We start from the raw sequence: 139,918 nt of genomic DNA, 5'->3' as shown, positions 1-139,918 counted from the left end.
AGTGGCACCGTTCTCTTATGTGACCAATTTATTAGTTTATGGCCTCATTTTCCATGGAACAAAGGTTAATTTACATATCTTAGAACATTTTTACCCAGCATTTGAAGCTTATAGATTAACAATCAGAATCTAAGCTTTTTAATTGAATGCCTTTTAAGCTCCTAGCACATGCTCAAGGCATCATAGAAAACTCAGATCATCTTATGTGACATATAGTAAAATGTTGACAGTCTAATGGGATGATTGTTCTTTAGTTCAATGCACTGTTAATGTCTACCACTACCATGTGAGTAAACACAGCTTTGGTTCCTGACTAATGGTGCTGACTGCTTTCAAGAAACACCTGGAATAGTATTCTCTTGGATGCCAGCAGGGGCTTCCTTTATCCTAGAGACCTAGATAAGTTTGCCTCAAACATCCATGCTCACGATCTGAGGAGATGGTGAGTCTAATTACTCTGCTAATTTCCAGAGTTTTCACTCTGTGGTAAGCTTCGTGTTGTCTCATCCCTCCTCTACCTTAAGGGCAAACTGATTCTCCATTAAAAATCTTCTTAGCCATTCTTGGAAAGAATCTGCCTACTTCGAGCTGGCTTATCAAGGTAAAGTCCCAACAAGTTCATGGCGCCTCTGTGAGGAATTCATATATTAACTTCTAAAAGATAAAAATTTCTCATCTTTTTATGCAATTAAAGGAGAATATTAGGTTGTAACCATATGGAAATATAAAGTATGCTGTACTAAGTGCAGCACTGAATAAAGGCTGTTTGACTTAGACTTTGGGCTAGCAAGTTTAGCGTTTGACGCTAATTAGCTCTGTGAGTTTGAACAACTTAACCTCACTTAGCCTGTTTCCTCACATCAGACGGAGATAACAGCTATCTCACTAGTTGTTGTAAGGTTCTTCATTGCCACCCTAGTTCCAAAGTTCAACGGTCTCAACAGTCCACGAGAAATATGGCAAGTCCTCCAAGACATAGGATACTAGGCCCGTTGGCTGTGGCAATTTATACTATTAAGCTGTGGAGGGGAACCGCATCAACACTGAAGAGTCGGTCTACTACTACCTAAAGAGAGTCTAGCTGCACAGTTACTTTCAAGCTCTGTTCTTTGTACATCATCCAGCTACCACAGTCCTTGTCATGGCCAATCACAAGGTGATTGTGGGAATGCAGAAAAAAAGGGACACTGGTCTGATTCTCACATAGGAGCTACATGTTTTAAAAACAAAATTTCTACAACTATTCTGGTTTTTTGTGTCACTGTGAAACATTTGATAATAAAGACTTTCACTTCAAAATGGCCGAATGGGTACCTGCTGCAGCTTCCTCCTCTTGCCTCAAACTTTAAAAATGATTGAAAAGATGTTTTAATTCATAATCCTACCTGAACAATAGTGTACTCTACGGACAAGCAATTATGGTGAACTCTTAAAAGAAGGGAGACAGACAGTACCTGGTTGAAGAATGGGTCCGTAATTCAGTGTACATGATGCAGGGTATTGTTGAAAAAGAAGGACTGGCTGCAAGGGTGCTCCAAACAAGGCAGAGTTTGATACACACATTGTGTGGGATTCTGAGGTAACTGACAATAGCCAGGCATTTTGATTAATGCATGTAACCTCTCCCTCCTTGGGTCAAGCAGAGAAAAAGATCATTCTCCTAGGCTAGAGCAAAAAGTAAGGGTATTTGAATTGGAGACACATGGCAAAGTCTTCAAGTTTCTAACACCCACAGGAAAAGGGACGCTCTATGCCACGATCATTAGCTACGGACAGTCTGCCTAAATTTGTCCTACCATCTCGTTTCCACTTAATTTGGAGAGACTGAAGTGTCTCCAAAACCCAGCATCCTGTCTTCTCCTTACAAGCAAGTTGTAGAATAAACACAGCAGGCTAATAAGGAGATTTCAATATTGAGATAAATATACAACCGAATATCACCCAACATTGGAGGGAAGCCACAGCTATGAATCAGAAGCACAAAACAAAAGATACACCAAGGAAAAGAATTAAGAGGAATTCATAAGAATAGCCAGTATTCTCAGAAACATGGTAAATATGGCATTCATTAAAAAGAATTAATTTTACATCTTGGGCATAAAATGTTAGTGTAAAAAAACCCAATACATTGGCTATGTGGCAGAAAGGACACTGCTGAGAGCAATGTAGTGAGCTTGAGGCCAAGAAACTGCCAGAATTTAGCAGAAGATTTTTTAAAATCAGAAAGTTAAGAGCAATGGAGGCTCCTCCCAAAGTCCCCACAGTGCTCTGTCTTATTCCCATCTTCCTTCATGCTTCCCTCCTTCCCTTTCCTAGTTGTTCTTTAATTGCTGTATTTTATATGAGTGTTAATGTCAAAGGCTACCTCAAAATCCTTTGGAAGTAAGGATAAATCATAAGTGAATATAGTTTCATTTCATTGAGATTTAATGATGTCCATTTAAAAACACAATACCCTCTCATTTTGCAATGATGTTTCTCGTAGTTTTGATGCTCAAGTTAGAATTCTATTTGGTCTTATTACCAAGAAGCCTTTCACTTCTTGTCCCAAGACCTTTAGTTTTCTAGATCCTGTTCTGAGGTGATAGCATACAATATACAACATCATAATTGCCATGGGAACATTCACATGCTAATCAGGAATGCAGTTTTATAGAAGCACAAAAGGTCTGAATTTGACCTTTGATTCTAAGGACCATTGCTGGGTAGGGGCCAAGCTGCATGACCTTAATATAGCATTTGAGAAAGGCGTTATAAAAATCTGTTTTCCCTCTGCAAGAATCTGGGTTAGGTAGGAATGGGTTTCTGACAGGCCAGATAACAGTCTCTAGGGTATTCATTTTTTTACCATCACTATTCTCTAGGCTCAGTCTAGCCCTGCCATTCAATAGTGAACACATTGTTTGGCTACTCAGGATTCATTTTCCTCTTCCTCCTTCCTAACAGAGACCTCCTTTGCTTTAGACAGACATCCCTCTTCACTCTCAGGAGAAGGTGTTTCCAATTACAGAGCTGAATGTTGATTAGTCTAAAGTCTAGACTCAAAGCCTGCCTTGATAATCTCATCCTACTTGCTAATAATTGGTCAGGAAGCCAATTTTAAGCCAATGAGCACATGACATTCCTATGGTTCAATGGTGGCAACATCACCAACAAGACTCATTTAAGGTCTTGGGAAAGAAATTTTATTTCATGGTAGGGAAGAGGTTTCTTTCTCTCTCTTGTCAGTTGTGCTAAGGAAGAGTTGTCTGCTGCCTGCAGTCAAATTGGCTGTTATTAGAGAAGTCATCCTGAGGAGAAAGCATATACACAGGAAAGGGTAGAGCCAAGAGAATGGTGCAGAAAGAGGGCTGAAACATTGAATATACCTTGTCTGGAGTCCACTTTACTTCTGGAATCTCAAATAGGGAGATTAAATTTTTACTTATTGTTTCAGCTTAATTTGATTTGCGATTCTGTTACTGACTGCCCCAAATCCTATTCAATAAAATGGTACACTTTAAATGTTATGAATTAGGTGTATGGTCTCCTAATATAGCAAATTAGAGGATAAATATTCTATCTGATGATGGCTTAGTTTTATTGTGAAGAACAAGGAATGTATTTAAACTGATTCCTTTAACTACCATCACAAAAGAGGGGTTCTATTTATGTAATAGAATAAAAAGAAATTAGCAAGTGGGTATTCACGGCCTTCCTCTTTCCTTTTGCTTATTTTCCATTTTGCCACTCCTCTCCTGACTCCTCCATCCTCCAATCCATCCGGGGAAAGGTAAGAAACAGTGCTGAGGCAGAGTTTCAGCAGTGAAGGAAGACTGCTTGTGGCAGTGTGGTGAGCGAGGAGCAAATTTCTCAGACCCAGTCATACTGGAGGCTGAGGAAAGAAGGAGGAGGAGATGGAGGGTCCAGGATGGAGGGTCAAGAATTTGACTAATGTGCTTACTGAACAATGGTGTAGTAAAGATGAATAATTATTTCTGAAAAATTGCCTTGCACACAGAGGGATGTCAGAAGATTGGGAAAAGACCAACAACATCTGATAGTGATGGAGAAAAAAGGCAGATAGAAAGGGTAGTGAAAAATTAGTGTATGATGTATGCAGTTGCTGGCGGGCCCAGGATGATGTGGGTGACAGCGCCACTGGGAAGACAGTGAAGGAATCCTAGGAGTTTTAGAGTTTCCAGGAATAAAAGTGGACCAGAGATATTAACACGACTCTGGATTTGGAGTTTCCCAATTTTTCCAAATCATAAATGTGTCAACAATGTAGTGAAAATAGAGAATATTTTAACAGTTGCTGACGTTTTGCTATGTTTGATTCACTTTTAACAGAAAACATTTTTTAAAGTCCCTTTTAAATCTCATCCCTTTCTCATCTCCTTCTTCCCATCCTAGAGGCAAAATCTATTCCAAAGTTGGTATGTATCCTTTCCATTCACAGTTTTCTAGTTTTATAACATAAATATGGGCATACATACATACATACAGAAAATTGTTCATGTGTTTTATACATTTACATAAATGTCATCCTTCTGCAACCTTTTCATTCAACATTATTTTTGAGATAGGCACATGTTAATTCATGTGGTTCTAATTCATAAATTTTAATTGCATAATTTTTCATTGTAGAATATACTGCTATTTTTTATTTCTCAAATTAATGGACAGATTATTGTAGATTATTTTGCTATTACCAACAATGCTCAGTGACAACCCGTGTGCAATTCTCTTTGTGCACCAGTGCCAGAGTTTCTAGAGTATACACTTAGAAATGGAATGTTTGTTTGCATGGTGTGAATGTCTTCAAGTATAACATGTCGCCACATTGTCCTTCAGAGTGGTTTTGCCAGTAGAACATCAAAGAGATCTATTTCCCCATGTACTTAACATTTGGTACATCTAATCTTTTACAATTTTTGCTGATCTGATAGGTACAAAATAGTATCTCGTTGTGGTTTTGGTTTGCTTTATCCCTGTTGTTAATGAGATTAACCATCCTAATGTTTATTGGCCTGTAGGTTTTCCCCTTGAAGTCCATGTACTTTAACCATTTGTGTACTAGGTTGTTTTTATTATTTTTTTAGAGCTTTATGTATTCTATTTATTATGTCTTTGTGAGTTATATGCATTGCACATATCTTCTTCAATGTTTTTCATGGTATTATTTCTTGTACAGAAGCGTTTAGTATTTATGTAGTAAAATTTTGTCTTCCATTATGACTTTTCTTTCTTGTATTTAAGAAAAGTCATCTTACCCTGAAGTTATAAACATAATCTTCTATTTATTCTAAATGTTTTAAAATTGTGCCATTCATATGTATATTTTTATCCAGCTGTAGTTTATTTTTGTGTGTTTTGTGAGACAGAGAACCAATTTTATTCTTTTTTCGCATTGTTTCAGAACCATTTATTGAATAGCCCATCCTTCTGTAACTAATTTGTAATTCCACGTCTGTCATCTGTCAAGTTTGTGTGTGTGTGTGTGCATGTGCACACTTCTGGTTTTTAGATCTCTATTCTGGTTCATTGATTTGTCCATTTTCATGTCAAAATCTCCCTGTTGGTTCCCAAACTGGCCCCTATAGATGGAGGGCAAGAAGAGACCAAAAAAAGAGGCAAAACCACTCCAGAAGGGTAGGCGGCAGGTTTAATAAGCAGGGAACTTACATAGGAGGCTTGTCTTGGGCAGCCGTAAGACAAGTGGATCTCCGCACCCGCCCATCAGGATCTTAAAAGTTTATATAGAGGCCTCAACTAGGTTCTATCATGTATGCTGTCCAGATGGTCTCAACAACACATTGTTCTCTCAAGGCAGAGTCCTTGAAAATAGCTCCCAGTGTGGGAACAGTGGGCGGAACATACATTCCAAGGACAGGGGAAGGGGTGAAGAGCCTCTGACGGCCTGGGTCCAGCTTACAGGCCAACCAGTAGTCATGTCCTTCAATGACCTCCTCTCACAGTGCACCCATCGTGACCGGCTCTTACAATCTTACATGCCCCCCTCATCCACAATGTGCCCTGAGCCGTGCCCTAGCAGGGAGGTGGCTCGATCCGGCAGCTATCTGGGTGCACTGGAGGCAGATCCCACAGCAGCAATAGAGGCACATGCAAGAGAAAACACAGATAGTGGTAATGATTCCCGAAGTAACAGTTTTTTCAGCCAAGAACCCCATGACCTGAATCCCTCGTTTATTAAGTCCTCTAGGCTGGAGATCGGATCACTTAGGGCATTCACTTGTGTCCTCATGTGATTTAATAAAGATGACACAGACTCATGAGGTAGGAACACACAACGCTGTTTGGATAATGGCACAGGTGCCTCCTTGTGAGGCAGTAATAATGTCCAAGGTCATTCTATTTTGCAGGGCTACTTTTCTCATTAGAGACATTTCAGTGTTCACTAGGGACAGGCTTCGTTGGCTATTGTTTAAGGTTTGGCTATTATTTAAGGCTTGTGGAGTGAATTTAGTAAGAGTTTCTATATGTGCTATAATGTCCTCCAGGCCAATGGAGGAATAAAAGACAGTGGCCAAATGATCCTACCAGTGGAAAATAGCACATGCCCACCTGGCCTTGGGGAGGAGGAGGTGGCAGCTTTAGGAAATTGACCTGGTCGTGCATACCACACATGTTGGCCAGGGGAGACAGCACTGCAGGCGTGAGGAGATGGACTAGGGGAGCGATATGCCAGACCAGGACCCCCACCTTCTCCCCTCTTTCAGGTGCATGTTCCATCCCAAGTATAGTGCTTTCAACAGGTCTGGCTTGCAGCAGGACAACAGGATCCCAGCGGAGATTAAGGAGTCCTCCCTCACCCAGGGGTGAAAAGTAAGTTACCTATCTCCGTTAGGTGTCCTATCGCAAATTCCAGTAGATAACACTTCTCCCAGGGTGATGGGGCTTGGTGTTCTCAGCAGCATAGTGCACTGATACACAGTGAGAGTCAGGGCAATGGCTGTTTCCTATGACTTCCATCCCTTTACGGTATTGGGCATCTCAGCAGGGTTTACCAGTCTGGCATATGTGGCAACAGGGCCTACTGGTTGATCATTCAAATGTATTAAAGCCTGGGATAGTACTTTAGTCCACCTGGACAAGGTGATTTAACCTGATAGTAATTGAATCTGCTGCTTTAATAGTCCATTATTCCTTTCTACCAACCCTGCTGCTTGCAGGTTACAGGGGAGATGGAACCTCCATTCAATGTCATATTCTTTTGCCCAGTCTTGCACATCATGACCTTTAAAATATGACCCCCAATCACTGATTATATTGGCCCCCTCCCTCTGGGTGAGGGTTCTAAATAAGCCTTTGTTTGTGTGGACACTGCGTCTGACCTAACCCAAGCTTTCCCCTATTGCCACGCAGACCAGGCTGGCACCAATAGGGCATTTGAGATGCTGAGTACAACACAGGTACAAATACCCTGGTCAAATAGACAATCTGTCAATCCATCACTGGTTGGAAACTCCAACGGATGGCCCCAGACTCCTTTGGTAGTTGCCCTGGGCATTACTTAGAGCACACAGGACGTGCTGCTACTACACTAACCAAGTCACTGTATTTCAAGAGCAATCTAGCATCCTTGGCAATATGCCATCCCACTTGGGCACTATGTTGGCCACCTTTTCTATGTACCCAATCTGCTGTATGTACTGAAGGGTCAGTTGTCAGGGCTTGTACCCAGGCCAGGGCATCAGCTTCCAGACTGCCAGGATGTGTCAGCGCCTTATGAGCCAGGACATGGAAGACAATGAGGACTGCCTCAGGCTCTTGCAGGTGAACCCAAATGTTTTTCCATCTATCCTGACCCCACAAGGGCTTTTTCATGATCATCCGCCCCTCAGTTTCCTATTATCCAAGCCATAGGGTTAATCCCTTTAGAACAACCCAACTGTCAGTGCAAAGGGTGAATGGCCAGGGCTCATGAGTGATCATCAGCCAAAATGCTCTGAGTTCAGCCCATTGGCTGCTGTGGTTCCTGCCTCTTTCCATCCAGATGGTGTCAGTGTTGGACAGAATAGCGACTCCAGTCCATGTGGACAGGTTGCCCCAACTAGACCCATCTGTATAGCAGACATCAGCAGGAATTTCCTCCACTCCCTGTCTACAGGCCCCAGGGGCTGTCACAGGAATAGGGGTGGGGCATCTGAAGGAGCTACATATTCTATAGGGCCTAACAGCACCCCCATTTCTAGAGACATGGGCTGGTGGACAGGGTATTCCTCTGCTGTATATACGCATGCCACTTAGATGAAGCGGGAGTTTGAGCCATGGCAGAGACGGGTCAATGGGACATATTCTCAAGTCACCGCTTGATAGGAAGGGAAGTTCTTACATGATATCCTGTTCCTTTCTGAGAAGCTCTACCTGGAGGAGCGCTGTGCACACTCCCAGGAGCTGTTGGTCTGTTGGGGTATATCGGGTTTCTGCCCCTCTCCAGAGCTCGAACCTGCATCCTGGTAGTACTCTGTTCTTCTGTTGTCTCTGCCACAGTGCCCAACTCATACTTTCCTGAGTCACAGCTACATCTAACTCAAAGGGTAACTCTGCTTGGGAAGTGTCCAGAGCTTTAATCTGCTTCTCTGGTATTGTTGCCTTTTCAAAGGCAGTTTGGATGCCCAGTCCCACATGTACCCTTTCTTTAGCAGGTCGTATAAGGGACAAAGGCACTGTGCCGGGTGAGGAATAAAAGTCCTCCAAAACCCCAAAATCCTTACAAGGCTTAGGGGTTGGAAAGGCTTGCACCTTATCAATCACAGTTTCTAGGACAACATGCATCTTACTGGAAGAAACATCTCCCAAAAACTTTATGGCCGTGCCTGGGCCTTGAATTTTCTGTGGCGTCGCTAGCCGTCCTCTCCCTCACAGATGTCCCAGCAAAGTCTGCAAAGTCTTCTGCAGCAGAGCTGAATCTTCACATGTTGGTATTATATCATCAACGTAATGGACCCATTTTACTGACGTGGGGAAGGAGACCAGGGACAGATACCCCTGTGCGGGGGAGGCACTCAAAAGGTGCATTGTTGCCTCTCCCACCTGAAGGCAAATTGATCTTGTGACTCAGCAGCCAGGAGTATTTTGAAAAAAGCATTTTCTGGGGCTGGCTCCATGGCCGAGTGGTTAAGTTCGCACGCTCTGCTGCGGCGTCCTGGACATGGCACTGCTTGTCAGGCCACGTTGACGCGGCATCCCACATCCTGCAACTACAAGGACGTGCAACTAAGATATACAGCTGTGTACAGTGTGTGTGTGTGTGGGGGGGGGGGGGGGGGTTGGGGAGATAAAGCAGAAAAAAAAAAATGATTGGCAACAGTTGTTAGCCCATGTGCCAATCTAAAAAAAAATCTGTCTCATTTAAACAAAAAAAAAGCATTTTCTAAGTCCAGCACAGCATAATACATTCCTAGGACCATGGGTCAAGGTGTCTAAGATGGTGGCAATATTAGGCACAGCCGCATGGATGGAGGGCACTACCTTGTTCAATCCTTGGTAGTCCACGGTCATCTGCCATAAGCCATCTGGCATTTTTACTGGCCCTACAGGGCTGTTGAAAGTACTATGTGCAGGGCATACAATACCTACTCAGTGCAGTTCAATTTGCATGATCAATTTCCTAATTACAACTATTCACCCTCCGTAACCATCGACGGCACTGAGGGGCCAGAAAACTTCTGAGGGTTACTATTATTAGAGTACGTTCAGTTCCAGGATCAACCAGACCCATCACCTTTTGTTTCTGGGGGACCAGTGAATAGTGAGCTCAACATGAGGTCTCTGATCACCTTCAAGGGGACTTACATAGAGGTGATCTTGGCCTGCAACCTGAACCCATGGTGTGGGAAGCACCCTCGGCAACTAGGACTGTATCCATGAGGGCTCTGCTGGAGCAGGTGGGGCATCAGGTATGGTTGGAGCAGGTGGGGCAGGTTTGAACTGTTGTCAGGTTCTAAGGCTTTCCACAGGCCAACCAACACAGCATTGAATTGCTGGTCTGTCTGTTCAGGTGCGGTCCCAGCAGCAATGAGGTCAAACCACATTTACCTCCAGGTTACTTAGAGCAGATTTGGGGATAGCCTTTGGCTTTTTGAGCTCTCTCTCTGTCTCAGGTCTTTTCTACAGCCTGTACCAGCTCCTGGGATTTGTCAGTTTCCACCAGCTCAGCAGTAGATTGCCTGACTTCATAAGGATCTTGTCCCACACCTGGGCTCAGCATGGCTATCAGTTTCCCATACCAGGTGCTGGGGGCAGACTAGAGCATCTTGGCTTTCATTCCTGCATTGAAGGTAGCCTGATCACAGCCTTCAAAGACAGGGGCAGCGATAGCCTGTCTCATTCCCAACTCCCTAATAATTTGTTGTACCTTCTCTGTAGATTTCCAGAGTCCCACAAGCCCAGGGAGATCCCCCTCTGATTTGCTGGGTCTCTTGATGACCTCCTCTATACTCACTGTCTTCATTACTTAATTACTATATCTTCTTTATAACTTGACATCTTGTTCTTCTTTAATCTTAACTCCCTCTTTCATATGAATCTTAGAGACTGATTTATCCATTTTCATAAAAAATCCTGCTTGGGAGTTTGATTAGAATTGACTTCTATCAATCTATCTAGAATAGAGTATTGAGATTTCCCACTCATTAATGTTTAAATTTATTCAGATTTGTTTATATCCATTCATAGTGCTTTGTAGTTTTATTCCTAAAGGTCTTGCACTTATCTTGTTAAATTTTTTCCTAGATACTCTATCGTTTTTGTTGATTTTGTGGATGGGACTTTTGTTTCTATTAATTTTTTTTCTAGTTGGTTAGTACAGAGGTATAAGAATCTTGCTTATTTTCCTTTGTTGATTTTTTTTTTAAGATTTTATTTTTTTTCCTTTTTTCTCCCCAAAGCCCCCCAGTACATAGTTGTATATTCTTCATTGTGGGTCCTTCTAGTTGTGGCATGTGGGACGCTGCCTCAGCGTGGTTTGATGAGCAGTGCCATGTCTGTGCCCAGGATTTGAACCAATGAAACACTGGGCCGCCTGCAGCAGAGCGCGCAAACTTAACCACTTGGCCAGGGGGCCAGCCCCCCTTTGTTGATCTTTTATCAAGTAACCTTGGAGAATGGTTAATTTATGTATCCTGTGGAATTTCCAATGTAGACAATCACGTGATTATCTAGCTACAAGTTTTTTTCTCCCATTCTAATTTTTATCATTCTTTTTTAGCATAGTGGTTAAGAACACAGTCTTTGAAATTACGTTGCCAGTGCTCCAATGCTTACTAGCTGTTTGACCTTAAGCTTCATACTCCAGTATTCTCATCTGTATAATGGGAATAATAATATCTAAATCACATATTTTTTGTGAAGATTATATGGGCTATTATGAATAAATCACTGGAAACAGTGCTGCACGCATAAATAAGCTTGCATAAAGTGGTGTTATTATCATTACTGTTATTGTTATGGCTAAAGCATTCAGTGTCATGTAGAAATGGAAGCTGTGATCACTGGTATCATTGTATTTTCTCAAAAAGAAAAAGTGCTGTTAAGCCCAAACCATTTTTGCCATGCGAGGGTGTCAAACTCTATGGCTTCTTTCAGTGTTGGATCAGATCTAAACTCTTTTCCTAACAAAATTTATTGACTTTCTAACAAATGCTCACCTGTGGGCATAGATGAATCATCAGTTAATCCAAAGGAGAAAGGTAGATTGTTCATCCATCGTAATAAGAAAATATCAGTTTATCCACCTGCTCATTCAATTTCCAAAGGATGTGGAGCTTTCTTCAACACAGTCAGTAGAGAAATTTTCTTTTCAGTCACTACTTGGAGAGTGTAATCTAACTTTTCTACCATCTAGCTGTTAACAAAAGCCTGCCTGAGAAAGATTCCATTTAGGAAAAATAAAGTACTCACTACTTTTGGTAATTTAAAACTGTCATTAAAACAAATTATATCACCAGGGTTCGCCACGTAAGCTTGGCTCATAAAGTCACCTTCATTCAGTTGCATTAAATATTTAACCAAGTACCATTTCATGAAATGACTATGTGTTTGCTGTAAAAATGTTACCAAGCATAATGTCCATTGATCAAACAGGATCTCTTATATGCAATCCCAAACGAAAATTCAGTCTAGAACTTTTAATTGGAAAATGTTGTCTCATGTAATGAAGCAGTGAGGGTTTTTTTCCTCTTCTTTTCTTCGATGTGTTTAAACTTACCATGTTCGGCCTTTGGCTGGCTGTCAGGAAGTCCAGAGCCAAGTTTAGAAGTTCAGTCACATAAACGGTATTAACCACCAGGACTAGCATTTTGAATTCCTATTTTTTCCCTCAGTCCTTATTTTTCTTTTCTGATTGACTAATCTCCATTAACCATTCCAGTGTCTTCTTTTTTTTTTGAGGAAGATTAGCCCTGAGCTAACATCTGCTGACAGTCATCCTCTTTTTGCTGAGGAAGACTGGCCCTGAGCTAACATCCATGCTCATCTTCCTCTACTTTATACATGGGACACCTGTCACAGCGTGGCTTGACAAGTGGTGCCATGTCTGCACCCGGGATCTGAACTGGCGAACCGCGGGCCGCTGAAGCGGAACATGCGAACTTAACTGCTGCGCCACCAGTCTGGCCCCACCCGTGTCTTCCTTTTGTAAGCTCATTATATGTTTTTGAAAGAGCTGTATAGGTAGTATAAATTCAGAAATTTTAAAACTTAACCATCAGACTGCCTTTGTCAAATGACTATCAAGCCATAGGAACAGTATTAAGCAAATTCTAAATCAACCACAATAAAAGCAAAACAAAAATAAGACAATGCTGCCATGAACTAAGCAGTTTTATTTCCTTTTCTACATTTGCTTATGTGAATAAACCTTTCATCTCAGGTTTGGAATAAATAAATTACATATATTTTAATACAGTTAGTTTGCATTTACAGTTAAATAGAGATTTAATTATTGAGTTAAAAATTACCTGAATTATCTCTTCCTTTAGTGGGTAGAGTTAAACACAGTGCTCATTCTTTTCTCAGATGGTATAACTATTTCTAAAATGTTAGCCTTGAGGCTTTTATAAAGACATCTTTGCAGGCAATATACATTGACTTTCTCCTCACCAGGACTCTCTTCTACTCACAGCAGGGACCCTAATTTCTTCTATCTTGAGCAAAGTTTCTTTAGCTCCCAAAGGGAAGATGGTGCAAGTTGGAGTCAAGGTCCCGTGATTAACGAACACATCTATTTCCATGTTACAACTCAAAATTGGCATTTATATTGGATGAAGTGTATTCAGCTCACAGAGGAAGAACAGGGCTTGAAAAGATTTAAGAAACAAAGAAGTCGAATTGGTTCAGTTTGGTAGTTAAAATTCTAGTCAGGCTAACAGAGAACGGACTCTGATTTCTTTTTCATCTTTTTCTCTTCTGTGTTCTTTGCCTTAAAATTATTCAGAAGATCTACTTGCAGCGATTTGGTATCATTAAGTGACTGAGAGCTCGCACCAAGAGAATCAGTCAGTTCCTTTTCCTTCCAATGAAGCGCGCCCTGCGTGTGGATTAACGCGCAAGTTTTCTCTCCTGTCTTCACTGCTCTAACGAGCTGAACCATTTGCTGAGGCCTCCCTTAGCAGACATGAGCAGCAGCGGTGATCTGGGGCTCCTACCATGTGTTATGTCTTACTGATGTTCAAAGGATCATATATTCCGAACATTGTTCAATTCATCATAGCTAGAGGACAGAACCTAGGGGAAGAATGACTAGGACAACTTTGGTACCCAGTACGATCAGTACCTACTTGGCTCCTGCTTGATTCTGTCTTCGCTTTTAAGGGAAGTAATCAGAGTGAAAAAATATAGGGAAGAAATACCCAGAAGGTTGAAAACTGACAAGCATGTTCCTGAGGATTCCTACTTTTCAGTAATAAGGCTTGCTTGTCTATCTTAGGTTAATTCACTAAATCTACTTAAAAGTAATAAAGCATTGTTTCCGTAAAAAAAAATTACAAACATGTCACTAATCTTGACCCTCTTGGTTTGTTCATTCATTCATTCATTTATAATCCAACATGTATTTGAATCTAAGTGCCACAAACTAGGGATGGGGCAGTGGGGACAACGCAGTCCCTCCACTAATGTAGTTTATACACTAGTAGGAAAGACAGGTTTTGAACGAGTAATTGCCCATGAGTTAAGTAACATGAAGTGGAAATACCAGGTTGCTATGAAAGCTTACAACAAAATATTTTAGGTTGAGTTTCTTCGAAGCAGACTCTGAGATTCTTGTGCAAGAGAAGTGCTGTCTGGAGAAACCAGAAAGGAAATGGGGGAAGCAAGAGAAGAAGGGGGAAGAAGCCAAGCAAGGGCACGCTTTCTGGAAGGTATATTCAGCCTGATGCTGAAAGGAAACTCTGGAGTGTAAATTACGCCTCAGAGTTTACCTTGAGCCAATGCAAGTAAGCTGGGCTTTCATCCCGCCACACCATCTGTCACTTGCCAAGGAGATGTGGAGCAAGGGTATGGGCTTGTAAAGTCCATATGTAAAATCCAGATACTTCCAGCTTTTTGCACAAGTGGCTTGGTGCCCTGATGACAGTAAGCTAAAGAAGAGTGACAGGTGTAGCCCACTGGAAGCAAAATTACATCAAAGCTGGGGGCAGGGCAGATGCTAAAGGGATCTGAGGGGGATCAGGGCATAACATGAACACTTTCCATTAGCGTCACACTTTTTGCATTGCTCTGATCATTTGTGTCTAACATTAAATTTACTCTACCCTGACACAGCTTCTTCGAGATGGTGATTGTCATAATTTCTAGGGAAATATTATGGGAAGAATTAGTTGTATGAGCTACAACCCTTGTTCCTGCATTTCATCCCAAGGCCATAATTGATTTTAATCATCCTTCTCCTCTATAGCATATTTTAAATTCCTGTCAATCATAGCTAGCTCTTCTGTTGGTCCAGGCGGCTTACCAGATGGGGCAACCTAGACCTTCATCCTGTGGTGGTTATGCCCTTCTCAAGGCTGTGTTTGCTGTAATTGCCCATTTCACAGCTGAAACTAGGAACAGAAGCACCAAGCTCTTAGTTTATGGAGTGATTTTATCGTGAGTAGGTAATGAGTTTTGCCAAACATTTATCTGCATGTACTGTGGTAATCATCTGATTTTTCTCTTTTATTTGGTTATTGTGGTGAGCTGCATTTGTTATTTTTTGTATGTTGAATCAATCTTACTGTCTCAGCTTGTGTTTACCAGAAGCCAATGCTGAGATGGATTTTGGGATGAAAGGTTGTTTTTAGGGATCAACATCTGTGAAAGTAAGAGGAAGGAAGCTCTGTTATTAGTCTAATCATATTTAGGATTGCTGTATCTTTATGAGGAATTGCCCATTTATAATCGGGAAATCTCCTTCTTTATATTTTATAATATTCTTTGCCTTGAAATCTACTGAATTTGATATTAATAATAGTCACGACAGTTTTCTCAGTCTTATTGTTTAGATGCTGTCTTCTTCCATCTTTACACTTTCAATCTACTTTCGTGCTTCTTTAAATTTAAGTGCATGTCTAAACCTGCTTTGTAAAAACATCTACTATGACGATCTCCCCTTTTCTTGAACAATATTTTATTTTCTTTATGATTAACAATATCTTTAGGTTTTTGGATTAATAAGGTTTATCTTTTAGAGTAGTTTTAGGTTGAGTACAAAGAGCAGAGAGTTAACATATGTCCCCTTTTCTTGTCTAATTGAATTATCTAGGACTTCTAGTACAATGCTGAAAATCAATGGGGAGAGGGGACATCCTTGCCTTGTACCTGATCTTAGTGGGAAAGCTTCTGGTTTCTCACCATTAAGGATGATATTATCTATAAGTTTTGTAGATCTTTATCAAGTTGAGGAAGTTCCCCTCTATTCCTAGTTTGCTGAGAGTTTTTATCACGAATAGGTGTTGAATTTTGTCAAATGCTTTTTCTGCATCAATTGATATGATTTTGTGATTTTTCTTCTTTAGTCTGTTAATACGATGGATTGTGTTAATTGATTTTAGAATATTGAACCAGTCTTGCATACCTGGGATAAATCATACTTGGGTTGTGGTATATAATTCCTTTTATACATTATTGGATTTGCTTTGCTAACATTTTGTTCAGGATTTTTGCATCTATGTTCATGAGAAATATTGGTCTGTAGTTTTCTGTAATTTTCTTTTCTGGTTTTAGTATTAGAGTAATGCTGGCCTCATAAAATGAATTAGGATGTATTCCCTCTGCTTCTGTCTTCAGGAGGAGATTGTAGAGAGTTGGTATAATTTCTTCCTTAAATGTTTGGTAGAATTCACCAGGGAACCTCTCTGGGCCTAGTGCTTCTGTTTTGGAAGATTATTAACTATTAATTCAATTTCTTTAATAGATATAGACCTATTCAGATTGTCTGTTTCTTTTTGAGTGTCTTGGAAGGTTGTGTCTTTCAAGGAATTGGTCTTTTCCACCTAAGTTGTCAAGTTTGGGGACACAGAGTTGTTCATAATATTTTTGCATTATTCTTTCAAGTTCCATGGGATCTCATGTGATGTCCAATCTAACACTTCTGATTCTGGTAATTTGAGTCTTCTCTCTTTTTTGTCTTAGCCTGGCTAGAGGCTTATCAATTTTATTGATACTTTCAAGCCACATAGAGGCCAGCCCATTTCATTTTTTCCCCCCAATTTTTAAGCATATGATTTTATTAAAGACAAGCAAATATGTGAGGTATACTTGGGCTACAGAGATGTACAAATATTTTTTCTTTCTGTTCCTCAGTCTCAGTAATTCCCATTGTCCTATCTTCATGCACACTGACTCTTTCTTCTGCCTGCTCAGATTTGCTTTTGAATTCATATACTGAATTATTCACTTCAGTTATTGTAGTTTTCAGCTCCAGAATTTTTTCTAGTTTCATATTAGGTTTTCTACATCTTTAGTTATATTTTTATTTGGCTTGTACATCATTTTCTTGACTTTCTCCACATTCTTCTTTAGTCCTTCGAGCATCTTTAAGATAGTTGTCTTAAAGTCTTTGTCTAGCATAGCTGCCTTTGATACCAAGCAAGGATTCAATCTGCTCACCGCAAGATAAAAGGCCAAGCAGGCAGTGGTAGAGAAAGAACTTTAATAAGCGTTAAGCTAGCAAATCAGAAGGTGGTGGACTATCGTCCTAAAAAACCCATCTTAAAGGGAACTGATATGGAAATGACTTATTGAAGGGAGAAGGGCTTGGGGAGGGGGCTCAGAAATGTCAGGTGATGGATGACCACAGAACATTGGGCACCTGTTTGTAGCAGATCTGCTAAATGCAATATTCCAGAGGAATCTAAGAAAACCTCAGTTACTTTCTTATCTGGGACAGAAGGAACAGTTTAGGCAGAGGATATAAATTTTCTACTAACAAGTTATTCTTTCCAGCACTTGCAGATTAGCTTGCCCAGGTGCAGTTCGAAGTGTTTTTCCAAAGCACATTGTGAGAATAAGACAGGGAGGGGAGCATGTGACCTTGGGGACTGAAGTTCTAAGAGTCCTCTGCACTGGGTGACTGTCTTTCATATTTCTTCATGGGTCACGTGCAGTTTGGAGGGGTTCTATGTGCTGCATGGGGTGGATCTCCAGTCTATGAGGCATGAAGCTTACAATCGGTCATTTTACCTTCCCAATGCTCCTGTGTGATGCTTAGTTAGGGGGAGGGTTGTCAGCAAGCTCTTCTCTTATCAGTGGTCCTCCTGCTGTTCTGAAAGGCAAGCTCAGAAACACTGGTTACTTTGTTTCCCATGTTAAGCTTGTGGCACAGGCACAGTTTCATCCAAAGGCAGGGAAACTTCAACTCCTTTGTTCTTGGTTTCACCATGAATTCTTTTTGAGGGACCATTTCTGTTGAATTATTTTTTCCTTTGAATGGGTCATACTTTCCTGTTTTTTTGTATGCTTTCTGATTTTTTTTCTTGAAAACTGCACATTTGAATCTAATAGTGTGGTAACTCTGGAAATCAGATTCTTCCCCTTCCACAGGGTTTGTTGTTTTTTATTATTTTTGTTCATTGCTTTTTATTTTTGATTGTTGTAGTCTGTGGCTGCCGAGAATGAGCCTGAAGTATAAACTTAAGATTTTTTCAGGTCTTTTCTGAGACTTTCCCCTGGCATACGCAGTTACTTTCTAATTTTTCCCATATATGCGGTTGTTTTTGAATGTCCTAGTCTTTAATATCTGGCTCCCAAAGGGGGAAAAAAAGAAAAATGAAGGGGGAAGGGCTCTGGCCCTTTAAATCTCCTGGAGGTCGCTTCAGCCACAATGGGAGGGGTTTGCAACAATGCGGGGAGGTACAACAACAATGGCTGCCTGCCTCTTTGAATCTCTGTCATCAGAATCCGCAATCAGTGCACAGATTGTGGGTATTTGGAGGATAGGGTCCTTTCTGCCCACCCTGGATCTCACAAGCTGTGAACAGGCTGCTCCAGGAACACATGCACAGCTGCCTGTTATGTGGCTGAGGGTTGGGGGATGGCTAGCTGCTACTGTGCAAAGAGCTGAAGTTAACCACGATTAACCACCCTTTACCATCCAAGCCCTCTTCTGGAAGTTGCAAGCCTTCAATAGCCACCAGAGTTCCAAAATCGGAACGTCAGACAGATTCTGCCAGAGCAATTGTTACATAGGTGAGGAGACAGATTCCTGATGCTCCCTACTCTGCCATCTTCCCAGAATCGTTGGGTCTCCTTTGCTATTAATCTATATATGCTGTTATATTTAAAGTGGATTTTTTGTAGACAATATATAGTTGGATCTTGTTTATTGATCCATTCTGACAATCTCTGTCATTTAGTGGGTGTTTAAAATTGGAGTTTAAAGTGATTGTTGATATAGTTGGATTAAAATCTAGCGTATTTGTTACTGTTGCCCATTTGTTGCACTTGTTCTTTATTGCTATTTTTGTCTTTTATATTTTTTCTACCTTTTGTGGTTTTAAATGAGTATCTTATATGATTCCATTTTCTCTCCTTTCTTAACATATGGATTATATATATATATATGTACATTTTTTTAAATTGGCATCTGAGCTAACATCTGTTGCCAATCTTTCTCTTTTTTTTTCCTTCTTCTCCCCAAAGCCCCCTAGTACATAGTTGTATATTCTAGTTGTAGGTCCTTCTGGTTGTGCTGTGTGGGATGCTGCCTCAGTGTGGCCTGATGAGTGGTGCCATGTCCGTACCTAGGATCCAAACCGGTGAAACCCTGGGCCACCGAAGCAAAGTGTGAACTTAACCACTCGGCCACAGGCCCAGCCCCTCGATTATATTTTTTAAAGCTTTTTTTAGTGGTTGCTCTAGAGTTTGCAATATGCAACTATGACTAATCCATGTCCACTTTCAAATAACACTATACCACTTCATGGATAGTGCAAGTATCTTATAAAAGCAAAATATTCCCAATTCCTCCCTCCTGCCGTTATTGCTCTCGTTCATTTTACTTACGCATAGATGTACATATACATGTATACTAGTGTATATATACATGTATCATAAGCATACATAATTGAATACACTGTTGCTCTTATTATTTTGAACGAACTGTTATCTGTTACATCAATTAAGATTAAAAAAAAGTTTCTATTTTATCTTTATTTATTCATTCTCCAGTGCTCTTCTTTTCTTTACACAGATCTGAAATTTAGACCTTTATCATTTTCCTTCTCTTTGAGGAACCTTTTTCAATATTTCTTGCAAGGCAGGTCTCCTGAAAACAAATTCCCTCAATTTTTGTTTGTCCAAGAAAGTCTCTATTTCTCCTTCACTTTTGAAGGATAACTTCGCAAGGTACAGAATTGTAGGCTGATTATTTTTTCTCTTAATACTGTAAATATTTCACTCTACTCTTTTTTTGCTTGCATGGTTTCTGACGAGAAGATGGATGTAAGTCTTATCTTTGCTCCTCTATAGGTAAGCTGTTTTTTCCTTTGGTGTCTTTCAAGATTTTTTCTTTATCTTTGATTTCTGAAGTTTGAATATGATATGCCAATGTGTAGGGTTTTTTGGCATTTATTCTGCTTGGTGTCCTCTCAACTTTCTGGATCTATGGTTTAGTCTTTGACATTAATTTAGGAGAAATTCTCAGTCATTATTGCTTCAAATATTGCTTCTGTTTCTCTCTTTCTTCTTCTAGTGTTTTTATCACATATGTGTTGCACCTTTTGTAGTTGTCTCACTCACAGTCCTTGGATTTTTTTTGTTTCTTCTCTGTTTTTTCTCTTTGCTGTTCAGTTTTGGAAGTTTCTCTTGTTATATCCTCAAGCTCAGAGATTCTTTCCTCAGCTGTGTCAAGTCTACTGACGAACCCATCAAAGACATTCTTCATTTCTCTTACAGTGTTTTTGGTATCCAGTATTTGTTTTTGATTCTTTTGTAGAACTCCGTCTCTCTGCTTACATTATCCATCTTTTCTTGCATGTTCTCTACTTTTTCTATTAAAGCCCTTAGCATACTAATCACAGTTTTTTGTTTGTTTTTTAATTCCTGGTGTGATATTTCCAGCATTCTTCCCATTTTTGGTTCTGTTTCTAATCCCTGTTGAATCTCTTCAAAGTGTGGGGTTTTTTTTTTTCCTTTTGGTATGTCTTGTAAATTTTTTAGTTGAAAAATGGACGTGATGTACTGGATAAAAGGTCTTTAGTACTGTAGTGGTAAGATGTGGTGAGGAGGGGAAGCATTCTGTAGTCCTATGATTGGGTCTTGGTCTCATAGTGAGCCTGAGCCCCTGCACTGTAAATTTTAGGCTCTAGTAAAATAAAAGTTTTCCTGAGGGAAGGCCTTGTTAAGAAGAATAGAATGCTCTGGCATATTTTAAAATGGTTTCTTTTCTCCTCCCTTGCTGGAAGTATGAAGAGGTCTTTCTCTGATGTCCACTGTGGGGACCTGGTAGAACTCCTGGACGTAAAACTCCCAAAAGCACCCCTATGACTGGGTCCCCGGGAGTTTTAAACTCTCAAACTTGCCCACCCTGAGTGCCTAGCAATTCGTCAATTACAGGTCAGGCTTTCCTACGCTGGCGCTGCATCCTGTGGAGGTTTCTGCTCATGAATTTCTTTTCCAGTAAGTTGTGATTCTGTGTTTGTCTTTCTGTCTCCCCAATTTTGGGGGCATCAGTTTGCCCTGTGACCTCACTTCTCTGATGGATCTAAGAAGACTTGTTGATTTTTCAGTTTGTTCAGCTTTTACCTGTTATAATTGAGTGACGACTTCTAAGCTTCTTACATGTCAGACAGGAAACCAGAAGTCCAATCTCCACTTTTTAATTAGAATTCTTGCTCCATATAAGCCTCCTCTTTGGTATGTGTTTTACAAGCGGTGATGTCTCCATCCTTTTGGTTGCTTATGCCGGAACCCTCAGAGCCGTCTCTGACTCCTCCTCTCTCCCTCACATCCAATTCATTAGCAAATCCTGTGGTATTACCTTTAAAATGTATGTATTATCCCACTGCTTCTCATCATCTTCACAGCTGATTTTCTGGTCTGTGCCACCATGTTCTCCCACCTGGATAACTGCAATACTGCCTATCCACTCTTCCTTTTAGCCTTGGCCTAACTCTACGGTCTAGTCCTAACAGGGATGCTAGAGTGAACCCATTACAATTTAAGGTAGATTATGTTGCTCCTTACTTCAAAATCTTCCAATGGTTTTCCATCCTACTTAGAATAAAATCCAAAGTACTTGTAGAGGCTTACAAATCCCCCTGTTATCTTTTGACCTTTTTTCCTACTACTCTTCCCTTGCTCGCTCCTTTATAGGCACACTGGCTTCTTTCTATTCCTTGAACTCATGAATGTAACTCCACATGATGTCACTTGCACTGGCTGTCTCCCTCTCTTGGGAATGATCTCTTCCCAGATATCCACACAGCTAACCTCCTCAACCCCGTTAAGTCTTTCCTCAAAGGTCATCTCAATGAGGCCTCCTTTACCGTTGTATATAAGATTGCAACCCCACCTCGACTCTTGTTCCCTCTTTCTATGCTCCATTTTATTCTTTTTCCATAGCACTAATCACCTTTTTACATAGTACCTTACCATTTACTTTTTATTTATTAGGTTGTATGTAGACTATAAGCTCATGAGCTCAGGGGCCTTTTTCAGCTCAGTGGTGTGTCCCGAGTGCCTGGAACAGTACCTGGAATGTGGTAGGTGCAAAGTAGATTTTTTTTGGATGAATGAATTGATTATTGTAGTCTTCAAATAGATTTTTTTAAATCTCAACTGCAAAATAACAGTTCAAGTCATTTAATGTAGCAGATGAAGGCATGAGGCGTGTCTAAAAATGCCAGTGGGACTGAAATTAGATCAAACCTTTCTAGTGTCCAAAAGCAAAGAAACAAAACTGATAAACAAAAACAAAATCCCATAAATCCAATAAACACCGCCACCAGCGTACAACAGAAATCTACCCCTGGGCTGCCAGAGTATGTTTTATCACCATAACTGTTGGTTTACACTGTAAACTCTTCTACAGAAAGTGATTTCCATGGCAACATGTCCAATTTCTAGCTTATGATATGAACCCATAAAAACAACATCAGGAGCACCCCCCAAACCACAGAAAAGCATAAAAAATAAACAAAAGCTTGTAGCATGCCTATAATTTATATATACGACTATACATAAGAAAGTAGTACATTTGAACCTATACAGTATTCTCATTTATATTTATATTTATATTATTATATTATATACGATATTATATTATATATAATGATATATATTATATATATTACTAAACAATTTATAGCAAAGTAAGTACAAATTAGTAAGTACTAATGCTTTAAAAAAATTACTGTCTAATTTTTTTGCAATTAGCATTTGAAATTAAATGCTCATAGCATGCTGACACTTCATATGCAAGTGTTAACTTATGATGTCGGTTCTGATTTCCTACAGAAAGACCGCAATCCTGAGTGAAAGATCAATGGCATCCAGTGGGGATTCTCTTTAATTACCATTTCTTTCACAGTCTAAAGGGACTCTTCTGACTGGAGAAGCAACTTACAATTTATTTTGACAGTTATTTGAATTGTGTTAAATAATAGGAAGCTCTTGCACAGTACGTTTATGGTTTTGGAGAAGCAGTCTATTGAGAAATGCATTTTGTATAGTGTCAGTGGAATTCAGTGAGACTACAACAAAAGGGAGAGAAAAAAAGGGAGTTATTAGAAGATGTAAAAGTCATTTCCTTTTTAAAGTAGTGCTTTTGCTCTTCCATCACACGGGAGACTCCATTGCTTCACATTCCAGTCTTCTCGCCTGGAATGAACCACTTCTTTTTTTATTGTTAAGCCAAGCTTTCTTCTCTTTTCAATCCCTCTTCCAAAGTTTTCCAAACAGCAAATAATAATTTCTGGTGTGTGTGTGTGTATTTTGGAGCAATTGTTGTTGCAAAGGCTCATCTCTCTCCACTCATTTAGGACCAACTCTGAAATTTTTTTTAGAAGTCGCTAGCAGGTCATGTCAATTACTACCTGATGACAGACCCCATTGCTATTTCTCAAGCCTGTCACCCAATGTACCAAAGTTGAATTGGGTTTTAGAACTAAATAAGGTAGGATTTGGCACTCTTTTATATGTATGTAGCTTTCTCTGTCACACAAAGTCAGCCTGCATTGAATTCCAGTTCCTCATAAGGGTTTAATTTTTCCCCAACTCTCCCTTTCAACTTCCACTACCATAGGATTAGAGTGGAAGGAGCTGGGACAGCAGGCAAAGATGAGTAGGACACACCACACTAGGCTTAAGACTTGGCCAATGTGTCAAGCTTGCTGTGACTGGTTCCTTCTTCCTTTAGAAAAGTTATTCTGAACCTGAGTCTGCAGGCCCAGACTGGGTCTGAATGGACTGCAGTGGACTTAGGAGCCTTGAGAATTTGTTCAAACGTTTTGTGGGTATGTGACTTTAACTAGGGATTTTTTTCCAAAATACTCCAAAGGTCAATAATCATATAAAATTATCTTTTTGTCACCTCATGAAAATATATATGTAGTTTGCACATCCCACCAGTTTTATGGAAATGCTGGGAAATATCTGAATTCTACAATTTTTGGTTTAAACTGGAACAATTCTCCACTTCTACCCTCACCTCTAACACCACATCAGTACAAAGTCATTGGTTGGTAGCTAGTTACAGCAAGTGGTCATGTCTAATAATGTTTAGGAGCACTGCCTTGGAGATAGGCGGAGCTGGACATAAGTCCCAACTCTACCACTTTCTAACTAACTAGCCCTGGGCAAGTTACATAGTGTGTCAAAGCCTAAATTATAAAATGGATTTAAGAACTGTACCTATTTCATAGGGAGATTGTGAGGAATGTGAAAAATGAGTGGAAAAGTACATGCTCAAAATGCATGCTAAAGTTCATGCTTTGGAATAAAAATAAGTACTTAAAACTATATTGATGGGCTGATTGACTGAATCATCCCTTACATCTTTTCCCTACCTCTTACATATCCTCAGTAACACTCAAAAGACAGAGAGGAAATAAGAGCTGAAGACTAGATCCAGATAGAAAATGTCCCCCTGTACCTACAAAGCTTCCCAGTCCTCCCACACAGAGCAGAAAGAGAGACAGTCTGAGAACTGAGCACTAGATCTTTAGAAACATGTATTCATGCTTTATCTGCCCTTAACAAACTCAGATTCCCTGAGATTGGGCTTCTCTTTGTTTCACCATTTTTTACATGTAAAATATTGTTAATAATAGTTTTTATAAACACATTTAGCGCAAACATAGGGTTTTATTTATCTTTTTCTGCAAACAAGTACATTGTCTTATATTAAGATTTAAACAACAGTCATTGAGTTCTGATACTGTGGGAGGCACATGTAAGTATTAAATATTAAGTGTTAAAATGTTTTTAGAACAAAAGGGAATGAAATCATTTTGGTGGTTAATAGTCATTGCCTTTTAAAGGCAGGATCTTCTTTAAATGTCAGCATTATTGGGGAGCCCAGGTGTCTCTGTGTTTAAGAGAATTGGAAGGAGTTGAAGATTTCCAACTGGATAGTCCTGGCTTCACTATTCAATTGTTTAATGGGCACTCTTCAGGCCAAGCACTAAATGTCCTTGTGCTCGTGCCAGCAGCAGGTGTCTCACCCTAGCCACCGAATTCCACTGCACCTTCAGTTCTGAGAAAACTTGATTGCAGATAGTTGACTCAGAGTAAAATGACAAGTCTTGTGATTAAGGAAGAAATTATTTTCCAATTGGAATGAAATGGGAGACTTTCTTCCTTCTGACTGATTCCACCAGCATGTTATGTATAATTTCATCCTCCAAGTTAGTTTCCATGTTACCATCAATTTCTTTCGAAGTCTCTATCTTTGTCTTCCCCGGATCCTCACAGCTGTCTCTACAAACCAACCTACACACACGAGCTCAATCCCAGGTGGAGTTCCTGACTGGCGGCAAAATACATCAGTCCTTTCTCACTTGGGCCCAGCCTTACCCACCTGAGTCATGTGACTCTGCAGCCAATCAGATCCAGAGATTCAAAATACAGGGGCATGCCTTTGGACCTATTCCTTAGGGCTACACTTTTTAAAAAATTTTCCATCTTTGTTACCACATCTCTCTCGAGACTGAAAGCTATAATTGATGATCAAATTCTAGTTTAATAATTTGTCTAATACAGGTTTTCATTGTAATATATTTGGATACTATGTTAGGGAAGTTTTGAGCATGTTGGATTGGATTTGAAATAAGGATATAAATCAGATTAAACTTCAGATTTTGTTTAGTTCATATCAGTTTAGTTCGAATACCCAGATGGGGACTTTTTATACAGATGGCTAGACAGCTCTCTTCTCTCCTTCCTTGTTCTCCTGCTCTAGCTGCATCACAGATAGATGATATCAAATTGTCGGGATGGCTCACATTCCTCATCAGGCAGGCCTGGTACTATGAAGCTATGAAGTCACAGATGGCACATCCATGTCTTGAAAAATCGGTCTTACAATAAAAAGAAATAGATGCCTTTTATATGGAGGGGTTGCCTTCCTTTCAAAGAGAAAACTCCCGGTGTTCTTCATGAATTTTTCCTTTTTTTGGTTAAATGTTACAAGAATAGGTAAGATCTTTTCACGTTCTTCAGAGGGCTCCACTTGTATATCCATTGCTAGCATAAATCGAAAAGCTGAATCCCCCAGAGACATAATAAAAAGTAACATAAAAAAAGAAAAACATGGCACATGACCGCAGGAGTGTCAGGGTGTCACTCTCTGGGAAGCCACAGATTGAGGGGAGCATGCAGAGCAGGGCAGGAGCTGAGCCACGGTGTCTGCCATCTACCTCTTCAGATGGTCCTCTTGGCAGCAGATAAGGCATCAGTGAGCTGAGGGACTCTAGGACTTGGAGTGGGCAAGTTCCCAGGCTCTTTTGGTTCCAACACCAAGATCAAAAGATAGGGGAATCAGCACTCTTTGCCTAGGCCTTCCAGCCTGGTTTATGATACATCTACAGAGCCTCGGGGATTTGCTAGTGGAATGCCGTGGCTCTCAGCACGGGTTAAGAATCAGAACTGAGAAAGCAAAAAAGCTTTTTTGGTCATGAAGTTGCTGGTTTATTCCGGTTCTTCTGGGAACCCACCTGTAGCAGGAACGGTTGCTGCCTAAAATCAGTAGTTCTTAAATGTTCATGTGCAGAAGAATCATCTGAGTAGTTTCTCAAAACGGGCCTCACATCCAGAAATTCTGATTTGGTAGCTCTAGTTCATGGCCCACAAATACGTATTTTGAATAAGCACCCTGAGTAATTCTGACCTCACGGTCTAGAACCAGTTTGGAAAACACTGAGAAAGCAAAACCCGTGTGCTACGGCTTATGGCTCAGTGGCCTCATTTCTCTTGGTTTAGGTAGCCATTCTGGAAAAGGGACATTTTTTAAGGTACAGATAATGGAGGACATAGCTCTGAGTAACCCAAGAAGACCATCTACCTGCAAACTGTTTTCTGACTTTCAGAATAAGCACATGAATGTGGCTCAGTTGGTAACGTCATGGACATAGGTCAGAGGAATGCTATTATAGCACCTTGTGTGTTTGCTAGTACTGATCTGTCTTCCTAAGGAGCTCTCTCCATCACTGGATCTGGAAAAGGAGCCTTACCTAGGAGTCAGGAGACTTAGTGTCCATTTCTTCAAATATGTGTGAAATTGAACACGTCATTGCACTGATCTGAGTCCTAGTTTCCTCACATGTAAAATTAGAAGGTTGGTACAGATCATTTTAAGATTCTTCTAAAATCCCGTGTTGTATGTGTATGTGTGTGAGTGTGTGTATTTTCTTTTTATGAATTTTCCTGAGTACCTAAAAGAAAGAGTAAGGGCACTAATATTCCTGCATTATTGCCATGTCCTTGTTGTCATTGTCATTATTTTCTTCCCCCAAAGAAGAAATTGTATAGTGCTTGTAAGGTCAAGAAGTGACCTCACAGCTGCTAGAGAGAAAAATCTTTGTTTTAGATTTAGCAAACCCCATCATCTGTTTGACAATTTTCTTCCCCTATTCCCATTTGGTAGCATATATTTTGTTTTTTCTCTGGACTTGGTTACCATAAGCCTATGTATTCAGAAGATAGCAGACTACAATTGGAAACAGTATAACATAATTGCTAAACGTGCAGATTCTTTGGCCATAAAGACCGGATACAGATTCCTGTTTCTAAAATTTATTGGCTATTTAACCTTGGGAAAATGGCTAGACCCCTCTAAGTTCAATTGCCTCACCTCTGAAATGGGCATAATAACAGTAACCACCTAGCAGAGCTCTTATGAGACTTGATTGAGATAATGCCGTAAACAACTTAGTGCAGTGCCTGGCATACAGCAAGAGCCCAATAAATACTAACTTTTAGGATATGCCAGAGGTTCTCAAGGCATATCCTAAGGAATCACCTTGGAAGCTTTTAATACATTCCGACGTGCTCCACCTGAGACTTAATTAAATCAGTATTTCTGAGGATAGAGTCAGGGCACAGGTATATTTGGCAAGCTTCCCAGGTGATTCTGTGTGTGGCAACGGTGAGAGCCTCTGGTATTTGCCAAGTGTGATACAGAAATTAGAGCAGAGAGGATTCTTTTGGCCTCTCGTGTACATGTGACTATTAGACACAGTCAACACAGCTGATACAGACCTCCTCAAAGAGGCAGGAGAGAAGCCTTCGGTAATCACTATGGTGTCAGTCCTTAGCTAGACCCTGGCTGTGCCCCAGAGGCCAAGGTCATTCTGTGGTAGCAAGAAAACAAGATGTGTGTTGGAGAATCTATTTTAGCCTGTAGAGTCCAACATATTGCTCTGAATTTTGTGATCTCTTGTTTTGAGAGGACTTTTCACAATCCTTTCTGGTTCAATTGCTATTAGAAAACACAGCACAACAAAAAATAATCTATGGAAGGCATAAGAGTTCTATAAGGAAGGTGACATTTTCCATAGGGTGAGGGAAGATGGGTTTGGACTTTTTGAGGGTTCAGTGTGGTTTTTCACTGGTTGTTGGGCCCCTGGTCCAACTCTGAGCCCAGGATAGGCCCAGTGGTGCTGATTAGATTCGGGAAACGTTCCCTCAAGTGAGGGCCGTGACGGGCTGCTTTGGGGAAAGCTCTGGCCTCTACTGCTATGACCATAACTGATTTTTAAGTTTGAATTTGTCTGAATGGACAAGTCAAATGCCAGAATTCTTTAGCTTTCAAAGACTTGTGGCTACACTTTGCCAGGGCTCACCTCAGAGAAGATCTGTTCCTGAAGCTCTGACGTGAATTCAAATAAATGAAAGGATACCTTTTGCCTGGAATGGGCTGAATGAGCACATACCCACTGAGGTAAGACCATTGACTACATAATGTACTCTGATGGGCTCCGATGGCCCCTGTTCACCCAAGGAGGCTCCAAACATTTCTGTGACAGGCTCCAAATTTATGCATTCCCTCCTTAGTCGGGGGTGGGCTTTGGAGTGGAGGGAAATAGAGTACTTATGGATACCAAGAGACCAGAAGTGAGTATTGCACAGTGGATGAGCAGTGAGAGGACAATAAATGTCCAGAGCGGGCAGAGTGGAGAAGGACAGAAGTGCGGAGCCATAAAGCTGCTTCACACTGTCCAGTGGACTTCTGGTGTTTTACATTCCCAGCGTCCAAAATCGGACAGTATTAGGGCACTTGTCCCCACTCTTGACTCCTGACACAGTCATGGTTTGGAGGTACTAATGTAACTCAAGACGGGCCTATCAGAGTCCTTTTTTGGGACTGACATAAATGATGAACACCAAATGCTGATGCTGACCGGCTATTACCACAAAGAGAGTACACCTTAGAAGGAAATGAACATGGAAGGAGGAGAGAGAGGGAGGGAGAAACCTGATGATTCTACGTGCCTGAAGCTGGCCCACTCCATGATCTTCCCAACAATGTGAGCCAGTCAGTTAGCTTTTTAGCTAAGCTAGGTGAGTTGAGTTTCTGTCACAGAATGTTCCAATGTCATCCATTTCACAATTTTGACAAGAATTGGCCCTCCATAAGGCAGGAACAATCGAATTTTTTCCTCAGCATTATCTTGAATGGGCTGTCTCTCCTAAGAGGAAAGTCCTTGAGCAGTACAGTTCATCCAGAACTATTCCCTTTGTAGGCGTTTTTCTATGGTCTATTCCCCACATTTATCCTGCCCCCAGTGGATTGAAAGCTCCTCAGTCACATTGCAGATTTAGACCCAGAACACCTAAACTCAGGGCCTGATAGAGCCCTCATTCCTGCCTACTTTCATTCTTTTCAGCTGAGGCAGCTTCCTCAGTTAAATGGTGCCTTGGGACTGGTGCTTGTGTGAAAGGTGGAGGAGGGCAGAATCAGGACTGGAGCAGTCGGTGAGTCTGATGCTTAGAAGCCCTCTCTGACCTCCCTCTTCACGGGAACCCGGTGCTGACACTGTGTGGATCCAGGAACTAAAGTAATCCATCAGGGGCATTTCTCTGGGGGTAGAGAGGGTTAGAAAGAGACATACCATAGATTATTGTGGCTAGATAGAGCTAATTGGATGCTTTAGAAGAAGAGCAGTGAAAAAATATTTTAAAGGAATTGGACCCACCCTTTCACAAGGAGCCTGGTGCTGGAGTGGGTGGGCACTGTTGCTGGGGATTGATTTAGAGAGGCATGGTTTAGAGGATGCAGCTTTCTAAGCAGTCCTGGCCAGGAAGAGCCTTGGGAGGAAATGTCAGATTAAGAAGTAACTCTTAACCAGGGGTGATTTATCCCCCAGGGGACATATGCAGACATTTTGGCTGTCACTACTGGGGAGGGGGTTGCTACTGCCATCAGTGAGTAAAGGCCAGAGATGCAGCTAAGCATCCTGCAGTGCACAGGATAGTCCCCACAATATCTGGTCCTAAGTGTTAACACTGCTGCAGTAGAGAAACTGGGCTAAAGTCATTAGTGACACCTGGGAGACATGAGGCGCTCAAGGACAGAAAGACATTCTTTCCAGAGTGTCAGAGGTAGGATTAATGCCAGGACCAAGCAAGAGTTTGTAGTTAGGGAAAGAAAGTGTTAAAAGGAGCACAGAGGTGCTGTGATGGCGGTGAGGCCTCTGTGTGGGTTGGTCTTATGTGGGAAGGTTGAGCTCGCTTAAAGTTCCAGAGTAGAGTTTCTTTCATTGTTTCATTTACTTAACATGCTAAAGTAATTCATACTAAGGTAATTCAGTAAAGTAACTGTGGACAGAGCCCACTTTTCATTTCCCTTCTGTATCCTCAGTGCCAAGCACAGAGTAAACTCAATAAATGGTTGTTAATTGAATGGAAATAAATGGAACGATGTGTCACAACTTCTATAAAACACCTATGTATTTTATTTTTACATATAAATATAAGGATATTTACATGTGTACATGCATATATGTTGTCTTGCACACATAGTTAGGAGGCATAAAATCTGAGTGATCACCTGTGCATTTATTAACTATGAGTCTAGAGTAAGTCACTTAGACTGAATAATCTTAGTTTCTTCATAAATATACAAAAAGTATAATACTAATATTGATATTACAAGGGTTTTCTTTAAACTTTTAAAAATTGAGATATAATCACATGGCATAAATTTACCTTTTTAAAAAGGACGTCAGTTGTTTGTAATCTATTGAAAAATTTGTGCAGTTATCACCACTGTCTAATTTAAGTATGTTTTTCACCAGCCCAAAGGAAACCCTTTACCTATTAGCATGTACTACTGGGCCTTATTTCCCCCATCCCCTAATCTACTTTCTGTCTCTATAGATTTTCCTACTTGGGACATTTCATATAAACATAATCATACAGTATGAGATCTTTGGCTTCTTTCATTTAGCACAGTGTTTTCAAGGTTCACTGATGTTATGGAATGTATCAGTAATTCATTCCTTTTTAAAGCCAACTAATAGTCCTTTGTATGGATATACCACATTTTGTTTATATATTCATCAGTTGATGGGCATTTGGATTATTTTCACTTTTTGTCCGTTATGAATAATGCTGCTATGAGCTTTTTGTGTGGACATATATTTTCTATTCTCTTTGGTATCTAACTAGGAATGGAATTAGTGGGTCATATGATAACTCTATTTTAACCTTTCAAACAACTGCAAACTGCTTCCCAAAGCAGCTGTAGCTTTTTACATTCCCACCAGCAATGTATGAAGGTTCCAATTTCTCCACATTCCTTGCAACACTTGTTATCATCCATCTTTTTGATTACAACCATCTTAGAGTGGATGACGTGGTATCTTGTTGTGATTTTGACTTGCATTTCCCTAAAGACTAAAGATGTTGAACAACTTTTCATGTGTTTGTTGGTCATTTGTATGTCCTTTTTGGAGAAATTTCTGTTCAAGTCCTTTTCCCATTTTGTAATTGGTCTGTTTGCATTTTTGTTGTTGAGTTGTTACATGTATTTTGGAGAAATTTATTAAAAAAGAATAGCTGACGTATAATGTGATGTTGGAGTTACTTCAGTTGGACACAAGTTAGGAGAGGGGGCATGTGGCCAGGAACACCATCTAGTATAACCTTTTCTTGTTGGGCAGAGTCACCAGCCATCCTATAGATGGCTGCTCTTTGGGTCAGGGTTTGGTCCTCATCCAAAGAGCTGTGATCTTAGGATCTAAAGCATGGAAATCTATGTATGAAAATTAACTAGCTAAATTGTCTAAGGAGATGTTTAGAGGTGGCAGGCTCTCAGGGTGTAGGTGCAGCCCAATAATGATAATTTTTTGAGTTTTGATTTGCCATGTGAGGAGACTAGTACCCAGAGATATGAAGATTTTAGCTCAAAGTTACACAAGATTTAGTTTTAGAACCAGACCTCCTGACATCCCAGTTCAGTGTTCATGTCCACACCATCATGTCACACAATTTCCACTGACGTCAAGAAGATTTAAGAAACAACATTCTAGTTCATACAAGGAATTTGAATGAGGCTTTGGAGGTTGTTAAAATAGAGATCTCAGAAAGAGAGACTGTGTGAATCATTGCTGTTTGGTGCTAAATTTAATGGAAAGAAAATTTCATCAATGTCACAGACAAAATAGTTACACTATGACCAAAGGGAAGAATTTTTTATCTCCTAATGGCTCTGTGACTGCCTCTCATTGGGGTCCAGCATCTCTTCAGGTCAGCATTTTGTCCTTTACTCATTGATGGTCCATTGGGGCCATCAGGGCCTGCCCTTTTTTAGCTCTACTCTTGTCTCAGCTATGGCAGATGCAGAGGTGAAACTATCTTCCTCTGCCTTTGCTGCAGAACTGTCAGGAACTCTGTCAACTAAAAGGAGCTGGGGTTGGCCTGCCTCAAGGACAGGGATTCATAATTTAACGTCCTCATCCTAGGTTTCATGACCTTCCCTATTTTAGGCTCTTGAAGAGTTGAACTCAACACTCACTTTTTGTCAGACCTGAGAAGACACATGCTATGGAAGAAAGGGCATGACCTGGAGTTCGTTCTACCGCTTACTATCTGGGTGTCCTTTGGCATGTTATTTTGCACTTCTGAATCGTTATCATGGGGATAATAACATCTATAATATTTTGAGGGTTAAACAAGATAATACATGTGAAAAACCTAGACATGTGTTTGGTATGTATGGGTAACACAATATTTTTTCCCTTCATCCTTGTAGAACATCAATTTGTGAAAATTAATTCTCCCACCCATTTTCAAATGCAAAGTAAGGAAGCAGTTTAAGTGTTCCAAACCTGCTCAGGATGGGAATATTTTCATTTATTTGTTCTTGGGTAATGATATGATGACTCAGTATTGTCCTGGTTATGTTGGCAGTTTTTTAGCTGATATTAGGGCTGAGCTGAGGCCAGAGAACAAGGATAGGAAGACAGGAAGAGAAGACGAAGCAACTTCAATCCATCATACAATCGGGGATCACAGTGAGAAATAAGAGCAGACTCAGGGCTCAGGCCCAAATACAGCAATGCAACATTCCATGCCTCCTTCAGGAATTATTTATTGAGCACTTCCTATGGGCTAAACACTGGGTGGGCTTGGCGCTGGAGCTATAGTCACACACAAGTCATGGTTTATGGTAGATTAACTGCTAAATTGACCCCATTTTCCACTCCTCCCTGTATCCACACCCTTTCCAATGAGACCTTGAAGCTGCCTCCTTCCTGAAGTGGAGAATATTTTTCCACCCTTCGAATCTGACTTGGCCTTGAGACTGACTTAGGCCAACAGAATGCAGCAAAAGTGATCATGTGCTAGTTAGTCTCAAACCTAGGCCTCAAGAGGCCTTGCACCCATCCCTGCTCTCTTGGAATCCTGCCTGGTTGGTCTGTGCTAGAGGATGAGAGAACATGTGGGGAGAAATAAGGGACCCCATCCCATAGCCAGTGAACTTCCAGAGCAAAGCTGCTGATTGCAGATCTCTAAATGAGTCCAGCTGAGATCAGAAAAATTGTCAGGTGGCTTGTAGAATCAGGCACTGTTGTCTCAAGCTACTAGTTTTGGTGTGGTTTTTTATGCAGTGAGAACAAACTGACCTAGATTTCCTGACCTCAAGAAGCTTAGAATCTTGTAGCTGCAGAAGCCAAACTCAGGTTTGCAAGAAGTTACGATAACTTCTCAGAAGACGATAGAAAGCCATGGTCAAGGACCGGCTGTTAGGTGTGACCAAAGCAAGGAAGCATGTACAAGTCAAGTAAAGATTTACTCCTCTTTCACAGGAACAGGAAGCAGAAAATTACCCTAAAAGAAGGAAGGTTAGAGCATGTTATTAAGTGTCCTTTAGCGTGTGCTTGATAATATTCTTGCAACCAGGAAGTGCCCATGGGCATAATTTCAGAACTGTGGCCCGGGTCTCAGAAGTTTCAGGAAGTGAGTGCTGCTCTCTCTAGTGTAAGTCAGGCTTCAAGATCTGGAGACTTTCTCCATGAGCTTGCTTTCAGAATATTCAACAAGTTCTTCTTTGAAAGAACTTAGCACATTTTAAATTAATTTGTGAGGCAGCGTATTTTGATCCTCATGATAGTTCAATATAAACACCAGGTCTATTCCAAATACGGCCTGATTTCCTAGTAATATGCCAGATACTGTGGCTCCTCTTGAATTCATGGAAGGACCTGGGTGCAGTAGACTTCCAGGGAGCAGTGTCCAAAGCCCCTTGTCATACCCCACCCCATTGTGATAAGCAGAGTTCCGAGAATAAGCAAGTGGCTGACTGAGCCTTAAGAAGATTTTCATTTTACGGAGATTTTCATTTTTAATTGTGTTTCTTGTCGAAGGATTTAGAAAATAGCAATTTCAAGGCTCAAATTTCTCTTTCACCTGAATGTGAAATTGCTTTATACTGTATTCAAATATTACTATTACTGCTGCTACTGCTACTCTTGCCACTGTTACTCTATTACTCACACGTACACCCCTGCTCTTTAAAACTATTGCCTGTCTTGCACTCTCCTGTTTATATATCTCATTTATCTTTATAATAAATTTTTGAGGTTAGTCTAGTATATTACCCCCACTTTGTAGATGGGGAAATTCATGTTTAGAACAACTTAGGAAGTTTCTTAGAATTACAGAGGAATAACAGTGTAAACCTATATATGAAGTCAGGATTCGTGGGTTAAGTCCAGTTTTCTTTGCACTGTTTTGCTGTCTTCTCTGTAAAATGGAGAGGAGATGTCTCTCTTACTGACCTCATGAGGCAGAAGGAAGAGTCAAATTATATAAATATTTTCAAATATCATTTAAATATAATCTGTCAAATGAACCTGACAAGAGACTTTAAAGAGACCATCAAGGGAAGAATAGAGATGAAGAGAAAGAGAATGAGATACTAATGATGCAAAGAAGAGGAAACCACCAAATGTTCGTTTGTTCATTCATTCATTCAGCATGTATTAATTAAGCATTTGCTATGTGCCAAGCACTCTTCTAGGCACTGAGAATACAGTAAGGACAAAAAGAGGCAGAGTCTTTGCCTTTGCGGAACTAAAATTCTAAGTAGAAGATCCATACTATAAACAATTAAATCACATATTTACCAACTGTGATACATTCTTTGAATACCATGAGTACAGTGATGTGATAGAGACCAATGGAGGGGAGCTAACTGTAAGTCAGAGATGACCGCTTAGAGGAGGGAACATTTGAGCCCCCATAAAAATGTTTCCTTCATAATAAAAATAAGGATCATGGCAGTTTTTTACACAACATATCACCATCTTCCTTTTTTTTTTTGAGGAAGAGTAGCCCTGAGCTAACATCTGCCATGAATCCTTATCTTTTTGCTGAGGAAGATTAGCCCTGAGCTAACATCTGTGCCCATCTTCCTCTATTTTATGTGTGGGACACCTGCCACAGCATGGCTTGATAAGTGGTGTGTAGGTCCGCACCTGGGATCCGAACTGGTGAACCCTGGGCCACTGAAGTGGAACGTGTGAGCTTAACCACTGCACTACCGGGCTGGCCCCACCACCATCTTCTTCCTGAAGTCCTCTCCTCTCCTTTTTTTTTTTTTACTTCTTAGTTTCTTAGTTATTTGAATTTTCTTCAGCCACCTCAGCTGGTTTCTCTTCCTTCACCCAACCTCTAAATGTTGATGAACTTCCCCTGAAGCTGTTTCTCTCCACAGTCTTCCACATTCCAGAAAACAGCAGAGAAGCCCACCCTCTCAGACACGGAGTCATTCTTGTTGCATCCTGCTCCTTCACTTTCATATCCAATCCTTCAGCAGGTCCTGCCCATTCCCACTCCTCAGACCATCTCCACCGTCTCCTCTGCACTGAACTCTCTAGATGACAGTGACACATCTCTTTCCTGGACTCTTGCAGTTGTTCCCAAAATGATTCCGTGATTCCCTTCTTGCCTCCCTCCATCCACTTAGCAGCCCTTTAAAAGGATAAACCAGATCGTGTTACTCCTCTGTTTAAGGTCATTTAAATATTTTCCTTTGCACTAAGAACTAAATCAACTCCCTTATGATGTTTCAAAGGTCCTGCATCATGTAGCTCCTGTCTGTCTCTCTGACTTCATCTTCTCTCACTTTCTCCCTTGCTCACCTTACTTCAGCCAGTTACCTAGTTTCCTTTCAAGGAAAAGTCTTCACAAGTCTTTTCTTTTGCTCCTACTCTTTATGTACCTGGGTCTTTCCTCATCCTTAAAAAGGATGTCATTTCCTTAGAAAAGCCACACCTGAACTCCAGGCAATGCAGACCCCTCCTTCATTCTGAATTTCAGCACTGTTTGTTTCTTTCATAGAATTACTTGACTTATGACTTACCTACTTGTTCAATTACTTGCATATTGTCCAGCTTCCCTATTAGTTATAAAACCCACGAGGGCAGATACCACAACTCTCTTGTTCACTAGTTTCTCCCTAACATTGGCCACAGTGTCTGGTATATAGGTGTGCCCGTAACTGTATGTTGAATGAATGAAAGAATAAAATTCATACTGTATGCCAGCTACCATCTCAAGCACTTCATATTACCTTTTTCAATCCTCAAAAGTTTCAGTGTGATAGGTGTCAGTATGGCTCTCAATTTGTAGATGAGGGAACAGAGTAAAAGAGCTTAAGTGGTTTCCCCACTGACACACGGTTAGGAAGTAACAGAGATGGAGCCTCAAATTTGGTCTCTAATTACAGAGCTCAGAGTCTTAGCTGATGTGTTCCTTTCACAGTCTGTCAACTTTGGGGGCATTTCCTTGCATTTGTTATATCATTCTTTACTTTGCTTTTCTCTTTAGATTGTGAAATTCTTGAAAGTTTTCCTCCCGTATTCTTCAAGGTGACTGCCACAGGCAGAATTTATGCCTCTACCTGTGAGTGGATGGTGGTGGTAAAAGCTCTTGGGAGCTTTTGCAAGTAACAAACTCAGAAGCTTATCCTTTCAATCCGAGCTTCTTTTTGAAGACCTCTCTCAGGAACATGTGTTCCTGGAGAGGACTGACCAAAACCACAGGACTGTATCTACTATTTACAAAAAAGCTAGTAGGTTCTGGCCATGGAACAAGGGCATTTTACTTACGTTATTTATAATCCTCACTCCAACCTTAATGAGATGGATATTTTAATTTCCACTTCCATTTCATGGTGAGAAATCAGACTCAGAGAGGCTAAGCAACATGTTTAAAGTTGCACAGCTAGTAACTACTAAAGCTAGGTTTTATTCCCAGTTTTTGTTAGAATCCAAAGTTGATGCTCTTTCCAATAGTATATTTTCCCTTTCTTCTTTGTGCCAAAATTTTCTAAAAATTTAGAACTTAATAGTTATCTGTATAAATGTTATGCTAAATATATACAGACTTTTTTTGACCTCATTTTTCAAGCTGAAATATTTTGAAGGATGTTTTATCCATGTGTCTTTATTTTCTGTTTCTTTATGTCAAATTACAAATATCAAAATCAATCAGACAGATCAGGGATTTGCAAACTTTTCTGTAAAGGGCTGGATAGTAAATCTTTCATGCTTTGTGGACCATATGTCTCTGTCACAGCTACTCAATTCTGCTGCTACAGTAGCAAAAGCTTTCATAGATAATGTGAAAACAAATGAGCCTTTTGGTGTTTGTTCCAATAAAACTTTATTGACACCAACAATGTGAATTTTTATAAATTGTGATGTGTCATGTAACAATCTTTTTTTCCCAAATATTTGAAAATGTAAAAATGACTCTTAGCTCATGGGCTGTACAAAAGCAGGCAGTGGGCCTGATTTGATATATGCGTCGTGGTTTCTGACCCCTTAGACAGATCAATATTCTGCGGGTTCCAGGATGGTTTTGATTTTCTTAATTTTTCTTAATATTCCAAATGCTCTTAGATGTGCTTTGAAATCCCTAACTCACCAATTAAGTGGATTCTCAATTAAAGACACGATTTCTCTTGAACACAAACATTACCTTTGCTCTTTGTTGTAAAAGGGGACAAAGCATTAGGGGAAGTATTTTAATGATTAAAATTCAGAGTACCATTTTCAGTGGCACCTACTGCTTTGAAGAGTCAAATCGATGAGCTCACAACATTTATACAATGCCCTTCCCACAGAGTCCTTTTACCTTGTTAATAACACCTTTGAATATCAAATAAATGTCAACGAAAGTGAGTGGATAAGAAGTGAGATGGCTACTAAAATGAAAAATGTCCACAATGAAATCAGGTGGCATGGGTGAAGCAAGCTATGGCTCAGATGGTCTTTACTTTTCTTTGCTAGCAAGAATTTGATACTTGAATTGTGGTCCTTTTCTCCGGATGTTTTCGCCTACATAATACTATAACTTTAGCTTTAAAGAGATAGGCAGGTGGAAAGGGACCTGGCTAGGAAGAGTGTCAAGCCTGGGAAAGTGGAAGGGAATGTGAGCTGCTGCCTCTCTCAGTCCAGGAACTCCTGAAGTTGACGTCTGAGCCTTGACAAGAGAACATTTCCTTCCACACTTATGTAAAACACAGCATGATTCAGCCCCGTGAGGCTTGAAGAGAAGGCAGCATGATGAACTACATAGAAGGTCTTTCAACTTGGGGAACACCAAGAAATTGTGGATAGGGCAGTGGTCCCATGGAGTGCATGGGCAGTAGGAGCAGCTGTGGGGCAAAGGTCTGCCCTCCAGTGCCTCTGAGGGCCGCAGACATCCCCAGAGAGACAAAAGGGAGAAGAAAAAGACTTCAGAGCGAGCCCAGGTTGGGACACCCAAGTCTCCCAGAAGTTATCAGGTGAGACTAAGGAGGCAGCCCTGTTGAGTATGCGGGGGTGACAAGCCAGAGTCACTGAGTACAAATGCCTGATGTGACTTCGTTTAATTCCATAGGCTGAAATGGGGTTTTCAGGGTCAAAAGGTAGACAAGAAAGCATAAACCAGGAGTAGCTCTTATGCTAGGGAGTAGAAAACTTTCCAATAAAAAGCCTTAATGTTTTTCTACAGGATTTGCATTTAAGAAGACTGGCAATGGTTAGATTTGAACTTTTTAGAATTTAATTTCTTCGTTTTTGAAATTGGACAATCATAGTAAATAACTCACAGAGTTTTTAGAAGAATTAAATTATAGCAATCTATGAAGAGCTGAGCATAGTTCCTGGACTTATAGGTGTTCAATGAAAGCTAATTATTATTCTTAATATTATTAATATTAGTAATAAGATTTTTGCCTGTACACTGCAAGCTGGCTCTTAGAAGAAAGGGATAGCCCCTGTCAGGACCTTATCCACAAGCAGTTTGGAGACATGGTTTCCAGACAAAGTTAGTTGAAAGAACAAAACACAGCACGTGTGAGTGTTGGGAACTTCTTGTCTTAGAGGCAATCGTGTGGAATCAGACATTCTCAGCCCCATGCTAGGTCTTTTCACTGGACACGTTATTTTCAGATTATGACGAAGTTTACAAGTTGGAATGCCCTGATATCATGATATCACTTCCCTTCCAAGTGCATCCAGTTATTGTCTTTAATTATCACGGTAAGACACACGCTTACGATAGGATTTGGGAGAACCACGATTTTCCCAAAGGAGAAGTTGGGCAAGGAAAAGTTAACTAGGGTGGGATTTTCATAAAATGGCCAGGACAAATTCGTATGAGGCTAGCCAGCCCAGCATGCAGCTTCCAGAGCTGCCACATCACTGTCACTTCCTCCTGGACACCAGGAACCTACCTGTTGGCTTTGGGCAAATGCCCAGGGACTAACCTCCTCAAGTTACTAGTTTATAATTTACATCTTCCTCTCTGTCCAATAATTTGCCTTCATTTACATTTATATTGAGGTACTCAAGTTTATACCATTTTAAGCATTTATTTTTAATTGCTTTTAAAATTATTTTTTTATTTTGATAGTATATTCATCATACAAAACTTAGAAAAAGTACAATAGCACAAAAATCTTCCATAGTCCCAACCCCTAACAACAAAAATTGTCATCATTGTGTTACATTTTAAATCGATTTTTCACACGCAGTGTCATGATTACATATAACATATCTTTCTTTACAAAATGGTATCATGGTACATACTTTTTTTTCCTGCATTTTGCTTATTTCCCTTCTCAATACATAATGAACCATAACATTTCCACAACATTTAATCTTCTTCTAGAGCATGATTTTTCATGGCTACATTATATGAATGCACCATAATTTATTAACCAATTCCCTCTTTTTTGACATTTAGGTTGTTCCATATTTTTCACTCTAATGAATAATGCGTGGATGAATACTTTTGTAGACAAATATTTGTGTACATCTTTAATTATTTCCTTACAATAAATTTCTGGACATGAATTTTTTGGAAGAAAGAGTATGTACACATTTAAGGTTTTATTTCAAAAGTGTTTTATAGGAGGAATGACTCAATGGATGTTCACTCTAGGATCACATAAAATGGTTTTCTTCCTTACACCCTTGTCAATACTGGTAACTGTAGATATACATTATTTTTAATTATCACTCTGATTGGCAGTAAATGCTATTTTATTGTTTACACTATTTTTATATTTACTTTGGTTACTGGTGAGATAGATTTTTTTCACATGATTATTAGTCATTTATATTTCCTCCTTTGCATATTGTTAGTCTGGGTCCTCTGATCATTTTCCTGTTGTTGTATTAATTTAATCATTAATCTATATGAGCTTTTGTATGTTAAAGTTACTAGCTACTGTTTGTTATATATCTTACGATAAAATACATATGTTTTATTTCTCCTAAATTCTTATTGCATTTTAATTTTCCTTACGGTTGTTTTTTGATGTGTAGAAGTTTTAAAATGTATGTAGTAAAAATATTATGCTTCCTTTCTGCTTTCCTTTTCTGCTTTTAATCTTAAAAAGCCTTTTGTCATCTCAATAGGAGATAATCAGCACATATATTATCTGTTATTTTATTAGATACATTTTCCCCCTCTATTTAGCTCTTAAATCCATAAAATTATTTTATGATGGTGGATTGCTTTTTATTTTTATAGCAGTAGATTGTATTTGAGTCTGCTCCATCTTTAGTATCTTTCTTTTGTGTCTGTGTGCTGTCTGTCAATGCTGTAGGAACATGCTGGCACTGCACTATTTTCCGTATTCCTGAATTGTTATGAGTTTTCCTTATTTATTGAGTTCACTGCCTTCTTTAAATTCTCCTAAAGTTGCAATCTGGAAAGTATAACCCCATATCCTTTCTCCTGCATTTTTCTCTGCTTATCAAAGTGTCTGATGGAGCGGTTTTGTTGATGCCTCTAGATCTGTCTCGGGGAGTTATAGAGCTGGTGGGGATTCCAGTTCTCTTTGGGGGCATCTGCTTCCTGGAGCAGCCCCCATCCATCACCTTGACAGGCATGTATATAGGCCTCAAAGTGTCCAATATTCTCTTCTCTTTTTTAGGAGTTATGTTTGTAAGGTTTTTATCATAGGAAGACACTTTTGGAGGAAGTTTGTCTAGGTACCTATTGTAGGTAGAATTCTAAAAATGCACCCATCCCAAGATTTTCTGTCCTAATCCCTATGACTGTGAATGATAAGATATCACACCCATGAATATGCTATGTTATCTGTCAAATGGGACTTTGAAGATGTAGTTAAGATTACTAATTAATTGACTTTAAGATAGGGAGACTATCCTGGATTATCTGGGTGGGCCTCATCTCATCACAGGAGCCCTTTGAAACCAGAGAGTTTTCTATGGCCAGCAGCAGAAGGAGAAGTCAGAGATTTGAAGCAGGAAGATTTGATGCACCATTGCTGGCTTTGAAGATGGAGGGGACCAGCTGCTAAGGAATGTAAGTGGCCTTTAGGAACTGAAAGCAACCCCCAAATGACAGCTAGCAAGGGAATGAGGACCTCAACCTTACAATTGCAAGGAACTGAATTTGGCCAATAATCTAAAGGAGGCTGGAAATAGGTTCTTTCCCATAGCCTCTAGTTCAGAGCCCAACTTGTCTGACACCTTGATTTTGGCCTTGTGAGACCCTGTGCAGAGAACCAAACCATGCTGTGCTGTACATCTGACCTAGAGAAACTGTCGGATAATAAGTGGGGGTTATTTCCAGCCACTAAACTTCTGGTAATTCGTTTTGGCAGTAATAGAAACCTCATATAATACCCTCATTAGGGCTCTTATTTTCACAAGGGAACAGATGACATATCACAGTGGGTAGAGAGGGTGTACTATGACCCACAGCCCATGTCTTCACCAAAGGAGAGCCCCCTAGTCACTGTAGTGCAGAGAGGAAGGTAGGATAGGAGGACCCTGACCAATGTAGCCCATGGCATCTCCTCTTTAGATTTTTATTCCTTTAATAAACAGCCCTGCAACCTAAACAGGCAAACCCAGGCAATGTGCCACTTGGTTGCAGTGCTGACTTTTGGAGGCTGAAAGAGTTTGTATCCCACACCACCAGTAACTTGCTTGGCAATACTGAGAAAGAGCTTCATCTACAGTTAGTACCAGAGAAGAGGTTCTTGTGACTAAAACAGACCGTGTCGGCCACACAGATCTGTGACTGCAGGGGAAAAACTGATCTTTAGCCCTAGGTGCTGCTCTCTGAAATCCATCACGGCCTTCACACCAATGCCTCACTTCCCACGCTGCTCACAGCCAGGGACTCAGTGTGGTAGGGATAACTAGGCAGATGTGTTCCTGGGAGAGGCTGTTGTTTGATGGGAGACTGCCTTGAGCATGACCCAATGGCTTCACCAACTTTTCTTAGAACTGCCCTGTAGTGTAAGACACTTCCAACCTTCCTTCCTTCCTTGGAGTCAGGCCTGCACTGCTGTCCGCAAGTTCTCCTGGCCTCTCCTGATTTCTCCCCATTCTCTCTCCCAGGCATTTCCCCTAATGAATTTCTTGTACATTAAGTCCTCTCTCAACATCTCTTTGTTTCTTGGAGGACCTAGACTAACACACAAAGTGTGAGTGAAGCAACTCCTTGGGAATGAGGCTCTAGCTGGGTAGGATCCACCAAGGACCACGCAGGTCCAAGACACAGAGCAGCTTTTAGGCCTGGGTGGAGAGGCCCCAGCTACGAACCCAAGCTTTAGAGGGCCCCAAAGAGCAAGAACACTGACAGTATAGTAGGTGGACCTCCATTTGTACCCTTGTCCCAGGCCCCACAAATGTCATGGGCAGGCCTGCACAGAGATGTGATGGGTTTGACCCACTTCCTCATACCCAATTGTACATTCTCATCACATAAAAGGAAAGTCAAAATGACTCTTTTGGTAGCTATGTGTAGTTGGGCACCAGAAACTTTATTTGTGGGTTTCCTCCAGAAAGACTCTAGCTTGGGGGTTACCCTTTGATTTCTAGGTGTCAGGGAAGGCCTGGGAAACCAAATTAACTTAATGAGGATAATTAGTGTTTGTCACGCTTCCTGAACTAGGCAGGGAAGAGTTGCTTAACCTGATCACGGGGTAATGTTTTCCAGAGGGTATTATTGTTCTGACAGTGAAGATTTTTAGTGTCTGTGGTGCTCAGCCAGCTTTCATTCTGGTAATAAAGGATATCGTTAGAGGATCATACAGCTGTTTCTCATGAAGGACCCACCACAGCATCACAGAACCTGTGCACTAAAATAGAAATCACTTTGCAGTTGTGGAAACCAAGGCTCAGAGAGGTTAATTGGTGTGGAATAATTCACACAGCTGGTTACTGATAGAGCAGGGGCTGAAGGCCATTGTCCGTCAGATAATGATTCACTGAGTGTTCCCCCATGCTCTGGACTGAAGGCATGTTCAGTTAGAGGCAATGCGAACAAATGAGTGGTAGGTCAGAGGCGATGTGGAAGGGAGTGTTATTTAGAGTCTGGTGTCACTTTCCACACGATTACTTCAGCTCTGTCACTTGGGTCGCCATAAAACCACCCGCTGATTTACTCTGGGCTCCTGGCCCTGTCTCATAAAGGCATCTTTGTAATTCTCACTAGGGATCATCCTCTGGAATGACAAATAACATCGATCATTAAAAATGACATCTGTGATTTTGCAGCCAGGGAAGATGATCTTTTAAAGCTGTCAGTGAAACAAAAGGGAGTTTAGGAGATGCTGATGCAATCGCTTTAAAATCTTTGGAAGTTCTAAAGCATGAAGATGAACTGTCTGTTTTGGAATTGCAGGATTAATCGTGTGCTACGGCGTGCCCCCACACATGCTGCTGTTGGTGAAGGTGAGGTTTGAGGCAACAGGGTTTCCCTGTGGCTCAGTCATTAACTTGCGGAATGCCTAGGAGTCAAAGGAGTTAATGGGCTTCAGCCAGAGCTGGAGGAATGGAGGGCAGGAAAGGAGACAGGGGAAAAACTCAGCGTCTATTGTAGGAAGAGGAGGCAGGAAGCAAAGCCACAGAGAGGGGAGAGAGATACAGGCACTCAAAAGCTCCAGCTCGGCTTTGGGTCTGCTTATTATTATTATATTATTTATTATATAAACTGGTCATTTATGCAGTGAACCGAACCCTGCATCGCAGCCCCTCAATTTTACAGAAGCCGAAGTCACCTTAATGAATAGTATTGTCTCCCTTTCCTTTGCATGAAATTCTCCAGGACAGCAAAATTGCTGAATCATCAGCCATGTCAATCTCCATAGCTCTGCGAAAAATAAAGGAGAGAAAAGAAAAGAAATTAGATGTCCATTTTCCAGAGAAAGCAAGGGAAGAAGAGAGGAGAGAGCCTGGGCCTCATCTCCTTTTCTCACCAGAGGCCGGGAGCTAATTAGTCTAAATAAGCAGAAGCTCAGAGCACCAAGACTAATGAAGAGACTTGCACCATCCAAGTGGAAAGCAGGATGCTGCCAACAGCTGCAAATGCTGCAGGGCTGGAGCTGCGGGCGTGGGCTTGCCAGTCCTGGGAGGGGGCGGTGATGGTGCATCTGAAGGAGACATCTCTGCTTGGAGTCCACATATCTGGGTGAACATTCTAGATGGCTGGAGTGGCAATGTGGTCTATGGATGCAAAGTACATCATCCACTCCAGTTTTGCGTCTCTATGCCAATTCCGAACATGCTACTTTATTTATTTATCCTGTTGGTTATTTTTTGAGAGGAAGCCCTAACTGCATCAATTTTTGCATAAGAGTCTGAGCAGCTAATGACCTACATTGATAGTTGCACTTGGTTCCTCGAAAGCTTTCTCTATTTTGTTACCTGATTTGCTGTTTTCTTACTCTGTTCTCCACCTGCAGTGAACCGTGGGCGTGTTGCTGACCCCCCGCAGTCCCTGGGATTCCCAGGCTAGGGAGCCATGAGGTGTGCAGTCAGCATATCAGACTCTGGGGTGGAAATCAGCACAAGGGGGTGGAATAATTTTCCTGTGCATTTGCTTGCTGACTTGGCATTTAGTTTAAGTACCTCCTGCTTCCGAGATATCTCTTCCATAATTACCGAGCATGATTCTATTTTCAGTGTGATAACTGAGAGGGTGTAATTGGAAACCACGGAGGCAGATTATTTTCTCTTTCTTTAAAGGGCTTTTTGCTATCATCATATAATCTTTTGCTCACACTCACTCATACCAGGTACTTCTCATGCTGAATAAGAACATGTATTGATTCTGAGATGGTCTCTGCTTATAGGTTCTATTGCTTAAAAATGGCAAAAGTTGTGAAACATAGTTGACCAAATGGCTTTAGCGTTCCCCTCAGCTTGAATAAATTTCAGACAGGTTTCTTCTTGACCATAGGCCCCTGACTTCTCTTAGAGCATTTACTTTAAAAAACTTGCAGTTGCAAATTCTTTCTCTGCCCTTTGAGATGTAAATCTGAGGAATATCTTTCTCAAGCATCTGGGAGCCATCCCTTTGAAATATAATCAAGACGGTGTCCCTGTCTCCCCGGCTCTGTGGAAGGGTAGGAGCCTAACTGGTTAGTGACAATTAGCTAATAGTGCTGGCCAATCACATGGACCATCCTTCCCACAATGCCCTCCAGTACTTTCCCCCCAGTTCAGCCCTTTACTTAAAAGCTTTCCTGGCTTTTGTTTATAAGAGTTAAGTTCAACCTCTTTCCCCTATTGAATTACTCCTGATGCCTACTGCAATATTCTTGAATAAGTCTTCCTTGCCTTTTTAAGTTGGAGGTTAGCTAAGTTCTATACTGAAGCATCTCTCTCCTATTGCAGTAGCTTGAATAAAATCTGTCTTGTCATTTTTAACAAGTGAACGCAATTTCTCTTTATGGTGGTGCACCTGGAATGTCACATTTTCTTTTTGCACAACATAAAAAGGCACATCTTAGATATTATTTGTTAACTTATGGAGCCAGGCCTTGGCTAAGCCACCCAATTGAGCCATGAGTTGGAAATATTCATTTCCCATTTAAAAAAATGTATTTGCTCAAAAGATATTTATTGAGTTCCTACCATATCCTAAGCACTGGGGGTGCAATGGTGAGCAAAAATAGACATGATTCCTTTTCTCATAGGATTTATTGCATGAGGGGGAAACAAACATTAACTGAAGAATCACACAACTAAATATAAAATTGCAAATGTGAAAAGTGTTGTGAAGGGAAAGTATATGGTTCCAGAAGAGCATGTGTTAGGGTGAAGATAATCTCATCAGTTAGGTCAAGGGTTCCCTGAGGTGTTTAATTGAGTTTGAAAGAAGGGTGGGAGGGTTGGGGTATACGTAAGCAGAGGCAATAGCTTGTGTAAAGGTCCCCTTTGAGAATTTTGAGAAGGAAAGTCAGTGAGACTGGAGTTCAGACTCCGTATGTAGGTCAGTGATGGATATGATCTGGTCTGGTCAGTGGTCAAATGCTCACCGTCCCCAAAAGCTTCTTTGTCACTGATGTTCATGGTTCCTTGGGGACTCTCTCCGGGTCCTGCCTCTCCTCTATTTGATCAGTTCTTGACCCAGTGCTTGTTCTCCACTCATTCCTGATTTAACATTTTTCAACCCTGATGATTTGATATTTTAGATGATGTGCTGGTTACTCTCCATCTGAGCTCTCATCCCCCATAACTCAGTTCTTTTCTTTAGCTTTTGTCACCCTATTCTCCGCCCCAGGAGGCTAACTTTTCATGTCTGCATCACCTAGTATCCCTTGCTGTTGACTCATTTAGTTCAGCCAAAGGGAGGCACCTAATGGAAGTAGACAGGTGAGAGGAGAGAAGCTGGAGTTTAGTGTTTGCTTTTGGCCACATTTCTAGAAGTGGCTGCATTACTTCCTCAATAAAGCTCCTATCCTATCAGAGAGGGTCCAGTGCCAATGAGCTTTCATAGTCTGTTTCTTCCTTTTGCTCCTTCAAGCCTGGGTTGGTAATGGCTTCTAGCTATTGGTAGTTTCTGGGTACCTCAACATCCCTTGTTTTTCAGTGTGCCTGTATGTCTATGAACATTCCTTTCATTAAACTTTCTTGTGCCTTCTGAATTGGATTTTTTTCCTTCTGGGATCCTGACTGATACAGATGATCTCACTAAATCTACCTCTGTTTATGATGATAATCTAGTTTTCTGTTGCTCCACCTCTAAATTGAGAATTAGTCCCAATCATTCATATACCTGTCCCTAGCTCTTGGGTACCCCAACCTAGGTTTCATCCCTAAGTCTTGCCTGGCCCTGGAGGAGAGATTGGGAAGTTCCATAATGTTCTCTAACATGGTGAGGCAACTTCAAAGACTTTGCTCTAGAAGAGACTGCTCCATCCATCTTTATGCTTCTCTGAAAATCTAGTTGTTCCTGAGCCCTGGAATCCTCAGCTTTCCTGAGGATGAGTTTTAGGGCTTTCTTGAGGTAAGTTTGTTGACCACCTTATTTGTGATGGCTCAGTGTTGGTGTCTCACACTCTTAGATGCTTTTGCTTCCATCTCTCCTCAACAATGGGCCTGCCATATGGAAGCTGGTAGCATATTCTATGGATGAAAAATGACCAAAAAACATAGCTCTGGTTCTCATGATTTGGGAATATCACAAACACCAGTGCTTGTATTGGCTTGACAGTTGAATAATCCAGTTAGATTCCATAATTCAGTATTGCTTTCCAGGATAATGCCTCAGTTTTGGGCTTATTTATTAACTTTCCTTTTCCCCCTTGCTTGCAGGGGGCAAACAAAAAGCAGACCTGTCTCAAGTTACATTCCTAAAGAGTCTTGTCTTCAGCTAGATATCAAACTAGAAAGGCTGTGTTAGATGAGTTCAGACGGAATTGTTAAGAACTATTGTTCTCGACACTTGTATGCAACAGATGGTAAGCTCTTGTATGCAACAGGTGGAAAAAATGCCCTAATTTCTAATGTGTACAGTTTTTGGCATTGAGATTGGCTAGTAGAAGTAATAACAGAAAGGAAGGAGTAAGAGTCACCAAAGGGTCTTCTTGGTGAAGCAAATGAAATGTCTAGTCTACCTGTTTGGAAAAATACTTTCTGTTTGAGAGTCAGAGGGAGACTAGGGTGTTTTAGCCCTGCCATATATTTGTTGTTCCCAAGAATCCATAATCACAGCTAAAAAAAAAAATAAACAAGTAGTATAAATATTCCATAGAAGACTGAGCTCCAATTTATGTTGGTTATGATGCTGCTGATATAATTCAAAATTTAATTTTTGATAATATAAAAATATAAGTAGTCAGTCAATTATGTATATTTTTATCCATGAACCTATCACCCTTCCTAAGGACTAGAACATTCCCAGCACTTTGTACCTTTCCGTGTACGCCTTTTTCATCTCACCTCTGCTTCCCATCAGAGGTCACCACTGTCTTCTACAGACTGTAGCTTTGCCCCTGGACCCAGCCTTTCTCAAGCTCCTCCTTCCTCTTTGACAGTACCCCCTCTGACTTGTCCCTCCTGTACTTCTTTTCTTCCTAATGAAAATAGAGGTGGCACAGATGGGGTGACACAGATATAGGGTAATGAAAATCAAGGTGACCATTTTTATGGAATTGAAACGAGGATATTATCTAGTTTCCTTTAAGAGTACCCTTTATCTGCTAATCTAACAGATCATTTTTTTAATGTAACATTTGAAAAAGAAATCCTTTCTTTGGATTGTTTGAGAAGGTTTTTGTCATTCCATGTCATTTCACTTCCTTGGGAGTAGCCTTGCTGCTTCTGTGATAAATTGGGCATGACTCAACTCACTCAACACAATTAGCCACTAATGTTTGCCAGTCATGGGGAGCAAAGGTCAAAGAAAAAGTAACATTAAAATATATACTGATTCAGATATCATATATAATAACTTTTACCTAAGACATTTTCAAGAAATTAACAAATCAAGTTTATAAGTCAAAGTGATTGTAGGATAGAGACATAACTAGTCTACTTATTTTATACAATAGGATTTGTCTGGATTCGAGGATGGAGGGAGACAAAGATGTCTGACTGAATTATTAATCCAAGTGACATTTTGAAATGCAGTATAGCTACCACTCCATATTGTTCTGTCTCTGTAATTTCAAAGCAAGAAAAAAATCAAACAGAGAAAGAACATACCACTAAGCTGAAACCACAGGAGAATTAATGATGGAACAATAGAATCCTACAAAATGATTTATTATCAAGTTGCTCTTCACCCATCAATGTCCTTGAAGAAAATTAAGAATAAAAGAAATTTAGGAGAAAAAGTTTATCTACAGGGAGCTATATATGTCTCCGTTGGGTTTCTAAGGTATGTGACCAGATGGAATATTTTTTTAACCTCTATTTTTCATAGCTTACCCTCTATACGGTCAGTGCATATATATATATATATGTTTATCAACAGAGGGACATAGTAAATGACTAGCTGAGAAAGGCTATATATTCTTGTTCTATTTTCTGAATTGATTCTGTGATTGAACACAGTGCATCCTTCTCTTCTCTCATACACACAGACACTTGCATACTCACTGCTCCATTTTCCTGCCTTGAAAATTAGGACAATGCTAGCCTGACTTTTGAGGATTGTATCAGGTTAAATAAATAATTGAGTGATTGGAAAGAAGGGCTATGAAAGTGTGAAATTAGACCGTAAAGCAATACATGGCTGTGAAGGCAAGAGGCAGATTTAAGTGCTGAATGAAATACTGCGACACAAACTGGAACCTATTTGTTCATAAAATGCTCTTGAGATTCCAGGAGAACCCAAGGGTCTATGCGGTGTGATGTGAGACTCCCTTTCCCAGTGAAACGATCTATATTTCAAGAAGCAGCAGTAATATTTATAAAGAGAAATTGCTTTCTTCTGGAGGAGGTGGAATTTCAGAGGGTTAAGATGAAGTTCTTTTTATGGGTGCAGACCTGCCAGGAAAAACCAGCAGCAGCTACAACTGCTTGGTGTACGGCAGAGAGGAAAGAGAAGTCTAACGTAACCAAGGGTATCCTTTAGTTGAGGAGATGTCAGGGCTAAGAGGCCAGCACTGAGAGACGCTCAAGAGTTTTCCAACCAAGGGGCAGCTTGCACACAATTTGCGGTGTAGGAAGGCCACGTTCCAGAATGTAACTCTATGGAGAAAATGCTGTCCTTGCCATATAAACCCATCAAAGGCATAGCATCCCTCTACAGGTTCCGGAAATAGAGGCCATGTTTACCCAGCCTGCATTGACTGATGCTCTATAGTTTTGAGAACCCCTAGACTGTGGCCCAGTCCATGGGTATGGCCCTGGGAGGGAGAGGGATGTCACAATTTCCCAGCTTCCACCGTGCCATGCCTTACACTTCTCTTTGCTGTTCTCCAAAGGGAGAAAGTATAAGATGACCCATTTTATTGTTTTCAAACATGTGTCCTCTCTGGCATGGAAGGGGAAGAATGCAAGTTTCAGTTAGTTTATTCGGGGGAAATGTTGAGGTTTTTCCGAATTCAATTAAATCCATTTACCAAGCTGCTTTGTCTTTGTCAGTTTTGAAAATGGTGATAAAGTTTTGCTGCATATCTCATGTTTGATCTTAATCAATATAATTAATCAATATAATTTTATATATTCATTTGCTCTTATGCATCAGCAAATAAGACAGGAAATCATTGAAAATTTTTTCATGGCTACTTTGTGTTGAAAAATCTATTCTTCTGCCTCTGTGGGGAGGAAGAGTGGAACTTGCAGGGAGAATGTAATAATTCTAGAATTACTTCCTGCCATAAATAAGCAAGCAAGATAGTGTGTTTTTCACAAGTACTTTTTTGAAAAACAAAATTCCCTTTGCTTTTACAAAGAGATGTTATAGCAAATAATGTGAATAACGATACAATATTTCTTTGTTAGCCAGCCATGCTGCCACTCTTGGGATACCACAGTGCTGGGCACAGTGGTCTAACTCCACACTTTGGGGTTAATTCAAGCTTTTGTTTATAGTTGGAAAATCTTAACAGAGCAACCTTTCCTCAGGAGACTCTTTGAACTAGAGGCCAAACTTCAGGATGACACCAAGTCCTCAGCCCCCTTCTGACGGGATTCTCACACACCGTGCTGAGAGAGGCCTCCCCCAAGGAGTCCTACAAGTAATTATCTGCAGAATTATTCTACAAAGGGATTCCTGCATGATGAGGGCACCCCATATTCACAGCAGGATAATCCCTAATTTCCCCTTTTTTTCTGAAAGATGACGTTAGAATTTTCCTCATATTTTTCTGTTAAAAAAAAGACAAAACCATAAAGCATGTCCCAAAAGTCCAAGTGGCAGTATGCCCAGTAAGTTCATCAGAGCACTTGCCGTAGATTCCCGACCTATCATTTGTGTGACTTTGGGCAGATCACCGTAGGCCCACCCTTCCCTTGCTCCATCTATATTTTCACAGGACTATAACTCAGGTCAGGACCCAAGCAGAAGACCACTATTGCTCAGCCTGTTAAATCTTTACAAGATGACTCTCAAATCAAGTCACTAGATCTTCAGTAGCCGCAGTTCTCATTCCTGAAGATAGTGAGCAGGGCCCTCTGTTTGTTTCTGATCAGAGAAGTCACCCGTAAGTTCTCTCCCAAGAGCTTGGTCCTTTTCCTTCAAAGACAGATCCACAGCAAACCTAATCTCTTTCCCAGCCGAAGGCAAACATTAAATTCTTTGCTATGAGGAGAACTGAATTATAGAAAACATGTATTTTGAGTTTATTATAATCAAATTATGGTGTTTCCCTCACATATCCTCTTGATGGGCAGTTGCTTTATTTTTGATGTATCAGAACTTCACAGTGCATTTTTTTCTTGCGAATGTAAATGATTGTTGTCTTCTTCTCCTCATAGGAGCCATGTAACAGTGACAATAATAACAATAAAAATTGCTAAACTTTATTGGACACATAATGTTTAAGAGCCTCTGTAATTAACATAAATAATTTATTTAATCCTCTCACCAGTCCTACGAGGAAGATACTATTACTTCAGTCGTACAGGCAGGGAACTGAAAATCAGAGAAATAAAGGTTCCATACAGGGCTTTTAGTACGAGGCATTTCTGTCTCATGAAGGTCTTCCAGCTTCCACATCTGGGAATCTGAGATTCTATTCTGCAGGCAAATCTCATCTGAAGGCCAAGATTCAGTGATAGTCAGATGCTCTCCGTTCCCCCCAAGTGTTTGCAGTGGGTACCGTTGCTCCCATTTTATGAGGGCAAATAGAAATGCATAAAAAGATGAGTCTGATGCTTACAGATTTTCCCCTAGGCCCTCAAAAGGATTAGGATTCCATTTATAGCAAGGATAGAGTAAAAAGTTGGATTCAGTTTTAAATTTGGAAACTCCACATAGGGCTGCAACTACTTTTCCTAAAAATGAAAGAAACCTGGCAACTGCAAAATTAAATTTGTCAAATCCTGGAAATAGCACCTTACTTATGAGTGTGGCTGTCCATGAAGGCTCATAAATTAAATGGAAGCCTTCCAGCCCCAACTCCCCTACACACACACACGCGCGCGCACACACACACAATTTATCTCTAGTAACTGAAATGGGTATGCGTGCATTAAAGCTGCTACAACTGCCAGCATGTGGTTAGGCTGAGGGAGCTCTGTGGCACTCCCTGCCTATGCAGTGGCTGAGGCCTCTCACCCCCTTCTGACGCTAGTGAGGAAGGACAAGCTTTGAGACATTCATGGAGGAGGCTCAATTTCACCATGAACCTTCTGAATGTGTTTATTCGCCTTTACCCGCGGATGTTAAAAATCCTGGGAAGAACTTCCCTCAAGGCTTTATGAAGAAGCTGTGGGGAGGAGATGAGTGAGCGACTGCATGTTCTCTTTTTTCTCCTCTTCTAAGGCCTGTTTTCCTTTCAACTTTCAAAAGTATGACTGTCATGAAGTGGGGCATGTCCACCAAACCTTAGCGATCAATCCTATTCTCCCACCCCCAAATGATTCCATCACCTCAGAGTAGTCTGTTTATTTAAATTCTGCTTCCAACCAGCCATTCGTCCTTGGGTAAACCATGAACCTCTTTCAATGCCTCATTTTCCCCTGTATAATGCAAATGCAAAGTGCGTCAGACTTGATGTCGTAGGATCTGAGTTCCTTCCCAGCTTTTACCCCTTTCTATCTCCAGAGCATTGGACAAATCACTTTACCTCTTTGAGCCCCACTTTCTTATCTGTACAATTAGGAAGAAGGATCACTACTTTCTAGAATTTTTCTGAGGATTAAATGAGGGGGGAAAACATATAATATTTATATGTGTACTATTTACATATATAGATTTGTATATGTTTATATGTGTATTATGTATGTGTATATAAATACATATATGTGTATATCTGTTCTATATCTACATATGACGTTCTTTGTGCACTGTAGAGTTTCAGGTAGATATAAAGATTGATATCACGTTTGTTGTTTGTAGACAGTGAATCTAGTGTGAGAAGGCACAATGAGCTCTCTCGTTTGCTCCTACTGATTTCTTTGTCACAGCATGGTACTAAAGCTGGTGAAGATGGATGGAGAGCCAAATTCTCTGGCTGCCCATTAAGTCGGCATCCACCAGATTTTATTCCTTTCTCAGCTATTTCTCTTCTCGTGGGATTCCTGTAAGACAGAGGCATTAATATGACATAGATGGTTGTAAAAATGGCCCTCCCGGATCTCATAAAGGAACTCAGACTGGGACTCTCATACAAGCTCGGTTCCCAAAGCTTAGGTCAGAACTTTTGTGTTTTAACTTCTACCCAGAAATCTGTTTTCATAAACAGAAATGAGAAGTCTTTCTTGAAAGTGACAACACACTGTTTAGAATGAAATGAAACTAGAAGTAAGATTAAATAGAAGCTTGAATAGAAGGGTGTTTTCTTCCATCATGACTTGTAGGTAAGCAACACTGGCTTTAAACAGCATTTACTATTGTGGAAACCTCATCCAACTCTTTCTCATCTCCTTCATTTTCTCTTCCTGCCTTTCCTTTTTTTCCTCTCCCTCTCAGATACCTCTGTACTCACTTTTTAGGAAGAGCTATTGGGTAATGGGGGGAACCTTACAACCTTGCCAAGGCAAACTGATGCTACATTTTGATCCTGGCTGGTATCTCCTACGTGACACGCTTTTACAGTTAAGGAAAAAAGCAAAAACAAAGGTGCCTCAAGCTTTTTGCAGCAGGGATCCAAGTTTCAGGAATGAATACATTCCCTCCGCTGTTGCGAATGCACGCATGTCTGGCTACCCTTCTATCCGCTCAGCTGCCCGGGCTCACTGTCTTATATTTTGGAAGGAACTGGCTTGCTTAGTTCTATTGTTTTTGGTCCATTTACAAAAGGGTTTTGCCTCTGGGTTGACAAAGCTTTGGGACTACTTGAGTTTCCAGTCTTCCAGTCACCTTTTCTCCATTTGTCCATAAAAGGAACACAAAGAGAGAAATCCTCTGAAGCATTTAAAGGGCGCCCTGAGCTTATGCCCTGTCTGAAAGTTGGGATTAGGAGTAATTGCTAAGGTCTCTCTTGAGTCTGAAAGAAACCCATTAGGTGGTTTCTAACTAGATTCAACAACACCCCCCTCCCCCACCAATAAAATGCCAACGTTCCTTGTGTCTGGTCTTAGCAAAGCTGCAAGGCCACCAACTTTTCTATAAGGCACTAGTCTTCACCTTCTTCCTCAGAACACTTCTCTTTCTCTCGGTCTGTCTCTCTTCCCTTATCAGCAGGGCTTGTAGCACATAGCGTACACATAATAGAACTCAGCAAATATTGTTGCTTTGAGAAAACAACATTCTGATTTAGTAACTTAAGAACATTGGGGATAGGGTAAGAAGTGGAGGACTTTTCATTCTAAGTCTCACTTCAAATGTGAAATTAAAATATCTACAACACATTTGTTTTTGTGAAAGTTATTTCAGTAGAGAGTAGATGGGAGAAGGTTTTGGACAGAGCAGAGACACTCACACAATACCTCAAGGGAAAGAGCAAATGGAGGTAATGTCGGTGTCAGTATTTCTTAGTGGAAAGTATTTTCATGCTGAAGGATGAGAGATCTACTGTGGTTAGGTGCTATTATGTCATTTTCCCTATTGGTCTACACGAGAGTTCTCCAAAGTTTGTTCCTTAGGGCAGTGATTCTGTTATAATGCATGAGAAACATTTTGGTCAAGTGCTGTCTTCAGAAGCTCTCAATACTGGATCCCCTTCTCATGGGTTCATAATGCACTTTAGCACATCAGAAGTCCTGTTCTAAAAGAAACTAGTCTCATTTAATATTTCCTTACATGCTTTTCACAGAAAGCCTTCTTTACATGGTAAAAAATATAACACCCCTTGGGTCAAGTGTTGTGAAATGTTGGTTTTCATCATCTCTTTCTAGGAAGGTCAAAACACCTATAGTTAGGCCAGGGTCAAACAACCAGAATCATAGTCTGTCACAGAGAAACATGAGGCAGAGTTCTGGAGTAGGGTCAGATTGAGGACAGATACAGCACTTCCTCCGGGGCAGGTGCAGCCGACCAATTGCAGATCCGAAAGGAAAAGGCCAAGACAGGAACCAGCATGTGCAGTGGTGTCAGCTCAGCCCAAGAAGACACATCTGAGACAAGGTCAGAGCTGGCTCTGACACAGCTCCTGGGGTGTGAGATGCCTAGCCTTCTCCCCTCTCTGTCTTGTTTCATGAGAAAGTGAGGAAATACCCACAGGCTACAGTTCCTTCTGAGGAATATGCAAGAGCAATATGCCACACACCAATAGTAAACACAGCCTGTTCAGATATCATGTGGCAATTTTTACCACCCTATGCACCCCAGTCAAAACCTTGTAAAAGTATATTGATCTGTATCTGGAACTGTACTGCCTCCTGTTTAACCATAAAAGTAATATGTTTATTTGGTATATGATTTGAGTGTTTCAGAGAGATACTAGTGAGGCTACTGGCAGCCTAATAATCTAACTCGACAACATAAAAGCAGACCCACAAATATAAACAGATTCCATAATGGTCCATGTTCAAAGAGCTGGGCAGGGGCTCAATTCACATATATGAAATAGTGTCCCCAGGTGGGCAACACTGCTGTTGCCATTGCCGCTGGAGTCTCTCTGTAGCTGAGATCGTTGAGCTACTCCTGTGACCCTGCAGCACAGGGATATCCCACGTGAAATGCCTCCTAACGGGGATCTCAGTTGATGAGGAAGAAGCCAGAGGAGCAATTCAGGGAATGGACTCAACTCAGCCTGAAGACTTTTTGTCTTTTGGTGTTTGATAAGAAAATACTAGCTGTTTTAAGAGCTCTATCACTGACCTACAAGTCACCCAGTCTCCATTCTCCTTACAGGCCTGGTATTTTAATCAACTATGTTTGTGTATAAAGAGAATGTGAACTTTGCAGCACCACATCTTCTGGACTTGTATTCATGATGAAGATACACTGGTGATTTGTAATCTACAGGATTTAAGAAGAAAATCTGAGGTTGATATATTTGGGTGTGTATGAAAACACTCATGTTTATAGATGGATACAGAGTTGTGATGTTTTTTGCTAGGAATGTGCGAGAATCTGAGTGTGGAGGGAGGGTGCTGACATTGAATGTGTGCTCCTAATATATCCTAGACAGTCTCTATATGTTGTTTTACTTAGACCTAATTTTATAGACTGGAAACATAGACTTATAAAGATTAATGGCTGTACCTAAATTTAAAGGTGATAGAAAGTAGTAAAACTAGGATTTGGACCTCAGACCACATGCTCCAAAGCCCATTGTCTTTCCCTTAGTCAACACTGGATTGAATCAAGTTGGATGTTACTTTTTTATATGTTCAGAGTCTGACTGTGATGATTTGAGGTCTGCAGGTGGTGGCTATGTGTCCTTTTCTTGCCATTCAGCAGCTCTGGCAGGTGGGCTATTATTCATGGGCTGAATTGTCAAAAAAGCCTCCAGAGTAGCCCTGGGAAGCTGGGCCTGGCAGTGAGCCACTGGCCTGCTTCTCTCTTGATGGGAGTCTCCCAAGTCCCTTCAGCAGGTTCTGACTTTGCCGGACTGTGTCTTTATGCAAAACACTAATTACTAGACAGTCCTTGCTTCCAGCGATTTGTGATATGAAGATAAGAGATAATATTAACCATGGCTCATAATCCAGGGAAGATGCCGAGCTCTAGACACAAGGGCTCAGCCTGGAGCTTTGGCCCTAACCACACAGCACCCAGCCTCCACCTCTTATCCATCTAACAGGGATGAAACAAGTGTAAAGTGTTTTGGAGACTAAGCTCTTTGGACCTGTGGTCTTGGGATTTTAGTACCTGTTTATTTTCTTGGGGAAAAGATTCACGCAAGGGTAAGAGAGGAGGGAACATAGATTAGAGTTGAGTGAGTCATAGACCCTCTACGTCCTTTGCAAAAGGTTCTGTTTAATTCAAAGAATTCAAAGTTGATGCTGAGACATTTGACTTTAAGTTGATTGGAAACAATGGACTAAAAACAAAGACTAGTTTGGAATTTGGATTAAAGGATAAAGGGACAAAATTTATAATGTGAAGTTATCATCTTTAAAATTTCAGACTTGTCCAGTGATTTGTGTATGAGTTTTCTCTTACAAGACAGATGTGCTTTGGACTTTGACTCCCAGTGTTTGGAGGAAAATGTTCAGTGGACATTTATTCGCTGAGAAGGAAACTGATCATGCCTTTCTACATTCTTATTTTAAAATAAATTTCTCTATTTAACATGGATCACTTTTAACTGTGCTTATAGCTCCTAGAGGAGCAATTTTCTCAGGAGAGAAATAGCCTAGATGTGGTCTGAATGGGGCCACTAGTCTGATTAACTTACTAGTGTTCACTCAGGACTCCCAAGGGGCCGGTGTGATCACACTACCTGGATCTGGGCTTTACTAGTTGATTGCAGTGCAGCGATCTCCCCAAGTTCAGGCTGATTATAAAAAGCAGACAGAAAATGGCAGGAAGTAAGCTGTGGCAAGTGTATAATTCCAAGAAGAAAGTGAGGCATTTAAAAACTATTTATATATTTCATTCCAAGGTGGATTCTCAATCCTTCCCTCACCTACTAGGTGAGGCCTTTGTGAAGACCTCACCCAGTAAGGTAAAGACCTGGGTCTTTAGCTTACTTTGCCCTGAACTACCATAGGTAGATTGAGACCTCTGGATTTGAGGACTCTATTCCTCTCCCCACAGGGATGCTGATAAGCAAAACTTATTCAAAGTCCTGGTCTAAAGCTGGATGCAGTATTATGTCACAGAAGCAGACCATGGATGGGAAGAGATCTTGCCAGAAGTGGAATGAGTTCTTTGGAGAGTCACTTTAATATTTCTGTGCTTGCTTCACTCATTCATTTGAGGATTCAAAGTTATGTTTTTCATAACTTTTCATGGTTTACTTAGCCAATGTAAACCTTATATTCTGAAAGTGTTAGAGATAAAAAGATAAATTAGACATTGATCCTAACCTCACAAGGTTAGGATAGACAAATGGATACTAGGCAGTATGATAGCGTTACTGACAGAGTTGTGCACACCATCCTAGGGAGTGCAAAAGAAGGGTCCTGGAGGTGACGAGGAGGTTGGATCTTTGTTAAGATTAGATTAAAATGTAAATGAAATAGAACCTGTTAGATACAGTTACAGACCATTTTCCCCCTTCTCATTCTCAATCCTCTCTCGGTCTAGAGGAAAGTGAGTCTTGAAGGAAAAGTTAGAGTTAACCAAATACACCAGTGGGAATGAGTATTCTAATCTGAGGAAATGGGATACATCAGGCATGGAACTTTGAGGGAGAATGGCTCATCTAAGAAATGCCACTTGGGTCAGTATGGCTACCAAGTACAGGAGCGTGACGCGGAGGTGGAGAAGGTAGAGTTGGAGAGACAGATAATTAAGAATATCCATGTTTGGGATTATGGTGATGGGGAGCCATAGGGACATGCTAAATTTAAGGAAATGTCACAAAAATATTTGTATTTTAGAAAGATTACTAGAGCAGCAGAGTGGAGGAGGAAGTAGAGGGAAGCACTGTCACATTCTGGATGGAGATAGCAAGGCTCTCAAATGCTTTCCACCCTGGCTGCATATTTGTATCACCTAGAGAGTTTTTAAAATCCTGATGCTCACCCAGGACCAGCAGGTTTTCTTGGTGAATTCTACCAAACATTTAAAGAAGAATTGATGTCAATCCTTCTCAAACTCTTCCAAAAAAAATTGAAGAGGAGGGAATACTCCCAAACTCATTTGAGTAGGCCAGCATTACCCTGATACAAAAGTCAAATAAGAAAGAGAATAAAGCTATGGACCAATATCCCCAATGAATACAGATGCAAAAATTCTCAACATAATACTAGCAAACCAAATTAAATAGTATATTGAAAGTACCATACACCATGATCAAGTGGGATTCATCATTGCAATGATGGTTCAACATATGCAAATCAATACTTGTGATATATCACATTAATAGAATGAAAGATAAAAATCATATGATCGTCTCGATAGATGCAGAAAAAACATTTGACAAAATTCAGTATTTTTTCATAATAAAAGCTCTAGGCAAATTGCTAGACAAAGAATGTATCTCAATATAATAAATGCCATAGATGACAAGCCACAGCTAGGAACATACTCAGCAGTGGTGAAAGGCTGAAGCTTTTCCTCTAAGATCAGGAACAAGACAAGGATGCCCACTCTCACCACTCCTATTTGACATATTATTGGAAATTATAGCCAGAACAATCAGGCAAGGAAAAGAAATGAAAGGAAGCCAAATAAGAAAGGAAGAAGTAAAATTGTCTCCATTTGCAGATGACATGATCTTATATATAGAAAACCCAAAAGACTGCACCCAAAACTGTTAGAACTAATAAACAAATTCAGTAAAGTTGCAGGATACAGATAAAGACAAATGCTGTATGATCTCACTTATATGTGGAATCTAAAAAAACTGAACTCATATAAACAGAGAGTAGATTGGTGGTTGCCAGGGGCAAGGGATGGGGGCTGGGGGAAATAGATGAAGGAGATCAAAGGGTACAAATGAAAGTTATAAGATGAATAAGTTCTGGGAATCTAACGTACAGCATGGTGACTATAGTTATAACGGTTATTATAATAGTTATTATAATATTTATATTATAATAGTTATTATAGTTATAATGCTGTGTTATATACTTGAAAGTTGCTAAGAAAGCAGATCTTAAAAATTCTCAACACACACGCATGCGCGCACTTTTATTTAACATAGTACTGGGAATCCTAGCCAGAGTAATCACGCAAGATAAAGACATAAAAGTCATCCAAATTGGAAAGGAAGAAGTAAAATTTTCTTTATTTGGAGATTATATGATCTGCATATATATATATATATCTAGATATATCTAGATTCATAAAGATATATATAAAGAAAAGTTGCAGGATATAAAATCAAGATATAGAAATCAGTTGCATTTTTATACACTAATAATGAACTATTTTCAAAAGAAATAAAGAAAACAATCCTATTCACAAAACGTCAAAAACAGTGAAACACTTAGGAATAAATTTAACCAAGAAAGTGATAGATCTGTACAATGAAAACTACAGACTTTGACAAAAGAAACTGAAGAAGACACAAACAAATGGAAAGATATCCTGTGTTGATGGATCGGAAGAATTGATATTGTTAAAATATCCATACTACCCAAAGCCATCCATAGATTCAACACAATCCCTACCAATATTTCAATGGATTTTTTCACAGAAATAGAAAAAAAAATGATAAAATTTGTTTAGAACCACAAAGACCCTGAATAGCCAAAGAAACCCTGAGAAAAAAGAATATAGCTGGATGAATCACACTTCATGATTTCAAACTATACTACAAAGCTATAGTAATCAAAACAGTATGATATTGGCATAAAAATAGATACATAGACCAATGGAACAGAATAAATGCCCAGAAATAAACCCCCGCATATATGATCAACTAATATTTGACAAGTGAGCCAAGAATACTCATGGGGAAAAGAAGATATCGTCAATAAATTGTGTTGGGAAAACTGGATATCTTAGAACTCCAAGTTTACTTCCTTTTACTCCAGGTCAAAGTATTTAAACTTACCTGACTAATGCCAGTTGGGACTGAGATAATCATGCTAGGTCCTCAATGTAGACCTGTGGGCACCCACACCAGCGCTGAGAAATGTCCTGGCTTCCTTTCAGTAGTTTCATATGTTCAAGTCAGACAGGGTGCCTTCAGAGCACATAGGGAACTCCAGACTGTTAGGCTGGAGTTGGACTCAGCACCAATTAGGCCTTGAGTGGGCCAAGGGGTTGAAATTAACCTATCCTAGAACACTACCTACTTTCAGGAGGCTTATTTTAGCCCAAAACTACCAAAACTACAACGTCGCAAAGATACCCTAGTTCTCACAACTTTAGGTGGTTTAATATCTTCTAAGCAGTTTAAAAATTTTACTTTAAAGAGCCTTATAAAGACTGGTGAAAGCTCAGTAAAGAGAAGCATGGGTCAATGTAAAATGTTAGGTTCTCGTGCTGAAATTGACCGCTCAAGTCCATTTCCAATTTGAAGACCTGTTAAGGAGCCATAAAGTGGACTCTAGATCATGACAGAATCTTCAGCCCTCTCCATGACACTTTTTACCTTTTCCTTCTACCATCATTTGGGTCTCTCACTATCTCTTTCCTCCACTGCTTTCCAGAACTATGAGTTATTTCAGGGAAACTGGGAATGCACATGTGCTTAAATCAAAGGGCTCATCTACTTGGCTCATGGCAGAAATTCCTCCAACTTGAAGGGAGAGATGCAGTAGGAGGGGAAGGGGTTCTCGGGATGAGGGAAACTCCGAATGAGGACATTAGAGAGGCTGGGAGCACGGGAGTGTAACATATTAACAATTTTGCTCATTCATGATTTCATGTCATGGACAATTTATCTCTCAGATAATGAATTTTATATTGATTACTAAGTGAAGCTCTCTTTTAATAGCTGTAGGTGAAAAGTGTCTGAAGAAAATAAATATTACCATGTCTATTATAGGTGCAAGAGAACCATATATCAGTGAAATCTTTAGAGTGGAATTTTTTTATCAGAGTGAATCTATAGGATCCTTGGCAGTTACTTGCCTTGCATTGACCTTGACACCTGGCAATGATCTAAGTGACTTGACTTCCCTTTGCATTCCTTCTTCTGTCATCTCTCCAAGTCATGGAGATGATATAAGAATGAATAAACAGCACTATTGGCAAGAGCACTGGAAGCAGCACTCAACCTTCAAAATTTAAGATGTGATATTATGTCACTAAGTCCATGACACTTAGTTACTTTTAATATATATCTGAGCACATTGTGATGGCTTATCAGCTCCAATGGTATAACTCATGAGAGGGAGGTGAGAATAGCACATAGGCAATTACGCAGCCTTTACCGGACTGTGCATCTTATCCTCAGATTGCCCTGACAGCATGCTGCCCTGGAACAAGTCCAGAGAAGTCATTTCTTTGTACTCTCTGCCATCAGAACATCCCAGAAAAGCATGGTTTCAGGTTCTGGTAACATGATGCTGCTACTACTATACAAAGCTCAGAGTTAGTGGGACTTAGAGATCAGGTAATTGAAACAAACTCACAAAACTACTTGGTTCATAAAAAGGTGAATCTCTCTAGAATATGCCAGGAATTTACTTTTACATTACTTGACTTCAAGGGAAAATACTCTGAAAACGCTTCTGTCCACATTATGGATGAATAATGGTATCAAGTGATTCAACTATCTGTTTCCAATTTCATAAATTCAGGGAAGTTCTTAAGCCTCAAGTAGAATGAACTGATATTCACTCCAATTTTTCAGACCAGGGAGCTGGAGGCCATGAGCAGCTCAGGATTCTCTCTGACCCAGTGAGCTGTTTGCATTTAATAAATGTGAAGTATTAAAAGCGTCCAAATGTGTACTGATCTGAAACAAACCTAGAATGCCTGCTTCTAATCTTTGCCTTTTGCTTCCCACAGTGATTTGAATGATTCTTTTCTTGGCTTTCTCTGTCAGATAATGCTGGCACAGACCAAAATCTCGTTGGAACTGGTTGGCGCACAAGGAATTCACTGAATCTTCCTCAATTTCTCAATCTGTGAAATGAGACACACATTAGAATATAGGATTTTAACTATCAAAAGTCTGAAATGTCTAACCATCCCTCTTTTTCCCACCCTTAAAAATCACAAGTCACTTTACGCATTGTCTTCTTAATCTAAAAGGAACATATTTATATTTGAAGTCAATTGGTTGCTTTTTAAACAGTTTTATTGAGTAACAATTTACATACCAAAACATTCACCTATTTTAAGTGTACAATTCAAGGATTCTTAGTAATGTTCAGGTTGTTCAACCATCCTCAGAATTTTAAAATATTTTCATTAACTCTAAAAAGATTTCTCAGGCCTATTGTCTTGGCATCCTTGTAGGAAATCAGTTCAATATACATGTGAAGGTTTATTTCTGGACTCCCAATTATATTTCATTGATATATAGTCTATCCTCAGGTCAGTGACACATAGTTTTGATTATAATAGATTTGTAGTAAGGTTTGAAATCAGGAAAACGAATTCTCCAACTTAGTTCTTTATGTTCAAGCTGTTTTAACTACTCTGAGTCTCTAGTAATTATATATGAATGTTAGAATCAGTTTGTCAATTTTTGCCAAAAATTTTTAAAAAGCTGAGATTTTGACAGAGATTTCATTGAATTTACATATCAACTTGGGGAGTATTTTCATCTTAATATTGGCTTCCAATCCATGAACATTGGATGTCTTTCCATTTATTTAGGTCTTTAATTTCTTTCTATGATATTTTGTACTTTTCAGAGTACATCTTTTACTTCTTCTGTTCAATTTATTCTTAAATATTTTACTCTTTTTGATGCTATTATAAGTGAAATTGACTTCTTAATATCATTGTCAGATTGTTCATTGCTACTGTATAGAAATATAATTGTGTTTGTACATTGATTTTGTATCCTGCAATTTGCTGAACTTATTTATTAGTTATAATATTTTTTGTGACTTTCCTATAACTTTTTTTGTACATGATCATGTCCTATGCAAATAGAGATAGTCTTGCTTCTTCCTTTCCAATCTAGATTATTTTTATTTCTTTTTATTGCCTAACTGCCTTGGGTAGAATCTCCAGCACTATGCTGAATAGAAGTGTAAAGAGTGGACACTTTTGTCTTGTTCCTGATTTTACGGGGAAATCTTTCACCATTAAGGATAATATTAACTGTGCTTATTTTGTAGAAGCCCTTTATTAGGTTAAGAAAGTTTCTTTCTATTTCTAGTTTTTTGAGTTACTTTTTTCTTAAGGAGAGTTAGATTTTTGTCAAATTTTTTTCCCTGAATCTATCCAGATAACCATGTGGTTTTTGTCTTTTATTCTATTAATATGTTGTATTACAGTGATTGATTTCTGTATGTCAAAGCAATCTTGCATTCCTGGGGTAAATCCTATTTGGTTATGGTGTATAATCCTTTTCATATGTTGCTAGGTTCAGTTTGCTAGTATTTTGTTGAAGATTTTTGCATCTATTTTCATAAGAGTTGTCTGTTTCTGGTTTTCTTTTTTTCTAATGTCTTTGGTTTTAATAATTCTGTCCTCATGCAATGTGTTGGAAAGTGCTCCCTCCTTTTCTGTTCTTTGGGAGGGTTTCTGAAGTATTGGTATTAATTCTTCTTTACATATTGGCTGGAATTCATCAATGAAGACTTATGAACCTGGGCTTTTCTTTTTGGAAATTATTAAATTACAAATTTAATCTCTTTATCTGTTATACATCTATTCAAATTTTCTGTTTCATCTTGAGTTAGTTTTGGTAGTTTGTGTCTTTCAAGGATTTTGTCAATTTCATCTAAGTTATCAAGTTTGTTGGCATACAGTTCTTTGTCATAGTCCTTTCTAATCCTTTTTACTTTGCAAGATCAGTAGTGATGTCCCTCTTTCATTCCTGAACTTAGTAATGTGTATCTTCTCTTTTTTTCTTGGTCAGTTTAGGAAAAAGCTTTGTCAATTTTGTTGAGCTTTTCAAAAATCCAACTTTTTGTTTCATTGATGTTCTAAATTGTTTTTCTGTTTCATTTCATTTCTATTTTGTTTACTTCTGCTTTAATCTTTGTTATTTCCTTCCTTCTCATTGCTTTGGGTTTAGTTTCATTTTCTTTTTCTAGTTCTTAAGATGGAAGTGTAGGTTATTGATTGAGATCTTTCTTCTTTTTGTAATATAGGTGTTTACAACTGTAAATTTCCCTGTGAGAATTGCTTGAGTTGCATCTTGTAAGTTTGGTATGTTGTGCTTCATTTTAATTCGTTTCAGAAATTTTTTAAAATTTCCCTTGTGATTTCTTCTTTGACCCATTAATTATTTATGCTTGTGTTGTTTAGTTTCCACATATTTTTGAATTCCCCAAATTTCCTTGTTATTGATTTTCTAATTTAATTCCATTCTGAAGAACTTATTTGTATGAGTACAATCCTTTTAACTTTATTTAATCTTGTTTTATAACCTAGTGTCAGATCAATCCTGGAGAACATTCCTTGTGTACTTATGAAGTAGGTGAATTCTGCTGTTTTGGAGTGAATTGTTCTTTAGATGTCTTTAAAGAATTCCTTTAAAGAGTTGAAGTCTTATAGAGTAGTCCCCCCCTTATCTGTAGTTTCACTTTCTATGGTTGCAGTTACCTGTGGTCAACTGTGGTCTGAAAATATTAAATGGAAAATTCCAGAAATAAACAATTCGTAAGTTTTAAATCGTATGCCATTCTAAGTAGCCTGATGAAACCTTGTGCCATCCTGCTCCATCCTGCCTAGGCTGTGAATTATCCCTTTGTCCAGTGTATTCACAGTGTGTACCCACCTGTTAGTCATTTGGTAGCCATCTCATTTATCAGATCGACTGTTACAGTGTTTGTGTTCAAGTAACCCTTGTTTTACTTAATAATGGCCCCAAAAAGCAAGAGTAGTGGTGTTGACAATTTGGATACGCCAAACAGAAGCCATAAAGTGCTTCCTTTAAGTGAAAAGGTGAAAGTTCTTAATTTAATAAGGAAAGAGAAAAAAAAAATCACATGTTGAGGCTGCTAAGATCTATGGTAACTTTTATTATAGTATATTGTTATAATTGTTCTATTTTATTATTAGTTATTGTTGTTAATCTCTTACTATGCCTAATTTATAAGTTAAACTTTATCATAGGTGTGTACGTATGAGAAAAAACATAGTATATACAGGGTTTGGCCCTATCTGTGGTTTCAGGCATCTACTGGGGGTCTTGGAAGACATCTGCAGTTAAGGGGAAACTACTGTATATCCTTGTTGATCTTCTGAATAGTTGTTCTATTGATTATTGGAAATGTATTGTTTAGGTCCCCAGCTAGTATTGTTGAATTGTCTATTCTTCCCTTCAATTCTGTCCATTTTGCTTTATGTATTTGAGGCTTTGTTCTTAGTTGTATATATGTTTATAATTGTTATGTCTTCCTGGTGGATTGATCCTTTCATCATTATAAAGTGTCATTCTTTTTTTTTTTTCTTGAGGAAGATTAGCCCTGAGCTAACATCTGTGCCAGTCTTCCTCTAATCTATATGTGGACCACCACCACAGCATCGCTGATGAGTGGTGGTCCGTACCCAGGATCCTAACCTGTGAACCCTGGCTGCTGAAGTGGAACGCACTGAACTTAACCACTATGTCATGGGGCTGGCCTCTAAAATGTCATTCTTTATTTGTATTAACATTTTTAAAGGCTCTAATTTGTCTGATATTAGTACAGCCACTCCTGCTTTCTTATGGTTGCTATTCACATGACGTATCTTTTTCCATCATTTTACTTTCAATTTATTTGTATTTTTAAATCTAAAGTGTGCTTGCTATATACAGCATATGGTTTTTGTGTTTTTTTTTTAAAATCCAATCTAACATTCTCTGCTTTTGATTGGATTATTTAATTCATAAACAGTTAATGTTATCAATATGGTTGGACTTGGTTGGAACCAGCATCTGCCATTTTGGTTTTTATTTTCTTTTTTTAAGGAGGATTAGCCCTGAGCTAACATCTGCTGCCAGTCTTCCTCTTTTTGCTGAGGAAGACTGGCCCTGAGCTAACATCCATGCCCATCTTCCTCTACTTTATACGTGGGACACCTACCACAGCATGGCTTGTCAAGCGGTGCCATGTCCGCACCCGGGATCCGAACCGGCGAACCTGAGAATATGTTATCTTACATGACGTAAGTTAAGGATCTTGAACTGGGGAAATTATCCTGGCTTATCTGAGTGGATCCAATGTAATCACAAGGGTCCTTGTTCTACCCCTCTTACTCCATCTTGGAGGGGTTAGAATTCTTAAGATTGCATGCCTTCTCTTAATCTGCGAAACTAGGCTGAGTGCTGAGAGCCTCCTGTTTGTTTTTCCTAGGGAAGTACCCCAAAATGCTTGAGTTTATGTGTCTTCTCCCAATCCTGCAGTCAGGCTGGCTTTCTGCACATGCTCATTAGCCATCTGCAAAGGCTCACATTCACTGTCTGTGGAGTGCACTCAGGGAGCTGGCCACAGGATGTGGGGGACAGAGGGGCAGTGAGGTGTGGTACAGAGGATTGGGGATACTAATGGGCCAGCTGAGGGGTCCACAAGGGAGGCATCCCCAGTGGCTCATGGGCAGATTTCCTGATGGAGTCTGCAAAGCAGTTAGTAGGATCCATGGCCCTTTGTTGAGTTGCAAGCCCTGGTTGCCGTAAGTCTTTGGCATTCTTCCCTGATCCCAGCCACTCAGCCATGCTGATCCCCTCAGTATTCTGGGTGGGGTGAGAAGGAGGTGGGTAACTTAGCGTCCCACACGACTAGGGAAGCTGGGCACTCATAATCTATGCTCTCACATTTTCCTATGGGAAGGATTGAGGACTGAGGGGGTCTCTCTTGGCGCTAAGCTGTGCCACCACTGGGGAGAGGCGATACAGGTAAAGTGAAACTGTTCTTTTTACCCTCCTGAATGAGCCTATTCTTTGATTTTTTGTTCCAATGATGTGCTGAAACTTCTCTGCTGAACTTCTGTCCTCCAACAAAGATAACTCTCATCCACGGGCGATTGACAAAATCAGTGCACAGTGAGGAGATGATGATACAAAACTATTCTGCCATCTTGTTGACATCACCTACACTAGTTTTTAAATATTTCGATTATCAGTCTTTAGGGGGGTGAAAATATAGTCTTTAAATTACTACTATATGACTCTGAGTTTGGTTTTCTTTTTTCTTTTCAGATAGCTAACAAATATTTTTGCTGTCTTCCTGCTATTTTAGCTATTTTTATAGTACGCTCAGCAGTTAGGTTTGGTTTAACCCAAAAACATGTCTCAAACTGAATAAAGTCATATTTGCCTTTTAAGCCAAGGAGTCTTCCTCATCACACAGAGTGCCAGAGTTATACCTTCCTCCAGCTGCTCCTGTTGTGAAGGAGGCTATAACTTCACAGGAGCTGTTAACAATTCTAAACATAGTGCTAAGGAAATTCATTTTACTCCTCTGTTGGGAGGTGCTGGTGGGGGTAGGGAACCAATTAACAAGGAGAAAGGGGGTAATTATTAAGTGCATAAAAGTTTCCCAAATCAAATTAGCACTTAAACACAGAGGCATATGGACTTCTCATCTTTAGATGTATCACACCTTCCCTCTTAAAAATGCTGCAATGTCTCCCTGTTGAGGAGATTCAATGTGAAATTGCAGAGGATTCCCATTCTTACTAGAAAAGGAAAGCCCTATTAGTAAATTCAGTAAATTTGATAAGTCTATTAAATTCAATCCTGGGAATTACCCTTTTTATTATGTTTTCTCCTGTATTCTTCTAAATGCATTTTAGATAAACATTTATAGGTTCTTCTCTTGGCTGTCTCATTCTTTCTCTGGTTTTGGAAAACTTCTTCACAGGTTATTGTAACATGAAGCCTTCTCTAATTATTTAGCTTACTCCTTTCTCATTTGTCTCTAAGTGATAATCTGAGCCATTGTTGTAGAGGTCCTTGAGAATTTTCCCTCTTTCCTTAAATTTCTGCTCTTTGCAGCATGTTCTCAAAGTCCACATTATAGAGCAACTTCTGTACCTATCCCCAGGCTGTTTTGTTGTAGTTGGAAAATGTTCCCCAAATAATTGCTATAGGACTGTGCTTAGTGCTAAACATTTAATTAATCTCTGCTGTTGACATACTTTCTTCCAGGCTTATAGCTAATGACTTCCTGTTGGATTGGAACAAACACGTGACTAGATCTTTATTTGCTTTCTTGAGTTTTGGAAAGTAAGGGTTCTCTTCTGCAAAGTTCAAATGTCTTCTGAGGACTTTTGGGCTGTCAGTGACGCAAATTGTGGTTATCTAATTAAAGTCTCTGAAAAGCAGGTCTTGAGATCCTATTGTCTTCTTTAGATATTTAAGTCATCTTGGATCAAAAGCTTCATTTTCATCTTTTTTGTAACATGACCATCTAGTAAGATTACATGTATGCCTTTTTTTTTCTTTCAGCGCCTGAACTACAAATGATCAATTTCTTTGCACTCCTGTAATAAAAATATCTGCAAGGAATGTAGCTGCAAGGGGAACTTTTCTCACCAGCCTTTCTCTGCACTACTGCTGCAGCTGCTGACTTTGTCCTGGTGTTTGGAGAAGCCCCTATTAGCCCTCCCCACAGCATACTGACTCCTGAACTAGTCCTGTTCTCCCTTCCTTCCAATGCCAGTTTTTCCTGGGGAACCCCAGCGGTAAAAAAAGGAAAAGTGAGGGATGTATGATAAGGAGAGTCTATCCAGGTACCACTGAGCTCCAAGCTCCTGTTGCTCCTTGGACCTGCCTCCAAGTGCCATGTGAAGCCTGGATTATCACCATGATACTTCTCTCCCTCCCAAAACCATCCCTATTCTTCACCCCATCATAAGCTCCACCTAGTTTCTTAACACCCGGAGAGACTCCTGTATTCCTTGGGAGCCTTGCAATTGCAAATTAAATGACTCAAAACAAAGTGATAAACAAAATTGGGTGTTTAATTTACTGTCACAGGACTGAAAGATCCAGGAGTATAGGGCTTCAGGCCAGTTCAATCTAACTGCTCCTATTGTGTTATTTAACATCCACCTCTCTCCAACTCTATATGCTTATTACAGTAGTCTTAAAATTCGACTGTGGAACTTGGCTAAGCAGGCTGCTTTCTCCTTTTTAACATGCAACGGCAAAAGAACTCACTTTCCCCTCAGTCATTGCCCTACGAGCTCATCTGCCCTCACCCACCAGCCGGGGAATCTCCATATTCTCTGCTTAAAAGACAAGAAAGAAATGTGTTTGGGGCATAACCGAGTTGAATTTCCAAATGTATTTTCCTACAGAAATCTTTTGCTTATTTCCACTTACTTAAGTTCTGCCTTGTTCCAAAATGATTTAAGGTAAAAAGAAACAGTGTTGTACATGGCAGTGAGCTTCAAAGTACTCCTGAAAGTGTATTTCAGGTCTTTATAAGTGAAATAGATTTCTGTAGCTGGGCTGGCCCAAGATCCAATCACCATTTTTACATTTTCTCTAAGGGACCTGCCTCCCAAGTGAGAAATGATTTGCAAACGGAATCTTTGAGCACAATCTGCCTTGAGTTATAGGGGACTGCCTTTAATTCCTTTTCATGTCAATGGCTAGCCGAATCTCACTGGGCCTTCTACGTTAGATTTTCTCATTATGTTTGTACAAATGCTTTGTTGAATCAGCACTTGGTCCCATTTCTTTCAAGCCAGATCTTTAGTCCAGTTGAATCACACTGTTTGGTTTTCTAGCTAGCTCGCTACTTCAGTCCTGAAATTTTGTACATCTACAGCAGCGTTAACTAATCTTTACTAGTGTCTATGTGCTTTTTTCCTCTAAATATAAAATACATGAAATATATATTGTCCAAATGCCACCAGTCTTCATCAGTCTGGGGAAATAATGAGTTCACCTTAGAATTTACACTCGAATCCCACTGAGACATTGTCCCACCCACTCAAGTAGGAACTCAGCATCCCAGAAACTCCCCTTACTGCTGCCACCCCATTACCCTAAAAGGGTTCTTGGGAATTGCTAGGGAGTATTTTTATGTGGGTTCATAGAGTCCATGTCCACCAGCGATCCATTCTTCCACCAGATTTATCCTTTTTAGGAGAGCGGCTTCTGGAGGTAAACTACCTCGGTTATCAGCTGCGTGACCTTGGGCGAGGTGCTTAACTTCCCTAAGCTTCAGCTTGTTATGCGGGAAGTGAGGATTGTTTTAAGATTAAGCGAGAGAATGCATTTGGAGTAGTTGGAAAGTGCCTGACATGTGTTAAGCCCTCCATAACCATAGCAACTTCTACTGCGTCTTCTCTTTTTTAAGGTTCCTGTCCTGAGTGCTAGTATAGGATCCTTAAAATCTGCACATCCAGGGGGCATCAGAAGAGTCCTCAGTGCCATTGTGTATTCATCACAGAAATAGAGAGAAAGCCCCTGCTCTCATTTGGCTCAAGTGATTTCCTTGGGGCTGGTTGGGGTCAAAGTAGTTCAAGTTTTCTTGTATTTTTCAACTCACTTCCAGGCTCTTATGCATCAGAAGCGACCTTCTTGCAGACACCCTTCACCTCATGAAAATCAGTCAGGAGGACCCAAAGCCTCAGTGGAGATAAGGGTGGGGACTAAAATCTAGTCCAGGCACATAACTTCAGTGACCTTGCTTTACTGTCCGCCATGACCTCTGCGTGCAGAAGGAACCATTTTCTCCATTGCACTTTCTACCCTTAATTTCTCTTAATTTTAGTTGTCTATCTATATTAAGTGAATTAGTGGACTGAATCCATGTAATTCAAATCTAAATCTTTTATGTTCTTTTGCATGTACACAGACACTTCAGTGTATTTTATTCCCTCAGTCCTACAATGCATTCTGCTTTGCCTTCAAAAAATGATATTTAAAAACAATTTAGTTAAGCAAAATGACTTGATTACTTTTATAACAAAACACAAGTGACAGTAAATTTGGTAAATATATATATATTTTAAAAACTATTCGAACATTTTAAATTTAGAATAATAGTTTTGACTGGCTTAATGTTTTATTTATTTTAAACCATTTCCAGGATATACAATATCTTATTTTAAAATTATTTTAAGATCACAAGAACAAGCTAGACCCACCAGAAATCTTTTAAATAACTTTCAATATCTTTTCAATAGTGGTAACTAGCCTCTATTGAAAATATTTGGACTCTGCTGTAATTTTTGATATCTTATCAATTCAGAAAGGTAGGGGAGTGTAGTGTCATGATTTTGTGAGAGGGTTGGGGCCAGTTTGCCTAGTTTGAATCCTGGCTCTATTCTACAGTAGCTGTATATCTTGGGCAAGTTATTTAACCTCTCCATACTTCAGTTTCCTCATCTGTAAAATGGGGATAATGGTAGTCCAGAGGTCATAGGATGGTTGTGAGGATTTAAATAGTTAAGTATGTTAAGTGGTCACAGTGCCTGGTACATAAGCACTCAATAACTGTTGGCTATTATTGTTAACCACATCAAAAATATCGGACGAAAAAGCACATTATTTTGACTCATTTAACAAATATTTATGGAGCATCCAACTATGTGCCAGGAACTATGCTAGATTATGGACTAAAATGCAATTAAGAGAAAATTACTGCCCTCAAGGAACTAATAGTCTCATGGTCTGAAATTTTCAGATGATTGCCTCCATTAAATATTTTGTTTTGGAAAACAGCTACCTACGTTCACAAACCTAGCTTATGAAAGAGAGAGTTATTTTGAAAACAAAAAAAGGTATCTCCTGGATAAATGAAGAATTTTTGAAATTATATTCAATAATATTTTTCTTTTGTTTGTCCAAAATATCTAGATTTCAGGCAAATATGACTATGTAAACGGATAGCTTTAGTGGGATCCCAGTGTACAGGAAGAGTTCATGCAGCTGCAGAGAAAGTTCTAGGCTTTTATTCTCCTAGACTTCATTAAAATAATTTTAAAATTAGCCTTCTGAAGATAAACTAAACTAATTTCCATTTTTAATGTAACATTGTATAATTAGCATTTTCCCATTTGTTTACCATTTCCGTCCTTCAAAGAATAATAAGGGTTATTTAAACTTGAGCGATACAGCTAAGTTTAAACAACTAAGAACAATACTTTTCTATCTTTCACAGAAAATACATATTATTTTCTTGAAATTCAGCATCATCAACAAAATTCTTAAAATGACACAAATTGGGAAATAATTGAGCTTCCCAATTATCATTGAAAATTTATGAGAAAGACTTCTAGTCAATCTCTTGGGGTAAATGGAAGTGAATTGACAGCAAAGGATGCATATGTAGGTTTTGAAGAGAAACTGACCTTGTACCATTCTCTCAACCTTTCCTTCTTAACAGATGAATGTCTTTTGCTGCGTCAGTGGTTTGAAGTCAATAACCATTGATACTCTCCTTTGGGACCTCTTGTGCTTACAAAGGCAATATTTTGGAATGAGGGCACACAGTCTGCTGGTGAGTAACTAAGTATCTCTAATGATGGTAGGAAGAAATGTTACTTTGAAGCTCTGAAATTCAAAAGAATTATTGCTGCTCTGTTCTTTTTAGTAGTTATTGAATAATAATGGTGCATAGTTCCCCCAAACACTCAAGAAGTAAAAAAAGGTTATATCCAATAAGAATTAAAAAAATTTTTTTTTCTATAATACATCACTCTTGCTGTCTTTGGAAACAATTTAAAACTGCTGACCCTGTTAAGAGACTTGATACAACAACACCTTTTCAAATGAACCTGTTCGTTTATGTCTAGGTCAGAAAGATATGCAGAACTTTAGTTTTCAGCCCAAATATATTCTCAGATATAAAATGTGTTTTACCATTTCATCATCCCTTGCCTTTGGAGTCCTTAGTACCTGGTTGCTTGCTTGGTCTGCGTAAGTGATGAACATTGGCCACATGGTCAGTTAAAATCTGCTGCCATGTGTGGCTCACAAGTTTTGGCCTTTCAATAATCACTTCCTTACTCTCTTGTCCTCACATCTTCCTAGAGGCTACATAGAATTTAAGAAAAATCATAGAGGATTTGGATAGCTCCTCAATCTTTGTCACTGAGGTCTTAGAGTGTCACCACACCTTGGTGTCAAAGACAGCTGGACTGGATAATTCTTGAGTCTAATTGCACAAGGCAATTTTGCTTTCATCATGAAGGTGTAAATCCTGGTTCCAAGTAGAAACTATTGGAGATGCTGGTGACCTCCAGCTGGGCTACAGGGACCTGGAGATATGGCCATTGAATATGAACTTGTCTGCTTTAAGGTCTACTTTTAACTTTGGGTAATTTTTTGCCAAGAGGAAGAATGATTCCTGTAGCTGACTATAAAGTGTGTGGTTAATAGCTCTCCTTGCCTCAAAAGTGCATTTTTATGATACAGGGTAGAGTTAACGTATAGATCGTTTCACCCTTGCTCCTCATCTGTCCCCCGAAAAGCCTCTTATATTGAAACAAGTGGAATGAACAAAACCTGATTAGATGAGACAGCTGCAATATGCTTCTGCAGCACCCTGTCAAAACATTTGTCACACTGTATTGTAACTTCTTTTTTTATATGTCTGTCTTCCTTTCCATACTGTGACCTTCTTAAAGCGGGGATTATGTTTTACTGCTATTTCTTCAGTGCCTGGCACACGTTCTGTCACATAGTATGATATTTAACGTGCAATAAGTGAATGAACAAGTGAAAAATAAATGAATGAATGAGCAAATCTGGAGTGGATCACTTCAGGAAATATTTTGTTAATGTGTGCTACAGAGATGTCTCTTAAATCCACCTGGAAAGCATGATGTTTCTCAACCCTGTCAACAATAAATGAACAATAAATGTAGGACATGCATATGGATGCTGACAGAACCAGTTGCTTGAACCCGGAAGAAACATGATATGACTGCAGAGCGTGAATGGTTTTATTTCGCAGCCATTGTGTTTTTCTAACAGCTAAGTCCTATCCAAAGTGAATATATTTTCTCCTAATATGAGAGTTGGTTTCTGAGTTTGATTAGTATGAAGCAAGTCCACAGAATCTGACTACCTTCTGAGAAGCTGATAGAATTGAGAGCCTGGATTAAGAAACCTGCTAGAAACCTGACTGAGTAGCCAGTGAGTATCATTCAATGTCTATGTATTTCAATTCGGAGTGTTTATAAACGCACTGATTTTACAGGTGCCTTGTATTATTTATTTCAAATCAAATTAAAATCGTGAATTTCCTTTGATAGAGTAATTTAGTTTGAATCACATATACAATGACATTAATAATAACTGGAAACAGATTCTCAATAAATATGTGTGGTTACCCCTATTCATTATGAGATTTTGTCATGTCGTTGACTTTTCACTTTCTTAAGTGAAAAGACCAGGTAATGGAACTTAATCTGATTGATTTGATTGGTTCAGTGGTTAATATATGCATGTGTTTATAAGGCTCTGTAAGAGACATGCTCAAGGTCAAAATAAAACTTGATTAGTTAGATAAACTGTCTTTTTGGAAAAATTTTGTTTATCCCCTCTTGAATCCTATAACGAGCATATGCACATAAAACTCTCTGTTTAAGAGATAGGGGGCTCTTGAGACCAATTCTGTTCCTTTGACTGATTGAAAGGAAACCAACATATATCGAGCAACTGCTCTTCACCAAATGCTGTGCAAGATGAACAGATAGAGGCCAGACTGTGTACTAACAGACTTTCTGCCTGCAAGCGGGTGAGCGCCCTGCTATGCTTTTCACAAAAGGTTTCTCTCTGTGTCGCATATAATGCCGGTTTATTCATTAAACAAATATATACATACATATACTCACTATATATACACATAAAAATCTTTATTGAGTATACGGTATACGTAATCCAGATTTCAAAGATTCCAAATCTCCTTAAATTAATTCATATAATTAATGCAATCCTCATGAAATACCAACATTTTGAGGCATCTGATAAAATAATATTAAATTTAAGTAGGAAGCATTAATATGTGAGTCTGTTCTTAAATCCAGTGAAGCTTACATTTAGTTGGGAGAGACACAAACATAAGCAAACATGTAAGTAAAATATACGCATGATGTTTAGATGGTGAAAAGTGCTCTGGAGAAAAGTTAAGCAAGAAGGTGGATATGAAGGTGGTTATCTGTGGGGCTTCAGTTTTAAATAAGGTCCACAGGAAATACCAATGAGGTAAGTATTATTATTTTCATGTTGTAGAAGAGAAATTTTACATTTCCAAGATATGTGAGCGGCTATGTGAAATTCAGTAGCGTTTCAAAAAGAGTTTAATTTGGGTATTTGAGATATTTAAATTAAAACAATAATACAACCGTCTTGAACTATAAAATCAAACCAACAAAATATAACAAATGTCTTTCATAATAATTAATGGGGTGTCTATGTTAAACAATACATGGGTCAAAAAGAAAATCAAAACTTTGATTGTGTAATGTTTATAAAATAAGGAAAATGAAAACAATAAGCTTCGGTACCTATGGGACATATCTGTAGTGATGTATGGCACAATTACCATAGTCTTCAATTCTTACACAGGAAAGATTCACAATAAATTAATTATTCAAATCAAGATTTTAAAAAGGATCAACAAGTAGGAACTAAGGAAAGTAGAAGGAATAACAATAAAATGAAAGCAGAAATTTATGCATAATAAACAGAACTTATACATAAATCTAAAAGATGATTCTTTAAAACTGCAAATAAAATAGCTAAAATACACAAAATTAGAAATAAAAGTGAGGAAATAAACAACTGCACATAAGGGAGAAATGCAATTAGCTATAAGTGATTATCTTACAATATTTTCTCTACTTCTATTTTAAAACCTAGACAAAACAAACATTTTTATAATAAAAATTTCCATATATTACTAGAATTTACTTAAAAAGATGTAAAAAACCTAAATAGTCCAAAAACCAAGATGAAAATTGAGAAAAGTGTTTAAGTTATTCCCCACAAACATCACTCTCAGAAGATTTTACAGATGCAGTTTTTCAGATACTTTAGAAAGAAATAATTCTAATTTTGCTAAATAATTTCTATAATATAAAAAAGGAAAGTTTAAATTCATATCAAAACCTCCTAACAATAACAGAAAGAGAAAAACAAAACTGACTACTGACCACTTTGTTAACCCCTGAAAGCAAAACTGCAAAACAAATTATGGCAAGTATTTTAATATTTGAAAAACTAGTGATATAATTTTCCATATTAAAAGGTAAAGGAAAACGATATGATCAATTTAATAGATGATAAAAACGTAGCTCTTAAAAGCAATATTTAAGGGCCAGCCCCATGGCCTGGTGGTGGAATTCTGTACACTCTGCTTCAGTGGCCTGGGTTCGGTTTCTGGATATGGACCTACACTACTTGTTGGCAGCTGTGTAGTGGTGGCGACTCACATACAAAATAGAGGAAGGTTGGCACAGATGGTTGCTCAGGGCAAATCTTCCTCAGCAAAAAAAAAAAAAAAAAAGAAAGCAATATTTATTTCTAATATAAAACTTATAAAAATATAAAATAGAAATGCAAACTTCCTTATCATGAGATAGATATGTGTCTTAATTCAAAAGCAAGCATCAGGCTTAATATTAAAGCACTAAGATATTTCTGTTACCATCAGGAGAAATAAAAAGATAATCTTATATATCATTATCATTTATTATTCTTTTGAAAGTGCAGCCAGTACAAAGAGGCAAAAATGAAATTAGACTTATAATTTATTATTGGAAAGTATGGGCCAATTTTTTATTTTGTAAATGATAGCAATATATATCTGTAAACCTAAAAGAATCAACTAATAACTATTATAAAAAATAATTTAGTGAAATAACATTAAAAATTAATAACTGAAAGTTTCCTCTTTACTAAAACTATCAGTTTGGAAAAACAATGGAATAAAATATGTAATATGCAGTATCTTGGAATAATAATTAATGTATAGAATTTATGTGAAAAAAACTTTAAATCTTTTCTAAGGGTAATGAAGTATTAAATGGAGAGAAAAACTTACTTTGGACAAGAATAATCTATGCTATAATAATGTATATTTTCTTCAAATCTATACATTTACTGTGCTCCTTTTAAAATACCAGCAGGATTCCTTTTGAGAAAATTTCTAAAGTGATACTAAAGTTCACTTGGAAAAATAAATGGTAAGATTAAATGAAAGATTGAAAATAAGAAGAGTAATGAGGAAAAACAAGCCCTATCAGATATTAACATAAATTATAAATCTAGAGAACTTGAAAGAGTTTGTTACTGATTTAAGAATAGACTGAAGAATGTGGAAGGAGAAGTCCAAATATGCGAAAATGTAATACATGATAAAGGCAGAATTCAAATAAATGGGAGAGGGAATGGATTATTTAACAATGTTCAATAAATTGGCTTAACATCCGGAGAACTAAAGTGAGGGTTCTACCTCACTTCCTCCCCTAAAATGAATTCCAAACGGATCCAACGTTGTAACGTACAAAATAAATTCGTAACAGCAATGGAGTAAAACATTAGGATATTGCTATAGTAAAGGCCCTCTAAACATGACACAAAATTTGGAAGTCATGAAGGGAGCCTGATAAATTTAAGGACACAGATTAAATCCAGGGCCGGCCCGGTGGCGCACTGGTAAAGTTCGCACGTTCCGCTTCTCGACAGCCCAGGGTTCACCGGTTTGAATCCCGGGTGTGGACATGGCACTGCTTGTCAAACCATGCTGTGGTAGGCATCCCACATATAAAGTAGAGGAAGATGGGCATGGATGTTAGCTCAGGGCCAGGCTTCCTCGGCAAAAAAGAGGAGGACTGGCAGTAGTTAGCTGAGGGCTAATCTTCCTCAAAAAAAAAAAAAAAAAATTAAATCTTTCAGTCAAAACAAAAATTGAAGTGAAAACAAGAATGACAGCCATAGGAAAAAGTAATTGGAAAAGCATATGAGAAAGGGCTAATTTTATTTTTCATAAATTAATAAGAAGAATGGCTCAACCATATAGAAATATGAACAAAAATGTAAAGAAGTAGTTTACTAGGATGACCATCACAAACATTTGTAACAACCACAAAAAATTTGGAAACATCTAAACATCTATCAGTTATGATTCAAACAAATAGTAGAGTATACTGCACAAATTTTATTTTAAAATGAGGTAGATTTTTTTTAAAGATATGGAAAAATATCCAAACTACAATGTCATGTGAATCAGTAACCTAAAAGTACACACAGATTTATTTCACTTGTGAAAAAGCAGAGAATTTCTAATAGGATATTCCTGTTATCACTGTTTGCAATAATGTTCACTTAATGCAAAGCGTAATGGGTCTATTCTATGATAATGGTTGATTATTTCAAAAGTCATCAAATTAAATAAAATTTAAAGTGAAAAGAAAAGGGAATAAAAAACTTGCAATGTACGTAATTAAATGCAGTATGTTGATTTCCTGTAGAAATGATATTGTGTTAATATTTAAGAGTATTGTGTGAATTTAACATTTTGTTTTGGAGATACTTAGTTTAAAATACGGGATTCATGGGGTAACTTTATAGTAGACCAATATGAAACAAGTAAAAGCTAAGTTATTCAGTTTATTATTCCTGTGGAATAGCAAATGATTCCAACGCCATATTCTAAAGGTAAGTATAAAGAAGCTTTTTTTCTCTGAAAAACAGCAGCCTTTTACAACTTGTTTTTTAGCTTCATGATAAATTTCCTACAGCTGTTCTTCTTTCAGAATAAAAGAATAGTTATCTTAAACCTCTCGATAGTTGTACCAGTTTCATTTTAAAGAAAAAAATATATAGTATACTTTTTGTTCAATTTCTGAAAGTCGCTAGAGAAGAAAACTGCTTCTCTTTTGATGGTTTGCCTGTTATTCATCTTTGTTTTCAAAGTTTTAAAAAGTTATGAGTAATGCTTATTCCCTTCTTCTTTGTAGGAATATTATTTAAAGAATAATCTGCGTTTAAATATAAACCAAATATAAACCAGAGAAATATAATTCATTCAGCCATTGAATTAATAATGATTTACTAAGGGGTCCGGCCCATGGCAGTGTTTGAAGTTCCCTGTACTCCGCTTCAGCGGCCAGGGTTCATAGGTTCAGATCCTGGGTGTGGACCTACTCCACTCACCAGCCATGCTGTGGAGGCATCCCACATACAAAATAGAGGAAGACTGGCATAGATGTTAGCTCAGGGCTAATCTTCCTCAAGTGAAAAAAGAGGAAGATTGGCAACGGTTGTTAGCTCAGAGAAAATCTTCCTCAGCAAAAAAAAAAAAAAAAAAGAAAGCAGAGAGAAAAATAATATTAATTTACCAAGAACTTGAAAACTAATTGATCACCAGCTAAATTTTACTCTTTTTTCTTTTCTCTCAAACCACTTTGTGTAAAGTCACAGTTTAATGAGCAAATAGGAAATTTCACTGAAGAAATTATTGTGGTAATTCTGTTACTAACAGCAAGTCCCAGAGCAGTTTCAACCATTTGAAGTGGTTTCTATTCTTTCATAGATTATTTGGAATTGGTTTATTATAACCTGGTGGGATGACTCTGTTCTTTCATTTTCTGCCTAAGGAACCAGGAACCCAGTTCAGAAGCTGTCATCACTCTGAGGTGCTGGGCTGGCGCTGGGAGACCTGCCGTTCTCCCAACTGTCTCTCTGACTTCAGATGAGCATGGATGCCTCCAACTTGAATCTAGGGTCACAATTCTTTGTCTAAATTACCAAAATCTTGGAAATTGAAGGTTAATGTTTTGACCTTGAGGAATAAAAAATTTTGACAAAATGAAGTGAATGTCTTTATCTGAGGGAAGAAATCTTCCTTGTACCGTGAGTGACACTGTATCGCCATTTTCCAAAGAACATGCTCTGAAAACGAATGTCTCCAGATGTTCAGAGCGATGTGGAAAAGTTTGATGGGAGAAATTAGTTTGCAAATATCTGAGTTTAAAAAGTTAAACAGTTAAAACTTTCTTTTTAGTAAAAGTCATCCCTAGGGCTAATTTGTATTCGAATGAAGATGGTGAACATCCCAGAGGGGGATATATCCCACGCTTAGCTGACCATGGAGACTCTTTTTTCACCTATAGAACATCTGTTTAGTAGAACTCAATTTGGGTAACACTGATGAGAGCATATCTTCAGACGTTTTTTAAAAATCACCTTAATAATTTGACTTTCAGCAAAATCTCCTGCTATATTTAAATAAATTTATACTTTAGAAAGTTAATCTATGGTATCACCTTTTATTAGTCCGAGAATTACACATTTTATGGTTTTAGTAAGAGGCTTCACAACTGACTGATGGACTGACACCTTGGAGTCACTGAGCAAGAACTCTGTTGGCCAAGTTGCTGTATTTGTTTGAAAGAGCTTTGCTAGCCATCAAGGGGGGCTGGGCACACCGGCTGAGCCTTGCGATGTTCTGTGGGCCCTGCCCAAATTTTTAGCCACGCAGGCAGTCTGGGAGTGGCAGCTGGCTCTAGAAGCCGCGCGATGTGCCCACCCGCAGGCAATGACTATTTTGGTTACTCGATGGGCAGATGAAAAAAAGGGAGGCATTTTCCCATGTGAATGTCTAAATGATAGATTATCTACCAGTATTTTATTATTTTATCCAACAGATCAATTTAATTGTGTTCTTTTCTCAATTTCTGTGATCTGCCACTCTCAGTAGCTGTCTACAGAAACTTTCACTCTTTACTGTGTCTTATAAGCAGCAAATGGGAGATTGGCTCCTATTTATAAAATTTCCTGGATTCTAAAAACGTTTTTGATATGAAAAGGAACAGAATTTCCATTATGATTGAAAGAAGCAGAAGGGATATAAATGATCTAAAGCAGGTCTGTAAGTGCACTTGGTGACTGTCTATGTGACATAATTTCAGGGATCTCACAAGACTAAAAAGTGGTGTGTAAATATTCTGTACTACCTACTGGGGTCTCATCTCTTTATCTTAAGCCCTTTGATGGATGTTAAAATGTGCACAGGCCTTCGAGTTCTCAGTTAGATACATAAACATATTAAATATTGAGAATTTCTGGTGAATTGATTTGAGTAGGGGAAGGGATTAAACAGACAGCAGGAGGATTTTGGATAGCTAATGCTGGGAGCAGGGGAGAAGGACGTGGAAGAGAGAGGCTGGGACATCAGACACAAACAACTCCCTTTGCTAAGTGCCAGCTCTGAGTATCTCACCGAATCTCCTGAAAAGGAAAAACTGGCCAGTAGTTCCAGTGTGGGTACACTGAAGAGCAGATGGCTCACATTTTGTCAATTCTTAGTCAGAAATGTGATACGTTTTTAAAATTTGGGGATAGGGTCTGAGAAAGCAAAGCATCTTTGCCAACACACCACTAAAAATCTCTCACGGATCTTCGGCTCATTTTTACTTGAAGCGAGGCCAAAAGTCTGAAACACAGTCATCCTGGGTTGCCTGAGAAGCTTGGGTTTTGGATTCTCCGAAGGCAAAATCTCTGCCCTCATCCAGAGGATCTTCCCCTGCCTTCCTCTTTGGTATCTACACCCCTTGTCATTGAATTTGTGGAGGGGGCACACGGGAGGGGATTCTTGTGCTCTAACCCCAGGCATTTGAGACATAGCTGGTGCCTGCAGCTGTTGGACCTTTATAAAACACACGGCATGCTGCCTATCACCTAGGTCATTCTGAGAGGAGGTCAATAGAAACCCATGCTGTTCTTTACTAAATTTGTGCCTTTGAATTTGTAGTTATCTGTTGATTATATCAAAATGTTATCGGTCTAATCTTTAGCTTAAATGTTCCATATCCCATGTATTATGTTAATTCATTTTCTTCACTATGATCACTTCTCAGAAGAAAATCATTAAGGATTGGATACACACAAACTAGGTTAGCAAGCTTTTCGAGCAGGACTTTTTAGTTGCTTTATAACACCATGTTCGTAGTAGCTTAGGGTACGGAAACTTGGCAAGAATCCAGTCCTATTCATTTGGTTCATAGATGAAGAAGCTAAGGTCTAGAGAGGTGAAGGGCCTTGCCCAAGGCTTCAGAGTTGGACATGAGCACATATCTTTGAGCTCCAGTCCTCATGACATCACACTGCCCTCGGTATATCTTTGGACTGACTTATCCTCACCTCAAACACAAAAGAGAAAACGTTTCCCTTAAAATATTCTAAAACATCAAGTACTTGTCATAATTTTTTGGTACCACAAATCGAATTAAAATATAAGAAACAATCACACTTTGATAAAGAAAGATCAGCATTAGCTTGTTACTACATGAAACATTATTGTAATTCATTTGGAAGCTGAAAAATTATTTAAAATTTATTGAAGGCAGGAAAAACAATTGCAGATCCACAAAATGCAAGTTGTCTTGAAGAAACATAAGGTAGGAATTCAAAGAAAAGACATCTGCTTATGTTAGTCCCTGCTTACTCAGCTATCTGCTACCTACTTCTACTAATGAGCTTGTTTTTACCATATCCCTCTCTGCATCTTCTTAGCTTGACAGAACCTTATGAAATAAGGAGGCTATTATCCAATAAAGTCTTGCTCAGCATGAACAAAATAATTCTTTAACTAAACTCCACTGTCATGTGTATTTCACAGATTATCTTCATTTTTCCTGCCATGAATATGATCTTCACTGCTTTCAAATCTCGTGGTGATTCTCTTGGCTTTTTGCAGCTGACTCAGAACACATTCATTCACCTTAAACCCAGCTCACCTTGCTTAACCTCTTTCCTTAATATTCTACTCTGAAGTAGCCCTGGGACTTGAGGTATCCTGGGTGAAGATGTTTTGCGTAAAGAGGAGGATAGATACAGGAGCGTGCTTTAAAAAATTTTAAATTTATATTTTTCTAAACTAATATTCCATATTGCAGGTTGGATGCCCTGGGGGAAAATATTCAGATTGAGATCTTTTTGCAAAGGAAGTTTATTGAGAGTGCTCTTGGGAATCACACCTGTGAGAATGAAGAAAGTAGGATGATTGACCTGCAGTGTAGGCACCAGGAAGCCCTCTGCTGACCTAATGGGAAGATCTGGAGTGGAATGGCTCTGTGGAGTCAACCCACAGGGAGGAAAGAGAACTAGGCCTTTATACTCCCATACTGACCAATATTTGGATGTGAGCTGCCTCCAGAAATTGGAGCGGTGTGTGTGTGTGTGTCCATGATCTAGGAGAAGAAGCCTTTCTTCAGCTTACAGAGCCTTCCTCAGCTCAGCTGCTAACACTTGCAGGAGGTGGGAGAATGGATGGTTCAGTCCTGAAGGTTGATCTGGACACCACAGCAGCCACAACAGGCCACCACTTGCCCTGCTCCGATCCACAAGCTTCATATAATACTCTCTAGGAACGGCTCCTACTGGATCTTCATGTGCTTTTCCTAGAAAAATTGCAAGAGGAAGGTTAGTGGGGTGACCTCTAGCTCTAGCTGCTTCAGTTGGTCTCAAGGCTACAACTTAACATCTCTCTCCTCTACTAACCATTCTAAATTCCACTTACCTTTGGCTAGCACCTCTGCTAGTCTAGCTGGCTCACTTGCTGGGATAACTCAGCCCCTAATCTCTGAGGGGTCTGAGCCCCTAGTCACCATGTTCTTCATGGTATGTGGCTGTGAATTGTCCATTTACGATCAAAATGGTGCCAGGGAGTACTGAGAGGCACTGAGAAAGAGCATCTGGGTGCCAATATGTTCTTCCGTGTCTTCACTGTGTAACAGTGGTCCTACTTCTTTCTGATGAGCAGGCCAATTATCCCTGCCAAGATGTGATTCCTTTCCTGGCTAACTGGTCTCTTAGTACAAGAAGCATAAGGTGAATGGGGAGCACTAGCTTAAAGTTCAATGGCACCCTTGCTGTGTCCCATGGTGGAAGCATTCCTATCTGGGAACCAGAAGTTCTAAACCTGCAGAACCCAGCATTGAGAGGAAGGGAAGAATACATTCCTCAAGTGGGTCACTGAGAGTGAGAGTAAGCTGGGTCACTCCTGTTTCTACCCTTTGGTTCCTGGCCCCATGTGGTATACCTATTGGGTAGATAGCACCATTAAAAGGTCATTGATTGAGCATTGTACAACATTCTGGAGGGATTCCTCATTTTCCCAGGGCATTATTTGAAAGTTCCTGCCTCAGCTATGCCTTCATCAGGCCATTTGATTGATCTACCAGGTCAGCATCTTCCAGATGGCACAGTAAGTGCTGGGACCAGTGGATTGCCTGGTTATGGGACCGCTGCAATGTAGGATCTTGTGTCAGTAGATCAAACACTGTGTAAGCTCTTGGAGAGTGAGGCTAAATTAGGGCCTGCAGGCAGGAAAGGCAAACCCATACTTGGAATATATGCTGATTCTAGTAAAGTTGAGTTGCTACCTCTTACGGTATGAAGAAAAATCCAATCTGATCAACCAGCCAACAAGAGGCTGGATAGTCTTCTTGAGGGATGGTGGCATATGAGGGGCTCATCTTTGGTCTCTGTTGTTAGCAAGATGGACATTTGGCAGCAGCAGTATCTAGATTAGCCTTAGTGATGGGACTCATGCTGTTGGGCCCATGCATCAACCTTCAACCTTGCCACTAGGGCTACTCAATTCATGCATCCTTTATGCCAATACTAGGTGGTCGATGACAGAAGCTGGCTGATGTTAACTGGTCAAATTTTTCTGTCTTCTTGGTTGTTTAATGCTTTTTCTGAGGTGGATGCTCTCTGATTGATGTTAACATGGGATCAAAGGTTTCATACTCATACCTACTCTCATAGATCCATCTATATGCCTGTTTCTTAGACTTCCTTGTTTATGATCATCCAATTTTTATCTCCAAGGGCCCTGTTCCACCATCAAAGCCAGTCTTCCACTATCCATGAATCTTCATATATTCTAACAGCAGGGAACTTCTCTTTCCATATAAAGTGGATAACAAGGTTCACCACCCGAAGCAATTGATTACTCCCAACAACAGCCATCCAATTCCATAGTCTTTATAATTATTATCTTCCATGTTTTTTAAAGCCTGAGATATTGTACCCACAATGCATCCCCTTCCACCACCATCCTCTCTCAATTCACTATTAGTGAAAGTTTTAACCATTCCCCCATTACTGCATGCTAGAGCTGTCTATGTTCCATCTACCACTGGTGATGACATTTTTATTGCTAACTGATTGGCAGGTGATTCAGCAGCAAAATCCCATTTTGTAGATTGTTTCTTTGAGTAACTCCTGGCACCAATTATTGCAGGTTGGACTCTTCCAGAAAACAGCTACTGAGAAGATCTCCATGCAGAAAGTTTATTAGGTTGTGTTGTTGGGATCAATACTCATGTTGGATTGAAGCAAGAAGGATTGTGCAGATGGAGATGCTGAAATGTGATGCTCATGAGAAGGTCTCAGCTGATCTCACAGGGAGCTCTGGAGTTCAGATGGCCCTTCAGAGTTGAATCACAGTGAGGATCTGGACCTTCATATACTCTAATAGCTCGGTCATTGAATGCCAGCTGCCCCTGGGAAGGAGGCAACTTTGGGTGAGGCAGTTCTCTTCAGGCCAGGGAAATTTCCAGAAAAGCACTTAGCTGAGAGCTGCTGGCCACCTAGACTCTTAGCACCTGGCGGCAGGGGAAGGAGGATCAGTGCTTCAGTCCTGAAAGGTGAATGGGGGATGACAAATCCCGGTGCTACACCATAGCATGCACTATATTGTTTACTGCATAAAATTTAGAAAACGCAAAAAGTGTGAAAAAAGGCAGATAAAAGTGGCTCCTAACACTATCACCCAGCTTTGACTACTGTAAACATTTCGGTGCGTTTCTTTCCCTCCTTTTTCCTAGGTATCTGTATTTCTTACATATTTGAAACTATACCAAAACATCATTTCATATGTTGCCATATTAATTAACATGATATAAGTAATTCTTCTTATTGACAAAGACAATTTTTATATCCCTAGTTTTAGTGACTTTAAATATTTCATCTTGTCTATGTACAAAAATTTACCTAACAACTTCTCTATTATTAGTTGTAGTCTCCTATATTTTGCTAATATTAATAATATTGGTATAAATTTAAATTGTTGGTAATCTAAAAATATCTGAAAGAATTCTCTTCCTTTTTGTTAATTGGAAAGTTAACAAATCTTCATTGGAAAGATTCTCTCAACATTCCTTTCCTGAAATTTTGGGATTTATTGTGGGAAAGAGAAATTATAGCTGGGCCTCTTGCTTTTTCTTGTGTTCTTATTTTAATTCCGCCACTTAACAACTCTGTGATTTTAGTCTAGTCACTTAACTTTTCTGACCTTAAGATTTTACGTCAGTAAGTGTGTAAGCCCTGCCCTTCACTCTTGAACATTTATTGTGAAAATCCCAAACACTCTATTAGTGTGGAAGGGATAGTTTTACAGTCATGTCATGTCTAGGGATAAAAGAATAGTATGATGGGGAAAACTAGACAAAAAAACAAAGAACCTTGCTTTTTTCTTTCAAACTGCATCCCAATTTGCCTAATATTAAGATCATACAAATTTTGCAGAGAAACGAGGAAAATGCAACTCATTTATTTTGTTTCAAAACAGACAGGGGCTGTGCCTACGTAGCAACTAGCAAAAGATGGAGGAGGGCAGGTTTCAGCTCATTGTCCAGATGCTTGCTGATATTCAGTGTAAACAAAACAGCTGGGTGGTTGACTGAATCTCCCATTCATCACCAAGATGCTTGGCCTTGTGTGGACAAAATTGCAAGTTGGTGATGGGGAGGACAAAAATCCATCTGGACAGAAAAACAGAATTATGTGTGATTCCAGTCCCGTATGTTTGAATGTAAATGTCTCTCTTTGTGTTCTCATAGTAAGTGAGAATCTTAGGCAGCCTATTATAACAGCAGGGGCAGCCATAAAGACAGTAATGATGTAAATGATGACAGGATAAATAGTCTTCCATCCTATTGCGGATAATCAGAGGGGAGCCTTTTAACATAGAGTATTCAATGAACGTTCCCAAGTCTTTAGTTATTTCAGCTTATGCTTTTTCAAACCATGGTCTCGCCAGAAGGCATAATCATTGTAATTACTAGAGGAGAACCCATAGGCCTTGTGTCTTTTCATGCTATCTCAGAACAACAAGACTGGAGACCCCTCAGGATGTGATGCCGATGAGCTAAAAATGCAAGCCCTGACCTAAGACTTGAATCAATGCGTCCAGATTCCAGACTGGAATGGGATTCTTAGGGGATTTGGGCTCATTTATCCTCTGCCTACAACCACACAGAGAGTGGAGGAGAGCCAGGTATTTGTCTAAACAGAGGAGGAGATAAGTTTTCTCAGTCCCTCCTTCTTCTTCCTTCTCTTCTTCTATTTATATAGCTTTGTTGGAACTTTGGAAATGTGATTACTTATTTAAAAAATGAATTTATCTAGGATTATGATCGACCAGACATTTATCAGGCAATCTGTCCTTTCCTTTGAGATTTTTCATCTGCACTATATTTGTTATAAATATAAATTAACACGAAATAATTTGAATTGAAGCACAATGTAACATTATCATAAGTATTTGTTAATCATTCAGTGCATGCGTGTCTATGTACCAGGTACCCAAGAATCTACAAAGTGCTTAGAGAAATCATTCCTGGTACCTGCTGTCTCCTTATCTCTCGTTTACTCCTCAGCCTCTTGCAGTATGACTTCTGCTCCCGTAAGTGGATTGAAATTTCTCTCGCCAAGGTCAACAATGACCTCTTTGTTGATAAATTCAGGAGACAGTCAATCCTTATCTTATTTGATCTTTCAGCAGCATTCCACAATGCTGATTAGTTTCTTCTTAAAAAGTCTCTTCCCTGGCTTCTGGGATACCACGCTACCTGGCTTTCCTACCACTCCTCTCTGGTGCCTCTTTCTTTGGTCCTTAGCATGTCTCTCCCTCCTCTGCCGGTACCTAAAATGTTGGTGTTTTACAGGGTTCTTCTCCAGGATCCTTCCTCTCCCTTTTCCTCCCCTCTTCCTCCTTGCCTCTCTCCTCTTCTCTTCTCATTCTACTCAACATCCGAGTAAACAGAGCCATTCCAATGGCTCTGCCATTCCTAATCCTGTATCTACCATACAGCTCCTTGTATATCTGATTGTTCTTAAATTGATGCTTTCCTCTGAATCTTCACACCTTGACACCAGCCCACATATCAAATTGGCCCTTGTCTGTCTTGATTTTGTTGTCTCACAGGTACTTCTCTTTTAATATAATCAAGGAAAAATTCATCATCGCCTCTCACAAATTTGACTCTCATCTGTTTTGCATTTTTCACTGAATAGTAGTAATATGCAATCCAGAGCATAAGCCAGAAATATGTGTGGCATGGCTAACTCTTCCTTCTGTCATACTCCATGCATTTAACTAATCACCAAGTTCTATGAAAATGAACTCAGAAACATTTAAAAATGTATTCACATGCTTCCTTTCCTCTACTAATACCCTAACCTATGTTTCAACATTTCTCCCCAGACTATCATGTAACTCCTCATTTAAGCATGCAAAAGTTGGAAGAGGGGACAGACACAGTGCATTTTTAGGAAGAAAGTCTTAATGCTAGTCAAACTGGAACAAACAAGGGTCCATAGGATGGGCCATAGCATTTCTTCCCATTTCTCCTGTGATTGCCTTTCAGTTCACATAGAGTTGGCTTCAGTTGGAAATTTGAGAATCTCTCCCACTCTGGTCTCTTCCTCTCCTTTTTCCTCTCCCAGCCGTCCCTTTGGCTCTTCTTCTGGACCCTCAACTCAATTGCTTTAAATCTCTCTGGGTTCTGATAACGCCTCCCATTTCCATCCCATCAGAGTAGCTGTAGATCCTTACTGTGGCAGATGGAGATACTTCTAGGTATTTCAGATGCTTCAGACCATAAACTAGACAAACACACTTTTGTCAGCATTGAGTACCTCTCTTGGCATAACTTTTCTGTATTAATATACATCCAAATCTTTCTCTTTAGGATTCAGAGGGTGAAGAAAGGAGATGTGACTTCAGTATTCTGTTAATGGTTCTGCTCACCTCTTGATCTGCCCCTGTTCCATATTCTCTCCCTTCGGCAGTCAGAGTAAGCCTTCCAAAAGCCAGGTGCAATCATATCACTTCCTGCTTAACACTTCCGTGTCTTCCCATTACCATTAAAATAACCATCAACTTCTTAAAACAGAGGACCTGTCCACTTCCTTTCTTACTCCATTTCTTCCTACACCCTCTCCTCCCTCTCAGTCCAGCTAAACTGGCTTTTTTCAAGCTTTAAGTCATCTAGTACTCTCTTGTTGCCGGTCCTTTGCACATGCTGTTCCCTCTGTTCAAACACAGATTTTGGAATCATTACCATCTCATTCTTTGCCTTAAAGTGTTCTTTCTCTACAAGCAGATAGATGAAAATGTGAATTTGAGTCTCATAGGGGTATTTGTTTATTTCCTGTTCTTTGTTTTGTTTTGTTTGTTTGTTGAATCCTCCCTGGCTTCCTGTGAATAAGAAAAGAGCCTCCTGCCTAGGGAGTGCTATCTTTTCTTGTGCCTCTCTTGGCTGACAATTGTCTTCAGGTCGAGGGGGGCGGGATGTGATTTCTAGTTGGGGCCATGCCAGGAGGTCTCCCCGTTGGGGGAGTGAAGCCCAGGGCCCCTCCGGTGCCGGTGCAGATGAGGACGGCTGCAGGGAGCTGGGAACTGGTATCTAATTTTCAGTGTTGGTGTTACAGAGACACGGATGAGGGACTGTTTCAGCATAAGGAATTAAATACCTGTCAAGATACTCTGCAGCATTAGTATGGAAAAAAAATTCACTCCTAGCAGTTTTCTGGGCTTACATTCAATGACTCGTTATTGGCATCATTATTTAGTAGGAGAATTTCTATCAACAGACTTGATATATCTCTGGTTCCTAATCTAAATGTTTTTTTTCCTTGTTAGCAAGAAGGATGTTATTATCTGTTAGATTTGATGGTGGAAGCGAAGCAGAAGGAAGCAGAGGATATAAAATTGTGAGCTCAAGCAGTAACAATATTTAGGAAAGGAAACAATCCCAAGAGAAAGAATTGGGTAAACTTGATAGGTTTTCTGATTTAATTTCTTCACAAAAGTATTTCTACATCCCTAACCAATTTCATTTTCTCTCTACCACCCTATCTATGGTACGCCTTAAAAAGCACATTAAGTCTTAAAGAAGCAGAGTGGGCACAAGGGCCACTACTATACCAATATTTTCACTGGTTTTAGAAATGATCCTCGTAATTTTTCCCAGAATCATGATGGGTCTGAAGGAAGTTTGCAGCAGAAGACAAAATAAGAGACACCTTTTTACACCTAGGGAATGACTTATTTAAATCCTTACTTTTTTTTTAAGCCATGCTGACCTCTTTCTGAGGAGGTGTCGGAGCATGACAAAAATATGCAGAGGTTTTAGACATTCTTTTTTTTTGCTTGACTTTTATTTCAGAAGGTTGTAACAAATTCCTACCCTTCAGCAATGGGTATTTTTGAACCTTGTTAGGTAGCATGGTATTACAGGCATGGACTATGAAAACCTTCGGGTATCTGTTTACCAAGATGATTCAAGTGTTCGTTGAAGATCCTGTCTACCTCTTGAGAATTCTGCAGGGTTGAAGTTTTATATCTAGTTTATGATTATATTACTCAGAGATACTTAGCTAACATGGGCGATGAAGTCCAGAGGCATTAAACATGTTCATTTAGACAGTAATTTCTGTCTTATCTATCAGCAGCCTTTATTAGAATGGTTAGCAAGTAACTAAAATGAGACTGATTCTGGCTTAATTTTATTTCATTTCCCTTGTCTCCACTTAAATGAAGGGCATTAACTAGCAGTGAATTGACCAGGCCTCTGAGAAAGGGATGGAAGGAGAAAGGAGAAAAGCAAATGTCCAGTTTTGCCCTGAGACTGGACAAACCGTCTCTAGGTGATAGGCATTGGCTTTTTCTGGAAGAAGCTGAAGTTTTACCTGGAGAGTACAGGGAAATACATAATAAGGGATAAATACCATGTATTGTTTGCATTGTAGCTGAGACAGTCTCGGTTGTCGCTCCTGCGCTCCTCAGGCTGGGGGCTGGAGAACTGGGGGTGCATACAGCTTGAGAGTAGGATTGGAGCATCTGGGTTGTATGTACACAGCATTATGCAAAAGTCTCTATGCCCACACTTCAGACAGTTCTGACAGCTGCTGGGACAAGCTATTTTTCCAGAATAATTATACAAAGCCAAAAGCAGTCAGCAATTGTATTTACCATTGTGAATTGTGTTCCAAATCTTATTCTCTCTGAGATATTCATTTTAATGAGCCAAAGATGCTCACTTAAAAAATAAAAGGTTTTGCATGTAAGCATCTTCAAAAATGTTTTTATACTGTCTGGTAGCATTACCACATTTCTTCCTGAACATATTTTGATTCCTAAGTTAGATCCTACTATAGCCAAAACTCGGGTCTGCAATATGTCAAATGCTCTATTATAGTTAGTTCTCAAGAACTTGTTGTCTTGATCCACCAGGAATAGACTGAATTTTGGGAGTTGTGGCAAATAGATAGAATCTTTTATGATATTTGTCTTTAATCTCTCTGAAGAATATAGGCTGCCAGCTGAATGAAATGACATGACAATAAAGTAGATTTTTTTTCAGCTTAACTTTCTGAAACCAAAGATGCTATAAAGCAGAGGAATCTTGGAAAACTGAAACTCCCAACAAATCCCATCTATCCATCAATTTTAGCTTTTTTTTCTCCCATTAAATTTCTTGTTCTCTCCACCACTTTGTAGGAAGTGCTAAGTGATGGTATGAATAATGACAGAAGCTAAGTGAGGTGTCCTTTCCCTTAGATGTGCACTGAGACTTGTGCTTACTGCATTGTAGCCATAACTTTGTTGTCTTGTAATTGTGTGTGTCTTCCCTCCAGACCAGGGGTTGACAACCTATGGCCTGTAGGCTAAATCCTGCCCACTCCTTGTTTTTTTAAATAAAGACTTTTTGAAACACAGCTCTGTGCATCTGTGTATGTCTTGTCTATGGTTGCTTTTGTCTTCTAGTGGCAGAGCTGAATAGTTGCAACAGAGACTGTGTGGTTGACAAAGATTGACTCTTTGACCTTTAACAGAAAATGTTTGCTGCCCCTCCTCTAGGCTATGAGCTCCTGAGAGGCTGGAAGTCTGTTGTCTGTGAATCTCAAGTACTTAGCTCAGTACCTGGCGGTAGTCGTGGGCACTCAATGCCATTTTTAAGAAGTATCAGCAGCAATGGGGTTTGTCGAGTGCTTCCTGTCTCTCAGGCACTATGATAAGTGTTAAGTGCTTTAGCTGCATTGCCTTATTTATTTGTCACAACAAGCTTATGAGGTGGATATGCTGTTATTGTCTCCATTTTACAGGTGAAGAAATTAAAACAGAAAGAAACTTAATGATTTTCAAAAAGTCACACAGCTGCTCTGTGGTAGGGCCATATTCGCGGATCCAAGTCTTGCTGCCCACGCTATCTAAGTTGTTAAAGAAGGGTGAGTACAGCAGAGCAGAGGGCCTTAGTCACCTACAAATGGCATCAGCAGAAAAGGGTTCCAGCAAAGACACGTGCTAGGGGCTACCATTCTAGAGGCTGAGCTTTTCTGAGAAGATGGGAAAAGACCACTTGCTCCTAATTTCTGACCCTCTCTTTCTGCGGCAGCGCCAAGTAAAGGTCTGAGTGTATCTTTTGCCAGGCAGGTCTTAATGGAAGGCTAACCTGGGCCAAGCCGAGGCTTCCAGGGGGAAGGAAGCCGGTAGGACTGCTTGGCTGTCTCTGGGTCAAGCCTCAGGGCTCTTCGCGTTCTACACTTTCAGCCTATGTGAGGAGAGAGCAGGTGAGTATTTAGAACAGAAGCCTGAGACGTGGTAACAACTGCCCATTTGGCTGGTTTGGAGTCTGTGTCATATTTCTTGGGAATCGCATCGAGGCAGTGAGGGTTTGGATTTGGGGTGGTCCTGACTGAGCCAAGGGAGCTTGAACAGCCGGCAGAGCCAGCAATAGGAAACTTCAACAGCTGGTAAAAGAGCTGCCAACACCGCTTGCCTCAATTGCAATAACGATAGCTTTTCACGTGGTGGGTAGTAAATATAAGGAATTTACTGACTGTATTGGCCTCTAAAGATTTTTATGAGAAGAATAAAAAGTGACAGAGACCCAAGAAATATTTCAATACCGTAATCCGTTATTCAAGGGGAATAATGTTCTCAGAAGACATTTATAAATACATCTATAAAATAAGGTAGATAGTAGGTCACCAAGTTAAGTGACTGTGGCAAATACTCAGCTCCCTAAGAAAATATTATTATATATGTAACTAAACATATACACCAGTTGGCATAGATATCACAAAATGGCTCATTGATTTGGCTCCTAGCAAAGAATTTCATTTTCTATTATACATTAAAAAAAATTTTAAGATGAACTAGAGTTCTACTATGAGTCTCAACCAGGAGTTTGAAGTATAATCAAAGGATTTGATAGCCTCAAATAACCTAAAGCTCTTCCTAGATTATTTATTGATTCCTTCTGGTTTCTTTCCTGGTATCGTTATTCTTCTCATCTTCTACCGTCCTCCAACCAGAGAGCACTATGGCCAGCACATATCCACAGTAAGCACTGAGAGTAGATGAGAAGCCTGAACAGCTTCATTAAATTTCCAGGACACCAGAGGAAGAAGCACTGTGCCAGGTTAGTCATTTACTGAAAGGCAAAACCATTTTGCTTTAGATTCTCTTGTTACCACCTCAGGGGTTCATAGAAATCTTTTGAGTCCTTTGTTGTTCTCTCTTGCTCTGTTTTTCTTGAAGGATGAATGCACTAGATTTGTTTTTATGTACAATTCTACGCAATAAACTCTGAAATTACAATATGGAAAACATATAATTATGGAAGCAAGAAAAGCAATAATCATTTTGTACAAAACACCAAAAGCCTACAACTGTGGCAATTAGTGTGGCACACCCAGGTGAGATCAAATTTGCATAGTGTTAATGCCAAAATGATGCTTCCATGTGGCTTAAAAGAATAGATGCTCTTCTAATCCGAAATGACTTGCAAATGATGAGAGACAGAAAGCCAGCAGGGTCTCTTCAGTGACCTGGCAAATTTATGTATCTTCCTTTCTGCAATCACTCGCTTAGTTTTTTCTTTTATTTCTCTAATCGTCAATGAATGGCTTTCATAATATTTCTACCATGAGTTTTTAAAGCATTGTTCATTCTGATAAATGTCATATACTTCATTTCGTTCTCATAACATCTCTTTAAGGTGAATATAAAGATATTTTTTGTTTTCAAATGACTTCACTGTTCTAGATAATTCAAATGATTTGTCTAAGACAGTCTGAAAGTGTTGTTACTGCTGACTGACACAAGGACAGCTTCTGACTTCACATTCTCTTTCCTTAGGGAGGGGAAAACTACTTTTTATCTCCCCCAAAAGTCCTCTTTTTTTTTTTTTTTTTGTCCTAGCTCTAAATAGCTACAATGTAAAAAATACTAGATTACATTTAGTCTCACTTTCACAATATGAGTGAAACAGATTAAATCTGAACCCTTCTCAGCTTTGATCTAATTACTTTCAAAATTCTTTGGGAAATAATGTCTGTACATAGTGAGAATCGTCCATTAATGACAGCAATAGTTAACACTTTAGAGTCTCTTGGGTGCTAAACACTCTATTGAACCCTATAAGGAGGGTTGTATAGATGAGGAAACCGAAGCTGAAAGAAGTTTAAATTATTTCTTCCAGGCTACACAGCCAGCGAGCGGCAGAGCTGGGATTCAGCCGAGGCAGTCTGGCCCTAGTGCCCAAACACTGAATATTGCTTGGCTGCAGTTTTTACATCTTGGTGAATGGAATTTTGTCTAGCTAAGTAGAGATGGACACTGCAGATAGGTAACAGGGTATGTGGGAAGATGGAGAGTATATATGGATCCATGATACCTTCCAGCCAATGTATACAGAAGGAAGGGAGTGTCAGAGAGTTTCTACATATTTCCACAAAGCGCTTCTAAACCTCATGGTCACCTGAAGAAATTGAAAGAGCTAACAAAGAGCAGCTCTGAAGCCCCTGTAGTCTTGTTTTCATTAATCCTCACCACAGAGTATTGTGCTTTTGAGGGATTGATGTTGGTTTTCCAAGTTCACTTTTCCTATCTCCACGGAAACGTGACCCATGTGGTCTATGGCCAGTTAGTACCCTTGGTAGGTGCATGAATTCTGCCTTCTGCTGACAAGGTCATAAAAGTCTTGGTGGTAGTTGCATTTCTAGTTAGACTTATAACCTATTTTCTTGGCTTTTCCATTATCTACCCCTTCTATTCTTATGCTTTTCCCTATCACATTGTCATGAAGATGTCGTGCTAAACAGAGGCAAGGGATGATAAAGAACTCACAGGGCCTCTGTAGCCATCAGGATAACTCAAGCAGGCCATCATGCCAAGGGTGCTGGCCTGATCTAGCCATGGACCTGACATGTGGACATCAGACTATTCATGCCCATCAAAGCATGGCTCAATATTGACGTTTCAGTGAACCCGTACATGGAGGACGGTGCACAAGTGCTCCATGTCCCCTCAATCATTTAGACAGATTTACTTTAATGCCATCAGAAAAAGTAAACAAAAAATATTTTAGCCTGTGGAAAAGGAACACTGTTTTTAAAAATGCTATTCGAGATGCCTCCTGGTCAAACCAGGATTCTAATGAAAAAAGTCTTGTTTTCCAATTTCCAGGCTTACACAGCTCTTAGTACTGTCCTTGCCATAACATCTTTCAATGTGTAGTCGACCTTTCTCCTACAAAAATTAAGCTCTCTGGGGCCAGCCTGGTGGCATAGTGGTTAAGTTCTTGCCCTCCATTTCCATGGCCCAGGGTTCATGGGTTTGGATACTGGCTGCGGACCTACACACTGCTCATTAAGCTACACTGTGGCAGCATCCCAAGTGCAAGATAGAGAAAGATTAACATGGATGTTGGCTCAGGGACAATCTTCCTCAAGCAAAAAGAGAAAGATTGGCAACAGATGTTAGCTCAGGGCCAATCTTCTTCACCAAAAAAAAAAAAAAAAGAAAGAAAGAAAGAAAGAAAGAAAAGAATAGAAAAAGAAAAAAATTAAGCTCTCTGACTTCATCATGGGATCCTGTTCGAGCCCTGTAGCAATCGTGTAATTACCAGTTAGCAAAAGCCTGCCTTGCTGGGCACTTGTGTTTACCTGACCGTAGCTTTGTAAGAGGCCGGAAAAATATAAAGCATCCTCAAAACAATCCCTATTTGATAGTGACAAAGATAAATATCATGATATGATTGTTCCAAAGAAATACACACTTTTAACCCTTTAAATTGCACCAAAATCTTTGCCATTCCAATCAAAGCCAAGAAACAAAAATCCCCATAATTTCTTATGACAGTAGAGCTCCATCCCTGCGGAGATTCATATGACTTTCCTTTAACAACCTCATCCAGGGGCTAAACTTATTTCAAAGAATTTGTAAACCTTGCCTTATGTTTAAAAGCTGGAAATAGGTCTCTTTTTTACTATGGCAATTGAAAAGTTTGGTTTACCTGTACTCAAATAAAACCAGGTCTTTTATACCAAAACATTGCTCTCTGATGATTTCTTACATCTATCTGTATTAGTGGTATTGTTTTGCATTGCACTATTTTGAGGAGAAAATTTGGTGTCATCCTTTAAACCTCTGAACTCTAGTTTCCTTTACCTGTCTGGCAGTCTAAAGTGGGGCCCTAGTCTAGGCACTATGTATTTGTCACTGTGACGTGTAGATCAGATAACTAGGGTTTTTTTTGTAGAAGTCTATTTATTGGGAAGTTCTATGACTGTAGTTCAGGGCCTTGGAAAGAATTAGTAGGAGCCAGGCCTACCCTTAACAAAATTGGAAAGTTCTAGAACTTTAAATTTAAAATTTCCAGCTTTCTATTTCTTTGCTTAGTCATTCAGTAGGGCCTCTTCTAAGACACTGGGACATGTCAGTAAACAGATATCTGTTATGTCAGCTTCCTCATAAGCTTTTTTCACTTTCTGTCATCACTCCCTTCCGCTGTCCATTTTGGGTTCATCACTTACAGAACAAGTACTTATGTGAGTATCTATGATGTACCAAGTGCCACCCCAGTTCTCCAGTGGCCGTGTTGCTTTCTCAAACTGCTTTTTGAGGAGGTGAAAAGAGTCATATATTCCCCGAAGTGAATTAAAGCCAGCTTTACCTTTTTCTCTCCCAGGGGTAAGAACTTTGAAGTCTTATTTGAGCATGGAGGTGCTGGATTTTACTGAGGGAATTTGGTGCTAATTAGGAGATGGCTAAATTATTCATCTTAGAACCTACTGTCTATGGGTAGGTGCATAGCCTCTCTGATATTCATAGCTAATCAGAGGCTTGAGATAAATGAATCTCAGGAGGCTTGCTGTGTTCCACTTTGCTCAGCAGGTGGGAAAGCTGAGGCCGCAGAGGTTTTGAATTGCCAAGTGCCTCACATTGAATTTGTATCAAAACTCATGTCAGAATCTGGCTTTTTTGACTCTCAATCTGAGTTTTACTCTACTATGTTGAGTATGCAGAGCAACTAAAGCAGAATAAGCCCAGAGAAAACTAAAAGGCTGAAAATTAGGCCCAGTCTCGAATTTCTAAGTGTTTGGCCTGAAGAAAAAAAGCTAATGGAAGACTTCATGGCTACCTGCATTTAAGGATACAAAGTTTTTCCAACAAGAATCGTGATGACCAACATGTACTATTGCCTGAAGGCACAAGAAGAGCAAGTAAACATATTCAAGTCACACTGTGAAGATTTGGGTGAGGTATAAAAAATTTCCCTGATGTTAACTGTAGGAAGATATTTCTGAGGAAAAGAAAAAGATGGACCTGTATTTTTGAAAGATATTTTTAGGAAATAACCCATTATATAAGTCAGGTGAGAGTAGAGCTGGGCTTAGAGAGGATCCCACCTGCTCATGGGATCCCTGAGTCGCTCAGAGCACAGTCTGAGTGAAACGCACTGAGCCAGATCATCATTTGCCCAGAATGGTTTTACCTTAGGGCAGAGAGTCGCTTTATGAGAGTGCTTCAGTTCTGACATTCCGGGAAGAGCTCTCTGCCTGCATATTAAGAAGTAGTTTGGCAATGTACATGATATTTAGCAGTCATTGACTCATGCCCTTTCATTTCAGCTAAATTGGATAATCAATGCTCAGCATAAGGCCCTGCACACAGTGGGTTCTTGACAAATATTTGTTGAACAAATGCTGTCCTTTGGTACAGTAGAGAGCTTTAATTCTCTAAATGAGCTGGTGAAAAGCAATGACAAGTCGGTGGTACAGAGTTAATTTTGGCTTCCTATCCTCTCTAGACAGTGTATTGGATTTCACCCCATGGGATGGCTGCCAAAGATACAATTTTCCCAGTTCTGTTTGTGCTTGTAGCCTGGGCAGAAGCTGGGATGGCTGTGGCAGCAGAAACATGAGACATAGACCTGGGGCCAACCTGACTCAGTCAATATCTTCCTGCTCAGCACTTCAGAAATGTTTCCTGTGTTAATCTCTTTGGACAGTAATGAAGGAAGGAAGGATTTTTTTAAAAGCGTAACTTATCAATATGAAACAGATGCCCAGGTGTGTTCTGGATTGGATCCAGTTTATACCAGAACTTTCAAAACTGATTTTTTTTCTTTTCCTGGCCTTGTATAGTTGTGAGGAGGTGACTCCAAGACATTATGGATTTTGGATATTGACAAGTCAATCTACTATTTGAATGTGTGGCTTTGGAGAGCAGAAAGTAATTTTCCCGGGTTCACTGACTTTTAGGGACCTGAGAAATTTTTTCAGAACTGCCATACGAGGAAGCTTGTATCTTTACAGAAAAAAAGGACTTTGTGCAATCCCCCACTTCTTCCTCCACTCCCCATCAAGTATATTTTTTGTGGCGCTTCCCTCAGCATTTTTTCTTCTCTTTATTTTTCATTCAAATAGCATAAAAGAATAACCCAGACATAAAGAAAAAAAAGGGAGTTGTTTGAGATATCACCAATCAGTTACAGAAAATGTTTTAATTTTTCCTTTTTTCCATGTAGACACTGTGTTCATACAAATACTACGTGTGCTAATCAAAGTCTAGATAGAATATGTCTTCCATTTTATGCCAAAATTGATGTTATGTGTATTTGCCATATTGAATAATTTTCATAAGTCGTCACATTAGTGGCTGTATTATTCTGGTGGATGTGTTACATCTTAAGATTTTTCTCTATTGTTTGATGCTTATTTAGAGAGTTTCCAAGTTTTTCTACTGTTAAAACCACCGAGATGAGTGATTTAACATATGTAATTTTTCCTCTTTTAAAAGCAGCACAGCATAGAGATGATCCCTTGCCTAAAGAAATTTACATTTTAGTGGAGATAGACACAGAATAAAACAAGTGGGTAACAGTTGCTATAGCAGCTGAGTATAATGAGAGAATGACGATGGTGAATTCCTGATGGGTCAGAATTTTGTTTTTTTCAATATATAAAGGAAGTGATGCTGTTACCAGGTCTTGAAAATGTGTAGATTTTAACCAGATATGTAAAAGCAGAAGGAATTACAGACATAGGAAAGAGCTGGTGCAAGGGTATGGAAGTCTAGTAAATTCTGGAAACTGATAGTCTTTAGGAATGAGCAGAGGTCAGTGTGAGGGAGGCTCAGCTTCAGGTGTGACTCAGAAGATGAAGGGCCTTGTGGGGTTAGGAACTGGTTTTGTTGTGTAGGCAATGATAGTGTTACTGAGGAGTTTTAAGCAGATGAAAGATGCAATATGATTTCTACTTTAGAAAGATCTTTTTGTCAGCCTTAACAAGGAGAGATTTGAGAGTGACAAATTGCTGGAGGTAGAGAAACCTACACTTATGAGGATAGCTCAGGTAGGAGGTGAAAGGTGCTTTGGGCACGTTGAGTTTCATGTATTTGTGGACTCAGGAGAGAACTAAAGGTTTTAAAGTCATTTATATTCAGGGTGTCTGAAAATCTTTGACTGGACAACATCACCAAGGGAGATTGTATAGAATTAGGCAGGGCCAAAAACAGGGGGTTAGGAAATAAGGCTGGAGAAGGGGAGGCAGAAATGGGAAGAAAGCGAAGTCCAAGGGCAACAAGCAAAGTAGGTGAATCGAGGCTGAAGAGTCAAAAATATTTGTTGGATAATTGCGTTAGACAACAAATTATCTCCTTGAATATTATCCATTGAGTTCTCTCTGGATAAAAACACTTATTATTGACCCAGGTGAGTTTTTCATATCATGTGGATATTAGTTCTTTGTAAAAGTCATATTTGACACTCATTCTTCCTAGTGCATTTTTGTGTTTTTAAGTTTTCAATTATATCTATCATGAGTTCAACAATTTTAAAACAGTTGATTGTGATGCTTTTCCTTTGTGACTTTTTTCCTGTGCATTGAAGTCTCGGCAGTTTAATTAAGACGGATTGAAGGGATGAGGGGTAGAGGTAGGGAGTCCAGTTAGGAAGCCGTCATGACAAAGGGATGATGTCCTGAGGGCTTGGAATAAAGGAAGGAGCAGTAGGAATAGAAAAGAGGAGATGGACGCAAGAGTTATTACAGAGGTAAACTTTAGACGTTTTCGTAACCAACTGTAAGTATTAGGTAATTATGTTTGTAGGCTGAGGTTTTATACAATGGGGAAGGAGAATAAACCTGAATTTTAAAGTTTTGCTGTATTTCAGGAAATTTCTAGATGTTTTCATATGTTCAATCATTCAAAAAAAAAATTATTAAGCACCTGCTATGAGCCCAACACTGTTCTGTGTACTTGGGATTTATTAGCGACAAAGCAAAGATTCCTATGCTTGTATAGTTTACATTTTTTAGGAGTGAATACAGATGACAAACAAACAAATAACAACAGTACATAAGCAAAGTATATAGTATGTTAGAAGTCAATGTGATTGATATTCTCTGTTTGCTTCTCTAGGTTCATTTCATCCTTTCCTCTTCCTGCTCAGAGCTTTGGGAATCTGACTTTTACAGATGAATCAATGGACTCTGTTGCTTTCTTGCCTCCAGTTGTGTTCCAACAATGAGAGGCAACAAAAGGAGACCAGAGCCTGGGAAGAGAGTGAGAGTTGTTCTCTCCTCCTGCTGGTCGAAGTGTTGACAATGGCTGGGCTTATCTAGCAACGGGCCCAACTTCTATAAGATGCTCTCTGCTGGTTCCAACAAACTGCCTCTCCCTGCCTTGCCCTTTTAACTAGGACTAGCGCCAAAACCTTGATGTTTCTGGCCCTGGTGTGCTTCACCATTCATAGTTAATTTCCCTTATATTTGCCCAATACACCTTCAATCCCCTCCATTTGAGCATACCATTTATTTTCTACCAACCTTCACTGGTGTTAAACGATAAGTACCAGGTTAAAAAGAAAAGAAATATAGAGCATGATGGAGGGAATCAGGATTATCAGAAGTGAGAGGATAATTTGCAGTATTGAATAAGATGGTTAGATGGGTTTCCTTAGAAATGAGACATTTAAGCAAAAACTGGAAGAAGATGAAGGCATTATTTAAGTGGCTATCTGGGGTAGGATTATTTCAGGCTGAGGGAGCAGCAATAGGTAAGGTGCTAAGAATGATCTTCCTATTATGTTCAAGAAATAGCAAAAGATAGCATGGCTGGAGCATAGTGAGTGAGTTGGCTTGAAGTAGTAGAAGATCAGAGACCATGTAAGGACTGAAGGCAATTGTAAGTAATTTGACTTTTACTCTGAAACAGGGAGTCACTGCACAGTATTAAACAAAAAAGTGACATAATCTGACATATTTTAAGGATAGCTTTGGATACTGAGTTAAGAATAGCTACAGATGGGGAGAGAGGATTAAAGGGAAGAGACTGGTTAGAAATGATCACAGTAGTCCTCCTGGAAAATGATGGTGACTCTAACCCCGGTGATATCAGAGAAGGTGGTATGAAGCGGTCAGAGCCCAAATATACTTTGGGGTATCAGGGAATGGGAAGAATAAAGGAGGACTCCAAGCTTTGCATCTTGGGCTGCAGGGAAGATGGACTTGTATGGCCTCAGAGTAGGAGGAAATGAGTTCAGTTTCGGACATGCAGAATTTGAGATGTATATTTGATATCTCTAACTGGAAATCTTAAGTAGGCAGACAGATGTATGATCTGGAATAATAAATTGAGAGTCACTATATAGATCTACACTGTCCAACAGTGTGGCCACTTGCCATATGTGCCACCACATTTAGAGTGCTCAGTGGCCTCAGGTGGTTAGTGGTTACTGTATTGGAGAGTACATGTATGGAATATTTGCCACCATAGAAGAAAGTTCTGATGGACACTGCTGACCCAGACAGTATTTCTGTTCAAGAAGAACAGAGAACACCGAACCCTGGGGCAATCCAATATGAAGGGATTAGACGGAGGAGATGAAAGCAGGAAAGAAGACTTGAAAAGCAGTGGACAGTGAAGTATAAGATAAAGCAAGAGTATCTGATGAAAGCGTATCATTTCATCCTCATGACAAAATTAAGAGGCTTCAATTATTCTCAATATTATTTAGGTGAGGAAACTGCTTTTGAATGGCCCGTCTTCCTTAGGTTTGCCACATGAGAGGCAGGGGCTTCCGTCTTATTGTCTCACAAAGTCCTAAGATTGCTATGTACGGAGCTCACTGTTTTGCCTGATTTGATATTTCTTATTATAAAAACTCTAACACCATTTATGTCTTAGTTTGAGTTTCCTTGATGGGGTAGCCTGAAATAAGGATTTGGGTGCAGGTGGCTTATTTGGGAGAAGATCCTGGGAAGCAGAAATGAGAGAATGAGGCAGGGAAGAAAGAGAAACTGAAAAGGGTTAGTTACCTCCATGAGTGAATGGGGCTTGATCTAGCCAGGGTTAATCTGGTTCCCCTGGATCTCACCATTCTTAGTTGAGAGGTGCCTTTGGGGAAATTAACTTCCCATAGTTCTGGCTATGCTTGTGCACAGTTTAAACTGTGTTCCCAGCTTCTCCCTGAACCAGAAAAATCAGAGATACTGCAGCTTGTGTTTGAGGTGGGACTCAGGCCCTGTGCATGGCACTGTCCATTCAAGCCTTGCCGAAATCGGGGGGCGGGATGTGGCATGAAGCATCTGTGCATGTCTAACGCAATTGGGAACTAGCATAATTTAGCTGTTGGTAGTTACTAATGAGTATGGGAGTACATGATCCTCCCTTAAAATGGTATTTGCTTTATGGAAATATGCTGGATGACACTATCATTTATTCATTTCTAAAGACAAAGTAATTACAAATAAAATGTAGAAGAATGCCTCCACTCAAGTTAGACACATCACTTTGAAATCAGGGGAATTGGCTTATAGTTTTAGTTTTGCTGCTTATTTGCTGTCTGACTTTGGGAAGCTTATTCCTATTACTGCACGTCAGTATTGTAATTGGCATAATGGAGACAAACATATTTACTTCATGGGATTGTTTCAAGAATTATAGAACACACACATACACAAACATGCACGTACACACATGTCAGGCTTGGATTAGGTACTTGATAACTGTTAGCTTTCCTTTCTTTTGAAAAAAAGTATGTATTTATTTAATTTATTTTTATTCCTCAACTCTCTTCTTCCTTTTTGAATGGCAAGTAGAGACATATTCTGGTTGGTATCAACAGTGAAAAAATAGAATAAAAGTGGTGTAAAATTCCATTAGATTAAATAAAGAATTTTGGGCTTTCATGAAGAATTTTGGTATTTAAGTTATGACAAAATGAAAAATTGTATGAACAAAGAAAAATATCTTATCCAAATTTCATACTAAAAATTCATATACTGTAGCCTAATTTTCCTTTTTATGAGATTTGAAAAGATGCAAGGTAAAAATCAATCTATTTCTACTTCTGTTTACTACAATGGGCATACTGTTGATTATAAGCTTTGCATTTTCTGTTAAATATCTTGTTATCTGCATTGCTTTACTGCACACTCATTTCTCACTGTTTTTTGTTTACAGCCTTCCTATCTAGAGAGAAAGGAAGAGAAGAAATGCCAACAAGTCTAAGTATTGAAAGGTCAGGGTAGTCACACGCACACTGTTTCACTTTTCAGAATGCATTAGCCATTACAAGTCTGGTATCTCTTTCAACTTGCAGATATAAAATTGATGTTGTGCCATTTTCTCTTCTGGAGGCAATTTTTGAGATAATAAAAGTGTGTAAGGGACATGAAAATAGGGCCTGGATGATTCAGAATTGAGAGCATTTTCAACTCATGGGTAGTGAGAAAGAGCCAAAGATGCTGGTTTTACTGGCTATTTGTTTTTGTAACACTTCAAGTAATAAATGCCTCAACGTAAATTCTGGGTTGGTTTTGTTCCCCACTGAAGTTTTGCTCTGGAGACGGATGAATGTCTTTGCGCAGCTGTGTAAATACTGTGCTGCCATTTGGCACAAATGGTAGGTTGGTCTTAGAAATCTTTACTTGTGAAGAATGGAATAAGCACAGGGACTTGAAAGAGTGTGGGTTAGAAAAGGAAGGGAGCAGCTGAAGCTCCCTAGTCTGAGATTTTTCTATAATAAATATTTGCTGCTGTTGTCTACCCAGCATATTTTTATTTGGCTACCTGCTCTTTCTCTACCTCATAGTTTTGGTCGAGCTGTCAAGCAAAGTACCCTGACTTGTCCAACAGATTAGATACTAGTGGTCCAATAACCATAAAATCAGAGGAGATCAGAAAAAAACTTGATAAATTTGATTATACAAAATTTTAAAAAATGCATGACAAATCGAAAGCAAAATCAAAGACATTGATAAATTTGGAGAAAATATTTTCAAGATATATGACATATAAAGGGTTAATATCCTTACTACATAATAAACTCTTAAAATTAGAGGGGAATTCATAATAAAAAACTATTAGAAATTAGGAAGAAGACATAAACAGATAACTCACTATGAAAGTAGACCTTAAACATAAAAAGGGTTCTAATTTCTCACATCCTTGCCAACACTTATCTTTTGTTCTAATAATAGCATCATAACTGGCATGAGATGATATCTCATTATAGTTTTGATTGCATTTCCCCAATGATTAGTAATTTTGAGCATCTTTTCATATATATGTTGGTCATTTATAAGTCTTCTTTTGAGAAATGACTATTAAAGTCCTTTGTTTATTTGTTTCTTTTGATATTGAGCTGTCACAATGAACATGGATGAGATTATGGCAAGTGAAATAAGCCAGTCACAAAAGGACAAAGACTGAAAAATTCCACTTAAATGTGTACCTAAAATAGCCAAACTCATAGAAGCAGAGAATAAAACAGCGATTACCAGGGACCAGGGAGAAGGAGAAATGGGCAATTGTTCAATCGGTATAAAGTTTCAGTTACGCAAGATCAATTAGTTCTAGAGAGCAGTTACACAGCATAATGCCTACAGGCAACAATACTGTAATGCGCACTTAAAAATTTGTTGAGAGAGTAGATCTTATATTAAATATTCTTACCACAAAACACAAAACAAAACAATTCAGAGGGACACAAGGAAACTTCTGGAGATGATGTATATGGCTATTACCTTGATTGCGGTGTTGGTTCCATGGGTGTATGCTTGTGCCAAAACTCATCAAAATGTATACATTAAATATGTGTATCTTTGTATGTCAGTTATACTTCAATAAAGTTGTTTAAAAAACAACAGAAACAAAATGAAACAAATGAAAACATAAAAGGACATCCAGCTTCAGACAGAATTAGAAAAATTAAAATTACACAGATACCATTTATTCCCTTTTCCAATTGGTGAAAATTAAAAAATATGACTTGATTCTGTTGGCAAGGCTGTAAAGCAACCAGCATTCTCATGTGTTACTGGTAGGAATGCAAATGAATACAACTATTGGATGGGAATTTGGCAATATCTAACAAAACTATATATTCATTTATCTTTTGACTCAATAATCCCACGTATAGGACTATACTTGGAAGATACACCTCCAATAATATAAAGATACTTATGCACAAGGTTATTCAACATTGTTTGGAATTACAAACTATAGGAATCAACCTAAATGACTATACCTAGGAAATGGGTTAAATGAACTATGATACATCAACACAGTGAAGTATAATGATCTGTAAAAAGAATGAGAAAGAGTCTAAAACTGATATATAGGAATTTCCAGGATATATTATTAAGTTTAAAAAAGCAAAAACAACAACAAACTTCCAGGATATATTTATTATTAAGTTAAGTTAGTGTCTATATAAATTAGTATGCTATCATACGTATAAGAAAGATGCGAAATAAGAAAATATACATGTGTTTGTTCACTTGAGGAAGAAGAAACACGGAAGATATAAAACCAAAATGAATAATATAGACCTTGTATTATAGGAAATAGGTGAAAGTGGCATAGAAAGGAAGGGACAATTGGAATAGGGTAGAAGGGATGGGGGTAAGATTTCTCTGAATATACCTTTTGGTTCAGTTCTGACATTTAGAAACATGTCAATGCTTCATATACTCAAAAATAAATTATTAAAATTAACTTGGATACAAGCAACCCAACATGGAACACAAACAGAAACAAATTAACCTAAATATTTTACAGTTAATAGCATAACCACAGTGAGGGAGAGAAGGGGGAAGAAAAGAATTAACCTAAGAAACTTTGAAAACCACTATTTTCACTATATACTCTAAGGCTAAAGCGAAGAAGAACTGTACAGAAATATTGAGCACTAGTTAGTAGATTTATTTTCCACAAGTGTATAGGTTAACACTTCTGAAACTATTTTGTGTGTATTGTAGAATTAAGCAAATAAGTAAATATACTGTGCATAATGAAAGCCAGATTTCTCACTGTTCAAAAAAGGAGTTACAGTTAAGGAGAGGTGGTAGGCTAGAATAAATCTTATTGCTGTCAGAGCCCTTCAGCTGAAGACCACGAGGAACACACCTGTAATTGACAAGCTGGGTTTATTATTTTTCATTGCAGTGATGGAGAGTACACACTATAGGGAACCATGAGGCATCTCAGAGAATGTTAGACAGAACCTATCATAGGATTTTGGCTTTTTGGGGAGGCGAATTGAGTGAAAGTCTAAGGAAGTAGGGATTCCCTTTAGATTAGATGCTGTCAGGGTGAGGCAATTCCATCTTTGGGTTTCTCAATACTTGCATGTATTGGGAAGGCAGATTAGAGTGAGAATAAATCTGTAATTGGAAAATAAGTAGCAGCCAGAAGAGAGGGATATTTGGTATTTGATGGGTGGCACATTACCTTGTTTTTGTCTGAGAAAAAATTCTGAAGTGATCTTGTCTTGTCTCACTTTATCATGGTCTCAGGTAACATTTTCTGATGTCGATGTTCTGTGTTTATGTTGAACAGGAGAATGACATGGCCTAGTTGTGAGTGCTGGGCCGTCTTCAGTAGATTAGAATGGAAGGAATCAGCAGGAACTCAGGATTCAGGCACATCAATACATTTTATTTCTTAGCTCTGTTTCTGAAAGGGTCTGGAAGCAATGACACAACGGTATGAATGAGCGCACCTCTCAACTACACCTTGGTTTCTAAATATTGTTCTCCAACAAAAGAAACAGGAGCCTCTTGGAAAAATGGCCAGTTCTGTGGCTGAAGCAGAGAAATTGCGTGATGAAACTAGAATATATTGTGGTGCCAGAAAGCAAGAGAGTGTTCAGGAAATGATTGGGACGTTTCAAAAAGACACAGGAGCCACCTTTGAAGGGACTATCAATGGCCAAATCTGTAGTAATATAAGCAAGAAAATAACATTAGTAATGCATTATAATTCATACAATAAATTAAGAATCTATGAATACTTAGTGATATAAACAAATAATTGAATAAATAGATCAATAAATAAGTGGACAGAGAAGAGAAAGCTCTTCATACCGTTTAATACAAAGTAATAAATGTAGAAAGGATGATAGAAGTAGAAATACCACAAAAGAATTGTTTCAGGCAAGAATCATCATCAATGGATGCTAAAATTAGTAATGAGAAACAAGACGTTTACATAGTCTCAAAGTATCTCCCCATAGGACACAACAGGAAAATTGTAACTTTATAGCGGAGAACACTATAGCGGAAGACACTTCAAGTGAGGAATAAATTGACATCATATGTCTCCTGATATGATACACTGAAAAGGACACATATAACTTCTGTGATATTTTTACAAAAAATGTATAAACTCAGTTCAATATGAGGAATTAGTAGACATACCCAAATTGAAGGACATTCTACAAAATAATTAGTCACTATTTAGACATATTGAGGTCATGAAAGACAAAGAAAGAATGAAGAGCTGGTCCAGAATAGAGTAGACTAAAAAGATACGACAACTAAATGCGTGTCTTCCTGGGTTATTTTGAAAGAAAAAGGATACTGGTTATCAACTGGGAATTTAGAATGATGTCTTTAGATTTGATAATAGTATTTTATTAATATAATTTTCCTCATTATTATGATTGTACTGTAGTTATGAAAGATATAAACAGTTGGGTAAACTCAATGATACACACACACACATTCTTTGTACTATTTTTGTAAATTTTATGTATGAAATTACTTTAAAATTAAAATAAAAAATTTAGTTTGGTTTCTGAAACTTCAAAATGGTAATCACCTTCTATAGTCTTTAGAGAGCATTTTAATTTTGCCACATGCTTGTCATATTCATATGGAACATTTTCTCATGATATTCGTGGACGCAATTTGAATATTCAAATATTATGTCTCCTGGAAGTGCTATAACTCAGGAAACCTTAGTCAAAGTTCAAAGACTCAAACCTTAGTTAAAGTTAATATGGAAGAAATAGAAGTATGCAGACATCAGTATGTGATTTATATTATAGTCATCAAACAGAGAAGCCTTCACAATTACATTAATAATTTTTTTTAACAACATGGGGAAATCCTTATTCTGAAACAAAGTTTTCCAACAAACTTATAATAGTTGCTCTTGGATAAAGGCATGATAATTATTTTTAATCTAAAACTTTATTTTCCACATTTTTTTATGGAGTTATAATTTACATCCAGTAAAATTCTTACCTATCACAATTAGAGAACAGTTCCATCACTGCCAAAGTTTCCCTCATGCTGACCATTTGGAGTCAACTCTTTCTCCAACCCCACTCCTGGCAACCATTAATCTGCTTCTGCCTCTACAGTCTTTTCCAGAATCTCATTTATGCAGAACTGTATAATATTTAGCCCTTTGAATTTGGCTTGTTTCACTTCACATAAAGTGTTCTAGAATCATCCGTGTTGTTGCTTATATTGGGATTTCATCCCCTTTTCTTGCTGAGTATTACTCACTGTATGGATGTATCACTGTTTACTTATTCATTCACCAGTTGAAGGACATTTGGATGGTTTCCACTTTTTACTTATTATTAATATAGGCACTATAAAAATCTGTGTAAAGTTTTTTGTGTGAGCATTGAGATGACGGTAAAGTACGTCTTTAAGTCTTTCACCTTCCCTGTTGGTAAATTCATTTTTTCATTCAGGACTAAATCTCCTTCCCTATTCAATCAGATAATTGCAGTGACCTGGTCCTTCTGCCAGCAGTATCAACCTAGTCCAGTTCATGACTTATTTAAATAAAGAGCTTATCATTATTTATCTGTAAATAGCTTCTGACAGTTCCCCATTGCCCAAAGGATAAAGAGAAAACTCGTGATGGTATGCAAAGATCTGCCCCGTCTGGTCCCAATCATCTTTCCACCCTCATCTCTCGTCATTGCAGTCCATGTATTCACATCACAATATTGCTATCTCCAGAGCTTCCTGTGCTTGCGGTCTTTGCACCTGCTGTTGTCTACACTTAGAACACTTTCTCTTTCTTTTCTAACTGGAGAATGCTTACTCATCTTTCATAATCCATCTTAAAAACCTCTGTGATGTTTTTTCTCTGTGTTCCCTGTTCTGAACCTAAGCAGATTAAATCATTCTTTTCTCTCCAAAATATCTCACACATTTTGTTATTATCAAACTCATTATCCTGTGATTATTATGTCACTTTTCCTCCAGTAAATACCTAGCGTAATTACAGGGCTCAATAAAAGTTAAGTTGAATGAATACGAAGGAAGGAAGGCAGGCATGAGACATAAGGGAAGTGTTTTTGCTGGAGAGAAAAATACCTGTGCTACCACTCAAACGTGCACTAGTACAAATAGTCTACTCTGGCTATGGGGATGGCTGTTCTCAAGTAGTTTGTATGACTTCTATGCTGTAAATAAATTTACTTTGAAATCCAAGTTCATTCTTGGTATGCATTTTGCCAAGGACACTTTGGGTTAAAAAAATTCTAAATTCTAAACCACATTATTCTCATTCATTCTATAGCAGTGATATGAAATGGTGAGAGGAAACTGTATATTTAAATATTAACTTAAGTCAGATGATAAGAACAATGAACTTTATTTTATGAGTCCAATTAATTTAAATGAGCTTTTTAGTTTCCATAATATATTATATAAAAATTTGTAATATTATATAGTTTTTAACTATATATTATATAGCATTTCACTTTAAATATCAATTACACTTTTGAGTGTAAGTTACCATAAAACTAAATGGAAAAAATCAACAACATCCCACTGGACTCCCTTTTGAAAATCTTTTTTCTTTCTATAGAAACTATAACCCTATAGAAACTCTATTGCTATATTAGAAGTAGATGACACCATTTTCCAGTCTGAAATTATAAGCCAGGATGAAACGTTTCTCAATGGAAAAACTGAAAGGTAATCACGTTTTCATAACTTCATGTGTTTTATAAGCTTGACAGATTTGAGAGGACTGCATTGCTTTCTAAGAAATGATTATCCTCTTATCTTTAAGATACAGAGCCCCTTACTCTAAACTGGTTTTTAAAGGATTTACACTGGAACAGCAACTGCATCTGTAACATATGGATGGAGGAAAGTCAGGTTTATTTAATGTCTTATATGCTCCTCAGGTACTTGAAGAAAGGCAGAGAATGCATTTTTTCCACGTGTCTTTTGTTTACGAAAGTCTCATCATTGTCACTTTATTATTCTTTTTAATCTTAATTTTCTTTTTGAGGAAGATTGGCTCTGAGCTAAGATCTGCTGCCAATCTTCCTGTTTTTTTTTTTTTTAAAGATTTTATTTTTTCCTTTTTCTCCCCAAAGCCCCCCAGTACACAGTTGTATACTCTTTGTTGTGTGTCCTTCTAGTTGTGGCATGTGGGACGCCACCTCAGCGTGGTTTAATGAGCAGTGCCATGTCCGCGCCCAGGATTCGAACCAACGAAACACTGGGCCGCCTGCAGCGGAGCGCGCGAACTTAACCACTCGGCCACGGGGCCAGCCCCCCAATCTTCCTGTTTTTGATGAGGAAGATTGTTGCTGAGCTAACACCTATGCCAATCTTCCTCTATTTTATGATTGGCTCTGAGCTAAGATCTGTTGCCAATCTTCCTGTTTTTGATGAGGAAGATTGTTGCTGAGCTAACAACTGTGCCAATCTTCCTCTATTTTATGTGGGATGCTGCCACAACATGGCTTGACAAGTAGTGCTAGGTCCAGGCCCGGGATCTGAACCTGTGACCCCGGGCCCCCAAAGCGGAGTACATGAACTTAACCACTACGCCACCATGCCAGCCCCTTGCTGTGACTTTATATAGGGCTGTTTATAAACTTTGTGTGTGGATGTATATGTTCAAGACAACACAGATGTTTGTATATTGCTACTGAAACATAATGTTAGGCTCTGTCTTACTTTATTAGCCCTCAGCTTCTGGAGTTGTATTTTTTTCACAGTTGAAACTTGCAATGGAGAAGAATTGCACAAGGCTAGAGGCGCATGATGGATCCTTGTGCAAAAAGAAGAATGGTAAAATTGCAATGGGATTTAAACTGAAGTTCATAACACTTAATTCTTTTGGCTCTAAACCAGACTCAGTCATAAATTTCTTATATTTAAAGAGTAGGAAAACATATAATATGCCTATTTTTTTTTTTCTTCCCAGGTACAATTTGATCTTGTTATTGGCTGAGAAATAAACCAAAATAAGCTAAGAGAAAACAAATCTGTGGTCTTCTGTGTCGAAGTCTCCTTTACATCCTTTTTCTAAGAGGGTATAAATGAACACCACATTGAAAAATGAAACATCCAGTCAGCTGTAGTCTATGACACGTGATAGTCCAGTGATTTGCTGCAAAGGGAATTTTATATACTGGAAGCGTTCTTCACATTTTGAAGACTATATTTTAGAAAGGAGCCTCGTGTAGTCTGAGAGATAAGATCAAAAATGCCTCCAGGCCTCCTAAAAGTTTTAGTGACCTGAGAAGGTTTCTTAACTTTCCCCACTGGTATTAGTGTTTCCACAAAGCACCCTGTGCCTGGGAGCTTCACTGACCCAGAGAAATAGAACCAGATCCACGGACTCCACTTTACATTTTTATTAAAAGTACTCTGCTCTTTCGGAGTCTATCTGAGTCTTTGTGTTCTGAGTGAGCTCAGCAGACTGAAGCTCTCCAGAAGGGTTTCACTGAGGAAAAGGGTTGAGATGTATATTTTCACTGCCAACAGTGTTTGAAAGGATGCTGATTCTCTTCTGAAGCCTTAATACACATATCTGCTTACTTGGTGTGAAGAAAATACCACCACCTCATCTTTGGTGCAGAAATCAATTTCCTAGGGGAAACCTTTTCATCTATAATGAGAAAAGAGAATTAAATATAAATGTCTCTGGGAGAAGGAACATTTTGATTCATGTTTATAATGTACAAAAGATCTTTTCCCAGCAGCAATTTTTAAGAGTGTCAGTTTAGAGAACAAGAGGACACTGGACAGAAGGAGGAAAAAAAGATCATAAAATGAGGAGAAAGCGAGAGGAATGGGCTGAGAGGCTGGAGCACTCCCAAGCCAGCTTTGACAACAGTTTTATGTGTGGGTAGCCTGGCCTTTCCACATTTCTTACACTTAAAGCTGGCTCTCAACTTTGTGGTGGTAGCTATGGCAGTTATTTAAATACTAGCCTTATAGGTGGATCAGAATAGTTACTAATATAGTGCTAGACTGGGCTGACTATTGTAGTTTTTTTCCCCCCACATAGAACTTAGACACATTTTTTAATAATCATGCCTGAGGACGTCCTTCTAACTACTTCTCTTCTTTCTGCTTGAATTTGCCCTTCATAGGACAATAGCATACACAATGCCTAGAAAATTCGTGTTTCAGATGACATGGGAATTGACTAATTATACTTAAAGGTGGGATCATGATTCTTTTAGACCTCTGAGAACTACTTGGATAGAACAGAAAATTCCAGGAATCAATTAATGTATATGAGAAACATGGAATAAATAAATTTCTAATGGAAAATACAATAGGCTTGGTCCTATTGGTGAGAAAGTCTTTATTCACAAACAGTGTCATTTAAATGTGACAATTTATCTTGAACTATTTTCAATACTGTTCTCATAGATTGCTCATAATTGAGCAGTCAACTTACCTTTTTTTGGCTGAGGAAGATTCACCCTGACCTAACATCTGTGCCAATCTTCCTCTATTTTGTATGTGGGTGGCTGCCACAGTGTGGCTGCTGATGAGTGGTGTAGGTCTGTGCCCAGGAACCAAATCCAGGCCATCAATGTGGATCATGCTGAACTTAACCATTAGGCCACAGGGCTGGCCCCTACTTTTCCTTTTAAGGGACCAGAAATCTTGGAACCTGGAGCCTGTGCTAGACTTTCTCACCAGCTTCCTTTAAGCTTTTGTTCAGTCCCTCTTACTTCTCTCCTCTCCAGTCTCCTCAACAGAGGAGCTGCTGCTGTCTCTAGCTAGCCACACTCGGCGAATTTATTTGTACACGTTTTAGAGTGTACAAGGCACCACTCACTGATCAGTTTTTCTCATTTTCCCTGGTCTCCTTAGCCTGCTGTTTAAGGTGCAGATAATGGGAGGAAATCTTCATTCCACAATTTTCTTGAGTGTTTGCTATTTCCAAGGCACCATTCTAGCTATCTAAAAATAGAATATTCTTGTTTTCTAAAAGCTGAGAGCTGGGAGGGGAGGCTAGTTAAAATAGCCATAAATAACTTAGATATATAAACTGACCATAGTAGTGAACAACCAGATATTTACTGAGCATCTTCTATGTACTATATACTTTGCTAAGTGTCATGGGTGATAAAAAAAAGAAAGTGAATGGAGTCCATAAACTAACTAGGGACATATAGTGCATTCACACATGAAACACAGGCTGGTATGAACCAAAATAAGTGAGCAGAATCTGACGAAAAGATATGAGAGAGCTGGATTTATGGTGAGTATGTAATAAATGGTTAGAAATTGCTTAAAGAAGACTAGGGGTAATCAAGGACTAGGGAGTAGCTTGGCTGGTGCTTTTAGAACGATAGTTTGGTAGAGGAGGAAGGAAAGAGGAAATACCCTGGGTGGGGAAGCCGCAGGAGGAAAAGTAAGGAATGAATTACATACTGGCCTGACTGGAAATGGGAGAGGCTGAGGGGAGAGATGCAAGTTGCGGGCAAGAAGGAGACGTAGAAGTCAGGTAACTTGTCCAAGGCTGTTCAGCTAAAAAAAATGGGGTTGGGATTTGAACCTGGGAAGTCTGACCCTGACTCGCCAGAGTGACAGTTAAGATTGCACACATCAAGATTGTGGCCGCCTTGAATTTGGGCACAGTGATTGATTTTCATTTTGTAGATACATGGGGATTTATTGAACGTTATTTTCTTGTCTTTCTACCATGAATATAGGCAGCTGCTCTGGTATTGGAATGGAGAACTCTGAATGGAGGGAACTCAGTTTTCCGAAATGATGGTATTGTAAATGACCGCGGGTGTTGGGAAGTAATTTTTTAACTTTTAAAGCTCTAGTACTCTGATACACGATAAGCAACACATAATTCTGTGCTACTATTGGGTTTCTGCTGAAGACACTTTAGATCCATAAAAGGAATGCTTTCAAGCTGAGACATAACTTATTTGAGGTTCTCATTATGTGAAAAACTTACTTCTCAAATTTGAAATAAACCTAATAAGTGAATGCTATGGATTGGTTTATCTCCTCTCAAAGTTCCTATGTTGAAGCTTTAACTCCCAATGTGACTGTTTTTGGAGATAGTGTCTTTAAGGAGGCAATTAAAGCTAAGTGAGGTCATAAGGATGGGGCCCCAATATGATAGGATTTGGTGCCATTATATGAAAAGGAGGAGACACTAGAAAGGCCATGTGGGGACACAGCGAGAAGGTGGCTATATGCAAGCCAGGAAGGGAGCTCTCACCAGAAACCAACCCTGATTGTGTTGATCATGGACTTGTGGCCTCCAGAACCGTGAGAAGATAAAGGTTTGTTGTTTTAGCCACCCAGTCTGTGGTATTTTTTAATGGCAGCCCTAGCAGACTAAGACGGTGAGTATTTACAAGGAGAAAAATGGAGGAGGAAAACAGAATCCTCCCTGTGAAATTAATAAAGGGAAATGGAGGGGAAATACAATATACCTAGAAATGTGTTATTATCTAAGGAGGCATGGAAAGCTCATCTTCAGAGGCTGTCTGGATTGGCATTCTGTGAAACATCAGGAAGTAAGTTAATGGATCTTCTTGGAAAGAGAACTCAACATGAAAATTATGGACAGTGTCACTTGGGGTTACACATGCTTAAAAATAAATGTAATGGCTGCCAATGAGAAATATTGAAAACTATTGGCCATTTTTTGTTTCACTCCCCAGTAGTTTATTAACACAAGTTTTAATTAACTCCGTTGGCAGTATTATTTTTCTCTTGCAGTAGCTGACTAAAAATCTAGGGCAAATTCTAGCAATAATTGTGTTGAATCTCTTCAGGGAAAAAGTGAGAGCGATAATACTTATTAAACTTTCCAATGGTTTGCGTTAGCAGAATTTTTTTCAAAGACTGAATATTTTCACTTTTTGCTCATTTGAAAGCAAGCAAACCCTGAGTTGTCTGAAGCAGAAGAAAAGTTTCATTTTTCACAGAGAGAACTTCTTAAAAATTATTTTGAGGAAGATGCAAATTCCTGAGTATCTGTGTGTCTGAGCTTGCTTAATAACTGAATTTTGGGTAATATGGCATCATTTCTATCCCTGTATTCACAAATATTGAAATTGTGCCTCAGCATTGTAGTGAAGACATGACAACTTACGCTTTTCCATATTTTCATAGACTCTGGAAAAAAATCTAGGCCATGCCCATATTTAATAAAAGACTTTAAAAATTTTTTCCAGGTCTATATAAAGCCATTTAAACCATTTGGATTCTCTTACAAAAATACTGAATATTGAATTTCTGGCTCTTTAGCATAAGTGATACATAAATGTAGAAGAATGCATAGATAATCTTTATGCTGACACAGTCTTTTAATGTTGCTAATTTCTTCTTTTATCTTTCTCCCTCCTATGTTTAAGTTAAATAAAATTCCCACTTTGGTACAGGAATTTAAACCAAGCTTCAAATTGTGGTGAAGAAAATTTTAAATTTGATTTCTGATACAGTTGGAAGTTTGCTCATCATAATTTCCAGATTTTATGTTATTTAAAATTACTTTTACACGTAGTGCTGGCTATCAATTTGTGCAATAACTTTGTCAAACCATTGCCATCAAATTTTTTAGATTTACTCTGTTTCTTTTACTTTCAAACATGTTTCCATTATTTCCATTCAAGTAAATTTATTGGGTATCTGATATCTGCTTAGTACAGTAAATAATGTATTCTAATTCTTTCAAGCAAAATGGAAAATTTAACAAGATTTTAAAGTTTCCTATGGGGAACATGAGTCTTGTAGTGGACGTATGTTATTTTTGGCTGCTCAGCATCCAAGAATCCCAATATCTTTCCTCCTGGGGATAAACCTAACAGTGGTGGTAAGCAGGACTCCGCCTCTCACTGAAAAAGTGAAAGGGGTAGAAAATTCTTTGATTTCTTAGAAGTTAAAGTGTAGGCAAGTATCACAGCCTTGGCTAACTGGACACTACAAGTGGAACATTTAACATTAAGGGAATCATTCAAAGATGAGGGAGCGGAGTGTACTCATGGAGCTGTCGCTGTCAGTTTCCAGGGGCAGCCTCACCTATTGCTAAATGGGTGAGTGTCCAGAGATGACGGCATCCATTCAGACTGCTCCTATGTGCTATCTTGGCTACACTTTGGTTTCCTTTATTTCTTCTCGTCCTTTACATCTTTCCAGTGTTTCTGTGAGCTATCATTATCTGTTCAATAAATCTGCTTTGTGTTTAATTAGTCAGAGTGGATTTCAGATATTTGCAACCAAGGAGCATAACTATTATCTTCCATCATTGGGGATTACTTTTTTTTTTTTTCCAAATTGAATGTAAAATTAACCAAAGTAGTAATAACTTTCATTTATGCAGTTCTTTATAATATTTTTGAAGCACTCATACATTCTTATTTAATTCTATCCCAAAGAGATTACAATAAAATGGTCAGGAACTAGTACCTCTAAATGATGTGAGAATAAGCTCCGGCATGGAGAAGTTAAATGACTTGCCAAAGGATGGCTACTCAGGCAGAGAGGACTTTGGAAGCCAGATCACCTGACTCTCAATATCACATTTTCTCATATTTATTTCACATTATCTTATATCAGAATTGTGCTAATAAAAATTTTAAACAACCTAGAAGGATAACCTAGACAAAATTTAACTCAGCAAATGTTTATTGAATGAATCTTTAACCTGTAGAATTTATTTTAAAAGAAGCAATAGAAACAAAAGGATGAGCTGATGAATGAAGCTGTAGCCACTCTCCAGGAACTTACTATTGCATCAGGGAGACGGATGTCTACGTAAATAACTCTTACTCAACATTGATAACAAAAGTGTTACAAGAGCACTGATTAATTTTTCACCTCTTCTTTTGGAGAAGAGGGTATGTGATCAGGCTTTCTGAGGATGAATAAGATTTCAGTAGGTACTCATAGGGTCAGGGCAATTCTCAAGGGATAACTTCTGAAATGAACAAAGGAACAAAGAGAAGGGTGTATGGTGGGATGTCTTCGGGGGAAATTATGGAGCTTGTTTTGTAGGGACTTAGTGGAGAGCGTGCCGAGTGAAGAAAACGGAGATGGGGCTTGGAACCAGATCAAAGGGAGACTTGAAAAGGCCTTACTTTTGAAACTCATTCTCCAAGGCAGTAGTTTCAAGCAATCTCCAAGGAAGTTTGTTAAAATATTGTTTCCCAGGCCTCATTTTCTGATTTTTCAGAGGTTCTGATTTTTCTGCATGGGTTAGAGCTTAGATTTTGCTCTTAACAACTACAAACTCAAGTGACACAACTGCTCCCCATATGACTCTTCCAGAAACACCGACTTAGGTCTTGCAATACATTGTCACTGTACCTGTAACTTCTGGTAGGTTTAAATGTACGAAAAAGGGCCAATGAAATGGTCTACCTCCGTTATTGCCTAATACTATTGCCAAATAAGATTCACTCACTCATGTGTGCGACAGCTTCTGTCCAGAAGTTGAAGATTTAGTAGAGAACAAAGCAAAGTGCCCACAAGCACAGGGCTTACGTCCTAGTTGGGGGTAGGGTAGAGACTATATTGCACCTTGTATTTTCATTATGAGGAAAATAAAAACAAGAATAGCAGACATCTTGGCAGAGGTGCTGTTTTTCATCGCCGTGATCAGCAAGGGGCTCTCTGCTGATGTGATATTTGAGCAGAGTTTTGAAGGACATGGGGGAGCTGGTCAATCTGAGGAAGAACCTTCCAGGCTGAAGAAGAGTAAGTAGGAAAGCCCTGAGGAGGAATCTGTGGAGGAAGAACAAGAGTCCAGCGTGGCTAAAGAGGAGGAAAGAGGAAAGGGGCTAAAGAAAAGCAGTTAAAAGAGGTGGAGAATGCCTGATCTTCTATGCCACAGTAGGGCATTCCGTTGTATTCATAGTATTACACACAGTATTGCCTAGTCTTCATAGTATCATAGTATTTTGAGCAGGTGATTTATGCTTTTAAATTATCACTCTGGTGCTCTGTGGAGAAGAGACTGTTGAGAAAGCAGAGAATTGAGAGGTGAGAGGCGATGGTAGCCTAGATCAGGTTGACCTAGACTAGGAGGGCTATATTGATGCTTCAAACTCTTTAAATGATATATATCTTCAAAGATATTTAAAGGGTTCTACGGTGTTTTCAAACACCAACAATCAATTCTATGATTCTTTGGACACCAACTGGATGTCCTATAATTCAATTCAATTCCGGCATTAACTACTTGGACTTAGCACCAGACTCTGCAGGTTTCAGGGCTCAGTTCCACAAGACTGCCCATACTTCAGATGCCAGTCGCAAGCATTGGGTTCCCAAATTACTCACACTGTCCAACTTGGCTACAAATTAAGGGCTCCCCTCAGGCTCAATAATTGGCTAGGATGGCTCACAGAACTAAGGAATACTATTCACTTACTATTCCTGGTTTATTATAAAGGATACAACTCTGGAACAGCCAAATGGAAGAGATGCAGAGCAAGGTATAGGAAAAGGGGCACAAAGCTTCCCTTGCTTCCATGGGCACGCCTCCCTCCCAGCACTTGGGTGTGTTCGCCAACCTGCAAATTCTCTGAACCTCATCACTTAGGGTTTTTATGGCACTTTCAGGAAATAAGAATTATTGATTAAATCATTGGCCATTGGTGATTGAACCCAATCTCCAGCCCCTCTTCTGTCACTGGAGTAGGGCTAAAAGTGCCAATCTTCTAGTCATACGATTGGTTCCTCTGTCAACCATCTTCTATCCTGAAGCTATCTAGGGGCCCATCAATAGTCACCTCATTAACATAAACTCAAAAATAGTGGAAAGGGGCTTCTTATGAATAATGAAAGATCTTCCTATTACCCCTGTCAATCAGGAAGTTACAAGAATTTTAGAATCTGTGTGTCAGGAACTGGGGAGCAAAGACCAAATGTGTACTTACCACATGTACAAATAATGATGGGATCCATGTGTTGGCTACAGGCCAGCGAGCTTTGGGGATACATTTCCTTAAGTATTACTCTTGACACTTCACAGATCACACTGTGTAGGTGACTATGTACTAAGGAAAAGGAAAGCTTTTAATATTCCTATAAAAGGATACTTCATAACTCATAAATTTTAAAATAACGTTCATCAGGAAATAATGTCTTCTTGCTGAAATGCCATCTATTGCTTTCTCTAGTACCATATGCTTGTTTTATAGGATATAATAAAATGGGTCAAAACTATGTTAGGATTTCAGCTGCTTTACATGCAATAGTTCTTTTTGTGGAATTACTGTCAACGCCAATTATATTAGAGAATATGTCTCAAATTAGGAAGGTCAAAATCACCGAAGGAAAAGAAGATAGCCAATAACATTTATAGAGCATGAAGGGCAATTTGATTTAATCATGCAATGATAGTAATTGAACATTAGGGTTTTTCAATAATGGCCTAGGAAATAAACTTATTTATGTGTTGTTAAATGCTTTCCAGAAATGAGAGAATTGACAAATATGTTAATTGTGGAGATAGTCAAGCTTTTATTGTAAGACTAAGAATGGACAAAAATAAAGGCAATCATATATTTCTGTGAACAGAAATGCAGTTGCCAATGATAGTGATTTCAGTCACTTTGAGAAACTATGATGCAATGTTCACCACGTTGAAAAATGAAACAGCCAGTTGGGCATTATCTATGGCACATATCTAGTAACATGCTGCAAAGAGAATTTAATGTGACACCTGTAGAACATTTATGAATTTATGAGTGAAAAAAGTGGGATAGTTTTGCAGTTAGGCAAAATAGTAATAGAGTGGTCTCTTCCTTCGGATAATAAAAGTGGAAAGAGAAGAGCCTAAAAAGATGAGGCTGCACTGGTACTTTTCACCCGGGACGGTGGGGCTAGAGCCGCAGGCTGGACTGCCTGGCTGGAAGAGAGCGGGCGCCACAAAGCGCGGGTCCAGGGCTTCTGCCTCCAGCCGGGAGACCGCGGTGGCGCCAAGCCCGCTTCTCCGCGTGATCACAGAGAGCAGCTCGCCATCTCCGCCAACATGCTGGGCACGTCGCTCTTGCTGCTTGTCTTGCAAGTGGCCGTCAACAAGCCCAAGAAACAGGAGTGAAAGTGGCTCTTTCTCTGCCCCAGGGTTCCAGGATAGGGTTTCAGGCTGACTGTATGAGGTGGACAGAGGGTGTGAGGGGCCTTCATACTTACTTCAGCCTTTCCACCGATCACAACACCCCTTCCTCAACCCTACGCAGTAAGAAACTGCCGCTGAGGAGAGCCCAAGATAGGCGCTGCTTTTTTTTCTACTCTCCCCCCACCATATAAAAATATAGCTTTTTTTGTGGAGAAAAAAATACCTATGATTAATTCTTAATCTGTTCAACGTGCAGTGAAAGCTTGGTTGTAAGGAGCTCAATGCAAGTTGAGTGACTATGGTTAAGAGCTCAGGCTCTCGAGTCTGACTGCTGGGGTTTCAATCGTGGTTCCACAACTTATTAACTGTGAGACTTTAGGGGATGTTATGGTCTGAATGTGTCCCTTCAAAATTCATATGTCGAGGTTCTAACTCCCGGTGTGGCTATATTTGAAGATGGGACCGCTAAGGAAGTAAGTAAATTTAAATTAGGTCATAAGGGTGATGTCCTGATCCAATAGGATTAGTGTCCATATAAGAAGGGACATCAGAGGGTTCATTTTCCCTCTCCCCTCTCTTTTCCCTCTGTCTCCCCTTCCTTCCACAGAGCAAAGACCTGGTGAGGACGCAGCAAGAAGGCAGCTGTCTGCAGGAAGAGACCCCACCTGCAACAGTGTCAGCTGGAACCTTGACCTTGGACTTCTAGCTTCCAGAACTGTGAGGCAATACATTTCTGTTGTTTAAGCCACTCAATCTGTGGAATTTTGTTGTATCAGCCTGAGGAGACTAACGCGGGGAAATGACTTAATCCTCTGTGCCTTTGTTCCCTTACTGTAAAAATGAAGATAAATATGCCCATCTCCTAGTGTTGCTTTGATGAGCTTTGTGTAATAAGCTCAACTAATGTTAGTCATTCATATTATAATTATCCAGAATGCAATTTACTTTATGTGTCTAGAATAGAATGAGCTAATTTTGTTTGGTGAATGAGTCTCTTTTTAAAAAACGAACTAAACGCATTAGGTGTAAGTATTTATACTTATATTGTACGTAGAAGAATGTTTGTGAGCCTGAGACAGATTTAAAGCTCTGACAAGGAAGGCTAAATACAGAGGTCTGTGGCACGTAAGAGGAATAAATTTAAAAAAATGTTTGTCTGAATTTTGGCTTTTTTCAAAGGTGTGACTCAAATGTGACCAAACAGACTTAGATGAATATTGTTTTGAAAATTTCAAGCCTCCTCAAATTGTGCTGCAAATAACTAAATGCTAATTGTTAGTGCTAGGTCTTATCTCAAAAAATAACAAGAAGATAAAACAAACAAAAAGAGTACAAGGTGTATGGTCCATTTAATTTTTTTAGCCCCAAACTTCATTATGAAGTTTTGACTGCAACCAATTTGGTTTTTTTTTGATCAGTTGATATTTCAATGTCCTGGAGACACAGATTCAGTCGATGTGGTAACGCAAAGGTCAAATCAGTTATTTATTATCGTAGAAAAGGAAATGAGTAATTGATTTAATTAATTTTGTATTTGTTTTAAACTGGTGATCCCTGTGAGTTTTAGACAAAACTTCAATGAAATCGTTGTTTCTTTTCTTACCAGTTAATACCTCAACACAGTGACGTATATCATGGTGTAGGCAAATTGTTTACTGCATTAGGTGGCTTGACAGAGACTTTGTGACCCAGAATTGAAAGTAGCTGTTCTTGTATGGGGGTGGGTGGCAATGGCGGGTGGGGAGGAGGGTGGAGGCAAAGCTAAGTGTCTCCAGTCACTTGATTGATTGATCTAATGAAATTCTTACTATTCCAAAAAAATTCCTCGGTTGTTGTTGAACGCTTTGAGTTCTTCTAAGAAAATAAGAAACTTGAGGATCCAGAAAGAGTATTGATCAAGAATCAGTGATAATGTAGGAAAAACAGCTTTCTCTGAAAAAGTGTTTTTTTAATCATTCCTCTCCCTCTTAATTACCAAATCTGGTTAGTCAGAAGCAGAATAAGAAGAAGGTAGGAGAGAGGGTGAATACAGAATTTCGTTGTCATCAGTAAAAAAGTTGTGTGTGTCTGCAGGTTTGCTATAATCCTATAAAACTGGGACAGGAAACTTAGTAGCAGGAAATTCTATAATGGCTCATAAATATAATAGTATTCTAATAGTATAAATTGTATTCTCATGATGATTATATTGGAATAATAAAGTATTTTAATAAACACTAGAAAAATCCTAAATGTAAAACCAAGTAATGAAAAACTATAGGTTTAAAATAAAACACTTTATAATACTCTAATTTGCTTGGCATCTTAATTAAATTATCTGAACTTAGTAGTGTAAGTTCAGTCTGTAGTTAGATCATTCCTTTGCCTAAGAAAATGAGAATTTTGAAAAAGTTCTTCCTCACTTAAATTATTATGAATAAGGAAATACTAATGTACTTTATATGCACTTTATTGAGTTGTGCTTAGGCAGGAACAGAGAGGAAAATAGAAACTTTAAAAAAAATGAATGCCAAAAAAGTGATGCAAAAGTTTTTTGTATTGAATTCCCACCCAAAAATATCTGAGAAAGAGTCAAAGTAACTAATAAATTCAGCTTTTAAACATTGCATTAGTAATAGTTTTATTAGATAGACCGTAATGAAAAGACAAGAAACAGCATATTTCTCAGTAACCTAAAAACGTGTATTTGACTGCAAGCGTTTAGTATTTACAAACGCTGTTTGAAGGTGATATTAATGTCTCCTAAGCAAAGCAAAGCAAATCAATGGGAAAGCTACTAAATCTGAGAACACTGGGTAAAGTGGCCACTTTCAAAATTAATATTATGAATTAATAGCTTTAGCAGGATAAACATTGCAAAGAACAAAAAACTGCACTAAAGTTGTAAAGTATGAAATTTCTAGGAATAATCTCAAGAAAAAATGTGTAAGACCATATGAACAAATTTATGTGATGAAATATTTGTTGAATAGCTAATGAATCAACCTTGTGGAATATGTAGAATATAGTTTGAGAAATGCTTTCATAGTGTAAAAATATTGCAATGTCGACTTTCAGTATATAAACTATATACTGAATATAAACGATAACTATATATAACTTTATATATAGTTTATAGAGTTATCATTTATATATACTTTATATACAGTTTATATATATATAAAGGAAGGAAAGGAAGAGTTTCAAGTATATATAAACGATAACTCTATAAAAATGAATATCCTTCTCAAAATTGCATCCGACATCCTATGTAACAGAGAAATCATAGTCATGTTATTCTAGTATTTAATCAGATAGTCAAGGGTTGCAGATTTATTCCTTTATATTTCCTTATTTTGATCCTAAGTTTTAATCCCTAGTTGTTATATACTCTATTTTCTAGGTGTATAAGGCCAAGATACTGATTACCAAAAGTAATAAAACACAAACACTTGCACACACATGCATGCATGCACACATAAGCGCACACAGCCGTCAACCAGCCAGAGAATGAAACCTAGTGTCCCAGTTCAAATCAGTATCTTGTTTCACCCACCTACCCATCCATCAGTGCATCTATCTGTTGATCCAGTGATCCATCCATCCTTATATGCATACATATAATAAAATTTATTGACCTTTATAAGTATAAACTGGTATTATCAATCTGTTTCATCCAAGGAAACATAAAAAGTAATCACAGAGAGAGTAGGAAAAATAGAAGAGTATTACCATGAAGGTCTGGGAAAGGAAGAGTTTCAAGGAGTTGGGAGGAGTCCATGGGGATGATACAGAGAGATTATGTCTTGGTAGTAGTCTGTTGGATTCATTGCTTAAGATGCTACTGAAGGAATTCAAGATAGCAGTTTCAAAGTTTCATCGCGTACAAGCCAAATTCAGCTGGATTGAAGTCAGTGGGGTGAGATAGAAGCAAGGAGATGAAGATGTGGCATCCTTATTAGTACCATTCCTATAACGGGGAAAGAATGGCCCCTGCCCTTAGACCTGCATTATAAAAGGACCCGCGTCACAAGTACACAGACTCACAGGTTTGTAAAGGACACGTGGGCAGTGCTGTTACATCAGGAATCTAGAACTCAGCGCTCTCATAGCACAGGCAGGGAACCTAAACTTGTCCTTTTTTGTGACATACCATTCAGTCTCCAGGGAAATACTTCTCTTCATTTCTTGCATCATGTCCTTGAAACAAAAAGTGACAATGTCTGAATGCCATGAAGATTGTGTGAGGCAGCTTTTGTGTGTCGTTTGCGTGTCAAAATCATAGGTGCAGGAATGATCTGAGCATCAAAAGTGCTTAGGCAAAAGACAAAAAACATATTAATTAACTTGTCAAATTCTTCCTCTCACATGGAAAAATGTCATACATTCTTGCATGACAAAGTGTTCTCAGCAGTTCTGAGCATCCAGTCTCTGTTCCTCTGTGTTCCAATTCCTGGTTCTGGAGTCACTCAAAAATAGGACAAAATTTGCAGCGTTTGCATGGCAGCTGAGAAACAGTTTGTAATGTTAAACAAACCACATCACTATAATGATGTTTAAATTATTTGTTTTTACTTTAATTTACATTTTTGATAAAATGTGTTCAAAATTTGGGTGCTTTGAATACAATAACATTTTATATTTGAATTCTTAGATCATTTCTCTCAGTAGAACAAAAATAATGTTATAATATTGCTTATAAAAACAATTTGTGGGGGCTGGGCTGGTGGCTGTAGTAGTTGTATTCGTGTGCTCTGCTTCGGCAGCTGCAGGTTCACAGGTTTGGATCCTGAGTGCAGACCTAGCACAGCTTGTCAAGCCATGCTGTGGCAGCATCCCACATAAAATAGAGGAGGATTGGCACAGGTGTTAGCTCAGAGCCAATCTTCTTCACAAAAAACAAAACAAAAACAATTTGTGAGTTTGATGAAATGAAGGCAAGAGTATTTTTGAATATAATTTGTGGATTACGTTTGCCTTTTTCTATTGCATGTCAAACATTGCCAGCTCAACAAGAGAATGCTCAGACATGCACAATATTGATTAAATTTAATCATTTTTGATATTTTGCCTAATTTCAGTCAGATAAAAAACATAGTTTTATACATATTTCTCCACTTTAAAAAAAATTGGGAAGGCAGATTTGTCAAAGTAGAAGAAAAACATTTTTATTTAACTGTGTTAGCTTGGTTTATAACTTTTAAATATTTAGACACATGGTGTGTGGGCTTTATTTCTACTCTTGCTTTGGGTCTGGCAAATTTTAGAGGTGGGTCTAATGTGAATACATTCTTGAACATTTGTCATTTACGAACTTTCTTAAGATAAAGTTATAGAATAGAATTACACAGTCAAGGAGAAAGCACTTTTTTGTGAACATTGGTTAGGTCTGTAATGATTTCAGAACAAAAGCACTTTTAATAAATGAAAATTTGTTGACTGAGCACTGTTTACTATCCTTGTACCAGAACCTCCCTCTGAATTTTGTTATTGAATGTGTTGGTGATTACAGGGTTGTAAAACCCTGCAGAGCTATTGCATAGGCCAGGGCAGAGTGGAGAGAGGAGAGGAGACCTGGGGAAGCGGCCAGACAGTGGGAGAAGGCTTCATTTTGGGGCTCAGCTTTTATTAGTTGTCTCTGTGCTGCAATTTAGTTGAGAACTAAGAGTCTCTCAGCATGGAAATTTGGTGCTGGGCCCCCTGGTGCATATACATTTTTATATTTTTTCAAAACAAATAGCATTTTAAAAAACTATACACAAATACATTTTTTGTTACAAAATATGAATCAGAATATTTATGAAAATATGGAGAGAATGATAATCTCCTACAATCCTTTTACCTGGAGAAAAATTGCTTTTGTAGATATATTTTCAGACTTATGTGTATGTGGTATTTTATGCATATATATATATATATATATATATATACTTTTGAATTTTATCCCCACTTAATATGCTGTGAACATCTATTCATGTCAATACTTCTCTAGAGTTGCATTGTGTTGGTATACGCATATACCTTAATATATTCATTTATAATTTATGTCACAATCTTAGATATCTAAGATGTTTTACTCCCATAAATAATCACAGGATAGACATCTTTGTACATAAATCTTTAGAATCTTGTTTGTTTATTACTTTAAAGCATGTTCTGTAAAGTAAAATTACTGATTTTAAAATAAATATGCATTAAATCTTTTGATAGATCTTGTCAACTCTGCAAAGGGTAAATGTATTTTACCCTGCAGTATGTGAAAGTGATTAATTCCCTAATTCACTGTCGTCATTCTTTTTTACTGTTTAGCAATCTCAACAGAAACTCATATAATTTTTGTTTGTGTATGGTTACAAACAATTTTAGATATGTTTTCATATATTTATGGACAAATGCATTTATTTGTGAATTGTTTGCTCATATAGTTTCCCTATTATTTTGATGTCTTCAACCTGTTCTTACTTATGAATACACTTTATATAGAAAAAATATTAAAACTTTGTCTCAATTTAGCAACAATTAGAAAACTATTGACCAATGCTCTGTTTTAGGCCTGTGGAGGGTATTAAATAGACGTGATGAACAAAACAGATGTGACAGCTGAGCTGAGTGATTCATTTAGAGATCAGACCAAGGAAGATAGAAGAAAAGGAAAGGACGATCTTCATACCTGAAAAGCTGTTGTAACCAAGAGCGGTAGTGATTAAACTTACATTGCTCTAGAGCAAAAATTCTGGCTCCATAGTTCATATTTTTATGCTTCCCAATTTTTTGTTTTATATTAGTTTATTCCAAGTATAAATTTAGTGAATATACTTTTTTTTCTTAAAGATTGGCACCTGAGCTAACAACTGTTGCCAATCTTCTTTTTTTTTTTTTTTTTTCTGCTTTACCTTCCCAACCCCACCATGCATAGTTGTAGATCTTAGTTGCAGGTCCTTCTAGTTGTGGGATGTGGGACGCCACCTCAACATGGCCTGACGAGCGGTGCCATGTCCACGCCCAAGATGCGTACCCTGGGCCACCGCAGCAGAGCGCACGAACTTAACCACTCAGCCACGGCCACTGAGCCAGCGCCCTAATGAATATAATTTTAAAATTCAAAAACTACTAAGCAGCTTATAACAAAAAGCAGCAGTGTACCCTGCTCCGTTCCTCCCCACCCTGTAGCCCACTGAGCAGAAGCAGCCACATTCATCATTTTTGGTTATTGGAACAGATATTTGTCTGCATATTTCTAAATAATGTATTTAAACATCTTTTTTTGATGTTCAAATGTTAGATATTACAAATTTATTTATTCTCAGAAAGATGGACTTTAACCGTTTTACAGTAACTCTCTCTTATACACACGCACGCACACAGACCAAATGCCTACACTTCTCCTATGTCTTCTCAAAATTATAATTTTTGTTTAAATTACTGTTCTGAGTTTCTAATATATAACCATTACCCGAGGTTTCTCAATCTTGGCACTGTTGACTTTTGGGGCTAGATAATTCTTTATTGTGAGGGGCTGTCCTGTGCATTATAGGATGTTCAGCAGCATCCCTGGTATCTACCCACTAGATGCCAGTAACACGTTCTAGTTGTGATAATCAAAACTATCTCCAGACATTGCCAAATATCCCCTGGAGGACAAAATTGCCTCGAATTGAGAACTACTAATTTTATCTTATAAATGATGACTAGTTATTAAATATTGTTCACTACTGAAACTATATGTCAGACAATTATTTTACTATCTTTTCATGCAAATATTATTTTTATTGGAGTTAACAATTGCATTGTGTGTGTGTTTGCCTTATTTGATATGTAAATTCACTGACAGAGTTATAAAATACCTCTTAGTATGTCAAAGACAACAGTTAATCTGTCAGTTCAGTTTTCTCTGGGAGGTACCTCTGTCCTGCTCCAGTATGGACTGGTTGCTCTCTCAGTTGGATATACAACTGCCGTCTTGCAACATCTTCCCCTTGTCATTCTAGGAATTTCCTTTGCCTCACCAGTCTGATAAAGCCCCTTTCCTGGATTTGTGTGTATTGGTTATAAATTGCTCATGGCTGCTCATAAGAGACACCAAACAGCAGTGGCTTAAACAAGCCATAAATTGGGGCAGGCTCCTTGGCCAAATGATTAAGTTTGCCCTCTCCACCTTGGCAGCCCAGGGTTTCTCCTGTTCGAATCCTGAGCCCAGTTTGGATCCTGGGCGTGGACACGGCACCGCTCATCAGGCCATGCTGAGGTGGTGTCCCACATAGCACAACCAGAGGCACTCACAACTAGAATATACAACTATGTACTGGGGGGCTTTGGGAAGAGAAAAAATAAAAAGAAGATTAGCAACAGTTGTTACCTTAGGTGCCAATCTTTTTTTCAAAAAAAACAAGCAATAAATTGACTTTTTTGCTAATACAAATGTAGTAAAGAGCTAATTCTATGCAGTTATGGGATCCCCGAGTCATCAGGGATCCCGGCTCTTTCTGTCTTTCTGTGACACCATACTCATGCATGCTTGCCTTCTGGTGGGCAAAAAATATCTGCTGTGTCTCGGGCATGACATCTGCACTCAAAGCAGGAAAGAGGAAATTATGTTCCCTTAAATTGAAATGTTGAAACCAGTCCTGCATTGTCTTCTGGCTTTTAGTGTTGCTGCTAAAAAGTCTCGCATCATTCTGATTCCTGATTCTTTGTTTGTGATCAATTCTTTTTTTCTCTAGATGCTTTTAGCATCTTTCCTTTATCTTTACTGCTTTTAAATTTCATGACAGTCACCTTGGTTTGGATCTTTTTCATTCATTGTGCTGAACACTTGGAGGAAACTCAATTTCTTTTGGACAATTTTGTTATAATATTCTTTGATAATTTACTCCCCTCTACTTTTTCTATGCTTTGATTCTGGATGTTAGAGCTCTAATTAGTTGAACGTTGGAACACCTGGATTGATCCTATAATTTTTCTCTCCCCCTTCCTCTATTTTTCAGTTATTTTCCTTTTGGTTATGTGTTTCTGATAATTTTTTCAACTTTAACTTCAAACTCTTCTCTTGATTTTATTTCTGCTGTCTTCTTATATTTTCTTTCTTGTTCTCTGTTTCTATTTTATAGTAATCTGTTTTTACATCATGATTGGAATAACTTCTCATGTCTGTGAGATCATTAATCACAAAGTTTAGTAATTTCTTCTGCTTCTCCAAGGTACCTTTTTCCTGTTTGTTTATTTTCTTTCCTATTTTTCATTTAGAGACATTCCTCAAATATCTTGTCATGCTTTGATCATCTATTCTGCTTTAAGAGTGAGGAAATTAAAAGGTAATTGGAAGTTCTCTCTTTGTACAGAGCTTGTTATCTTTCTATGGCACTGTTTGCTAGGGACTTGGCCATTTCATAGGGAAAGGCCCAAAGTGGCTATCTGTAGATGTGTTTCTTTTCTCCCCAGTTATATTAGGATATAATTGACATGTAACATTGTATAAGTTTAAAGTGTACAACATAGTGATTTGATCTACGTATCTTGTGTTTGCTAGTTCTGGTCAGGATGAGCACTCTAACTCACTGCCCAGGAGAGGGGTATAAACTTGGCTGCTAGCATTCTGGGAGTGGAGCGTGAGAACTGGAGTGCAAACCTCCTTTTAGCATGTGTAGCTCAGTTACTTTACCTGTTTTTAGAATGGCACAATATACCTGCCCTTATCTGTGCAGCCTCAAATCCACAGGTTCTTAAGTTCAAACTTTCCAGGAGCTTTGCTCCAGATTTCTACATCGTAGGGAAGCAGATATGAGGGTATAAATTCTCTTTATAAAGACTTTCAAGAAATCCTCCCTTTTTCAGACCCATCCTCTACTTCTGCCTCCTCCTCTGCCTATGCAAGTACCTGTCCCTCTATCTGCTGAGTCTCTAGGGGTGCTCTGGTTGGAATTGGTTTCAAGTGTCTCCCTCTACTAGGACAGTTACCAATAGTGAATCTTGTTTTCATCTTTTACACCTTTATTGATACATCTTATGTTAACTAGAGTTAGCTCTCATCTGCTTTGCCCTTGTGTTTAATCCATTTTTATTGATTTATTTTCATTTTGGTGGTATTCTTGGAGGCTAAAGATAAATGTGTTCAATCTGCTGTGTTTATCAGTTTCCATTAATTTTTTATAACCTCCCTAGGTAATGTTTAAATGGTCTCAAGTTTATAAAGAAAAAGGGGTTTTTAATGTAGCTGGTAAGGACGACAGAACTAGTTACCCTGAGCTGACTGCAGGGGCTGGTCTAGCTGATGGGGCTTCGACAGTTGGTGCCATGAATTGTTTGGCCAGGAAAACATGGGGAGATTGTATATGTATGTAATCCCCACTTCAGGTGTTCCCTATCCTGATAGTTCATACAACTGCTACCTGTCTTGGATGAATAAGTCAAATGTGTCAAGATTTGAAAGATGCTTAGGGAGTTATCTGATAAAATGTAATTTGGATCACTTCCAAACCAATTTTCATGTACTCAAAGAATATTTGAGTTATCTCCTTCCTAATCTTGAGTTGAAATTCAGTGAGAACCATTGGGGATCTTCCAAATAGCTCCTTTAAGTGGAGAATTTCCAGCTGAACAGGTTACGCCTCACCGACACAGCGTGGCATTGGCAGAAAGATGCCGGTGTAGAAGGAGTAGGCATAGGAGGAGTGGCGGGGAATAGATCTGCAGTGGTCAGAGTATATTTCTAGTTTTCCAATATATGACTAATATGGGAGAATTCTCTATTCAAGTTATTTTTAGGAATTACATTCCCTGACTTGTGAGGCACTGTGCAACTTGCCTTCAGTCATAAATTTAGTGACATGGCCTTATTATTTGGATTGTACTGAATCTGAAGTGCATTTTGCACTTTACCTCAACTGAGCTCAGTATCTGCCCATTAAGTGCAAGACACTTCTCAGATGACACAGTTTTTGCAATGCCATTGTGGGAATAAATAATTGCATTTGATTTTTGATTATCTCCAAAATGTATCAATGAAAAGCCGTGGTAAAATATAATAAAATTTAATCCCTGGATATAGAAAATTACTTCATTTCAGCTACTGTATTGTTTTCTTAAAGCAATGCTAACTCATATTATTAAAAAGGTACACTGCATTATATGTCTTAAGAGTAGAAGATTTTTTTTTTAAGATTTTATTTTTCCTTTTTCTCCCCAAAGCCCCCCAGTACATAGCTGTGTATTTTTTGTTGTAGGTCCTTTTAGTTGTGGCATGTGGGACGCTGCCTCAGCATGGCCTGATGAGCGGTGCCATGTCTGCACCCAGGATCTGAACCAGTGAAACCCTGGGTCACCAAAGCGGAGTGTGGGAACCCAACCACTTGGCCATGGGGCTGTCCCCAGGAGTAGAAGATTTTTGCACCCTAATAGGTTACATGTCCTGGATTAACAAAAACAAGATAACAGCAATGAAATTTGGCTTTAAGTTTTAAATATTAAGGAAAAGAAAAAAAAAACAGAATTGCAGAGACTTTAACAGTTTTTATTTGTATTATTTAACAATAGAAAGATATGAGGACCAAAAAAATGGGAATTTGTTTCCTGGATCTTTTTACTAAGAACATTTAGGAATAAAATCTTCAAACATAAAGAAACACGGCCCAAACTAATGGTTCCTGTATCGACTTTCAATAGAGGCAAAGAACATTACATTAAGTTGTGCCTCAATGAAAGCAATTCTTTGAAGGGCTGAGATAATGTGGTAAATGTGCTTTACTGTCTGATGGTTTAATAGAGGAATGGATCTTGGGGAATCAGACAAATGGTTGTCAGCACATCCATTAGGCTCTTTCCAGTATCATGAGTAGAAAGAAGCTTAAGATTCTATAGAATTTCCGTGGGTAATTCTGTTCTTCCTTAGACAGTCAGGAGTATGAAAGAGTTTTTTTTATCTCTGGAGTAATCATGAGTAGATCCCTGTAACTGAAATTCCTTGTGATATTTATACCATGTGATGCAGTCTCAGATTCATTCTCTGTTTTCCTTGGTGTAGATAAGGACTTCCTTTTTTTTTTTTACCCATTACTCAATAAGACACTTTATTGTATCCAGTATTTTACAATTAAAACAATGCTGTAATTAATGTCCTTGCATATATGTTAAGGATGTCCATTTTTATTTGATTGCACATGTGGAAAATTTTATTCTTGTTGATTTCCACAGGAAGCGGAATATTCAGAAAGCAGATGGATGAATTGGAGACATACGTGTATTCTCTTTAAATAATCTCCCAATTCAAAATATAAATTTAAAGATTTAAGGTTCATCAATTTCTGGCATAATTATTATTTTCTTTCAAATTTAATGCTAAAAAATTTAGACAACTGTTTTTGTCTACTTGGGCTGCAATAATAAAATACCATAGACTGGTTGGCTTAAAGAAAAGAACTTTATTTTCTCAAAGTTTTGGAGTCTGGAAGTCTGACAGCAGGGTGCTCGCGTGGTCAGATTCTGGTGAAGGCTCTTCCTGGCTGGTAGAGGCTGCCTTCTTTGTGCCCTTATGTGGCAGGGAGAGCAAGCTCTCTGGTGTTTCTTCTTATAAGGGTGGTGATTCCATCATGAAGGTCCACCCTTATGACCTCACCTAAACCTAATATATCCCAAAGGCCTCATCGCCAAATACCATCACATTGCGGGTTAGGGCTTCAACATATGAATTTTGCAGCGACACAGTTCAGTCCATAGCAACATTACCTGGGTTTTCATGTTGAGTATTCTAGTTGACTTCTTTAGATTTCTCTGCAGCTAGTGTTTACAAACCGTGATCTGTGACCATCTGTCTGTCTGACTGAAAGCACCTGGGCTCATTCAAGAGGACCTGTGTCTCTTATTTTATCTGCCCCTCCACTTATTCTTTTCAGAAAGAACATGATCAGTGGAATCAGTTTTGAAGAAATCCAGGAATCTTGGTTACGTGACTGGTAGATCTGATGGAAAAGGAAGAGAAAAGAGAAAGTTCAGAAACAATGCAGAATTTTTAAACAGACCCTATATTAAACATATTTTCATGCCTATTTTCCAACAAATATGAAATATATACATAAACTCGTAATTCTAACTGCTTAGTACAACTTACTCATTTGTCTATCTACCTAAACATATACATACATGTAGTGCAATATATGTAAAATAAGGTCTCTGATCCTTTCATTTTGCATATTTCATGTGAATCTACACAAGCGGTATAAAACAACACATTCTTTTAAACAAATTTCAATGTGTTTTACTTCCTTGCTACTAACTGCAACTGGATGCTAGAACTAAATATGCCAGGCATAGGCCATCGGTATTTGTGAAGGGCCTTTGTCCCCAGAAAAGGGGCTTGCATCACGTTCTCAACAGGATTGGCCACATGTAAATGAGATGTTTGGTTTTTGATGTAGAAATTAGAGTTACCTCTAAAATAGGCTTATATCACTTTATCCTTTTAAAAATACATTAAGTTCTTGAGATCAAAGCAAGCACATATGAAAGAATGTGAGTGGTTTCATTTCTATGTGTGCTATCCACAGACTAAAGGAATGCTATTTTGTGGATGGTAATAAATATCAGTATCAGAAGTCATGGACTTTATTTTATTATTTGTGTTTATAAGATAAAGCTAGTTAGGTTAGAGTGAAGACGCTCTATAACATATTTGACTCTGTGTCTCCAGAACAGTATTTCTGCATAAAATAGGGGCTCAAAAGTACTTACTAACAGACTGGATGAAAAAAATCTCCAAAATATTTGGAACACAGCATAATTAATTCAATGTTTTAATTTGATTTAGTGACCGATAGGGATAGCTCATGGTCAAATAAATTGATGTGCATGAAATTTACGGTAAAAATGGAAAAGTAACTTGTTTTGTTTCAGGGACAATTATTTATAAGATTTTCTATTCATCTGACTTAAAGATTTAAGCCATATTTGTACCAAAATATTAATTGTGGTGCTTTACTTTCTTGTCACTAGTTTATTTTCTTTCTTTTCTCTTATTTTGTTTTTGAAGATTACGTGAATTCAAAAAATATTTTCTGCCTCACTGAAGATTCTGGATGACAAGTCCTTGATTGACAAATGCCAAAGATGGTTAGTTGTGGTTATTTTTAAAGTGCTTGCAGAACATTAAAAACCTCAGGTTTCTTTTTAAAAATTTCAAGTGTGTTTTCACAGAAACTCCTAAGGATAGACCAAGATGATTGCAAAGTCAAGGTCATTTTTCAAGGGTAAAATTCCTTATTGAATTCTAGTTAACCTGAGGATTCTGGTCAAATGCCAAGTCAAATAATTGTTTTATGCTTTAGCAAATTTCCTTCCTGGGTTAGAATGCATTTGCTTAATTTTATGATTTCTTCTAGGGGTGGATAATTGGTGAATATTGGTAATGCTTCATAACAGACATGGTTGTAATTTGGTTATGTGAGAAGTGATATGTGTACAAGAGTTGCAGAATTTCATGACATTTTATGTTCAATTTCTGGGCGTTAATGAATTCATGGCACTGTGCTTTCAGTATGGTGAAGTAGAATCCAGAAAGAAATACCTTTGTGCTTTATCTTAAAAAGGAGAATTGGGGTACTGTCAGATGAAATGAGATAGTATAGCATAGCCATATCACCATAGCGATTATTTATAAATGAAAGCAAAGAAAATCAACATCTGGGCAGGTGTTAGTTGTGGTGGTGTCAGGAGTGGGTGAGGAAGTTGTCCATCAGTTCAGATGACTAAATAGCACTGGCGACACTGCCTCACAGTTACAGCATCAGCTGTAGAGTCACACAGCATTGGTTTCAATTCCCACTTCTCCCTGTTTGTTGTATCCACTTGGGCAAGACAGTTTTTAGTGTCTTGGCTTGTAATACTTCCACAGTAAATGGTAGTTATTGTCATTAGCTAAGAATGAAGGTGTCTTTCTGAAATACTCTCAGTTTTTCAAACAGTATTTGTCTTGAGCATTTTTGGCTAATGCCAAGCTGAAAGCTTTGTTTTGGGGTGAAGTCTTTGTTCTGTGATTTTCCCTGCTCAACTAACTGGATATGCTTTACTCTTGGTTTAAAAAGCAGAAGCCTCAAGGGTTAGAGATACAAGCATTTGCATACTATATTTCATTTTTGTTAGATGTTTTAATAGGAGAAACATTTTTAAAAACACTCCCTAGCAGTAGGGCCATGGCTGTTCCTTCTAAATTTCAGTTGTATATCCAGAAAGATAGTGATGGTAGCTGGTAGGGAAATTGTGGCTTCATGGTCCCTGAAGTGCTGGTCTCTGCATCTTGGGACATATTTAGATTTGCCTTTTAGACTGTACTGACTAGTTAATTTTACATAATGGAAGCACAGGTGGGATTGAGTTGAAGAGGAACAAAATTCTGAGGTTTCTTACTCACTTTTTCAATTTTTAAGGACTAGGGTGATGGTATATAAATTAATCACATCTGAAAAATATATGTTTGATCTATTCCTGCGATTCTATTGAACTTAACTCTTTGATTTTGAACTCTTTGCTATTTATTAGCTCTTTGACCTCCTGTGAGTTACTAGACCTCTCTGAACTCAGTGTCTTCATCTATAAAATGTTAATAATATGTCCCACATTGCGATAAGTTTTATCTACAACTCTGTTATCTAGATAATGCAAGGAAATTCTTGGTTCAATTCATGGTGCAAAATATCTGTTCAGAAAATAGTTGATGGTCTCTGAATCAAGTTTTTGAGGCTTGAAATTCAAAAAGGCAAGCGGCAGTTGTTGAGTGAGCACATACTCTGTGTGAGATAAATGTGGACAATTATTATATACATTTATCTCATTTGCTCTGCATAGCAGTCATGTTGAGTATGTCTCCTTAACTTCATATATCAGGTGAAGGAACTGAATCTTAGGATGATTTAAGAACTTAAGTCACACAGCTGGAGACTGATAATGCCAAAACTTTACTCAGTTTGTCTATTATCAGACACCTAATTCTATTCTCATGGAATGTACAGTGTGCCTGGGTCTGTGTTCTTTGCTACCACCAAAATATCTTCATCGTTTCCTATTGATTAGTTTATTCCTTCTTATGCTGAGCCTGTGTTCTTTGCTTTAGCCTACATCCCTGCTTGATTTAGGGTTGGCAAATATGTTTCTATCCATTTTAACTGTCAGGAAATCCATGCTATTGATTTTCTGGTTATCAGGTATAGTCAAGAGAGATGTGATTTGCACAGGTTATTTTGGAGCATTATTGTTTAACTTCTAAAGGAAACACATTTGTTTTATATGCATATAATATGCAAAAGACCGATGGTTTCAGATTCCTTGATATCCTCTTGAAAAGACATCAAATATAGCAGAGATTTACTAATATTTTTCTCATTAAATCACATATGGATTTACTCTATACAAAGGCAAGGCCTGCATATCTGTGGTAGAATCAGGCATGGCTGAAAAATGAAGTCATTCATAGTTGCCAGGGAATATTAATAGTATGACTCCTAAGAGTGGAAGTACTCTTATCTCTGTGTCCACCTGCCAAAAGGCTTGCAGAGAAGGCACAGAAAACCAGAAATTCTGCATCTGCACCAATATGACAGCTTCAAAATGATTTTAAAGTGGAAAAAAGCAGAATTATTGATTTCAAGATTCTGATGTGTCAGTTTCAGCCTTGACCGAATCCAATATTTAATAAAAAATGGAGAATTCAGACACAAAGTAAGTTAAATTAATTTGTTATTCTTCTTCCCATTCATAGCTAAATTTGTATATTCTATTTGAAGATGGTTGATAGATAATGCAAAGCAAATATTTCATAAACTTAATTAGACAAAACTGTATACAGAATGCAAGTAAGTTTGGCGTTTAAAACAACGTTTAAGCTTGAAAATTTTGAA

General features: G+C 38.8%; 1 long non-coding RNA gene across 2 annotated transcripts; it reads left to right on the top strand.

Moving 5' to 3' along the window:
- The first annotated feature begins 18,342 nt into the window (after positions 1–18,342).
- LOC111768100 (uncharacterized) lies at positions 18,343–82,157 on the top strand. 2 transcript variants are annotated; one of them, XR_011426442.1, is made up of 4 exons: positions 18,343–18,672; positions 74,229–74,342; positions 75,472–75,982; positions 81,451–82,157. It is a non-coding gene; the product is annotated as an uncharacterized lncRNA (long non-coding RNA). The 2 variants fall into 2 exon arrangements; XR_002800162.2 differs by having other exon boundaries at positions 75,886–75,982; positions 81,451–82,155.
- Positions 82,158–139,918: the final 57,761 nt, after the last annotated feature.

The sequence above is a fragment of the Equus caballus genome, chromosome 15, assembly GCF_041296265.1.
Source record: "Equus caballus isolate H_3958 breed thoroughbred chromosome 15, TB-T2T, whole genome shotgun sequence".
Lineage (NCBI taxonomy): Eukaryota > Metazoa > Chordata > Mammalia > Perissodactyla > Equidae > Equus > Equus caballus.
This window is presented reverse-complemented; position numbering and strand designations above follow the sequence as displayed.